Source organism: Chelonia mydas, chromosome 2 (assembly GCF_015237465.2).
Source record: "Chelonia mydas isolate rCheMyd1 chromosome 2, rCheMyd1.pri.v2, whole genome shotgun sequence".
Taxonomy (NCBI): domain Eukaryota; kingdom Metazoa; phylum Chordata; order Testudines; family Cheloniidae; genus Chelonia; species Chelonia mydas.
This window is the reverse complement of record NC_057850.1, coordinates 191,562,358-191,706,536: the sequence shown is the minus strand read 5'-3', so window position 1 is coordinate 191,706,536 and position 144,179 is coordinate 191,562,358. Positions and strand designations below refer to the sequence as shown.

The 144,179-nt window shown below is 42.8% G+C and overlaps 1 protein-coding gene across 7 annotated transcripts; it reads left to right on the top strand.

The window, feature by feature from the left end:
• Nucleotides 1-76,940: 76,940 nt before the first annotated feature.
• On the top strand, nt 76,941-139,154 carry LRRC3B (leucine rich repeat containing 3B). 7 transcript variants are annotated; one of them, XM_043540913.1, is made up of 4 exons: nt 76,969-77,041; nt 78,020-78,366; nt 124,051-124,987; nt 138,939-139,154. In XM_043540913.1, the coding sequence occupies exons 3-4, from the start codon at nt 124,214-124,216 to the stop codon at nt 138,948-138,950; spliced, it is 786 nt and encodes a 261-aa protein (XP_043396848.1). In that variant the 5' UTR covers nt 76,969-77,041; nt 78,020-78,366; nt 124,051-124,213; the 3' UTR covers nt 138,951-139,154. The 7 variants fall into 7 exon arrangements, with proteins under 7 accessions (XP_037746333.2, XP_043396848.1, XP_043396849.1 ...); XM_043540914.1 differs by lacking the exon at nt 76,969-77,041 and adding an exon at nt 77,213-77,881; XM_007068511.4 differs by lacking the exon at nt 76,969-77,041 and adding an exon at nt 120,996-121,170 and having other exon boundaries at nt 77,897-78,366.
• The last annotated feature ends 5,025 nt before the right edge of the window (nt 139,155-144,179 follow it).

Sequence of the window (144,179 nt, the reverse complement as noted above, 5' to 3'; positions counted from 1 at the left end):
TCACAGGAGACCATACAGTCCCAGAATCGCTGAAGAGCTCCAGCATGGACCGAACGGGAGGTACGGGATCTGATCGCTGTATGGGGAGATGAATTCGTGCTGGCAGAACTCCGTTCAAAAAGACGAAATGCCAAAATATTTGAAAAAATCTCCAATGGCATGAAGGACAGAGGCTATAACAGGGACCTGCAGCAGTGCCGCGTGAAAATTAAGGAGCTCAGGCAAGCCTACCAAAAAACCAGAGAGGCAAACGGCCACTCTGGTTCAGAGCCCCGGACATGCCGCTTCTATGATGAGCTGCATGCCATTCTAGGGGGTGCAGCCACCACTACCCCAACCCTGTGCTTTGACTCTGTCCAAGGAGTGGGAGGCAACAGGGAAGCAGGTTTTGGGGGTGCAGAAGATTGCTGTGAGCTATCTACAACCTCCTCCTCATCATAGCAAAGAATCAGAGAAACTGGTTTCCCCAACAGCCAGGAACCCCAACAGGGTGATCTGTTTATCACCCTGGACCTGGACCCAGTACCCCCCGAACCCACCCAAGGCGGTGTCCCAGACCTTGAAGGCGGAGAAGGGACCTCTGGTGAGTGTACCTTTGTAAATATTATACATGATTTAAAAGCAAGCGTGTTTTATGATTGATTTGCCCTGATATTCTCAGCCAGTACAGTTATAGGAAAAGTCTGTTAACATGTCTGGGGATGGAGTGGAAATCCTCCAGGGACATCTCCATAAAGCTCTCCTGGATGTACTCCCAAAGCCTTTGCAAAAGATTTCTGGGGAGGGGAGCCTTATTCCGTCCTCCATGGTAGGACACTTTACCATGCCAGGCCAGTAGCACGTAGTTGGGAATCATTGCAGAACAAAGCATGGCAGCGTATGGTCCCGGCGTTTGCTGGCATTCAAACTACAGAACAGCAAGCTCAATCCTCTGACATCCCCATGGAAGAACCCCCTCAGAGGAATTTCATAATGATTTCCATCCTTATATCCTTATATCCCTTCCTATGGGTTTCCATGCAGGCAGGGTTGGTTGCGCTCACAGCTTCTTATAAAAATCTGATCACACAAAGGACTGCTTTTTTACTTAATAGTAAGTGCTCATAGTCACAGTTAAAGACAACTTCATGATCTCTCGACTGCAAAGAATTATGGCAGAGGAGCAACAGCTTTTTATGAGACTCGTCTGACTGCAGAGAGTTACAAGAGCATAAAATCTCACAACATGCATACGATCAATCTGCATTAGCATTTTAATTGGGATTTTTGTTTTGCATTTGGTAAATACTGTACAGTGCCATTTCTAAAGTGCCTTGTCTCTCATTATTGATGTGCTAGACAGCTTTTTTTTTTAATGGCATGTTTTCAAAATAAATGACTCGCAGGTCCTAGGGAGGCTTATCTGCTGATGAATGTCTGGGCATATTTTAGAGATATTGTAGTGAACCTGCTGGCTTATTATTGGCCACTGTGTAATGCATTAAGAGAAGAGGGTTTTTTGTGTGGATGGGACTTGAGTTGGGGCAATATTCAACTTATAACTCAAATTAACTTTGCAGTGACGACAAACCCTGAGTTTCTGGCAGTTCAAGAGAAGGAATCCTCAATTATAGAATGTGGCTTTAGGGACCCACCAGGGGCCAGAGCCTAAAAAGTCTAGTCTTTAGAGCCCCTACAGTACTTGTCTCTAAGCATGAGGTACATCTGGCATACAATCAAACATCTTGGGGTCTGGTGGACTACAACACTCACAGTAACTCCCTGCAGTGGAGGTAGGTACAGTAGATATGATGTCAACAAGGTTATTTTCCTTTTTTAAGTATTCAGTTTCAATGTTTTGCTTTAACAATGGCAAAGTATTCAGTTTTAGTGTGGTGGAGTAAGGCTTAAAAGAACTGCCAAAACTTTTGGGAGTTCTACAAACCCTCATGCTTCAGGGTGTAAACTGATTTCTCACTAATGGGGGCTTGGAAGAAACCTTCCTTGTGGACAGGTTATTCCATAACTGGCTTCTGCAGGGTTTCTTTCACTTTTCTCTGAAGCAGCTGTTATTAGTCACTGTTGGTGACAAGATACCGGGGAAGAGGGAGCACTGCCCTGACCCAGTGTGGGGATTCCCATGTTCCCAAATATAGAGACAGCAATATTGACTTTTCTTGTTGTGCGTGACTTGCAGTTGCTGGTATACATATAATCAGACTGGAATAAAGGAGTCATACACAATGAACTAAGAATTTAATTAATATTTTTGTTCCATTTAATTAACCATTTATATTTTTAAGAAGGAAATGTGCTGATCCTCTATAGGAGACATACCAACCTAAGACTCCCAGTAGGGGCTGATTGAACTTGGCATCAGAGGCCCGTCATTAAATAGTGTAACTATCTTCATAACCTTTATCTGCTTTTGCATTTCAGATACATAATGATTCACAGCTTTTTACATAGTTGTATAAAATGAATGTTGTACTCTGGCAATGAATGTATCTGGTAATCTATTTCTCTGCTATGTTATTCATTCTGTGAAAAATTACAATAAACTATTGGTATAAAAATACTTCCATGGCTCTTCCTGGCACATACATTGTTTTGCATTCAATTTATTATAATATTTTCATGAGATCAACTTCTTAGGCCCTTACTAAGTCAAAACTCTCATTGATTTCAGCAAGAATGTTGCCTGAGTAAGGTCTGAATAACAATGAAGTAAAGATGCTGGGATTTTGCCCATACCAAGACTTAAGAAATCCTCCACATGTATATGATGACTCAGAATCATTAAAACTTTCGGGTGGGATTTTCAGAAGCATTCAGCATTGGCCTAATTCAGCTCCAATTGAAGTTAACAGAAGTTTTTACCGTTGACTGCAATGGGAACAGTCAGGCCAAAGCTAAGTGCTTATGAAAACCCTCCCCTGCATGTTTTTATGGTTTGTGTTTGACTAATTAGTCAGGGTTGGTTTGTCTTTTAAATAAAAATAGGTGCATTATAGGGGTTTAAAAATTACAAGACCAAAATAACTAATTGTTCTTCCTAACACACAACAGCCCCCACAAACAATTGAAATCCTTGCTGACCTCTCTAATTCTTGTTTTCCTCATAACAGTTTCTTTCTAAACAGAAAAGTCTAGCCAAGTGTGAGCAAGAGGGGCCATCAAGCAGCATGGGAAGGAGAGTGTGGGCTGGCATGTTTGGTCCATGGTCAGAGGATTTGGTAATTTGTGGGAAATAAACCATTTTAGCTTAATTTTTTTTGGCACGGATGCCATTTTGAGCCCATTAGGCAGGGAGGGGTGATAAAAACTGAGCAGACAGAGCTAAGGGCATATGTCAATCCTTTCACATAGTGATTTCAATCCAAAATGGGGCATTCAGGCAATACCCAGAACAAAGTTGTTAAAATCCCCCTATACAGTCAGTACCCAGACAGTTTATTTTAATACAGTAAATCACACATACTGCTGTTTGAGGTCTCCTCTGCAGCACTGTCAGACTGGTTCTTCATCTAGGTCTTGGGGGCCAGCTCCAGTTCCTTCCCTGCCTGGGGCTGGGTGGGCTGAAGAGATGTTGGCTGTCTGGGGGAATCTCCTCCTCATTGGGATCTGTGGTCTATTAGATGCTTTCCAGTGGTGTGGGCGAACTGTCCTGCATATACGGGAATTCTGTGATAGCTTCCCTGCCAAAATGTAGGCCATTGCCTCACAGTAAGTGTATGTGTTGGGAGCATTACCAGAAGTTCTGTTTTTTGTCTCATGTTCTTGCAATTCTGCCAGAACTCCTTGTCTTTGGCAAGGCACTGGGCCATCTTCTGGGAGTACCCCTTCTCCCATGTTTGCTGTGCTAGCTCCTTGTAAATCTTCACATTTCAATGATGCCTGTTGAAATGGGACTGAACATGCTCTTCTCCCCAGAGAATAAGGAAGTCCAGGACCTCCTGATGGGACTTTGCGGAAGCCTGGGGCATTGCTGCTATAATGGACTTGGGATGTGAACTTGCCAGGACCTGGAATCCCAAAGGCGAACAGTTGGGTGTGTTGGGATTTAAACAGGGAGGAGACATCTGGTCAAGCAGCAGAGGGTGCAGAGGAACCAGATAGGCTCATCCAGAAGGGAAGCAATGCAGTGTGGGATATCAGTGGGAGGACTGCCTGCTAATTATAGTTACAGTAATTTGAAATAGGCTGGCATCCACACGAACCTTACAACTCTGTTCTGGAATGAATTATACTGGTATGTCGCTTCCAAAAGGGGTTAATTAAAGTGTGATAAAATGCCAGATTTAAAACAAAACAAAACCCACCACTTTTGTGTGTGGACATAAAGCATTTTATGCTGAAAAAACTAAAGTTATACTAAAAAGCTTTCTTGTGTAGACAAGACCTAAGGACATATATAATTAGGACCAGGTCCTACTACATGCAAAAATCCCATTAAAGTAAACAGGAGTTCTCTTTGGGCTTGGGGATTTTTAAAAAAGGGTTTGTGCTGGTGATGTATTGGGGATGTGTGCATATATAAAGTTTGTATTAATTGTAAATGTATCAGACAGGTAGTGGGATCATGAATGAAGCATGAGGGTAGGTTATGTATTAAATAGTACAATTTTAAAATAAAACTAAGAGCTTGCTCCCATTCCTTTAGAAGTCAGTGGCAAAATTCCCGTCAATTTTAACTGGAGCAAGATTGGATCTTAAGGAACAAGTGAAATTTTAAATATCTTCTCTCTCTCTCTCTCTGTTGCTCTTAACTTTCTCTCGGCTAAAATTTCCATGCTTGTTCTCAAAGGAGAATTTTATTTTGGAAAGTTTGAGTAAATTTGGTTCAGCCATTTTTAAGTTATGTGAGGGTGGAGAGAGAAACACGCTCCCCATATGTTCCAATATGCAAATTTGTACTTGTATAACTCAAAAATTGCTCAAGTGAGAAGTTTTAATTTTGGTTTGTTTGATGGTGTTCACTGAATCTGAAACAAGCCAAGTTTGAAGACAACTGGATCAATATTTTTAAAGGTATGAAACACTGAAGACACAACTTTTCTGCAGGCACAATAGTAGAACTCAAAAGGGGTTTGGAAGGCACGGGGGGTTGTTTTGGTGGTTTGGGGGGGTTGGGTTTTTTTCAGTTTAAGGAAATATTATAGATAACTCTGTTAAGGAGGCCTCAATTTTGGAGCCTTAAATTAAAGACTGCTGAGTTAAGGCAGCCTTCATTAAGGACAACTAGTGCATCTATTGGCTCCAAAAGCTAATAGGTCCATTTAGGTATTATGACAAAATGGGATTGTTTTTGAGGAATATTATAGGTAGAACTAATTACTTTAATGGGAGCTGCAGAGTGATAGGCACTTACTCAGGTGCCTAAAATATGAATTTAGGAGTGTAAAATTAACAGCCAGAATTTTAAGAAATGGATGCTAAAGTTAAACTATCCCAAAGGTGCATTTTCAATACCCGTTTGTGGCACTCCAACCACTTTTAACCCACTCTTTATTGTATTGCTATATATTAAAAGAAAAAACACCTACCTCATCTGGCAAAGCTCAGAGATGCTTGTAAACTCCAGATATCTTTCCTTTTCTTTGAAATATTAAACAGTTCATTATTTTAATGTTATAATAAAAGTGGTTTAAAGTAGCTGAAGGTCTCCAAACTACTGTTGAAAGGGCAGCTTGGCACTGTGGGGGAGAGACAGTTTAAAATTAGGGGCCAAGATTAAAAAAAAAAAGCTAAAGTAAGTTTCATAAATCCATATCTAGGTACCTAAATAAGTGGTGTGATTTTCCAAGTGCCAAGAATGCAGCAATTCCCAATGAAATTAATAACTTTAGCTACAGTGGTCCTCAAAAATAATCCCATTCTGTTATAGTGGTCAAATTAATCAGTTTACCACATCTTTGCTGGTTCATTTTTTTGTCATTTGTATCCTTTTTCATGATGCCACCCAAGAAAACCAGAGCATTTAACAACTGTCCTCTGCATATGATGGGAATAGTGGGAAAACTCTCTACACTGTTTTATTCATTTCCTGGGCAGGAGTTGGGATTTAAAATACATCTAGTGGAGAGAATGTAGAATAAAGCTTCTCCAGATTCAAAACTACTGCACTTTCCCTGTGTACAGATTGCTTATCATACACTGTTGTGAAATGTACCTTCTTTGAAACATTTTAAATTGCAGTAAATTATGGGGCATACCTAGAAGCATGCAAGTGCTGAATGAATGCAATAATACTTTATCAACAACACAATTTTGAAACCATATAATATTTTATACCTCTCTATTTATCATATTCTGAATTAACCATGTCACAGAAGATGAACATTACCTTGGAGCATTCTTCCGCCTACAAGACTTATGTAGATCCTACTGAAATATTGTTGGTACTGTCCTATATTGGATGACATTTTCTTTCTATACACATAAAGCCATCCTATTCACAAATGCGGTCTTGAATTTATCATGCAGGTTTGTACCAACATATTCTTTTTGGGTTGCACAAGTGACAGTATGACTGAGGTTTCTCTGGAATGAGAATGTGGTGTCTTACACAGGCTAGTTTATTGTCTTATGCAGCTCGTACTTTCTTTAAAAATACATTTTAAAGGACTGTCCAGATGTTAGAAAGAAAAAAACAGGAGCATCTGCCTTTTGCTACCACATCTGTCATCACTCAGTCTTTGATGATTTATACTCAGCCCCTTGGCTCTGGACTAGCCCCTTAGTGAAAAATAGGCAACTAATGTTTGTTACATTAGGCTAAAAGTCATTGGTGAATTAAACTGAAAGCTGACCCATAGCGATGGCCAGACTAACTGCTGGTGGCTGTGATTTCCTTCCCATTGTCAAAACTTTCTTGTTAGGTTTCTTGCTCCTTTTTAAATAGGGTCTGAAAGGACAGTGCTGATTAGACACCGATGTCCCCATTTTAACTGGTCCTTTGTAACCAGCTCCCATGTTAGGTATGAGAATCTTATAGTTTTATGGTTCCAGATGCAAAATATCTACTTTGGTAATTTAATTACAAACTGTGCACAAGTGAATATGTTGTTTGATGTCCTGTTGCACTAAGCTTTCCCTAAGCCTGGAAAATGGAAGTTCTTATGCTTTTTCCCTGTTGTTATGTCTTGCAGCCCTGTATTAAGCTGGCCCAGGTTCAAACTGCTGTTTATTAAATCATAACCACAATAATGATTCTCTTTAATAAGCGCAATGCAAATTAAAATAAGAATAGAGTTTCTTTGATGTAATATTAAGCTGCAGCTATAGCAGGATTGATACAATACAATGAACAGCACAGCAGTAAATACTCCTCTGATGTTCAGCTGTCCAAATAGTCTGCATCTTGTATAAACAAAGCTGAAATAGAGCTTTAGTACTGTTAAAGTCCATTGCTCCAGAGTCCCCCCTAAACCAGAGCTCGCTCTGCTGGTCACTGTACAAACAGATAAGAGACAGTCCTTGCCCTGAAGCACTTACAGTCTAATTAGGCAAGACAGAGAAAGGAAATACACTTATTCCCATTTTTGATGGGGAACTGAGGCACAGAGACACAGATTGCACAAAGTCACACTGAATCTGTGGCAGAGCGAAGAATTGAAGTCAGATCTCCAAAATCCTAGCCCACTGTCTGATCCACAAGGCCATCCCCTATTTTAAATGTAATTCTTCCAATCAGCGAACTATGCTATAACAACATTGGCCTGAGCACCAGCATGTTGGTAAGAGAATGTGCTTTAGAAAACTGTCTTATGAAAACCAGATGCACAAACAGAAGTTCCCAGTGAGCTGACCATGACGGGCAGAGTAACCAACTCTTCTTTTAATTACAATAAAATGTAGTGGGCCCAATTCAGTGAGATTAATATAATAAAATACAATCCTCCCCTGCTAAACTGGACAATCTAGGATGTCACATTTGTCTGGGATAATACAGGTCTGACCTAGTACAATAGGCCCTCAAATACTATTTTGTTTTCAACACAGGTTGTTTAGCACATTTCTCTGTTTCTTTTCATTCAAATTTTCATAAACAAAAATTATAGCAATGCAACTGTTGTTCTCCCTCCATTGCAATGTGGTTGTTTCCTTTGTCATAAAGGCAAAGCACCACGATGAAACATTTGCACGGCTATGCTGTTTGTCAGAAACATACAGCACAGGAAGTTTCAAATTTAACCCTTTAAAATTGTATAGTTTGTTTCATTCAGGATGAGGAAGTTAAAATTGACCATGTGAGGATTCCTTCCTTCCTCCTCTTTGCAGTTGTTTCGTGGGAGGTAGGGAGGGGGAAAAAGGTGTCTGTAAGTGGATGGTCCCAGAAGACTGGCTGTTCTGATTTGGGGGAGTTGCTGTTCAGAATTTGGCTGCAGCTACTTGTGCTCTCCTCTTTGCAGGACGCTGATTCTCTCAGGGAAAAGCATAGGGAACCTGCCCATTAGCAGTGTTGTCATACAGCTGTAGAGCTGGATTAGATTACAGTGAAAACTAAATGGAGATAGACGTAACTAACAAAATGGAGGATGGGCCCTTTTCCCTAGTTGTTTCCTCATGAGGATCAGCAAGACTTGGCATGGAAGAAAAGATTTGCAGGTCTTTGCCAGTTTGTCTGGGGTCCCTATTTTTTTGGTTAAACTAAACTTTGAGCTGTTGGTGAGGCATAGTATTAGCACGAATTAGTACTGGGAAGCAAAAAACCATGATGTCACTAGTTAATTGCACCCATTCTTATTAGGAAATTGAAGCTAATATTTGGATTTGTCAATGTAAAACATAACAGTGAATCTGTCACTGCCCTGGTTAGTATCCCTTACTTCCTCCTGGCCAGAGGTGGTTAAGAGAGAATACTGCATTTGGAGGTTTTTCTATATAAAAATAAAAAAGGGTAAACACTGGAAAAGCAGAGAGGCTGGACTGTTGAATCCCAACGGAGGAGGAGCCAGAGACCCATAAAACTAGTCTTCATCTTCAAGGTAAATGAGTTCAGTTTAGCACTTTGTTGGGATCGGCACTGCTACACACTATCTTAATTTAGTTAATGAGCAAAATTTTCAAAATGCCTAAATGATTTAGGAGCCCCTTTTCAAAGTGACTTATGTCTCAGATTTAGTCTGCAATGGGTCAGATTTTTAAAGGCATTTAGGTGCCTAAAGATGCAGATAGGCATCTGCAATGGGATTTTTACAAATGTTTAGGCATCTATGTGCTTTTGAAAATCCCAGGTAGGTTCCTATCTGCATCTTTAGGTACCTAAATACCTTTAAAAACCTAAGTGCCTAAGTCACTTTTGAAAATGGAGTAGAACTGGGCAAAATTTTTCAGTTGAAACTTTTTTTGGCAAAAAAATGCAGATTTGCTGACATCCAATCATATCACGGATTCATGGTGGTTTTTCCAAATTGTTCATTTAAAAGGGGGAAAAAACACCCCAAATCCCCTCACCAAGTGCTATAGCATTTCACTGTAGACATTCACTACTCCAATGGGAAGGTCTGTCCCATTGCTGTAGTTAACCCGCCTCTTTGAGAGCTGGTAGCCAGGTCAGTTAAAATTCTTCCGTCAGCCTAGCACTGTCTAGGGGTAGGTCGGCATAGTTACGTCTTTCAGAGGTGTGGATTTTTCATACCCTGAGAGATGTAGCTATGCCGAGGTAAGTTTTCAGTGTAGACCAGCCCTTAGGCTTTGACATGGTCACCTCATAATAATGTGATTAATTAGACTAGATTACCTGGATAACGACTTGATTTGCATTTTGAGCTCATGCTTGGATATTTGGGGATTTTCTTCCTCTGGGTGGCAGCTGCAATGGGATGGCAGCTTTGAACTGCAAATCATAAATTTGTCACCAGAGATGGAACTTTAGCCTTGGAATTATTTTCTTTTTAGATATCTCCTCCTTGGAATTGTAGATTGCATATTGTGTTAACAAGGAGTTGAATCAGTTTACAGTATGCTCCACTCCCCACCCACATACGTACACACACAAGCTGAGGACTGCAAAATACATTCCGTGTTTATATCAATGACTATAGAAAAATATGGAATATTCTCTCCATTTTTATTCTATGCTTTTTATCAGTTAACATTTTCACTCTGGTAGCACCTATAGACCCCCACCCCCTGCAACCATGGATGCTTTTTTTTTTTTTTTTTTGGTTAGTGAAAGCGGAGATTCTGGTGTAATCGTGGGATTCTAGAAGCTGGGACTTTAAGACAAACACCAAATGCTCACCAAATCATGAGAGCTGGCAACACTGCAACCCTGCTAGGGCCCCATTGTGCTAGGCACTGTACAAAGATAGAGTAAGTGATAATCCTTGCCCCCAAAGAGTCTAGTCCAAAGCGTGCTTCTGTATCTGGTTAAGGTGGTTGATGTGTATACGTGTGCATGTGTGGGTATAAGAGTTTTGGACAAAGTTGGTACTCTGGTAGCATACAGCTCATCCCCTCTACTCTTTGAATACCCCACCTGAGTGGTGGGCACATTGAGTTGTTTGTTGTGTTGTTTTTTGCTAAAGTTTTTACATGAAGCATTATTAGAAAACATTACAAAACATGGACATGACCTACTTTCCATGTTTACAGAGAGTGCAGTGAACTGCATATTGGGGCGTGTGTGTGTGTGTGTGTGTGTGTGTGTGTGTGGTGGTGGGTTGGTAGTTTGGTGGGTGGGGGGGTTAGAAAAAGCTCTGATATATCCCCCCCATAGATCAAGCTGTCATGAAGCCTAGAAAGCTCACTGAGGCGTGGCAGGTACTGCATATCATGCTAGTTGTATGATTCACATTCCCTAAACCTGCAACTTGTTAAGTGTGCTGGAGTCTTGAGCCTAGCTGGTGTACCCAACATGAATTAACGTACTCTCAGCGAACCAGCCTTTGGTGTAATTAGATGCCATAGCTTGTATGAATCACTTCCATTGTACTTTCTATCTGTATAACCCAGTGCCTTCAAATTACATGGAGATTGTTTTATATAAATAAATAAATCTACAATAGAATGAAATATTTTTCATAACCACATATAAGCCTCCCAGTTCATTCAGTGGATTTTTTTTATTAGAATGAACTACCTTTCAAAGGTGTTTGGGGGCCTTTTTGTAGCTAACTAATGTTAGTTTGTTTCCCTTCCATAAGATCTGTACGTTGACCCATATACCTTAATCTACAAATGTTAGATGACATTGAGATTTCTTCATGATTGCCATGGCAATCACTTTAAACTAAGTTTACTTGTTTAATTATTTTTGTATGCTGGCCAAGAAAGTACCTAAAGAAACATATGATGCATATACCAAGCCAGCAGAAAAATCCTAGCACTAGAAGGCAGTGATGCTGGAACAATTTTTATAGTGGGGGGTGCTGATGGTGGAAACCATGTATTTGGGTTGTTATTACTACTTCAAGCCAGGGGGTGCAGCAGCATTGCCAGCACCCCTAGTTCCGGCACCTATGCTGGAAGGTTATTTTATCTATCATTAAGTCAAAAAAAAAAATCCAACTCCCCAAATAAAGTAAATCAAAGAAGTCAAGGTACCTGCTATTCTATCCCTCCAGCTTACCTTAAATTCATGATACTTTTTCTAGCATTTAACAATATCAGATGCACCCTTTTAATGAATGATCCTATTTTAAGATTATCATGATAATGAGCCTACATGAATCATTCGATTATTTCACTCCTTGTCATAACTGCATAGTTGTATGATTTCCTCAATAGAAGTAGGTTTTGTATAAAGTATTCAGGGCCAGATATAATTCATTAATACTTATTAATTATTTGTATTACTGCAGCACCTTAGAGCCCTGTTCATGACCTGAGCACTTCCTGTGTCCATATGTTTGGGTCTTCATTCTCTGTTATGTCTGCATAATGTCAAAATGACAAGCCTTCTACGGAGAGTTATTGTCTAATAAAAATATAGGGAAAACTATTATACTGGGCTAAACACCACATCAGTTCCACTGACATGCATTCCCTTTCCACCTCCTCAAGTGATTCCATGGCTCCAGACCATGGGTTCCTTCCAGCCGACCTCTGACAGTACTCAGCATTGGCTGAGCTAATGAACAGCCAAGTTTTCACTGGGCAAGGGCAGGAGAAAAGCAACCCCTGAAGCTGCCCATACATGTCACCCATGCCTAAAAGTAAAGCATATCAGCCTTCACTTTTGGAAAGACCGCCCCAACACATAGTGCTAAGTCTCTTGTCTCAGGGATCAGCAGATCCATTCTCAAAACCAGATCAGCCACACCAGGGCAGTTTTCTCCCACATTGTATATTGTCATGGATTCCACTGATTCTAGGGGTAGCGGTATCTTTTCTCTGGAGCTCCCTTCCTCCCCTACCAGGACTCCTTGATGCACCCACAGCCATGGACTGGCAGTGGGAGGGTGCTGGACTGTGGGGATCTCCAGCAGTTCTGGATGGGTCCTGTTGCCTATTCCAGGGTGGGCCTTGTGGCAAATTCATCTTCTCTCTTCTTTCCCCCTAGATCAGGAATGGGCAAAATACGGCCTGCCTGTCTGGCCTGCCAGGCTTTTTGGCTGCCCCCTCACGATCTCCGGGCTGCTAAAAGTCCCGCAGTGTAGTGGGGTGCTCAGGCAGGCTGCCTGCCTGCCGTGGCCCCATGCCAGTCCCAGAAGCAGCCAGCTGCTGCTGGCATGTCTCTGCATGCCCCTGGTGAGCGGAAAGGCAGCTCCACGCTCTGCCCCAGTCCCCCACACTGTCCTCACAGCTCCCATTGGCTGGAAACAGGCCAATGGGAGCTGTGGGGGCAGTGCTTGCAGGCATGGGCAGCGCACGGAGACCCCCTGCTCCTCTCCCCCCAAGAGGTGCACAGAGACATGCGAGCAGCAGCTGGCCGGGGTGGCATGGAGCCATGGCATGCAGGCAGCCTGCCTGAGCCCTGCTGTGCCACCAGCTGCAAACCACCTGTGGCAAGCGCCTCCTGGCCAGAGCCTGCACCTCACACCCCCTCCTGCACCCCAACCCCATGCCCCAGGTCGGAACCCCCTCCTGCACCCAAACTCCCTCCCAGACCCTGCACCCCCTTCTGCACCCAAATCCCCTGCCCCAGCCCAGAGCTCCCTCCTGCACCCAAACTCCCTCCCAGACCCCCATCGCAATCCCCTACCCCAGCCCGGAGCCCCTTCCTGCACTCAAACTCCCTCCCAGACCCCACGCTCTTCCATTAATATAGTAGAAATGTGCAGCTTACAACTTACCAAAATTCATGGAGTGGCACCCCGGTGAAAAATATTGCCCACTCCTGCCCTAGAGAGATCCTCACAAAGATTTCTTCCCTTGAAATCCCTCCTTTTCCCATGAAGTGGATGATTTAGGCCTATTGTTTTGCTGAAAAAGAAGTACCAACATGTAATAGCTGGGAGTTTACTCATAATGTTCTGAAACCTCTCAGACTTTCAGTCTCCCTCCCTGTCCTGATCAAACATGGAAAACAATCGTGCTCCCAAGCTTTTGTCTGAGATTTTTCATCTCCTTATATATTTATGGCAACAAAATGAAGGAGAGGAATGGTACTGAGGGGCAAGAGAGTCTGTGTGGATTGTGAATTATCATTTTCTACAGCCACTGTGTTTCTCAAAAGCTAAGATTAAAATCTGCCAGTCAGAGAGCATTTTACAGCTTTCAAGTTGTTTGGTTTGTATGTTAACATTTTGCATATGCATATTTCTGGCCTAGAATCCCAAGTATTCACTTTATCCAAGAAGGTGGGAAAGAAATGATAAAGTGGCACAATCTGAGCACTATCCCCATGGCAACCAGAGCATGGAAACTTACTTACATTTGGTGAAAACAATACCGCCTCTGGAGTCAATGGGCCAATTCCATCTCCGGTGTAACTCCAGGGGATCAATGGGCTTGTGCCAGATAGAAATCTGATCAGTGGAAATGTCAAATATGTCTCGCTTCCCTTTACGAATGTTGGTCTGATTCATCCCTGTGCTGATGCTGCTGGGGGGGAGTTGTGCTTTGCCTATTCAGAGTCTGTTAGGGGCCAGTTTGGTCTCCAGCCCTGAGGCAGCCCTAATTTGCGCCCTGCTGAACTGGCCCTTCTAGGGCACTGCAGCAGCAGTGCTCCCTCTCATGCCTCTGACATGTCCCCCGCCCTGGAATGCCTCCGACAAGGGTCAATATACAGACTGTGGCCAGCGAGGCTGTATCAAGGTAATACACTTCATTTGGGAGTACTTCTGAAAAACCGCTCAAAGCTACTGCAGAACATAGCAGGGCTACGTGGGGCTGTTGGTGCCACCAATCATTTGCACTGAATGCCCTTTAAGATTTTAATGTCATTATTTAAAGGCCTTAATAACCTAAGACCCCTCTCCCCCAGGGACTGCTTGTTCTGTGTTCCCAGCATCAGCTGTCATTCGGTGGATTAGAACTGGTAATCCAGCTTCTGACTGTGTGTTGAATGCTGAGCTGCCTAATCTAGTGTGGCACAGCAACTGCAGAGTGGATGTACCTTGTTTATTGCCCCCTCCTTCAAGGGGAAAGGATGAAGGTGCAGTGCCAGAGGAAATGATACAGCCCAATTTCATCTTAAATGCTGCCTGTCTCTCCCCTAGGTCACAGCTACAGTTGTGGCCGGTGGAGGCATCTGTCCTGAAGTCCCATCAGAATAGGAAAGTAGGGGTGACTGGCAGGGCATTCTCTGTTAGGGGTCTGAGGACTTATGGGACTCACTTCATCTCCAGATTAGTAACTGCCCTGGTTTGGTAGCCTTCAGCGTGCTGCAAAGTGTGCCTGTTGTCCCTTTGTCCATGAGGAGATGGGGTTACATGACGCTGGGTTGCAGCACTGTGGGCTTTTGGGTATTATGTGGGAGGTTAATTCAATTCCTATTATACTGATGCTGTCTCTGGCTATTTGATTTGATCCAGGGGAAATGATGTGTCTGTTTATTGTAATCTTAAAAGATTGTCAAGGGCACCCGGAGCATTGCAAGGGCAACATTGTACTGCACTTAATCAAAATCCAAATAAATAAATAAAATGCAATGGGGTCAATGGAAGCCTAATTACACCAACTGCGGATCTGGCCCATTCCGTACCTTTTGTATAAAATTCACACAGAATTAATATAGTAAAATAATTATAAGACAACCTTCCTGATTCTGAGGACAGTAACGACTGTGGCGGGATCAAATGTAGTGCATGCAAGATGACAATTTCCAGGGGCTCTGGGTCTGATGAACCCAATACTTGTCCTTATAACAAAGTTGGCACTTTGAAACTTGAACACTTTGTTCTTAGTGCCTTGCATTATGATGTTATGTGGGAAGGTGTTAATGGATGCCATCAATTGTGTTTCAAGCTATAGCTAGTCACAGACCTGGCTATAGCTGATGGGTGTACTAAGCACCCTTCTTTCAGGCTAAATGGAAGGAGAAATCAGTGACAGCTGAAAACAGTAGGAAGCTACTGCCCAAGGCACTAGGCCACATGGTGAAGTCTGAGCAGGGCTAAACCATGTGGTCTGAGGAGGTTACCTGGTAAAACAGGGGCTAAGGGATTGTTTGGCAAGTCGTTTGTGTGTTAGAAAAGAGAGAGCCGGCTGATGGTAAGAGGAGCAGCCATGGGCATAGCCCTGACAGAGAGAGCAGAGACTGAGCTTCTTGGGTACAGAACTCACTGGGGAGGCTGATTTGGGGATTTCCAAGCAAGGAAACTGCCTGCTGTTGTTTGTTTCTACCGTGGTCGGGGAAACAGGACTTTGTGTACATTCTTTGTAAATAAACAGTATTGCACCAAAGAATATACCCAAGCTGTATCATCAATTTCTCCTCCTAATGAAAACAACCCTAAATGGCCCTGAATCTTGTCTATCTTGCTTGGGCCAAAGGGGCAGCAATAACAAAAGCAAAAGTTGGACTCTTTTTTAAATAAAATTAATTCCTTTTTAAATAAACAGGGGCCTTTTCAGGGACGAAGTGAATAGCATGCTCATCAGAGAGCTGGCGATTGTTATTCCAGGGGAAGAGTTCAGCAATACGGTTCAACAAGAGTGATCTAGCTAAGGAGTGTAAATCATCCCCAAAGGTTAACCATTATCATTTTCATAAGAGGTAATTTTCAGATTTTTAACATTTTCTTTAGTCCTTAGCACTTACATGGCACTTCATGCTAGGAAAGCACTGTACAAACATTGCCTAAGTAATGGTAATAAGCTATTAATATTTTAGTGACAGTATAGAGACCAAGAGTAAATCGATCCCAAGTGTATGATACCATAACTCCATGGAGTTCATTGTGGTTGTGCTCACATACATTATGGCTGCATTCAGTAAGGAGAGGTTAAGGCAGGGGTCTCAAACACACGGCCCGCAGGCCGCATGGGGGGCTATTTCCTGCGGCCTGCCAGCTCCCCGCGGTCCTCCCGCGTTTACCTAGAGCGGCTCCAGCCCGGTGTGCACCAGGGGCAGGGCAGGCTCCCTGCCTGCCTGCCCTGCCCCCGTGCCGCTCCGGGAAGTGGCCGGGACCTGGGGGGGGAGGGGAGGAGCAGGGGTCTGTGTATTGCCCTGGCCACTCCTCCAGGTACCTCCCCCGAAGCTCCCATTGGCCGCTGTTCCCCGTTCCCGGCCAATGGGAGCTGCGGGGGGCGGTGCCTGGAGGCACGGCCAGGGCAACACACAGACCCCTGTGCCCCGCCCCTCTCCCCCAGGTTCTGGCCGCTTCCCAAAGCAGCACGGGGACATGGCAGGCGGGCAGGAAGCCTGTCCTGCCCCCGGTACGTGCCGGGCCGGAGCCCAGCCCCCGAACCCCTCCTGCAGCTGAACCTCCTGCCGCACCCCAACCCCCTCCTGTACCCCAATCCCCTGCCCTGAGTCCCCTGTCACACCCCGCACCTCTCCTGCACCCGAACCCCCTGCCCTGAGCCCCCTGCACCTCTCCTGCACCCCAACCCCCTGCCCTGAGCCCCCTGCCATACCCCAAACCCCAGCTGGGAATGGGGGCAGGGAAGGGGTGGGAAGAGGTGGGGCAGGGCATCATGGAAGAGGTGGAGTGGGGGCGGGGCAGCGGGGGAGCGGGGTGAAAGTGATGCAGCCCTCGAGCCAATGTACTAATCCTCATGTGGCCCTCGTGGTCATTTGAGTTTGAGACCCCTGGGTTAAGGGCTAGGTTGCGATATCTGCTACATGCTCATGCAATGAAGTAAGAATCCCCCTTACCCACCCTACTTTGGGTCCAATCACTTAGGAAAAAGCAGGGCTATTTGCCTGTTTTTCTCCCCAGATTGAGTGGGTGGGGGATGAAGTCTTAGTTCCACACTCCACCACTTGCTGCCTAGAATAGCTGAGCCAGAGGACACTGGGGGATAATAAATTACTGCTGGTATAGGCAAGGAGGAAGCAGGGGAGAAATTGGCCTGTCTCTGACTCACAGTGCCTTCTGGAGTTACATCTGGATTAGTGCAGTTTAGGCATCACCGCTTAGTCAAGGCTACAACATAGAATCATAGAATCATAGAATATCAGGGTTGGAAGGGACCCCAGAAGGTCATCTAGTCCAACCCCCTGCTCGAAGCAGGACCAATTCCCAGTTAAATCATCCCAGCCAGGGCTTTGTCAAGCCTGACCTTAAAAACCTCTAAGGAAGGAGATTCTACCACCTCCCTAGGTAACGCATTCCAGTGTTTCACCACCCTCTTAGTGAAAAAGTTGTTCCTAATATCCAATCTAAACCTCCCCCATTGCAACTTGAGACCATTACTCCTCGTTCTGTCATCTTCTACCATTGAGAACAGTCTAGAGCCATCCTCTTTGGAACCCCCTTTCAGGTAGTTGAAAGCAGCTATCAAATCCCCCCTCATTCTTCTCTTCTGCAGACTAAACAATCCCAGCTCCCTCAGCCTCTCCTCATAAGTCATGTGCTCTAGACCCCTAATCATTTTTGTTGCCCTTCGCTGGACTCTCTCCAATTTATCCACATCCTTCTTGTAGTGTGGGGCCCAAAACTGGACACAGTACTCCAGATGAGGCCTCACCAGTGTCGAATAGAGGGGAACGATCACGTCCCTCGATCTACTCGCTATGCCCCTACTTATGCATCCCAAAATGCCATTGGCCTTCTTGGCAACAAGGGCACACTGCTGACTCATATCCAGCTTCTCGTCCACTGTCACCCCTAGGTCCTTTTCCGCAGAACTGCTGCCTAGCCATTCGGTCCCTAGTCTGTAGCGGTGCATTGGATTCTTCCATCCTAAAAATCAAACATAAAAATCAGCTCTAAATGATTTACCTTAGGTCACAAAGTAAATTAGCATAAGAGCATACTAGGGTCAGACCAATGGTCCATCCAGCCCTGTATCCTGTCTTCCAACAGTGGCCAGTGCCAGATGCTTCAGAGGGAGGAAGAGAACAGGGCAATTTATCGAGTGATCCATCCCCTGTCGTCCAGCCCCAGCTTTTAGCAGTCAGAGCTTTAGGGACACCCAGATCATGGGGTCACATCCCTGACCATCTTGGCTAATAGCCATTGATGGACCTATCCTTCATGAATGTATCCAGTTCTTTTTTTAACTCAGTTGTACTTTTGGCCTTCACAGCATCCCCTGGCAACAAGTTCCACAGGTTGACTGTACTTTGATTGAAGAAGTATTTCCTTATGTTTGTTTTAAACCTGGTGCCTATTTAATTTCATTGGCTGACTGCTGATTCATTTGTTATGAGAAGGGGTAAATAACACTTTCCTATCACTTTCTCCACACCATTCATGATTTTACAAACCTGTATTATATGCCCCATCCATGGGCAGTGGGTTGCATAGGCTGGGGGAGGCTTTGCCTCCCCAAATACCCAGTCATGACCCCGTCCCCTGCTGTGATGCTCCCTGATGTGGCTCCAGTCCCCAAGTACTCCGCTGTGGGCCGCCCGCCTACCCACGCTGGCGGAGCTGGGGAGGCTGGGGCCACGCGCCGCCTGCCTTCTCACCCTCCCGCGCTCCAGGGCTGGGGCTACATGCCGCTCGCCCTCCTGGCATTTCTTTCGGGTTGGGGGGCAGAAGGTGCAGGGCCTTGGGCAGAAGGGGCAGGGCTGGGAGCTAGCCTCCCCAAGCCAGCAGTTCACGTGCTGCCCATGGCCCCATCAGTCTCTTTTTCCAAGCAGAACAGTCCCAGTGTATTTAATCTCTCCTCATACGGAAGCTGTTCCATATTCCTAATCATTATTGTTGCCCTTCTTTGTACCTTTCCCAATTCTAATATATCTTTTTTGAGATGGGGCAACCAGAGCAGTATTCAAGGTGTGTGCAGACCATTAATTTACATAGTGGCATTATGATCTTTTCTGTCTTCTTATCTGTTGCTTTACCAATGGCTCCTAACATTCTGTTCGCTTTTCTGACTACTGCTGCACATTGACCAGATGTTTTCAGAGAACGATCCACAATGACTCCAAGATCTCTTTCTTGAGTAGTAACAGCTAATTTAGACCCCATCATTTGATATGTGTAGCTGGGATTATGTTTTCCAATGTGCATTTCATTGCATTTATCAACATTGAAGTTCATCTGCTATTTTCTTGCCCAGTCACCCAGTTTTGTGAGATCCCTTTGTAGCTCTTCGCAGTCAGCTTTGGACTTAACTATCTTGATTCATTTTGTTTCATCTGCAAACTTTTCTACCTGACTGTTTATCCCTTTTTCCAGATCATTTATGAATATGTTGAACAGCACTGGTCCCAGTACAGATCCTTGAGGGAGTCTGCTATTTACCTCTCTCCAGTATATAAACTGTCCATTTATTCCCACCCTTTGTTTCCTATCTTTTAACCAGTGACTGACCCATGAGAGGACCTTCCCCTTTTTATCCCATGACTGCTTACTTTGCTGAAGAGCCTTTGTTGAGGGATGTTGTCAAAGACTTTCTGAAAATCTAAATATACTGAATCACCCTTGCCCACATGTTTGTTGACCTCCTGAAATAGATTGGTGAGGCATTATTTACCTTTACAAAAGCCGTATAGCCTATTCCCCAACATATTATGCCATCTGTGTGTCTGATAATTCTGTTCTTTACTATGGGTTAAACCAGTTTACCTGGGACTAAAGTTATGCTTCCTGGCCTGTGATTGCCAGGCTCGCATCTGGAGCCCTTTTTTAAAAATTTGCATAAAATTAGCTATCTGCCAGTCATCTGGTAAAGAGACTGATTTAAGTGATAAGTTACATACCACCATTAATAGTTCTGCAATTTCATATTTGAGTTCCTTCAGAACTTTTGGGTGAATACCATCTGGTCCTGGTGACGTATTACTATTTAACTTATCAATTTGTTCCAAAACCATCTCTCTTGACATCTCAATCTAGGACAGTTCCTCAGATTTGTCACTTAAAAAGAATGTACATCATCCTCTGCAGTGAAAATCAATGCAAAGAATTAATTTAGCTTCTCTGCAACGGCCTGACTTCTTTGAGTGCCCCTTTAGCACCTCGATTGTCCAGTGGCCCCACTGATTGTTTGGATGGCTTCCTGCTTCAGATGTATTTTAACAAAATATTTTTTGTTGTTAGTTTTTGTGTCTTTTGCTAATTGCTCTTCAAATTCTTTTTTGGCCTGCCTAATTATACTTTTACACTTGACTTGCCAGAGTTTATTCTCCTTTCTATTTTCCTCAGTAGGATTTTTAAAGGATGCCTTTTTGACTCTAACCACCTCTTTTATTCTGTTTAGCCATGGTGGCAGTGCTTTGGTCCTCTTGCTGTTTTGGTTTTTTATTTAGGGTTTACATATAGTTTGAATTTCTGTTATGGGCTTTTTTAAAAGTTTCCATGCAGCTTGCAGGCATTTCACTCTTGTGACTGTTCTTTTTAATATCTGTTTAACTAGCCTTCTCATTTTTGTGTAATTCTCCTTTTTAAAGTTAAATGCTACTGTGGTGGGTTTCTTTGGAAATCCCCCCTCTCCCCCCAAAAGGATGTTAAATTTAATTACATTATGGTTGCTATTACCGAGTGGTTCAACTATATTAACCTCTTGGATTAGATCTTGTGCACCACTTAGGACTAAATCAAGAATTGCCTCTCCCCTTGGGGGTTCCAGGTCTAGCTGCTCCAAGAAGCAGTCATTGATGTTGCCTAGAAATTTTATCTCTGCATCCCATCATGATCCCATCTCTGCAACATGTTCCCAGTCAATATGGGGATAGTTGAAATTCCCCATTATTATTGGGGTTTATGTATTTGTAGCCTCTCTAATTTCCCTGAGAATTTCACAATCACTGTCACCGACCTGGTTAGGTGGTCGGTAGTATATTTCTATGATATACTCTTATTATTCAAGCATGGAATTTCTATCCCTTGAGATTCTATGGTACTGTGTGATTCATTTAAGAATTGAGCAGTGGAGTTGAGAACTCAGAACTCCTCGTTTATACTCCTAAATTTAATCCATTAGAACACTGTATTCCCAAAGAAAGAAACCAAGTGCATAATATTTGGGGACCTAGTACATATATTAGTAAGCACAGGACAAATAGCTTTCATTTCAGTATTTCTCCATGAAGTATTTAATTTCCTTCCAAAATGATCAAATAGCATGTATATTAACTTATCTTTTCTATTCAGTAACCAGAGGTGTTAACCTCTAAGAATAAAAACAGAGCTTTGCGTAACCTATACCAATATTATCTCCTTCATTCAATATGGCTCTTGCAACATATCACAATCTCTTCAGCATGACAGTGTTTTTCTTATATACCTGATTGTGCTGAATTTAATCAGGCATTCATTCTAGAACTAGGGAGGGAAAAAAGGCATAGTATAAATACCTCAAGTGGTATGAGAATCAGTCTTTAATAATGGAAGGGTAAATACCATTGTAGTGGTAACTTTCTTGATCTAATTTACTCAACCATCATATTTAATAAATGGGGTACATAGTAACAGCACAAGTTTGTGACAGAGACCCTGTATTCACAGGGGTTTTTCTGCTCCAGCTTGCCTTGAGCTTTGTGATATACAGGTCATTTAACAAAGCTGTCCTTAGCTAATGATGCTAAAGCTGGAGGTTTTATCTGCGCAAGCTGGCTCATTCACAAATCTATACAGAAATACATAGGTAGGAGGACAATCTGATCGCAATAGAGTGTTACACCAATCATATTTTGGATGGAAATCAAATAAGACAATATACACACTGCAAAAGTACTGTGGAAAAATACACTGTAGAAAAATATACCATAGGCTGTTCATTCTATTTCTAAGCTCACAATAAGCTATATTGCACTTCTATAAGGACCATGAATCAGAGTCAAATTTCAATGTTTCCCTTAGGGGTTATATAGGGCAATACAGAGTGCAAGAGGAGGCTCATACTTGCCCTAGCACAGTGCTAGTAGGCATTTTATGTGCTGTTCTAAGATGAATACAGAGTTGCACATGCCAGTAACTAATAAGGGTATAGAGGGAAATAATAATAGCCTCATATACATTTTGTATATTTGCCAGGCCATTTTGTTACTGGTTCTTTTCCCCAAGAAATGCCCAGGAAAAATGAACATACTGATTTCTAAGCTGCAGCTGGATTTCTTGTGTTCAGATGTTTTTTTTCTAGGAACGCTATAGACCAGGGTGATTGATAAAATGATAAACAGCCTGTATCTCTAGGTCCTTGAGTGCCATCCAGCCCAGGTTATTCGTGACCAAAAGTGGCTTCCTCGTGTTGGCTCTTTGGCCTGTGTGAAATGAGACAGTGATCTTAGTTCAGCCTCTAGTGGACATATGTCCTCCACACAAAAGGCACCATCACAGCTGGCACCAATTTGAAACTGTGATGAATCGGTTAAGCAGGAAACTGCTATTCCCATCAACCTCTACCCCACTGATCTATGACTCATCAGGGAGGGGGAAGAAACTCTAGGGAAAGACTCTGACCTAGGAAGTAACCTAGCACTTGGGGAAGTCCCAACAGTGTAGAAAGGCAGGAGCAGCTGGGCAGCTGAATACAGCATGGGAACCGCCAGAGAGCTGTGTGCAGAGCAGGCTGCAGCATGAGACAGGGAACTGCATGTGGAACAGGAGGTGACTGTCAGTGTTGTGACTGGGTGCAGGTCCCTGTGGGACTGGTGGGGAAGCAGCAGAGACTGGGAGCCAATGCATGGGGGTCCCAATGAGACACACCACTAACTGATCCTGGCCTAGAAACCTGCAAGTTGTTATTAGTCTCTAGCAGAGGCTGGACTGGATAGGCAAAAGCCCTGAGGAGCCTTTACTCAGTAGTGGTCTGCCCACCCCAAAAGCCCCGATAGGAACTACAGCTCACTGCTCATGCTCAAATAAATTGGTTAGTCTCTAAGGTGCCACAAGTCCTCCTTTTCTTTTTGCGAATACAGACTAACACGGCTCTTACTCTGAAACCGATAGGAACTGTTATTGTTTAACATTCAATTGCAATGCTTAACTTACTGTACCTAGGGTATTTGTAACCTTCCCCTTTCTGCCAGCCCTAGTAAAATGCCCTTCATTTACCATATGTCTGTATCATAATTGGGACCCAGCAGGGCTAGTGCCTGCAGGAGCTAGTATCTGAAGTGCCTCTAGAACTTGCCTCTGAGCTGTGATACATCTGGTGCGATACCTTAGAAGTTTGGGGTACCTTGGCACTAGTGCCTGTAATAATTACATAAGTCTGCTGATGGCCTCTACAAGAAGACGCAATTGAATGGACATAGGGACCTAAGCCTAGATATTTAAACGTATTGAGGCGCTGAAAGATGCGGAGAGGCACCTACTGGGATTATCAAAAGTGCCCAGATGCCTAAACCCCATTAATTTCAAATGGGAGTTCAAATGGGGGGGGAGCGATCTACATCTTTAGGTGCCTAAATATCTTTAAAAATCTGGTCCCTACACTCTTAACCCAAGGTATGGAGCCTCCACGTCAGTGCCTAGATGTGTCGGGTGGATGGTGTGGAGAAGTGTGCTGCGCCGTTGCTGGTACTATACCTGTCACGGAGAGAGGTCTCCATGGTGTCCTGTGCTATCAGTGTGACACTTTTCATGAGCACTAATTTCACTGAAATATGTGTCCTTTGGCCAAAAAAAAAAAAAAAAGTAAACAAAATTGAGATTCTCCTTTGATTCTAAATTGTGTTCCTCTGTGTATCACTGCAGGTTCTAGCAGTGAAGTGAGACATTTCAGTGGAAACAAGTCAATCTACTGGAGGGTAAAATCTTTCCTCCCAAGTACAGAAATATGGAGAGCTTTTTCAAAACAGCCCTAAGAGGGGAGATCTGGACACGACTCACCTTTTCAGGAACCACTGTTGCCGCTTATAACGTAGTATGTGTATTCTTTGTTTGTCAATTGAGAGCTTGTTATTTGTTGATACATACTGTAGGGGGCAGAAGCTGGAGACTCAACATGCTGCACCTGGCTGTAAGCCACCCCTGTATTGTCTCAGGGCTGAGTCTACAGGATGCTGGGCTGGTCCCCAGTGCAAGACACTGTCATGATCTTGTTGGCTTATTACTGAGCGCTGTGTTGCCTCCCAGTTCAAGATCCAGCCAGTCAAGAGCTCCATTATCCCCAGAGTACAGGAAAGGGAAGTACAATTTAGCTCACAGGCAACAAGGCAGAGCAGAGAGTCAGAGGCTGCATGTGTCTGGGTTCAGCAGGCTGGACAGCAGCTTGCGAGCCAGCTGCAGAGGGGAAGCTGGGCCATGGGCAATCTAGGCCCTTGGAAGCAGGAGAGCTGGGCCAATCACACCTGCGTAGGGGGCTAGCAGTAGCTGCAGTAGGAGGATACAGAAAAGTGACCTTCAGGGCAGAGGATGGTATGGAGGGGTTACATGACTCTGTTAGCTTTATACCTCTGTAGTGGACTTCCCTGGGGGGCTGGGTTAGGAACTGTTGGGTTTGTTGTAACTGGTAAAGTCACTGGGTGAAATCCTGGCTCCACTGAAGTCAGTGAGCTTTGCTCCTCATTCACTGGGGTAGATATTTCACCCATTGTGCCTAAGGTGTTTGCATTGTTTCGCTTCTGGCAATCATTGCATCGGAATGCTCTGTTACTGAAAATGTGTGAGTGTTTACGATCACCCACCACAGGCAAGAGCGCCTGCAGCCCTCAGCTCTGAGCATGTGGTACTCCCTGCACGCTGCCAGATATCAAAAAGAGTCAATGTACCACAACCCTCACAGCAACACCCTGCAGTCGACTTGCTTAGAATACATTAGCGTCAGGGCTGCTCTGTCTTACAACGAGCAACTGGTAGCTCCCGTTGGCTGCTCCCACAGGCAGGGGTTAGCTGGAGATTGCCATGCCCTGGCCACACACCCCTTTCCCAGGCCCTTCCCCAAAGTAGAGTGAGCTATGCCACCTGGGGATTTCCCACACCAGATGAATCCAGGGTGGTGCAGTACAGTCTTAAGGGGGTCAGAAGCAGGCTCTTTGAATGCAATCCTTTCCAAAGTAAGATATGGCTTGAAGAGGAACATACAACTAGTCTCCTTCTGTATGTCCACATACCCCCAAACTGATGCCAATGGGGAGGAGGGTTCTATATATGTGCACGGAGAGCAAGGTGGGTCTTACAGTTTGGATCTCATGCTACTGAAGGGGATGAGGCCATACACTACCTCTGTTTCCCTTTCTAAGAAGATTAGAGTGGCCCATGAATTAGAAATCTATGTGGGGCAATCAACCACTTGCTTTGCTGATGCTTGGCCAGAGGGAGAACAAGCCCCTTTCAACAAAACAGCTTCTTTGAATCCATGCATTATTTTCAAAAGGATACTCCTTTTAACTGCAGTATTCAGAACACTGATACAACATGTCCTGGTGGATGCATTTGAGCAGTGCAGTTACTTTGTTGGAGTGCTATTCTTGCAGTGTGAGCCTTAGAGGATCTATTCTTTCCTCAATGTGCGTGCATAAGTAGTGGGAGTTATAGACGCACATCCTAGCTGCCTCCCGTTAAAGTACTGGCAAAATTCTGGTTAATGTGAGTGGGTAAAGGATGCAGCCTTGATGGAAAATGCACCCAGTCCAACAGCCTAGAAGTCTGCAAGGCAAGATGTGCTTGTCACTATTCATACACTGAAATACTGCATATTATTTTCAAAGTGTTTAATTGCAGTTGGCATTACTCACCCTATTGCTGGAGGCACCTACCTTGCTAGAAAAGGATGCCACTGGTGCTACTTGCAGTGTGTAAACCTAAGGGGAGAGATTCTAAACCAGTTTCCATCATGCTATAACAAATGGGTTGATAATTGGAAGAGAAACCTTGATTGCTATTAGAGATGGGGCCAAATGAAAACTAGATTCCATCCCAGCTAAATGTGAGGACCAGTCTTCATAATGAGTGAGCACCTTCCAAGATGTGCTGAGTGCCCTCACCTGCCCAACAGGAGCTGAGGGCGCTCAACATCTCTTGGAACACAAACAGCCTCTCACAAGCTCAGTCCTTGGAGAGTTTTGGGGGATGTAAGGTCAGAAGCCATGCTATGAGGCCGGTCCTGCAAGATGCTGCGGGCCCTCAACTCCGATTGACAGCACCTCAACTTATCAGGCCTCATGTAAGGAAGTTTGTATAGTTCTTGCCTACATGTGCTTGGCTCTAACCCGTGCTATTAGCCCCCCACCCCACCTTGTTGGTTTTTTGAGTTACATAGTCTAGTAAAAGTTTTGAAATGTCAATTTTCTCAGTGTAGAAATCCCATGTCAAATTTAAAATAAATTTAGACATTACAAAATATTTCCTTGTTAGTCCTTTGACTCATAACCAGATGCAAAGCCGTGCATGAACTGCACTACATTAATTGATGGTAATTATGCATTTAGAGGGCTATTAGCTGTTTTTTTCTGGCTAAGGATAATAAGAGACAAATATAGTTTCATGATTCCATACAAAAGACACTGTTGGGGAGAGATGCAATGATTGATGAACCTTTGGAGAAGCATACATAATTTAGATAAAATAAACAATATGAGCTGCTTCTTGTTATGGGTTGAGTTAACACCCCATTGAGGTTGATAGGTGTGAACTCACCCATTAGTTAACATAACTGTAAGGAGGCCTCCCTTTCCTGCACTTAAGACAACAGGTGTGTGTGAACCCGCCCAGGAACTTCTGACTGAGAATTGCTTTGAATGGAGGGGTGTACGTGGAGTGGCGGAAAAGAGATCACACAGAAACTTAGGCCATGTCTATTCATACAGCGCTGCTGCAGCACAGATGCACCAATACAGCTGTGCCGCTGAAGTGCATCTGGTAAAGATGCTCTATGCTGATGGGAGAGAGCTCTTCCATTGGCATGAAAAAGCCACATCCGCGAGCAGCAGAAGCTTTGTCGGCGGGAGAAGCTCTCCTGCCAACATAGCACTGTATACATGAGTGTTTATGTCAGTGTAATTTATGTCGCTTGCTGGGCTGGGGGGGGAGGTGGATATTCACTCTCCTGAGCAACATAAGTTTTTCTGACGTAAGCTGTGCCACTTGGGAAGGTAGTCTAAGAGACAAGAACAGAGAGAGGAAGAGGCAAGAAAGCCAAGCAGAAGCCTGTAAGTACAGTGTGACCTGTTGCCATAACTGGGCCTACAAACTTACCCCATTTGTGAGCTCAACTGTAAGAAGTGAGTGTATGTTCATGAAGTGTCACAGTACCTTATAACAATGAATGTTGAGGGTACAATGGAAACAGACTGAATTAGTCCAAACAAAAAGGGCTATTGATATAACTCAAGGACTGTGTTAAGATCATGCCTGGTAAACAAGAAAAGTGTGGAACCAGAAATCAGTGAACTAAAATTGGTATATCAGAAACTAGGCCTAATTTGTGGACAAATAATGAGGGGATGGGCTGGGGATGGGCTATTCCACTCATCATTCCTCTTTGTGTCCTTAAAGAAAGACTTGGAGAGACAAATAGACTGCTTCACCATCATGGCACTCCACCAGCTCCCAGACTTCTTCATGCTAATCCTGAAAGATGTACTGACCAGATCGGGACCCACAGGTACCAGATGACGTTGCCATGTCCACTGGCTTCGGCTAAATCCTGAACACTACCTGCCATGTGAGACTTTGTCTCTTTCAGTCCCCAGTGTGTCCTTTTCCTTCCCTACCGTATTTCTTCTTTCTTCTCTCTCTCCCCTTTTTGTTATGTCTAATAAGAGTTTGCCAAGATGCATATTTTTGAACATTGCTGTAAGCCTGTGACCACAGAGACAAATAAAATAATGCCCTAAACAGTTTGATGCTGTTAAAAGCATAGGTGGCGAGTGACTTTTTCATTTTGGGAGGCTTACGTGAGCACCGGAAATTCCCTAGAAGTGGGGGGGCCACCAGTGTCCAGACTGTGGTTCCGCCCCCCTGCTCCACCCCACCCTCGCTCTGCTTCTTCCCACACCTGCTCTTCCTCTTCCCCCATGGCCCCGCCCTTGCTCCGTCTCTTCCCTCCCCCATTCCATCTCTTCCCCAGAGGCCCCTCCACCCGCCGCTTGCTCCTCTCTGCCTCTTGTATGCGCCACCCATAGGTAAGAGTTTGCCAGGTGTCAGGGTGCCTGATAAGACCATGTGCCATGACTGTGTTTTTCCAGCAATGAGGGTGCACGTGTGAGTCAATCCCAGAGACAGAAGGTCCATTTTCTATCTTTTGCCCTTTTGTGTGTGTTTGTCTTGTTTTGTCTTCTTTGGAAATGAGATCAGACTTTAATAACAACAGCTCTAGCTCATCTCACCTAACCTCTTCTCCCCCCCCCCCACCCCGCCCCAAAAGGAGAGTTATTAGCATCTTTGATACCATCTAAAAGACTGTTTCAAACTAGAGGGTTTCTTTCTAATAACTGTCTCAAGCTAAAGGGAAAGGTGTGAAAATGAAAACCCTACTTAATACTTTACATTTCAAATGCTTTAACTGGTTTTTCCCTTCTTTTCTGTTTTTTAATAAAAGGTTTAAAGGTTTTTTAATGATGTGTTTAACATGGTACTAACAGCCTCTGTATATCAAACCTTGTTTAACACTCTTTAACGTTAGACAGTGCCAGGATCTGAACACTTTTCGTCCATATGTTCCATCTAAATTAACAACAGACCCTGGAATAAACTAGAGAGAGAGAGTTTTTGGGTCTGATGTTGGCTAAAGAGGCTTGGGGGCTGTAAGCTAAGAAACTGCTGCTTCTGTTCTTGGCTCCTTCTGCATCCAGAGACACAGGACTTCTTACATTCCTTGTAAATAAACAAGATTGCGTCAAAGAAAATACAAGACTCCATCATCAATTTCTACTTCCAGCTGAAACATCTTCAGGGCCCTGAACTTTGACTAGCTGGTTGGGTCAAAAAGGGGGCAACAGAGGTAAACAGCAGAGTTAGAAAAGTGCTATGAGTCACAGCCATGCTCGATTAGTGGTTGTAAAAGTGACACCTGCTCTGTGCTTTCTTCTCCAGAACACCACAGAGAATACAACTGTTATTAACAAGTGTGTCAGGCAAAAATGTTTAACCCAGTTTCTCTGCCTGGCTCAAGAGAATAGGTCTGTCTGTTTACCAAGAACCTACAGAGAACTCAAAGTGACAAATGAAGGAATATTTTGTGGCAGCAGGTTTTTCAGTTGTTCCTGAGAAAATTGCTGTATTTCAAGCCATGAGCGATAAGTAGTTTTCCAGCTGAGGCCACTTGTGATGAATGTGTTGGGCACTGGGTGAAATATTACAAATGCAAAGCCATTTTCTGACTGGCCAGCTGGTGATTGGAATTAGTGATGTAACACCCATGCACTAACTCCCAAGGGTACAGGGCTGGGACTTTAACCACTGAAAACATGAAAACAAAATCACTTGTTCTGACCTTTGGATGGGTATCCCCCTGCAAAATGAACTAGGGTCCTTTTCCGTGCTCTACAAAGAAGCACTAACCATGCACTAACCAGTTAAATATCAATTCAGTACCTTCCCAAGTGGCATTGCAAATGACCCCTCCTTCTAATATATGTTTTATTTTTTTCTGAATTTTTGGGTTTGACATGATGAAATGAAAGTGTTAATTTGAGCTTCTTTGAAAAATGGAGAACCTTTTTCCCAAGCATTGTCAAAAAAAATTGTCCACCTCACCTGTTAATGTTATTTACCGGCACTCCCTCCTTCTCCACTATAATGGAATATTAAACTATTATAATGTTTACCCTCTAGGTGGTGTCATGTGTAACATACCTTTCCCGAACTGCTAATAGCTACAGCCAGCAATGCATTTAAGGGTATGTCTACACTGCAATTAAACACTCATGACTGGCCTGTGTCAGCTGCCTTAGGCTCGCAGGCTCAGGCTTCAGGGCTGTTTAACTGAGCTGTAGACATTCAGGCTTGAGCTGAAGGCCACACTCTGGGACCCTTCCCACTCACAGGGTCTCAGAGCCTGGGCTACAGCCTGAGCCAAAATGTCTACGCTGCAATTTTACAGCCTCATAGCCCGGGCCAGCGGTGGGTGTTTAATTGTGGTGTAAACACACCCAAAGTACCTTAAAGAGAACATATCCTCATATATGTCTTTGTGGTGGCTCTGTAACCAATACATATCTGGCCAACACAATACATGGTGTCAGAAGTGAAGGCAGCCTAACTAATGCGAGAGGAGAAAAGAAGTGGATGGAAAGTAGCAACACAGCCTTGCAAGCAGAAGAAGAAAAAATTAAGGTTGCAGGTTTGTTCTCATCAACATGCCACTCTACAATGCCCCAGAGAATGTCAGCTTTGACAGACCTTCAGAATGGACCAACTAGAAAGCAGCATTTTGCAAGATTTCACATTGCAGCCAAACTCCACAAGGAAACTGGAGATATTCAGGTATGCTTTTTAATTTGCTATTGGGAAGTAGGCAGAACATATCTATGTCTTTTACCTTTACTGAAGACAGCCACAAAGAGGACCATAAAAAGGGTTCTGGCTATGTTTGATGCATACTTTATACTTCAGAGAAATGTGGTTTATGAAAGGGCATGTTTTCACCAGATAATTCAATAACCAGGGTGCTCTGCTGAATTTTTTTTTTATCAGAGCTTTACTTGCATTGGCTGAAAAAAATAATATTTTGGGGGGCCTGTAAAACATGGAAATATGGCAGATATATTGGTTATTAGTCTGACAGACAACGGTCTTTCACAGCAGCTATAACTAAAAACAAATTTAACCCTACCCACAGCTATTCAATAGAAAAGCATTCTGAACTTGTGAAACAGCAAAACAAACTTGCCAAACCAAAAACTAGCTTAGAAGCTGTAAACAGACACAGCATGTGTCCTAAATGTCATTATCATAAACCCCCTGAGGCAAGGAGTGATAACTGCCAGAATAACAAAAAAGATGAAATGCACAAGAGTGGAAAAATTCATAGCCCCAAAAGTGTATGTCCAGCCAAAGGAATAAGATTTAATGAATATACTAAATATGAACATTTTGCATCTGTTTGCAGTACTAGGGCAGCCAGGGAGCAGACTCATGTTACAGACAGTCAAGAGCCATTGTTTCTGGGATCTATCACATGTGATGAGACAAAGCCCACCTGGAGAGTGAAACTGACTATTCATGGAAAGACTATTGAATTTAAAGTTGACTCAGGAGCAGACATGAGAGTCATATCAGCAGAGCCGTCCCATCCATAGGACAGACCGGGGCAACTGCTTCAGGATGTGGGGTCCAGGGTGGCCTGGGAGGTTATCGGGAGGCCTGGCACCGACAGCAACGAGCAACACGGCCCCAGCCTGCCCCGCTTCGCTCCCTCTGCTCCACCCCGCCGGCTCCCAGAGTTGCTCAGGGGAGGGGGCGGAAGCTAGAAAGAGGTGGGGCCGTGGCGGGGGATTCGGGAAAGGAGTGGAATGGGGGCGGGGAGGGGGCAGAGCAGGGGCAGAAAGAGACGAGGCGGAGGCTTGGGGGAAGAGGTGAAGTGCGAGTGGGGCCTCGGCCAGAGAGGGGATTTGTCCTGGGCCCTGCACTGCCCTAGGGATGGCCCAGCATATCAGAAGGGTCTTACAATCAACTTCATCCCCTCCCAGAGCTGAAATTACCTGACACAGCCTTGACTAGCCCTGGAGGTATTCTGAACTGCCTGGGCCAGTTCACCATAGAAACAACTTACAAAGACAAAAGCTTTGCATTCAGAGTTTGTGATCAAAGGATCAAAGATCAACAACCTTCTCCACTGCAATGTAGCAGCCTAGTGAGAGGTGGTGATGTTGGACTTTTGAAAGGAGATCCAGTACAAATAACTTTGAGACAATGCTGAACTATATAGTGCAGTGGTTCCCAAAGTGGGGTCTGAGGATGCCATCTTGTTCCTAAAATGGCATCCTGTGAACTATGTGACCTCTCATGCACTTCTTGTGCACCACGCTTGCAAGGTCGTGCTGTGCAGAGGTCGTGACCTTGCATACACTGTGCTTGTGAAGTGACGCTGGCTGGGGCAGTCCCACACTGGTGGGGACATTCCAGTAGTACCAGAAATGAAAGGAGTCTGGGACACTCGGTAAATTGCCAAAGTGGTCCCTTGTGGGGAAAAGCTTTGGAAACCGCTCATATAGTATACATACACCTCAGAGGATTCCTCTCGCATTGCTTCACAAAGTGGAAACTGAGTTAAAGAGAATGGAACAGATTGGCATAATCAAAAAAAAAAATCTCTGAGCTAACAGCAGGGTGTGCCCCAATGGTTGCAGTTATAAAGAAATATGGAAAATATGAATCTATGTGGATCTTAAAACTTAATGAAGCAGTTGAAAGAAAAATATATCCTCCCAACACAGGATGACTTCCTCCCCAAAGTGGAAGGAGCTACAATATTCTTCAAGCTGGATGCCTCAGGCAGAATCCGGCAAATTTATTTAGCCAAAGAGAGTGCTAAACTGACTACATTTATCAGACCCGTCAGAAGATTTTGCTTTTGAAGTTACCTCTTGGGATTACTAGTGCACCTGAATTTTTTTCCAAAGAACGATGGCAGAACTATTAATGAACACAAATGGAGTTGTAATTTTCATGGGGAATATTTTGATATATGGGTCTTTGATGGAAGAACACAACAAAACCCTCATTGAAGCTCTAAGCCTAGTCAGTTAGTGCAGACTGAAGCTAAACAAGGAAAAATGTGTCTTCTGCCTACCCCAAATCAAGTTTTTTGGGACAGACAATAAACTAAGGTTGAATCCATACTTGCCCCGAGAAAGTAAAAGCTATTTGAGAATTGAATGCACCAACAAATATACCAGAACTGAGATGTGTACTGGAGATAGTAAATTACCTTGGTTGACACCTAAAAGACCTTTCCATGGTGACAAAACCACTGAATGAACTATTAAAGTCCAACACATTGTGGTTATGGGGGCTAAATCAAGAAATTTCCTTCAAAAAGGTAAAAGAAATTATCTCAGCTGCTCCAGTTCTCTAGTACTATGATGCGAACAAACCCACAATATTCAGTACTGAGGCAAGCAGCTATGGCTAGGCCGTGAATTGTTGCAACAACATGGCTCTGAGTGGAAGTATGACTGGCAGCCATTGTCGCCATACTCCAGGGTGCTCTTTTAGCCGACCTCGGTGAGGTCGTCAGGGGCGCCTGGGAAAACATGGGAGTGGCTCAGCCAGGTCATTTCCCTTTTAAGTTTCATCTCATGGTGATTCAGTCCTGCCGGCAGTCGTATTGCACCATCTTCTAATGAGCACCCACAAGATGACGATGGCTAGCAGTCGTACTCCACCATCTGCTGCCAGCAAGATGTATAAAGATAGATGAAGTGGCTCAAAACAAGAAATAGACCAGATTTGTTTGTATTCATTTTCTCCTCCCTCCTTCCCTCCCTCCCTCCATGAAATCAACGGCCTGCTAACCCCAGGGTTTTGAGTTCTATCCTTGAGGGGGCCATTCTGTTTCTCCTTGATGAAAAGCCACCCTCGTTCTTGATTTTAATTCCCTGTAATCCAACCCTGTAAGCCATGTTGTCAGTCGCCCTTCCCTCCATCAGAGCAACGGCAGACAATCGTTTCACGCCTTTTGTCAGCGCAGACACCGTAGCACTGAGAACATGGAGCCCGCTCAGATCACTGCGGCAATTATGAGCACTATAAACACCGCGTGTGTTATCCAGCAGGATATGCAGAACCATAACCTGCAAGAAAAGCAAAACCAGGCGAGGAGGATGCGACAGCAGCACGGTGATGAGAGTGATGAGGACATGGACACAGACTTCTCACAAAGTACAGCCCCTGCAATGTGCACATCATGGTGTCAGTTGGGCAGGTTCATGGTGTGGAACGCCAATTCTGGGCCCAGGAAACAAGCACAGACTGGTGGGACCGCATAGTGTTGCAGGTCTCGGATGATTCCCAGTGGCTGGGAAACTTTCGCATGTGTAAGGGCACTTTCATGGAACTTTGTGACTTGCTTTCCTCTGCCCTGAAGTGCAAGAATGCCAAGATGAGAGCAGCCCTCACAGTTGAGAAGTGAGTGGCGATAGCCCTGTGGAAGCTTGCAATGCCAGACAGCTACCGGTCAGTCGGGAATCAATCTGGAGTGGGCCAATCTACTCTGGGGGCTGCTGTGATGCAAGTAGCCAATGCTATCACTGAGGTGCTGATATCAAGGGTAGTGATTCTGGGAAATGTGCAGGTCATAGTGGATGGCTTTGCTGCAATGGGATTCCCTAACTGTGGTGGGACAATAGATGGAACCCATATCCCTATCTTGGCACCGGAGCACCAACGCAGCGAGTACATAAACCAAAAGGGGTACTTTTCAATAGTGCTGCAAGCACTGGTGGATCACAAGGGACGTTTCACCAACATCAACGTGGGATGGCCGGGAAAGGTACATGACGCTCGCATCTTCAGGAACTCTGGTCTGTTGAACAGCTGCAGCAAGGCACTTACTTTCCAAACCAGAAAATAACCATTGGGGATGTGGAAATGCCGATAGTTATCCTTGGAGACCCAGCCTTCCCCTTAATGCCATGACTCACGAAGCCATACACAGGCACCCTGGACAGTAGTCAGGAGCTGTTCAACTATAGGCTGAGCAAGTGCAGAATGGTGGTAGAATGTACATTTAGGTGTTTAAAAGCGCGCTGGCACAGTTTACTGAGTCGTTTAGACCTCAGCGAAACCAATATTCCCACTGTTATTACTGCTTGCTGTGCACTCCACAATATCTGTGAGTGTAAGGGGGAGATGTTTATGGTGGGGTGGGAGGTTGAGGCAAATCGCCTGGCCGCTGATTACACGCAGCTAGACACCAGGGCGGTTAGAAGAGCACAGGAGGGTGCGGTGCGCATCAGAGAAGCTTTGAAAACCAGTTTCAGGAATGTGTGAAACTTCTGTTTGTTTCTTCTTGATGGAAACCCCCGCCCCCCAGGTTCACTCTACTTTCCTGTAAGTACCCTCCTCTCCCTCCTTCGCTCACCACTTGCAGAGGTGATAAAGTCATTGTTGCTTCACATTCATGCATTCTTTATTTATTCATAACACAAATAGGGGGATAACTGTCAAGGTAGCCCGGGAGGGGTGGTGGAGGAGGGAAGCACCGGGTGGGGTGGTGGAGGAGGGAAGGACAAGGCCATACAGCACTTTAAAACTTTAAAACTTATTGAATGCCAGCCTTCTGTTGCTTGGACAATCTTCAGGGGTGGAGTGGCTGGGTGGCTAGAGGCCCCCCCACCGTGTTCTTGGGCGTCTGGGTGAGGAGGCTATGGAACTTGGGGAGGAGGGCGGTTGGTTACACAGGCGCTGTAGTGGCAGTCTGTGCTCCTGCTGCCTTTCCTGAATCTCAACCATACGCTGGAGCATATGAGTTTGATCCTCCAGCAGCCTGAGCATTGACTCCTGCCTTCTTTCAGCAAGCTGATGCCACCTATCATCTTCAGCCTGCCACCTCTCCTCGCGGTCATATTGTGTTTTCCTGCACTCTGAGATTGTCTGCCTCCACGTATTTTGCTGTGCTCTGTCAGTGTGGGGGGACAGCATGAGGTCAGAGAACATTTCATCACGAGTGTGGTTTTTTTCTCCTTCTAATCTTCGCTAGCCTCTGGGAAGGAGAAACATATGCAGCTGGTGGAGGGAAAAAAAAAAGGGAGAGTGGTAGTTAAAAAGACACATTTTATAGAACAATGGGTACACTCTTTCACAGGAAACCTTGCTGTTAACATTACATAGCACATGTGCTTTCATTACAAGGTCGCATTTTGCCTCTTACTGAGGGTATGCCAGTTTGGTGTGAGAGATCACTCACGCAGGGCCGGGTAGCAGAATTTGGCTTGCAAGCAGCCATGGTAAGCCACAATCTTTTGGCTTCTTTAACCTTCATAATATGTGGGAATAGTTTCAAACAGCAGCGCCCTCATTTCCCATAGGAAGTAGCCATTGGGTTGGCCATTAAAAATGAGTTGGCAATTTAAAAGGAGGGGCTGCGGTTTTGGGGTTCACGTGCAGCAGAAACCCAAGAACTCCCCCCCCCTCTCCCCCCCGCAACCACACACCCAATTCTCTGGGATGATGGCTTCACCCCTCCCCCCACCGTGTGGCTAACAGCAGGGAACATTTCTGTTCAGCCAAGGCAAATAGCCCAGCAGGAACGGGCACCTCTGAATGTCTGCTTACTAAAAGGACCCTATTTCAGCCAGGTGACCATGAATGTTATCACTCTCCGGAGGGTAACAGAGAGATAAAGAACGGATGTTGTTTGAACACCAGCAAACACCAGGACCATACGCTGCAATGCTTTGTTCTGCAATGATTCCCAACTATGTGTTACTGGCCTGGTGTGGTAAAGTGTCATACCATGGTGGATGGAATAAGGCTGCCCTCCCCAGAAACCTTTTGCAAAGGCTTTGGGAGTACATCCAAGAGAGCTTTATGGAGATGTCCCTGGAGGATTTCTGCTCCATCCCCAGACATATTAACAGACTTTTCCAGTAGCCATACTGGCCGTGAATGCCAGGGCAAATTAATCATTGAGCATGCTTGCTTTTAAACCATATATAATATTTACAAAGGTACACTCACCAGAGGTCCCTTCTCTGCCTTCAGGGTCTGGGAGCCCTCCTTGGGTGGGTTCAGGGGGTACTGGATTCAGGTCCAGGCTGATAAACAGATCCTGGCTGTTGGGGAAACTGGTTTCTCCGCTTCCTTGCTGGGAGCTATCATCTTCCTCGCCCCCAAAACCTGCTTCTGTGTTGCCTCCCACTCCTTGGACGGAGTCAAAGCACAGGGTTGGGGTAGTGCCTAGTATGGCATGCAGCTCATCATAGAAGCAGCATGTCTGGGGCTCTGAACCGGAGCGGCCATTTGCCTCTCTGGTTTTTTGGTTGGCTTGCCTGAGCTCCTTAATTTTCACATGGCACTGCTGCAGGTCCCTGTTATAGCCTCTGTCCTTCCTGCCATTGGAGATCTTTTCAAATATTTTGGCATTTCGTCTTTTTGAATGGAGTTCTGCCAGCACGAATTCGTCTCCCCATACAGCGATCAGATCCCGTACCTCCTATTGGGTCCATGCTTGAGCTCTTCGGCGATTCTGGGACTGCATGGTCTCCTGTGATGATGAGCTCTGCATGGTGACCTGTGCAGGTGAGCTCGCCACATTGGCCAAACAGGAAATGAGATTCAAAAGTTCGCAGGCCTTTTCCTGTATACCTGGCCAGTGCATCTGAGTTGAGAGTGCTGTCCAGAGCAGTCACAACTGAGCACTCTGGGATAGCTCCCGGAGGCCAATACCATCAAATTGCGTCCACAGTACCCGAAATTCAACCTGGCAAGGCCGATTTCAGCGCTAATCCCCTCGTCGGGGGTAGAGTAAAGAAATCAATTTTAAGAGCCCTTTAAGTCGAAAAAAGGCTTCGTCGTGTGGTTGGGTGCAGGGTTAAATTGAGATAACGCTGCTAAATTCGACCTAAACTCGTAGTGTAGACCAGGCCTAACAATGGAGAGTTCAAAAAAAAAAAAAAAAAAAAAGGAGACTTCTACAGTTTGTTCCTCAGAAAGAACAATCAACAGAGCAATCTCTATAGATGGCAGATGCAGAACACGACACAAAGATTCCACACCAGTCATTGCAACTAATAAACAGCCAGATGTAAAGTTGTTACATGTTTGCGTAATTAAAAAAACAGTATCATTCAGAGACATTTAACAGACTGAACTGTACTGAACTTTAAAGTAGCATGATAGTGTAAACTTTGTAAGTGGTAGGAATGTAAAATTAAAGAGGGACATGTAATGGAATGTTAAACTGTATCCTAATGTTTACCCAGTAGGTGGTGTCCTGTGTAACATACCTTACCTGAGATGGTAATAGCTAGAGCCAGCAGTGCATTAAAGTGTCTTAAAGAGAACACATCTTCATGTATCTCTATGGGATGGAAGCTCTGTGACCACTTGTCAAGGTTCCTCCCCCACTCTGAACGCTAGGGTACAGATGTGGGGACCTGCATGAAAACCTCCTAAGCTTATCTTTACCAGCTTAGGTCAAAACTTCCCCAAGGTACAAAATATTCCGCCCTTTGTCCTTGGATTGGCCGCTACCACCACCAAACAAATACTGGTTACTGGGGAAGAGCTGTTTGGAAACGTCTTTCCCCCCAAATACTTCCCAAAACCTTGCACCCCACTTCCTGGACAAGGTTTGGTAAAAAGCCTCACCAATTTGCCTAGGTGACTACAGACCCAGACCCTTGGATCTTAAGAACAATGAACAATCCTCCCAACACTTGCACCCCCCCCTTTCCTGGGAAATGTTGGATAAAAAGCCTCACCAATTTGCATAGGTGACCACAGACCCAAACCCTTGGATCTGAGAACAATGAAAAAGCATTCAGTTTTCTTACAAGAATACTTTTAATAGAAATAGGAGTAAATAGAAGTAAAGAAATCCCCTCTGTAAAATCAGGATGGTAGATACCTTACAGGGTAATTAGATTCAAAACATAGAGAATCCCTCTAGGCAAAACCTTAAGTTACAAAAAAGATACACAGACAGAAATAGTTATTCTATTCAGCACAATTCTTTTCTCAGCCATTTAAAGAAATCATAATCTAACACATACCTAACTAGATTACTTACTAAAAGTTCTAAGACTCCATTCCTGGTCTATCCCCGACAAAAGCAGCATATAGACAAACAGAGACCCTTTGTTTCCCTCCCTGCTCCCAGCTTTTGAAAGTATCTTGTCTCCTCATTGGTCATTTTGGTCAGGTGCCAGCGAGGTTACCTTTAGCTTCTTAACCCTTTACAGGTGAGAGGAGTTTTCCACTGGCCAGGAGAGATTTTAAAGGGGTTTACCCTTCCCTTTATATTTATGACACCAGTCCACATCTGGGACATGATATCCACTGTCATCAACACCAACTTTTCTTTCTGGGTCTCCTTTTCTATGCCCTTCACCTGCTTCAATGATTCCAACTTCTCTTGACCTCCCTTGTCCCCAGTTTCACTTTCTTCCTCGCTCTGACTATCCAGGCATGCTCTAGTCTTTCCCATCCTTAAAAAGCCACCATACCTAAACCACACCCTCACTCATCCAACTCCCTCTCTCACCCCATTCCCCTTTTTCCCTCTATCTCCAAACTCAGTGAGCGAGCAGCTTGCAGCCATTGCCTCAAATTCCTCCTCTCCAGTTTTTGTCTTCAATCCCCTGCAACCTGGCTTCTGCCTTCTCCTCTCCACTTGCACTGCTGCTCACCAAGGTCTTTGCTTGCTCTCAAAGTGGAATTGCAGTTTGGATTGATGTGGAGGAAGCAGAAAGAGCTGAATGGTTGTGGGCTGGGAAGGTGGGGAAGGGGGACTTAGTGTGTTTAGCTTTTCAAAGGCAGCTAAAGTAACTTAACATGATCCCCATGGATCACAACCCCAATCCCTTTGCTTATACCTTGTATCCCCTTCCTGCACTCCTCCTATGTCTTTATCTTTTTAAATTATATGCTCTGCTAGGCAGGGACTGTGTCTTCATCTTGTTCAGAAGGTGCCTTACCCATTTGGGCTCCTGCTACTGTACAAATAATGAATAATAACGCATGAGTTTCAGGAGCCTGCAAGATTTATAAGATATATAAGTCAACAAGACTGGACTGGCTTCCATTGGTGTGCTTCTGAGTCCAGAATGCTTCTGTAGGTAGCATATTGGTTTTGTGTGTTAATGTGAAGATCTGTGAATATGCATTGCACAAATACTAGAACAAACTCTGTTGTGAAGCAAGTAAACCTTACAGGCAGTATGGATACAAGAAGTTCACACACTTGCTTGCATCTGTAGGCCAAGCACATTGTACACCACAGGGCCTATTGCATCTCTCTATTCTCCCCCACAAGTTTCCTGTGTGCAACCCTCCCATATCCAACTATTTTATAGATTCACTGCAACCCCTTTACTACCTCCTTCATACCAGATGCTCTGTGTCCTCTATTGCAGGGCCCACCATTCTCTTGCCAGGTCCCCCTTCCCCCTTTCCCACCATATCAGGGGTTCTGTGTGCCCCATCCCTGCGTACCAGTGTCTCCCATTCTCTGCACTCATGCCAGGTACTTTCTAAGCACCCCTTCCCCCCATGGCCTCTACTTCCTACCATGACAGGAGCTCTATATACCCCCCATTGCCTCCCACACATGCATATCAGGTGCTCTGTGTGCGCTCCAATTTCCTCCTTCCCCCTATGCCAGTGGTTCTCAAACTTTTGTACTGGTGACCCCTTTCACATAGCAAGCCTCTGAGTACAACCCCCCCTTATAAATTAAAAACACATTTTTATATATTTAACACCATTATAAATGCTGGAGGAAACGCAGGGTTTAGGGTGGAGGCTGACAGCTCGCGACCCCCCATGTAATAACCTCATGACCCCTGAGGGGTCCCGACCCCCAGTTTGAGAACCCCTGCCCTATGCCCTCCACTTCCCACCATGACAGGGGTTCTGTGTTCCCATACCCCCAGTTCAGGGTCCCCCATTCTCCCTCCCCTCCAGTGTCAGGGCTCTGTATAGCTCCCCTTCCCTGCATTCCCCTCTTCCTCCACCTTATCTCCTCTTTCTGTCTGGGAGATAGCTCATTCAGGCCATCAACCTGTTCAACTCTATTGAGAGGACAGGCACAGATGAGATGGGAATATTGTTATGCTAGAAGGTACTAATGGATGTCATCAACCAGTTCTTTGATCTACAGGCAATTGCAGAGGTGCTTGAAGCTGTGACTTTGCTGAACTGATGGCAGAGGGGCCCTGTGTCTCCAAAATTCCCCCTTCAGGTTTTTCAATTTCCCCCCAAATCTGCCCATTGATACCTAGAACCTTCCCTGAAATTTTGGAATTGATTGACTGCAGTATACAAAAATTATTGTGTTACCGACAGACAGAGAAATGCCATAAAATTGAGTATGGGGTCTCGCAAGCTCAGCCAAAAATCCCCACCACTTGACTGCTTTTGTTTTAATGACATCAATTTTCCCATTACAATTTGCTGTGCCTCCAACCTTCTGCTTTTACCAGGCCATCATTTCTTTACCTCCAACTACGTGAGGACACTAAAACTGGACAAATAAACTAGTGCTTCCAGCTTTAACTCATGAGTTCTCTCTGGTACAGTCAATGTGTCACATTCTTGCCCTGTCATACCTTAAAATCGGATTTTCATTTAAATAATCTAGTTTGAAGATGAATGCTTAACAGTTTTATTACAAAGTTTCTTCCAATTTGATTTTAAAAAATCAAATAAACTCAAGCTCATGCTCAAATAAATTGGTTAGTCTCTGAGATGCCACAAGTACTCCTTTTCTTCAAACAACCCTGTGCTGCATTAGCCAGGAGTACGTATCAGGAAAGTTTCCTGTCACTGAGGTTTGTTAGTGGAAAGACTCCTGAGGGAAGTACTAAAACTCCACTGCTTGACCTGTAAAAAGATTGCATGACCTACTAGAAAGCACACTCTAAGGAACAATCTGGTAGTAGTAGGGAAGCTGACCTGTTGGTTCTTTTCCACCTCTTATTTCCAGAATTCCATGAGAATTCATATAAATAACACACGAGAGAAGAAAACAGGAACAACATGACACGTGAACTACATGGGATATTTCTGTTTCAGCAGAATTTAATACAATAGGCTAAATCCTGAAGACTCAGCGCTTACCAGCGAAAACTCCCACTGACTTCAGGTGGTCACATATTTTCTTATTTCCCCTGATGTGAAGGTTATATGTGCCTCTTTGTATCGTGATTCTCCAGCAGGCTCAGGTGCTTCAATGTTTGGCCTGCCACAAGTGCTACCTTGCTGCCTTTTGCTTGAATTTAGTGCGCTTTCTCAGATCATGTGCTACCTTGCTGCCTTTTAGTGCACTTTCTCAGATCATGTCTAGCACAATACCATACTTAAGTCAAATACAAGAGGCAGCAGAGGGAAGTTAGGCCAATTCTGTTCCACCTCCTTCCACATCATAGAATCATGGATATGTAGAATGGGAAGGGACCTTGCTAGCTCATCTAATCCAGTCCCCAGCACTGACGCAGAATTACCGGTAAGTATTTAACCTCCAATGATGGAGATTCCACAACCTTCCTAGCTAATTTCTTCCAGTGCTGAAGTACCCTGGCAGGAAGATTTTCCTAATGTCTAACCTTAATCTCCCATGCAGCAATTTAAGCCCATTGCTTCTTGTCCCGTCCTCCATGTTCTCCTTATCCAATATATCACATTCTCACCGCCTGTTCTTACTCTTCTGTGGAGTTGCCCCCTTCACCTAATCTAGCTGTGGATCAAAGTTTTGTTAGGACTTCTTAGGGCTTTCAGCCACAGATCAGTGGGTCTGTAGTTAATCTGTCAATGATTGCAGGAGTCTCAAAGGGTCTTCAAGTCCAGGCACCCTGTTGGAAATTTCCCTGTTGCCTCTGAACTTGGTGACATTTCATGTGAACACATTATACTCAAGGTATAATTTGGCTGGCTATCATATGTCTAAATAAAAACTGGCCTGCGATCTATTGCTATGTCTGATCCTGCAGTCCTTTCACATGCAAACTCCCATTTATTTGCTGGAAGAACTGCATGATCAGACCAAAAATGAATTACTATACATGATGCAGACATTTTACACAGAGGTTTTAGAAAAGCAAGACAGCAGCAGCAGACTATGTTGCTGAGCTCATCTTGCGTTATACAGTCGCGGAGCTCAATTCAACAGGAACATACAACCATAAATTTTTGAAAACATAAATCACAGCAAAGGAAACAGGAGAAGCACAGAACTGATACACATGCAATTTCAGACCAGGAGAAATCTCTGTTATCATACCTTTGATTAAAAATAATGTAAGGATTATATTTGTTTTTCTCATTGCACAGGGACTCCGCATGTCCTGGTTGTTAAAACTATACCCAGAGGACTACTTTATATATACAGAAATGGTGCACTAATATTTTAACAAAAATATTTATAGTACACAATGAATGTTTACATGGGATGTTCCAGGCACTCAGGCAATGCCTGCTACACAGTGTACTCCAAAGTGATTTTATTTGAAAGGTAAAATATTTTAGGGCTGGGTTCCTTTTGACTCCTGTCCAAGCTGATTTCTCTACCATGGAAACAACCCAAAATAAAAAGAAATCTATTCCAACCAGGAAATCAAATCAGCAGCTGGAAAGAGGAAGGGGGAACTGGGGTTTCTTGAAAAGTCTTGCAGCGTAGGTTTTTAAAGCATTATTATGTTCAAGTGACAATGGTTGCTGGTGAAAAACATGGCTCAAGGCACCAGTTTCATTTCTCTAGATACCAATAGGAGAAAAATGTAATCATGCACATATTTGTATTCAGCCAGTCATGAAAAAGTATATGCTATAAATATATTTCAAATGCCAAGACAAATCAGATGTATTCTGACAAACAGTCCTGTAAAGGTTTCAGAGTAGCAGCCGTGTTAGTCTGTATTCGCAAAAAGAAAAGGAGAACTTGTGGCACCTTAGAGACTAACCAATTTATTTGAGCATAAGCTTTCGTGAGCTACAGCTCACTTCATCGGATGCATTCAGTGGAAAATACAGTGGGGTGATTTATATACATAGAGAACATGAAACAATGGGTGTTACCGTACACACTGTAAGGAGAGTGATCACTTAAGATGAGCTAATACCAGCAGGAGAGCGGGGGCGGGGGTGGAGGGGGAAGAAAACCTTTTATAGTGATAATCAAGGTGGGCCATTTCCAGCAGTTGACAAGAACGTCTGAGGAACAGTGGCGGGTGGGGGTGGGGAGGAAATAAACATGGGGAAATAGTTTTACTTTGTGTAATGACCCATCCACTTCCAGTCTCTATTCAAGCCTAAGTTAATTGTATCCAGTTTACAAATTAATTCCAATTCAGCAGTCTCTCGTTGGAGTCTGTTTTTGAAGTTTTTTTGTTGAAGAATTGCCACTTTTAGGTCTGTAATCGAGTGACCAGAGAGATTGAAGTGTTCTCCGACTGGTTTTTGAATGTTATAATTCTTGACGTCTGATTTGTGTCCTGTAAAGGTAGGTAATATATCCCCAGTTTATTATATGTTACGCGATACTGGACTAGTAACTCATAGAATGTGCTTAGCTCTTACTTTTAAATGTGAATACCTGGAACCTGTATGGTAGGTACTGTATTTGCAGGCTGGTACAGGTTGTTTTTTGGGTTTTTTTTGGGGGGGTGGGGGTTAAGTATATAAATATAAATCCCCCTGTCTCTGTCTTAGGACCAAATCATGTAGTCCTCACTCACATGAAACTATCAAACTCTATCATAACTTTATTCTGAAGGCCCAGGGCCAGATTTACTATTTAGGTGTCTAAAAATACAGATAGGCGTCTAGTGGGACGAGTTAGGTGCCTAACTCCCATTGAAAGTCTTGAAGTCCCACTAAGACTCAACTGGAACTAGGCATCTAATCTGCTTAGGCACACTTGAAAATCCAACTTGGTGCTATCTGTACCTGTCAGGGCCTAAATACCTCTGTAAATCTGGCCCTAAATTTCAGGATTTACCATAAAAGTTAATGGGAATTTTGCCTGAATGAGGAATTTAGGATTTCACACTTGAATCGGCCAGGGAGTAAATCAGTGCAGCTCCATTGATTTAAAGTGTAGTTTTTAGATACCCCCCTCTAAAAATAATAGCTAAACATATTCTCTGAGCTATGGGTCCAGTACAGTGTAAAATACAAAGGACTGTGGATATATTACCTACCTTTACAGGGCTATGGGTAAGAATATATCTGTTTTGTCTTAACTTCAAGTTAATGGACCTAGGATTAGGGCCCTGCCAAATTCATGGTCCATTTTGATCAATTTCACCATCACAGGATTTTTAAAATTGTAAATTTCATGATTTCAGTTATTTAAATCTGAAATTTCATAGTGTTGTAACTGTAGGGGTCCTGACCTAAAAAGAAGTTGTGGGGGGGTTGCAAGGTTATTCTAGGGGGGGTTGTGGTTCTACTACCCTTATTTCAGCACTGCTGGTGGCCACGGCGCTACTTTCAGAGCTGGGTGGCCAGAGAGCGGCAGCTGCTGGCCGGGAGCCCAGCTCTGAAGGCAGAGCCACCGCCAGCAGCAGCGCAGAAGTGAGGATGGCATGGAATAGTATGGCATTGCCACCCTTACATCTGAGCTGGGACCTCAGTCAGCAGCCACCCTTCTCCAGCTGCTCAGCTCTGAAGGCAGCAGTGTGGAAGTAAGGATGGCATGGTATGGTATTGCCACCCTTACTTCTGCGCTGCTGCTGGTGGGGCACTGCTTTCAGAGCTGGGTGCCTGGCCAACAGCCACTGCCCTTCAGCTGCCCAGATCTGAAGGCAGCGCAGAAGTAAGGCTGGCAATACTGCAACCCCCTAAAATAACCTTGTGACCCCCCTGCAATCTCCTTTTCGGTCAGTACCCCCACTTTGAGGAATGCTGGTCTCCCCTCGTGAAATCTGTATAGTAGAGGGTAAAAGCACACAAAAGACCAGATTTCACTGGAAGACCAGATTTCATGGTCTGTGATGCATTTTTCATGGCCGTGAATTTGGTAGGGCCTACCAATGATGTTTTAAACCTTTAAGCTGAAGATCTAGCCCCAAAAATTCTTAAACCGGGGCTAACTGCTTAGGTCTTAAAACAAAATACTCTTATTTCAATATTTGTTTTCTGGGGCTCACATGATTCTAAATTTAATGTAGAAATCCTTGTAGTAACATCTAGTTCCCAGGAAAGTGCCTTGGAAGGATTTTTTTCCCTTAGTCAGAAAAGGACTTAGAAGTATACCCAGCTAAACTGTGATTTAGACCACATCTGTATCACAGTTTAGCTGGGTATACTTCTAAGTCCTTCTAAGTCTAAAAGGGAAAAAGAACAGAGTCACCCCATGGTCTCCTCTGCCTGCCTGTTTGCAGAAGCATAAAGCTCAAACCAAAACTTGATTACCGAGCTAAGTGAAGGAAGGGAGAGGAATGCAGTCACAATTAAAAATAAAAAAGAAACCCCTTGTCTGAAATGCCCTTACACTATATTTTGGGGGGAGGGGTAAAAAAAAGTTTCCCTCTCATTTAATTTAATGAGTTTTTATTATTGATTTCCATGAAAGCAAGATCAGGCCCAAAATGTCTACTGCATCATAAATAGCATAAACAGTACCAGGCAAGTAGCCTGTCTCTGTTTCAAAAAATGTGTGATAATGAAGACATCTTAATGTAACAGTCCTACACGCCATGCCTCCTTTCTATCCAGGACACGTACCCACTTGTTTACTGGATGCCTTTACAAACTGCCAATAAAAATCAGCAGGCCATCAGCAATCAGAAGGGATGGAAAATGTGAGCACTTCTAGTCATGCAAATGATGATAACAATTATATAAAGTGACTTTTAAAAATGTTAAAGAAAAGCCAAGGAGAAAGTGCAGAAAGATGGTGTAAAGGTAAACCACACACTTTCTGGGTGTGGTGTTCTGTTCTGTTTAGTGGCACTGAGACCACTTAGGGAGAGAGAGAGAAAGAGATGAATGAGTCTGCTTTACAGCCTTAGCTAACAGCCAGTTAGCTCTTAGCTCATGCAGCAGAGGCTCATGCACTAAGCTCCAGAGGTCCCAGGTTTGATCCCACATGCCGATGGCCAAGGTCTGTCGGTGTTATATAAGCAGGGTCTGAATGAGCTCTCCGCTGACATCTAGTGATGAGCTGTGGAAGAGGACTTCAGGAGCTTCTCTTGTTTCCTTGGCACACCCACTACTCCTGAGGGAATTCTGCGCCAAAAAATTATGCACACAATATTTTAAAATTCTGCAAAATTCTGCAAATTTTATTTGTCAATAAATAAATGTGGCTCCAGCATGGCAGTAGAGAGCACAGGCCACAGGCTGCATTGAGGTGGGAGATCACCCTGAAGTCCCCACTTCCCCCAGTACAGAGACTCAGTAGTGAGGCTGCACCTGACACTGACACAGTGCAAGGGCTGGGCCTGCTCCAGAAACAACCTGGGGTCCTGCCCCTCTGCACCAGGTGCACCAAGTGTGGGTGGTCAGGCTCAGCCCAGCAGGATCCAAGTGTGGAGGGGCTTAGTGTGGGGGGATCCAGGAGTGGGGTGAGAGGTTTCTGTATGGGGCAATCTGGGTGCAGGTGGCTCAGTGGTCTGGATGCACAGAGGTTCAGTGGGGGGTTCTGGGTGCAGGGGCAAGGGGACTCTGCAGGGAATCCAGGTGAAGGTGGTCGGGGCTCAGTAGGGGGGGTCTGGATGTGGAGAGATGGGGCTCAGTGGAGGGGTGTCTGGGTGTGGGGAGCTCAGTGGGGGGGGTCTCTGTGCTGGGAGAGTGGGGCTTGATGGGTTGGGGGTCCAGGTGCAGCTGGTTGGAGATCATTGGGGTGGGGGGCTCGTCGGAGGTGTCCAGGTGTAGTGGGGTAGGGCTTGTCAGGGTGGGGGTTCGATGGGCCTGCTTAACAAGGGAGCCCCAGCTGCTGCCAAGGGGATGCCACATGCCAGACTCCCGCTTCCCCCCATGATTCCCCTAACCCTTTTTATCCAATCATAGAATATCAGAGTTGGAAGGGACCTCAGGAGATCATCTAGTCCAACCCCCTGCTCAAAGCAGGGCCAATCCCCAAGTTTTTTTTTTTTTTTTGCTCCAGATCCCTAAATGGCCCCCTCAAGGACTGAACTCACAACCCTGGGTTTAGCAGACCAATGCTCAAACCACTAAGCTATCCCTCCCCCTCTTCTCCATCCCTCTCCCCACGTTCCCACATTCCTCTCCACTTGCCCTATTCCACTCCCTACCTTCCCCACTGCCTCTTCCTCCCACCACATCGCCCCTCCCCCACTCATTTCCCCTCCTTATCCAGCCCCACTGTGGGCACTCACTGTTTCACAGAAAACAGGAAGGCTCCCGGCACACAGAAGGGGAACATGACTGGCACTAGGACCCAGGAGGCGGCGTTTAGCTGCAGAGTTAGCAGAGCGGAGACCAGCCTCCTTCAGCTGGGCAGCTCTGTGCTTGCAGAAATGAGGGAGGAGCCATGGCACATAACCCCACATGCCCCCAAACTGCACTCATGGTCACCCCCCGTGCGGCTTCCCTTTGCTTCCCTGCCATTTTCTGCAGGGAAGCACAGGAATTCTGCAGGGGGGAAGGTGCGTTTTCTAGAGGCAGGCAGTCACACAGAATCCCCTGCCTGGTGCTCAGCATGATGGGATTGCTTGCCCAAATGATCACTTTTGGCTGGTGTTGGATCCCCAGTCCCGTTGTTATTGAGGCAGGAGTAGTAAAGTGTTGTTATCTTTGTTGTGTAAATCAAGGACTGCAGAACTGCATACCCTGATTGAGGGACTCACCCTCAACTAAATGGCACTCGCTAAGCAGGAGACATGGGTTCCAAAGCCCAGTGAGTTGAGAAAGGTGGGGATGGGTGTTTGTACCTGGTAGTGTGGGCCCTATACACCATTTGACCCTTCCTCTCTCCCCTGTGTAATAAAAGAGCTAATTTAGACTCAATTAAGAGTCTTGTTACACACCACAGAGCTGAAATCACTGATACCTAGGTCCAACCATTAGACTTGCTTTGGGACAGTGTCTCTGATACAAGAGATTGCCCAGTGTGCACCAGCAATGAGGCTCCCCCGGCTCTAACAGCTGAAATCACTGAGAGCTGTGATAAGTGGTGAGACTTGAAGACCATTTGGTGGATCAGTGAGTGGTTGGCAGGGTGGCTAGCAATGTGACCAGTGGAGAGGACCGGAGTGGAGCCTGGCAGAGAGGCGCAGCGATCGGCCAGCAGGACGGCTGTCAGAGAGGCATGGTGATTGGCCCTGGCAGGGCAACTGGAGAAGAGGAGCGGAGCACCGATTAGCTGGAAGAGGAGAGGAACGCTGAGCAAGTGCCTGGGCAGCGGAGAGAGTAAGATTTCTTCTTACCCCCCTCCACCCAGGGTGGAAGGTGAACTCTGCAGATGCACCTCTGAACTCTGGGTCTGCCCTAACCAAGGACAACAACTGTGAGTGGGGTGCAGACAAGGGACAGGCACATTAAAGGGACTTTTGGCTGCTGGACTTAAGAACCTGAGGGAAAAGGACACTGCCCAACTTACTTGGGGGTGGATCTTTTGCTCATGGTTTATGTTTATAAACCCTGTTTGTGGTGTCTTCCCAATTGAATGCTGGGTTACTTCCCTCCTTTTATTAAACGTTTCTTTGCTACACTCAGACTCTGTGCTTGTGAGAGGGGAAGTATTGCCTTTTAGAGGCACCCAGGGGGTGGAGTGTAATTGTCCCAGGTCACTGGGTGGGGGCTTGAGGTGGTTTTGTGTTGTATTGTTGAAAAGGAACCCCTAGATACTGAATCTGGCCCTAGTTGCAGCCAACTCTGACTGGCAGAAGGGTTACAACGGCATCAGACAAGAATAGGTGATCCTACCTGTGACACAAAGGAATTGGTAGTTCCAACACCACACAAATAATATGTACACCTTAATTTGTTTCTAATCAAACCATGATGAAAAGCCCATCTGACAATTCATTAACCCAGTCAATTATCAATATTATTCCAGCAAAAGGGATATTGCTCTTTATGTTTTCAGTGTATGTATTCTAAACACCACATAATCATCTGATGGCATTTAATAGGTCCACTTATAGCTGACATTTCTTCTTACAGATGTAAATCTGTATATTTAATTTCACAAACAAACATCACTGACAATTAGCCAAGAACATCCAAATATCCGTGTCCACAGTCTGGTTCCTTTGATGAATGATTCTTTCAGACGTGGCAGTGAGATACAATTACTCTGGAAAAACAGCATGGTAATCAAAGAAGCCAAGACATTGCTAACCTAATTGCACTGGAAATTCTGAACTTGCAAAGAGACATAGAAATGCCGGTTTCTGTTGAAAGAATTCCTTTTAATATCTAATCTGCCATGACAGGAGAATTTTCTTGTGCTTTTCAGCTCCTGTTCATAGGGCATTCCTCTTACAGCATTTGTACTCCAGCAGGGACCATTGAAGTAGAGCCAGATCATGCCCTCCTATGTAAAAACATTCAGCAGGTTAGGTCAAAAACTCAGCAACTTTCCATTCACAGGGCCAAATTCAGAAGTGATATATAAGCCAGACACACTTGCACTCAGTTAGGTCTAAACTAAACTGGTGTAATTTATGAGATGACGTGCTGGAAGAAAGTGTAAGAATCTGTAAGCTGGAGATTCTTCACACCATGCTGGGCAGTGGATTCTCGCCATTGTGCTGTCAATATATTTAATCTCAACTAGAAAAAAAACTTTCAAAACATAGCTACGATTAAATAAATATAGCTACTACTCAACTATGTGACTAATGGTGAAATAAGGCAGTAATTTTAAGTCCTACTGTTGAAAGAAACCTTCTTTTTTTTGGCATTTTCCATTCGGGCATCCATGAGAAGTCAGATGCAATATCTAAATAAAAGTCTTGTTTTATGCAGCCAATATTAATTAATAGCTCACTTTTTCTTATTTGCTAAAAGATCAGGACTTACCACAGGTACCACAATAGAGACAATCATCCTTTTCCATGGTGACATTAAAAACATTTACTCTGATCATTCTCTGAATTAGGAGAGCTTTTCACAGGAACATTAATTTAAAGTGCTGTTACCAGAATTCCTCAGGAGAGTTTAGAGGCTTAAATTAATGACGTTTAGATTAATTGAAGAGAATGGTCTGTGAATTTTCCCAACTGAGTTAAGATCCAGGATTTTTTTTTTAAAAAAATGTTTCCAGCAACAGCAAACTTGAAAAATATTCAGACTTAAACCTAGACTATTGCAGAGCAGATTATATTAAGACTGCAATTAAAAATAACATAGAGGCAGCTGTTGGTTTATTTGCCAACTGTGTAGCTCCCCAGCTCGTGTAAATCACCACAACTGAAGTCGTTGGAGCTCTGGTGATTTACAGTAGTTTATAATTCTGACCCAGCATGTTTAGTAGTTAGAGGAGAAAATGTGGACATTAGGACACCTTGGTTCTGTTCCCAGCAGTGCCATCAACTGACTGTGTGGCTGTATAGGTCATAGCACTAAAGAATATGCTTCATGGAGTAAACGCAGCAGCCCTGATCTACTGTACATTTTGTAAGCGATTTGAGGACGGACTGTCTTTTTGTTCTGTGGTTGTAAAGCAACAAAGACAGTGACTCCCTGGTCCAGAATGGGGGCTCCTAGGTGCTACAGTAATACAAATAATAACAGTTTTGCTGCCCAAAGAATGTGTGAAGCCATTTGGAGACACGGGGGCCAAGCCAGCTCCCATTGATGTCAGCTGGATGGGTTACTGCAGGATGTTTCTATAATCAATATTTCATCTACTTTGAAGTATTTACATGAAGCTGTCTGGAGATGTTTGTCTCAGAACTGTTCAGGAGAACAGTGCTAACCTAAATTCTGGCTCTGATTGGATAGGATGTCCTACGGGGGGAATGGACAAAGACTCTTAAAGCCAGATAATCCACTGAGATGTAGTCATTGTGTCGTACTGCCAGCTTGATCTGGCCCTAAAGCTGGTGTAACTCATTCCGGGAGGATCACCCTAGTCAGTGTAAGGGCAATCCTCTGTTAACATATATGCTAATGCCGCTGGTGTGGAGGGGTTGGTGTCCTGTGGCTAGTTAATTGTCCCAGAGGATCATTGTGCTTTATTCTGAAAATGCCATTCCTTGGGGATAGCCATGTTGGACAGATTGACTGTTAGGCACAAGGTGCTTTTTCTACGTGTAATTAGTGGATAGCGAATGTGACACTGATTTTTTAAAAAGAGGCTTCAGAGCTGATCCTGGCAATTACAGGCCAGTAAGCTTAACTTCAGTCCCAGGCAACCTGGTTAAAACTATACTAAAGAACAGAAGTATCTGACATGATACATTGGAGAGGAGTCAATATGGTTTTTATAAAGGGAAATTATGCCTCACCAATCTACTAGAATTCTTTGAGGGGGTCAACAAACATGTAGACGAGGATGATAGAGTATATATAGTGTATCTGGACTTTCAGAAGGGCTTTGACAAAGTCCCTCACCAAAGGCTTTTAAGCAAAGTAAGGAGCCAAGGGATAAAAACAAAGATTCTCTCATGGATCATCAACTGGTTAAAAGATAGGAAACAAAGGGTAGGAATAAATGGTCAGTTTTCACAGTGGACAGAGGTAAATAGCAGAGTCCCCAAGGACCAGTGCTGTTCAACATATTCATAAATTATCTAGAAAAAGGGGTAAACAGTGAGGTGGCAAAGTTTGCAGATGACATGAAATCACTCAAAATAATTAAGACCAAAGCAGACTGCAAAGAATTACAAAGGGATGTCACAAAATTGGTGACTGGGCAACAAAATGGCAGATGAAATTCAATGTTGATAAATGTAAAGAAATGCACAGTGAAAACCATAATTTCAACGATACATACAAAATGATGGGTTTTAATTTAGCTGTTACCACTTAAGAAAGAGATCTTGGAGTCATTATGGGTAGTTCTCTGGAAACATCTGTTCAATGTGTAGCAGCACTCAAAAAAGCTAACAGAATGTTAGGAGCCATTAGGAAAGAGAGAGATAATAAGACACTATTTAAATCCACGGTACAGCCACACCTTGAATACTGCATGCAATTCTGGTCATGCAATCTCAAAAAAGATATAGTAGTTCTGGAAAAAGTACAGAGCAAGGCAACAAAAATGATTAGGGATGTGGAACAGCTTTCATGTGAGGAGCGATTAAAAAGACTGGAACTGTTCAGCTTGGAAAAAGAGACAATTAAGGGGGCATATGAGAGAGGTCTATAAAATCACGAATGTTGTGAAGAAAGTGAATAAGTGTTGTTTACCCCGTCACATAACACACAAACCAGTGGTCACCTGATGAAATTAATAGGCAGCAGGTTTAAAGCAAACATAATGAAGTACTCTTCACAAGATGCACAGTCAACCTGTGGAACTCAATGCCAGGGGATGTTGTGAAGGCCAAAAATATAAGTGGGTTAAAAAAAAGACTTAGATAAGTTCCTGGAGAATAGGTCTATCAATGGCTGTTAGCCAAGATGGTCAGGGATGTGACCCCATGCTTTGGGTGTCCCTAAAGCTCTGACTGCTAACACCTCGGACTGGACAACAGGAGGTGGATCACTCCATAAATTGCCTGGTTCTGTTGACTCCCTGTGAAGCATGTGGCACCAGCCACTGTTGAAAGACAGGATGTTGGGCTAGATGGATCATTGGTCTAACCCAGTGTGGGCATTTTTATATTCTTATTTAAAGTGTCCTTGCCCATGGTGGATCTCGACCCAGAAGTATTTGATAAATTAGCAGCTGTTCATTCTACAGATTATCTCAAAGAAGGAATCTACAAGGGACAAATCAACCTTCCTCATCTGGTGTTATACCATTGTGATACACAGTCATGGAAAGCACCACACACAGCTTATTGCTCTCTGAAGGGCTACCGGTACGTGTGCCAGTGTAATGTTTTTTATGTTGTTACTCCAGTGTGTGGTCACTCAAGTTTCAACCAGCTAAATGAGCCTGGTGAGTTAGCTGCGACCGTCTCATGTCCTGTAAAGTTAACCAAATGGAGAATACCTGCTAAGAGGGTAACCTATAATATGAACAGTCAATCCTGTGTGGTTACTAATAGAAAAACCCATATATATGGGGACTGTGTATGTAATGTCATTGTTTCAAACTTCTGTTTTACATGACAAAAAAACATAGTGGATAGTGAATGTGACATTGATTTTTTAAAAAGAGGCTTCAGAGCTGATCCTGGCAATTACAGGCCAGTAAGCTTTACTTCAGTCCCAGGCAAACTGGTTAAACAACAAGCCAGGCTCTCAAGATACCACTGAAACTTTTGGTCCAGAGTTTGACATGCACATTCCCCTTCTAACATTATTGTTATTAATAAAGGCAATCAAGCTTTATTACTATTTCATTGCTACCAGCTAAGACCAGACCACTAATCCATTTTATGCTGGAAGGTAACATCGTACACAGGGACCACAGGTCACACAATGCAATGTTGTATCAATCATGGCACACCTCATAACACACATAATGAGTCTGCATAAGGAATACAGTAGGTATCACTATGATAAGTGCCTTAGAAATACCAATAGATAGAATATTGTATTTAATTCCGTAGCACCTAGGAGTCTTAGTCATGGACCAGGACCCCCAAGTGCTAGGTGCGATACAAACACAGAACAAAAGAATTATCTAGTCAATCTCTTCCACCTGTTGCTGCTCCCCTTAGTATTCAGAGGCAGTAGGCTGTCTCCTATCCCCAATCCCAAAATTTTTAGGCCAAAATTTTCAAAGCTGGCTGCTTAAAATTAGCCTCCTAAAATCATCTGATTTTCAGAAGAACTGAGTACCCCCAAATTTCATTAAAGTTAATGCAAGTTGCAGGTGCTCTGAACCTTTGAAAACCAGGCCACTCATGTTTAGATACCTAGATATATTGATTTAGGAGCCTATGCTTAGGCATCCAGGCCTGAAACTTTTGGCCTATAAGACTTAGTCCCTAATATTTAACCTCTTCATAAGTGAACTTATATTTGCAACTTACAGCATGGCAAACAGAGGAATGGGTTATGCAGTTACAGCAGTAAAACTTCCTGTTTTTCCCAAGTAAAATAGCAGTATCGAGACACCACCTCTTCCCTGCTTTCGCCAACAAAAGGAATCTGAAATGCAGGTATATAAATGGAAGTCAGCATTTCTATTCATTTCCAATGGCCTCTGCTTCTGATAAAGTGGAACGCTAATGTCTTTCATTCTAAAGAATTAAACTGAACATATGAATGGCCTTGTGGCTATTTAAATTCGTGGAGATGTTCTTGTTCATTTATTTCAATGGCAGTAACTTGCCGTCCCTTTTCTCTTTGATTTCATATAATCAAATCAACTTGACAGAAAGAGAGAGAGTGAAACATTGGACTTGTAGGCGCACTGTTGGATTGACAGAGTCTACCCCATTAAAACTCATTTAATCAAGATCCTAAATGCTTTGAAACAATGAAACAAATTTCCCAAATGAAACAAATTACAAACACACACACACACACACACACACACACCCCACTCCAAGAAAAGTTGAGGAGCCACAGAAATACATATAAAAAGGATTCTTCCCTGATTATTTTTGTTTTGTTTTCTACCTGTCTGTTACTATATAATACTTGTCTTTTTATTATATATGCTATAACCAGAAAGAGAACAATGCAGAAACAAACTTGGAGTTTGAATGGGCTGCTGGGTTTGGCTGCTGACAATCCCTCAATGTTGAGCTGTAGTATTCTCAGGGATAATGAAGTATAAATGGAAATACCTTGTAATATACATTTCAATGGCCAGCCAATTTTCTGGAAACCAGCTGAGATCTTGATTGAAATAGTTTTAATAGGCAGATTCTGTCAATCCTACAAGCCCAGTTTTTCCCCAGCTTGCTCTCAAGTCGATTTGGTAATAAGAAAATCAACATGAAAGGGGTTTTATTTATATAAAATGCAGCTGCTGCAAGATAGCCCTAGACACAAATATTCCATCTAATTTTATTTCTGTGATTTTGCATCTCTAATTTAATAAGTGACATTTTAACGTAAATGCCCACCTTTTTTTTTTTTTCACTAGTCATTATAATTCACTGGAACTATGACATATTTTTATTGGTACTTCTGAGAGCCTTAACGACACTGTCAGAAGTCTGAGAAAGGAACGTGCAAGACAGAGCCAGTGCATTTCTTCCTTGACATTTTAGCTCCAGCAGCAGCCAAATAGTATTTAAGAAAAAAACAGAAGAACCTACAGCTCTTCCCCACTGATCTATAGTATACAAATAGATATTGTTTTATATGTAAAAACTCAGTGCAGCCGGGCTCCCTGGGAAGTTGTTATAATGAGAGTGAAAGCTTATGCTCAAATAAATTGGTTAGTCTCTAAGGTGCCACAAGTACTCCTTTTCTTTTTGCAAATACAGACTAACACGGCTATTACTCTGAAACCTGCTCCTGAAGTTTGCGATCATTTCTAACCTTCATTCTGTGCAGTTGTTCTCTGAGAGGGAGGAGAAAGTCTGAGAGAGAGTTGGCCCTGGGATCCTCTCCTGGGTAGAGGAGTTGGGCAAGAGGCCAGGAGAGACAAAGCAGCCACTGGGACTAAGCGGTGCAGGCAGCAGGTTCCAACGCTAAGCCTTGATAAAAGGCAAGAACTAGACTTCCAGGAAGGGAGCCCTGGGAGGTGTTCAGTTAAGGAAAAAAGCAGGGGAAACAGAGTAGCTAAATGGTGTGAAAGGCCAAATTGGCAGGGGTGGGGTAAGTTGGTTTGAATTTATACCTTTGATTTGGGTTTGTTAAGGGGAATCTAGGGGAGGGACCTGAGAGAAGGGTGAACCTAGAGAGGTTGTGGGGGAGAAAGCCGGAGACAGAGCACAGTAGAAAGAAGCCGAGGGAGCCAGTAGCAAGGAGTTAGATGGAACAGACTTTGGCTCCTGGTGATTGGGTCCCTTGTCTGGAACATGATGTAGTGGGAGGGGCTTGTTCCCCAATAGCTAATGGAGAAGGTGCCATGAAGCCCCCCTGCTACAAGGGGATAAAGATATTGGAAAGCCCTGGGAGAAGTGTGAGAATGATGGGGCCTGGAATTGGTGCTAAAGACTTTTTGTGGGGACCTTTGGACTTTGTTACCCCAGAAGGGGTGGACTAAATCATGATCTGGTTGGGTCATGGGAAGAAGCAGACAACTGGAGGAACAAAGCAGCTGACAGCAGGGACTGCCAGATGGGGAGAGAACAGCTATGCCACTCCCAGCCACAAGGAGGCACTCCATCCAATGAGTCCATCCCACAAATTTGCAAGATTTTAAAGTCTCAAAACAAATCAAGTTTGAAGACTGTCAGTTCAGTAGTCTGAAGTTATGAGCAGGTGAAGGAAGCAAATGTATCCTGAATTACGAGTAAGCCTTAACTCTGAATGAAAAAGTTTCAAGTAGCAAAATTCAAAAATTTTTGTATTAAGTTTTAAAACTATTGAATGTACTTTTTTTCAACTTGACATTTTTTGTAGATCTTACTGAGTCTTAAAAAATCAAGCCAAGTATGAGGAAAATCCAGGATCCTGATATTGACTATCCATCTGAGAAAGCATTTGCCAAATCTAAATGTCTCCTATCTTTAAAATTGCTGAACCAATTTCTTTCAAACCTAGCCTGAAGTTTAAGCAATAAGATCTTTAAAAAGAAGAAGAAAAAGAAAAGTTAACCGGTTATAATTTTAAAATTATAAATGCTTGTGAACAATTTTTCAGCAGATTAAAGGCCTGCTGCATCTACAGAAATATACATACTACTGTGTACCTACATTTTTGCACGCAGTTACTGAAGTTTGCATTTGCTGATGGATATCCTATATCTATTTATACATTCACTGCAATATGCCACTAATTATCAGCCTTTGGAAAACAGATATTAATGAACATCACCAACAGCTGTGCTGGCTTTCTCTTCTCTTCTGATGGAACTGTAAAATGACTGAAGGCTGTTCATTTATTTGATGGATATATCTGTATCTGCAGTGTTTGTTGTTGTTTTGAAATAAGTATGACATCTCATACAATCTTTACCATAAAAACTTGATATAAAAAGGAGGGAAGCTGCAAAGTCAAGACCTAAAGAAAGCAGTGGCTCTCCATTGTGAAGCGGCATCAAGCTTTATGGTGCCACCTGTTCCTGCCCAAATCCAGCCAAAACAATCTCCTAGCCTGTCTGTGGACAGACACATGGAACATGATGGTGCCTCAGAGTCAGAGGAAAGAGAGCGTTGTTTCTCTGTTGCAAGCACTTGGGTCTACTGTTGAGGGAGGTTAGTTGCAACTAGACTTCTTTCTTTCCCTGCAAAAATTCTGAGTAAGCCTCCCCCGCCTTTCACCAAAAAAATCTGGCTGTGAGTGCCATTGAAGATCTATCTGCAGTATAGGCTGCATATCAGTTGTTTTAGGATTGGTGAGAGGGAGATAAGGAATCCACCTTGCTACTAACAACCTTTTCCTTCCATTGTTCTTCTATTATGTCTTCTGTATGAAAAGCAGAAGAGAGAAACAAACAGGCTATTTCTGCAAATCTCTAGCTGCCCCTCCCCGGTGCTAGGCTCCTACTGGATACATTAAAAATTGCAACACAAAAGTAGAAAAAAGGGCTGCCCAGAAATATATCCCACCCTTTCCTTAACAGAAGAGGTGGGGGAAAGGAAGGCTTTACAGCATTTCCAGAAATTCAACAAATGTGTGCTCTGGCAAACCAAGCTAGGGACTAAGTGCCAAAACCAAGGACCCCTCATAGATCTCCCTGCCAGCAGCCCCCTCTTGTTGATACTGAGAGGGTGCTCCAACTGTAGCACCACTGTTGATTTCAGCTGTGGCAGTGTCTCACAGGGAGAGATGCCGTCTCACAGGTAATCAGATCCCCAAGCCTTTTAGGGCTGTACAGCTTAAACCCAACACCTTGAATTCCACCTGAAAGTTTCTTAAAAGGCAGCACAGATGTGCAACTCCATTCAGTAGGTGGGCTGCAGTATTGCAACAAATATAGATAGAGCTTCTGACACTGGTGAGTAGTGTTAACTACTAATAGTTCTTGACTATTCTAAGAGTTATGATGTCAAGAAAATGGATCTCCTGAATTGTATAACCCTTGGTTGCTCTTAACAGCCCACTCTTATGATTGGAAGATGATGAATTAGTATTCCAGGCATGATATTTGATTTTCATTTATTCCCAAGCTGGTAATATAATAATTAATTAATAACAAATAGACATTGATTTGTTTCTCCTTCCAGACCAGTTAGATAAAGTTAGAATGCCACGGGATACTATGACACTGAAACTGATGTTGAATAACAAAGGCTAAACTTTGTCCATTAAAGTTTCCAGGTGTTACTGCAAAATGGCAAAATCCTGTTACAGTCCAGCGTACTATTAATAGTAATGATCACCTTCCAACTATCTGTTTTGGAGTGGAGATCCACATTAGTGGATCTGACTGGGTTGCAGCCTGCTTTGATATGAGTAAGTAGAGACGGGTAAGGCCTCATTTCTTGGGAGACAGGATTAGGGAGGTAAGTGGATCAGTGGGTTGGAAATAGAATATCTGTGCTAACTAAGATAGGCAAAAGGATCAGTAAGTAAGACAGAATGTCTGTACTAGCTATGATAAGGGGGTACACCAAAAGAACCATTTACACTGGACATGTAAGATGAGGTAAAGAGTAAGTTGTGCATGGCCAATATATGGCCAAAGGATTGGTACAGGGAGAGGTACAGGGATTGGTTCCTACCTGGTAACCAAGCCAGACCAAAACATGTCATGCAATGTATAGTAATGCTATGTGTAAATGTATATAAAGGAAGAAGTTTTCTGTGTAACTTTGGATTTGTGATGTATTCTGTATCCACGCCCTGTGCTGGAGTCTGATCAACTCAGTGTAGCTTTGCTGTATGCCAAATAAAGATACCTGAGAGACAAAACCTTAAGTCAAACTGAGTTCTTGAGAAGCGGAGTAGAAAGAGTTTTCCAAGGGAATCCCAACAAGGGTTCCCACTTCTTTCTCCTGCTCCATATGATCAGTACTCCATCATACTTTCCCCAGATATGGGACAACAAGTTAAAGTTTGTGGTTTCGTTTCAGCTGCTCTATACATTGCTTCCGGAGTCTTCCATTATTCCCTTGCCTAAATTTGCACACATCCGAATTAGAACTAGTAGTATATAAAGCTCTTTATTTGTTAGTGCAAAAGAACCGGTGTCACAATTGATCATTGTAAAAGTCACTCAACCAGGGGTTATAGTGGACATGGTTTTTTAAAAATTGCAAATAGAAAAACAGAACTAAAGATCACACAACTCAACTAGCTAGGCTCTCCATGGAGTCATGTTGATAACAGCCAAGGTGGGATCCACAAAGCTCCCTCTTAGCTACTAACCCTGTAAGCTCCTAAAGTTGCTCACCAACTAAGTTTTTACAGTGAAACTTCCCGGGGCACCAAAGTTTCTACCTCAGAGCTTGAGACACTGAATTTTAAATTGTCCAATTAAACCATTACCCCTGTACCTGTGATGGAGTGTGCCAAATAGTAGCCTGAAACAACTCTGCTTGGCTGTTAAAGCCTTGAGTTAATTGGTTTATAATAAAAGCAACAATTCAAACTTAACTGTAATAAGCATGATTGTGTCTATACAACTCTGATAAAAGAGGATGTGTTATTGCATTACAGTTCTCAGTGGTAATCTGGGCCAAAATGTCAGCTGGCTTCCTTAAAAGCACCTGCAATATTTGTGCATGCATCCACTTGTGTGTGCAAAACCCTGCATTTGTGCACACAAGTCTAGTGGAAGTTGCCCTACATCCACTTGCATGTGAAAATGCAGAGTTGTGTATACAAAGGACCACTACAAGGTCTCTGCATTAAGTCCTATCTTGAGGGCTTAAGTGGGACATAAGTGTGGCAAAGACCTGTGCTGGCCCTCTGCAGAGGGGTGAATGTCACCCTTACAGAGGACATGCACATCTTTGCAGGCACAACAGTGACACTTGGCTTTGAAAATTTGTCTCTCTACATGTCCGACATACATAATCTTACCCCTTGCCTCAGTGATGATTGATATCAATGCCTCACTGGCTTTTCCTGCACTGGTCTCAGTATATAGTTCTATTTGTATTAATGTATTTCTTCCTACCCTAAGTTTTCCTCTCAGATTTTTTTTTTTCATTACATTCTTTCTAGGATCATGACCTTCTGGAGATTTTTATGTGTGTGTATGAGTTCATCACCCTAAAATCCTCAAACTCTCAAATCTCTGCTAGTCATGAATATGACCTGTGTCTTTTCATAGTGCCTTGGTTTTAGTTAGCATGAATTAATTATAACGCTTTTACCAAAATGGAAAATTTCAATGCAGTTGACTCTGTAATTTCATTTACCTGCTTTTCTTGACCTCTGAAATAGAGATGCCCCAGCTTTCAGACAAATAACACTATTTCAGAAAAGTCTCATTAGTATGAAAATACCGTAGTTTGTTTTTCTTCTAACACTATATTGTCCATATATATGATCTATTGTTACTGTGCTCATGTTGAGTTACTGTAGGCACATATAGTGCATCATCGCTGGACCATTATTTTGCCAGATCAAGGCTGCTACCTTGCCCTCTGAGAGTAGTCTGTAAGCAGATAACACTTTTGAAGTAGACAGAGGGATTTACAATGAACCTCATTTTAATTATCATGCATAACTCTAGGGATCTTTTCAAAAGTTCCTTCATTAAGTAATTTTAATACATTGTCTTATCAGATGAAAGATTTAAAGTCGAATAGGTCCAGAGGCAGAAAAATTTTTATTACTGTGTTTTAAATATTTGTATAAAACCCCAGTTGTACTACTTTATTTTATTAATCAGACCTGGTTTTAATGCATTCCTTTCTTGTTCTCACTTCTTCCCCCTATCCTCCAAATCTCTCCTTGACTGCTTCTCTGGTACCATTTTAAAATTTACCTTAGCTATCTTAGGCCCAGAGCCTCAAAGGTGTTTAGGTACCTAACTTCCATTGACTTCAGTGGATCTTTGAGGCTCTGGGCCTCAAATATAGTTAATGTGAGAATCATGATAGTACTGTAGTCCCTTTAGCCCAAGCAGTTAGCCAGTATTACAGGTGGGAGTGGGCTCAGGGCTGGAGCAGGGGGTTGAGGTGCCGGAGGGGGTGCAGGTTCTGGCTGGGAGTGCAGGCTTTGGGGTAGGGTCAGGGATGAGGGGTTTGGGGTGCAAGAGCGTGTCAGGGCTGGAGTAGGGAGGTGTCATAAATATAAAGGGAAGGGTAAACACCTTTAAAATCCCTCCTGGCCAGAGGAAAAACCCTTTCACCTGTAAAGGGTTAAGAAGCTAGGATAACCTCGCTGACACCTGACCAAAATGACCAATGAGGAGACAAGATACTTTCAAAAGCTGGGGGGAGGGAAAACCAAAGCCTCTCTCTCAGTATGTGTGATGCTTTTGCCGGGGACAGAACAGGAATGGAGTCTTAGAACTTAGTAAGTAATCTAGCTAGATATGCGTTAGATTCTGATTTCTTTAAATGGCTGAGAAGATAAGCTGTGCTGAATGGAATGGATATTCCTGTTTTTGTGTCTTTTTGTAACTTAAGGTTTTGCCTAGAGGGATTCTCTATGTTTTGAATCTAATTATCCTGTAAGGTATTTTCCATCCTGATTTTACAGAAGTGATTCTTTTTACTTTTTCTTCTATTAAAATTCTTCTTTTAAGAAACTGAATGCTTTTACATTGTTCTTAAGATCCAAGGGTTTGGGTCTGTGGTCACCTATGCAAATTGGTGAGGATTTTTATCAAGCCTTCCCCAGGAAAGGGGGTGTAACGTTTGGGAGGATTTTGGGGGGAAAGACGTTTCCAAACGGACTCTTTCCAAATTATATCCCTGTTAGACGTTTGGTGGTGGCAGCGATAAGTCCAAGGGCAAAAGGTAAAATAGTTTGTACCTTGGGGAAGTTTTAACCTAAGCTGGTAAAAGTAAGCTGAGGAGGTTTTCATGCAGGTCCCCACATCTGTACCCTTGAGTTCAGAGTGGGGAAGGAACCTTGACAGGAGGGTTGGTGTGGAAGGGGATGTGGAGTGCAGGCTCTGGGAGGGAGTTTGGGTGCAGGAGGCGGTTCTGCCCTAGAACAGGGGGTTAGGGTGCAGGGGAGGGGCATTCAGGGTGTGGGCTCCAGCCGGGCGGTGCTTACCTCAGGCGGCTCCTGATCAATGGTGCAGCAGGGCTAAGGCAGGCTCCCTGCCTGCTCTTGCTCCGCGCAGCTCCCAGAAGCAGCTGGCATGTCCAGTCCCTAGACGGATGCGCAGCTAGGCGGCTCTGAGCGATGCGCGTTGCCTGTGCCCACAGGCACCGTCCCTGTAGCTTCCATTGGCTGAAGTTCCCTGTCAATGGGAGCTGTGGAGTGGGGACAGCACACGGAGCTTCCCTGATCGCCCCTGCGCCTAGGGGCCACAGGGACATGCTGGCTGCTTCTGGGGAGCTGCGTAGAGCCAGGGCAGGCAGGGAGCCTGCCTTAGCCCTGCTGCGCCACCTACTGGACTTTTAATGGGCATTCCAGTCGATAACTGTACGCCTGGGAATTCTCTCTGAAATAAGTCAAGTAAATGTTTGCTGTGATATTATTTATAAAACATGTAACTGTCACAGGGTGATTGGCCTCTTTATGGGGAGATGGGCCCAACCCTACCTGTGACTGATCAGCTGCCTCCTTCCTGTAACTGTGTACCTAGGGGTCGGGGATAGTCTGAAGAGCACTTGGTCCTCCAAGAAGAGCTCAGCTGAGTGGCAGGCAGGATTCTGTAGTAGGCCCTTGGAACAGGGGAAAAGAAGCCAGCTATTAGGTGACTCCCAGGCAGATGGCCTAAAGACTGAAGACTGAAAGCCATAAAAAGGCTACTGCAGGAGTCCCTGGGTCAGGGTAAGGACGTGGAGGGGCTGAGAGAGGTGACAGCCTCTAGGAGCTATACCCCACCCAAGCTGGGTAGAGGAACTACTTTATTTTGGTATTTTGACTAAGTTTTCTGTTTAACTCATAAATTGTGCCCTGAGGCAGACTTTGGTGTAGCATCAGTCCTTCCTGGGCTAGTGAGTTAGCTTGCGGGATTAGAGTACACAAAGTTCTGTTTCCCTGAACACAGGAGCAACAAACAGAAAGCAGTTTCCTGAAACTGTCTCCTGCAAGCTCTGTGTCCTCACAGCCCTGTCCCTCTCTTTGTCTTAGGGTTCCCCTCACAACTGCTTCTCTAGGCCTTTTTGTGGCTTTCTGCCTTCAACATACAGACTTCAAAATCAACATCCTAGCCACTGTGTTAGTCCTCAGCAAAACACCTCAACCCACGTGGTTTAGATCTCTCTGACCTGCCACCTGCCTTGGCCCTCCCCTGATTTTAGCCATCTCTAGTTCACAAAAAGGCTTAATTGCTCTTTCCATTGTGTCTGAAAAACCGCTTGCTGAATGCATTGATTTTAACTAGGTCTGTGACTGTCTTTGATCGAAGACGCACCTGATGACAGCCGTTGGTACCTTTCAAGCAGTTGAACAATTTTTCTAATTAAATTCACATGAATGAATGGGAATCAACAAGAAACCTCAGTGGAATTGTAAAATCTCAATGAATCTTACTGGGAGGAAGAAGATAGACATAAAAGAAGATGGTAAATTCCTATACAGCAGGTTTCACTTAATAGCAACGCAGATATTAACAACTTCTGGTTAATAGGAACATTTTGTTGGTAACCAATCCCTCCCATTGACCTTCATATTAATGGGGTTTGGGTACCAGCAATGGCATGCCACTTATGAACATTGTTTTGGAAGAAAGGCCTCTGCTGGCAAGTTTGAGAGGCTGCAGCCAGAAAAGGAAGTACAGGGGCTGCCACAGAGCTGCTGAAGCTGCATGGCATCTCTCTCTGCGCTTTCCAGGCGGCATCCTGTTGGGGGTCTGCACTCGGGGAAGGAAGCTCTGGGACGTGCCGAGCCCTGAGCATAGGAAGAGGTACCATGCAGCCCTGCCTGCTGGCAGGTTTGTGGAGGTGCAGGCAGGGAAGGTGTACATTACTGCACTTCCTTCCCTGGCTGTAGCTCCACAAACCTGCCCTGCCGCTTATTGGCAATTGCAACATTTTGCTGGCTACCAAGGGATTGCTAATATACAGTATCTACTGTATTTCTCTGGTCCTCAACTTTCTTCTTTTCTTTTAGTTCATGGTCAGTTCTCATGGATCACAATGAATGCAGCAAAAGCATCAGTATTCCAGCCTCAGAAATCTGGCCTCAATCAGCCTCTCCTATGGAAATACACAGGAGAGGGACTCCCTCACCAAGAATCCTCTCATTGGGTTTTTCTTAGGTTATTCCATTCAGGCAGCCACACTTGTCCCCATCCACAAAAGGGGCCACAGTTCTGCTCCCAAATGTCATGGATAACGAGGGTTTACAGGAGATGAGGGCCCACCTCATGGAGACTCTGTCTCTGCACCAATCTTCAGGGGCTCCGTGGCTCTACCTGGCTCCCTGATAGTGTGGCTTCATTGGAATTGCACTGCTAGAGTTTAATACAACAGGTGTTGCCCCTGGGACACCCCTTTGAGGAGGTTTCCCCAGCCTGGAGGGTGCTGCAGAAGAATGAATGCAATTCCAAATTGACATTTTTCTGCAGGGCTTGGGAGGAGTGAGGAAAAATGTATGTTTCCTCCCAGCAACAACCCTGGTTCCCCAAGGGTGGAGAACAAGACTGCCATGGTGATGATTGACAGCCTCTTGTATGTGGAAAGGAGGCAATCTGCATAGATGGGACTCCCAGTCAGGGTCATACTGGTCAGATGATATGTCCCTGTAGCGGGGCGAGCACCTAGCTCTGGTTAGGAAGGGGTTAAAAGCAGCCAGGGGAGGCTGGTTGGGTAAACAGTCCTAGGTGTGGCCACACCCAATTAGGATCCAGCTGACCCTGATAAAAGGGCAGGCTCAGGGAACGAGAGAAGACTCTTGCTCCAGTTGAAAAGCAGAAAGGACTAGGTTGTCTGGGAAAGCAAGTAGGGTACCTGGGGCAGGGCAGGGCTGGGGAAAGACAGGCAGAGCTGAGGAGCTCTGGCCTCGTGAGTCCCCAGGCTGAGGCCTTGCTCAAGGCCAGGGGAGGTACTAGGGCTGCAGGGAGGCAGCTGGGGCTGGAAAGGCAGCAGGTCTAAACCCCCTTGCCAATGATGAGTGGCCACTTCAGACTGCAGTTTTCCCCTGAGGGAAGGGGCTCGATGAGGACTGGCAGTGTGCCACTGAGGTGAGGTGGGCTTAGGGGATTGGGGTTCCCTGGGGAGGGGAGACCCAGAGTGTGGGGGCACTGCTGTGGGGAAGCACCCTAAGGTAAGAGGCACCGGAGTCTGGGAGGGACACGGCACCTGAAGTGCTATAAGTGGTGAAGATCAGGAGGAAGCAGGCACCAATAGAAAGACATCAGCCAGCAGGAGGCGCTCCGAGGCTGGATCTGCACTAATTCCCGGATGACCAGCAGGAGGCGCTGCGGCAGTGAGTACCCGCTGTGCTACAGTCCTATAGTAATTACCACGCCAGAACAGATATTCATCTAGTCCAGTATCCTGCCTTCTCAGGTGGGAACTAATCCCTGGTGATTCAGAGGAAGGTGGAAGTGCCCCATAATTCATCACACTCTGGTGAGGGAAGTTCCTTTCTAAGCCCAGCTAACAGTGATCATCTTATAATAGTAATAATATAATAGTACTCTTTGTCCATAGGTCTCAAGGTACTTCATGCAGAGGGGCAAGTAGTATCATTTCCCACATTTTATATGTGTGGAAACTGAGAGGCTGAACATGAGGATTGAGTCTTTGTAATTTTTGCCCTTCTAGCATCTGTTGATACCCTCTCATTACTAAAACATCAATCCTGCAAAGATTTATGCATGCAGTTAATGCTATGAATTCTAAGTTGTTCTATTGAAGTCAATGACAATATTCCCAGGCCCATGTGCTCAAAGGTATTTAGGTACCTAACTATGGGCAGTAGGCGCCTAAATACCTTTGAGGATCTGGGCCTCAGTGTATGATTTAGAAAACTTGACCTATGAAGTAAGTTTTAAAAACAAAAACGAAAACAAAAACCTGGGTATGTTTAGTCTTGAGAAAAGAAAACTTGGGGGGTAGGGACCTGAAAACAGTCTTCAAATATGTTAAGGGCTGTTAGAAAGAGGATGGTGATCAAGTGTTCTTCATGCTCAGTGAAGGTAGGAGAACAAGCAGTGCACGTAACCTGCAACAAGGGAGCTCTAGGTTAGACATTAGGGAAAATCTCTAACTATAAGGATGGTTAAGCACTGGAATAGGGTTCCAATAGATGTTGCGGAATCCCTGTTTTAAGAACAGGTTAGACAAGCTAGCATCTCCTAAGGATAGTTTAGGTATACTTGGTCCTGCCTCACCCCGGGACAGTGGATTAGATGACTTTCCCAAGTCCCTTCCAGCCTTTCTATGATTCTATAAAATTAAGCACACAAGTCTTTTCAGGATCAGGCCCTTGAGTTGTAAGCTCTTGCAGGTCAGGGACATCTCTCACTGTGTGTAATGTGCTATGTAAAGGTTTAGTAAATAACAATTATGTAATGTGGTTGGCTAATAGTTCTCTGAGTAATATTAAACTTGGGGGGGGGGGGAAATGTTATAGCACCAACTTGATTGATGTGGGAAGACAGACAAAAACAGACCATGGGTACCATATGAGTTCTGCCTGCTCAATCGTAGGTTTTGCTAGTCCTCTTGATATTACACACAAAGTAAGAAATCTTCAGTTTCCCCTAAACAATGTCTCAGATGTACAGGTCTAGAATCAATAGCTCTTTATTATTAACTGGTTTGGGCCATCACTTTTTTAAAGCCTTTTTTTTTCTCTTTCAGAAACATACTAAATCTATCAATTTCTCATTTATCACCCAGATGCCCTGCACGATAATTCTGGGACACAGTTGGTTGCTTCCTACAGCTCACATCATAAGCAATGGCTCTTTAAACAAATATTTTGTGACCTGGGTGACAACAGGTAGCATTACGCAAAATAGAATTCGCATGGAAAAGGACTGCAGACACAAGATGAACTGTATTTGCAAAGTTATTCATATAGTCACTCAAGCTGCAGAAGGCAGTTCGGGTCTACTCGATGTACAATACAGAAAGCATCCTGATTATGGCACTGATTCAGGAACACATTTAAGCATATGCTAACTTTAAGTATGACTTTAGTGGGACTTAAACATATGCTTAAGTGCTTTTCTTAATAAGGATTCTTTCCTGAATTGGGGTCTGTATTCTGGTACTTCCTAGAGATCCACTGAAGTGAGGCATAGTATTGTTGATATATAAATAGCAATAACTCTGTGTGGTTATTGCCTGAAGAACCAGGTGGAATATAGCATTCCAGGTACCTCAATTTCAGGGTTTGAAATTCTGACTGCCCTAAAAATAATCCTCTTATAAGACCATGGTGACCCTACACTGTTTTACCAGGAAAAGTGACTGGATTTGTCTTTTCTGCCAGCCTAGTTCCATGAACTATATCTGGTACACAATTTAACTTCATGAATAGTGCAGCTCCTTGGTTACCTTTCAGATGGGATTCATTAATGTTATAGCAGGACAGTGCATTCTCTATATCATCCAAGGAACTTTACAATGGATTCTTTATTAAAAATACATGGCATTTCCTGGGTCACTCAAAGTGATCATGTAGTTGTTGGCTAAGGTAGATTTTTAGAGTTTGCATTAGAGAGGCCTAAATCCTGCCCCTGTGGTGGTTATTGAAAACCCAGCTGCCATTGTCATTGGGAAAATCCTCCTGTCATAAATATAAAGGAAAGGATAACACCTTTAAATCCCTCCTGGCCAGAGGAAAAACCCTTTCACCTGTAAAGGGTTAAGAAGATAAGATAACCTTGCTGGCACCTGACCAAAATGACCAATGAGGAGACAAGATACTTGCAAAGCTGGGGGAGGGGGGGACAAAGGGTCCTCTGTCTGTGTGATGCTTTTGCCGGGACCAGAGCAGGAATGCAGGTCAGAACTCCTGTAAAGGGTTAATAAGCAATCTAGTTAGATATGCGTTAGATTCTGTTTTGTTAAAATGGCTGATAAAATAAGTTGTGCTGAATGGGATGTATATTCCTGTGTTTGTGTCTTTTTGTAACTTAAGGTTTTGCCTAGAAGGATTCTCTATGTTTTGAATCTGATTACCCTGTAAGGTATTTATCATCCTGATTTTACAGAGGTGATTATTTTACTTTTTCTTTAATTAAAATTCTTCTTTTAGGAACCTGATTGCTTTTTCATTGCCCTTAAGATCCAAGGGTTTGGGTCTGTGTTCACCTATTCAAATTGGTGGCGATTTTTATCAAGCCTTCTCCAGGAAAGGGGGTGTAGAGCTTGGGGGGGGGGATATTTTGGGGGGGAGACATTTCCAAGTGAGCACTTCCCCTGTTCTTTGTGTAACACTTTGGTGGCAGCTTTTAGCCTAAGCTGGTAAGAATAAGCTTAGGGGGTCTTTCATGCAGGTCCCCACATCTGTACCCTAGAGTTCAGAGTGGGGAAGGAACCTTGACACCTCCGTATACCTCTGTTTTGTCTTTGGGTTTAAAACAACCTAGATCTACTGAATACCATCATGTGAAAGAATATATAAATTGAAGGGAACAAACAGTTGAGGTAATAAGTACCTAAGAATGGCATGGGTCATGCTGACTCCTGACAAGGCAGCAAAATGAAGTGGGTTCACTTTTAAAATAAACCTGTATTGAAAATAAACTAACATAATGTCCTCACCTCAGATTGAGTGAAGGCTGATTTATGCCTGACTTCTACCCTCTGAAAGCAAGATACTGAATGAGTTTTGTGGTGTTGAGCTTTATCAAATTGTACATACCCTGCACTTTGATTTCCAAGAAGAAAACCTTCTTCAGGCTTACATACTATTTGTGTTTGTTTCATATATTTACTTATTTATGGTGTCTTAATGTGTTAACCAATACAATTCTGCAATGTTTACACATGTCTATTATTCAGAAGTAATGAGTCATGTAGATCAGTGGTTTTCAAACTTTTTTTTCTGGTGACCCAGTTGAAGAAAATTGTTGGTGCCCATGACCCAATGGAGCTGGGAAAGAGGGGTTTGGGGTGTGGGAGAGGCTCATTCTGGGGCAGACAGCTGGGGTGCAGGGGTGAGAGCTGCAGGGTGGGGCCAGGAATGAGGGATTTAGGATGTGGGAGGGCTGGGAGTGCGGGCTCTGGGTGGGGTCAGGATGAAGGGTTTGGGGTGGGGACTCAGGGCTGGGGCAGGAGCTTACCTTGGGCAGCTCCCAGCCAGCAGTGCAGCGGAGGTGCTAAGGCAGGCTTCCTGCCTGTCCTGGCACCACAGACCATGCTGTGCTCCGGAAGCAGCCAGCAGCAGGTCCGGTTCCTAGGTAGAGGTACGCAAGCAGCTCCATGTGGCTATCACTCACAGGCACTGGCCCCCTGCAGCTCCCATTGTCCGGGAACCAGCCCATCGGAGTGTGGAGCCAGTGCTTGGGGTGGGGGCAGTGTGTGGAGCCCCGTGGCCCCCCTGCCTAAGAGCCAGAGCTGCTGCTGGCCACTTCTGGGGTGCAGCGTGGTGTCAGAACAGGTAGGGACCAACCTCCCTTAGCTGGGTAGCACTGCCAACGGGAATTTTAATCATCTGGTCAGCAGTGCTGACCAGAGCCGTCGCAATTCAGTGCCTTATGTTCTTCAGCCTATTACTGGGTCATGACCCGCAGTTTGAAAACCACAGATGTAGATGACCCACTGTATTTGTAGCTGTTTGCATCAGTTCACAAATCGGAACTTTTTTTTCCCTTCTCTAATCCTGTAGATAAGCTTTTAGAAATATCATTCACTAACTCTATGAATACAGGGACAGAGTTTATTTATTACGTTGTAATGTGCTCTATTTGGGGCTGCCATTTACTTGTAGGTTGCAGCCACAGCAAAACACAACAGCCTCTATTCAAATGCCTTCCCCAAAAGGATGTAAGTAATGTCACCAAGAGATGTTGAACTGCTGAGCATGCTCAGCTGTCATTGACTGTAATGAAGACACCCAGCATCTCACAGCAAGCACTTAACATCTCATAGTATTGGGCCCTGAATTCTTCATGGTTTTAACTTTGCTATTTAAAGTTTTAAATAATACAGGACCAATCTGCTGGAGGGACCTTCTTTCACCTTGTGTCCCATCACCACAGCTGAGTTCAGTGGGAGAGGGTCTGTGAACAGAACTGAAATAGACTTTAGAAATGGGAGGTAAGGCAAACCATTCTAGAATATTCTTCCCCTTCAAATAAGCCCAAAGTCATGTGGCCAAACCTTGGTGCTTTTTTGTTTCCTTTCTACATTTTGTGTAAGAAGTTTCATTATTTGAGTGTCCCTGTGGTTTTGTTTCTCCCTTTTTGGTAGATCTGTAGGTTACTTGGGCTTGTGACTCATTTTGTCAATGACCGCCTGATGGTACTCCCAGTGGCATTTGAAAATTAGGCACCGTTATTATTATCCTTTGCACAAGCTTCACATTTTTATGCCTCGTGAAGATATAGAGCCCTCATCACATAAGTGGAAGAATCCCTGAAAAGCAGCCCAAAACACTGATTTCAAGTAATTTTAAAGCACATAGCTGAAAAAGATACTTCACTGATGAAGTAGGCTGTAGCCCACGAAATCTTATGCTCAGATAAATTTGTTAGTCTCTAAGGTGCCACAAGTACTCCTGTTCTTTTCACTGATCTAAGTTTTTCTTAAATCCGAGATAGGTGGCATCTAAGAAATAGCACTTATTTACAGTATCTTTGTTTTTCCATGAGAGTAAACTAATTATAGAAAATCTCAGGATTTTCTCATACATAAAACAGAAATACTATTCCATAATGCCATGGACCCTGCATACAAATGTGCTGATTTTTCTGGTTTTTAGGTGAAACCCTCATTGTACAGATAAGGGGTATTTGGGAAAACAGCAAAATCTTTCAAAATGGTAGAGCTTATCAAATGTGCTCATTAGAGAGCAAAAATTGAAGCAAATGATACATTGGAAAGAAACATTATTTAGGGCCCCATCCTATAACCCCTTATATGAGTAGCCCAGTCCTTAGTAAGTCAGAGTTGAATCCACCCATGTTCAAAAGCCCAGCACAAGGTGTAAGTGAGACTTAAGTGGTGTTGATGATTTGTGCTGACCTTCTGCAAGGGCGGATATTGTTCAAAATTAGTCTTTCTGGGGCAGAAACTCAGTTGGTGTTAATTATCGTAGCTCCATTAGGACTTACACCATCTGAGGACTGGCCCCTGCTAACATCAATAGGATTAATCTCACTCACTTGAGTACAGCTGGTTAGAAAATGGACAATATTACAAGGGAATTTTTATTGCTCCTTTATGGGAAAAACTTCAATTGGATGAACATTTTCTGACTATCTCCACATGAGAGGAACGGTTTTGCAAGTTGGTGCCCAATGGTTTGGTCCTGAGAAGTGTGGAGCACTTGTAGCTCCCAGGGAAATGAATGCTCAGATACCATGATTATGGCTGTGAGTTAAGAGCCTAGTTAGAGAACAGCTCTCAGGAGCAGACAGTCATTTTATTTGGGGAAATGGCTACGATGCAGGCACCATAACTACTTGTCATTAAAAGTGTTAGAAGGAGTTTTAGCATTCCAGTATTACAATGTTCTGTGGTTCTTGCTCTAATGGCTCTGCATGGAGCAGATGGAGTCTGTTGTTCTTGTAGGCCAGGGCCCTAGGAAATGAAGCAGCACCTGGGGATATTGGGTGGGAGCCATTAAAGAACTTAGCAGTTACAATACTGAGCGTCATAGCACTTAACTTTTAGGCACCTAGACAATCACAGGTACAACACTGTGATCCACAAAGCCTGGTTAGGCTCCATATACAGTGAATGGGGAAAGATGGGTGCCTTAGAATAGGATCCACAAAAACTAGCATGCTAGCCATGGAGCCACTAAGCTAGCCAATGAGAGATGCTGATGACAGAGGTGTGTTCTAAGCCCCCTCTCATGGAGATAGGTGCGTAAGTCCAGGCTGCAGGGAGGCATCTATGCCTGTGTGTGATCCACGAATGGGAACCTGCTACCTGGAGAATTGGCAAAGCTGCTTCTTCCAGGAATGACTTAGGTGCCTGCCTTGCTCTACACAAAATGACTGGAGGAGTAAGAGGAGGTGGTGCCACCGTCCACATTATTAGACCCATGGTTAGACCTCTTGCCTGGGATGATTCAATTCCATGCCATTGTTTGAAGTGAAAGGATTAATCCTCTATTAAAAATGAATATAAATTAATGAATAAAGAGAAGGTCATTTGGCTTCTCTTAGCACAGGAAGAAGCTGTATTATTTGCTGACTTCTGCACACATAGCTATGAATATTTGGGAGGCTAACAGAAATAGATTGTACTAGATGGCTCCTTAATTGACCCTGTGAAATTTTGGTTAATATTTATAAGTTTTGAAGGACCAATCCAGCAGTCCCATATTCACATGAAAAATCCTTAATACCATGTAGTCCTGTTGATGTGAAGTATTTACATGAGCAAAGTTTACTCAACGGAGTAAGGGTTTGCAGGATTGGGCCCTCGAATATTTATAAACAGCAATCAAAATTATTTTATGAGGTAAGTTAAAGAACCATCTGGTACCGTCTATTATTTTATCCTCTCTAATTTTCATAGTTGTTTGCAGAAGTCAGCATGTATTACAGCTTCTTCCTGTGCTGAGAGAAGCCAAATGACCTTCTCCTTATCCATTAAACTTCTATTCTTTTTAATAGAGGATTAATCCTTTCACCTCTAACAATGGCATAAAATTAACATACTAGCTGATGGGCTAATGAACTAAATCTCCCAAGAGGCTCAACTTGAGGATCATGTTCTTAAAATTAAGTATTTTCTTCTGCCTAAAGGAACAGCACATTCCATCTACTCCATACAGAGCCAAAGGAGGGATCATGACCTGGGCCATATTTAACTACTAAAAATCCATATGATATTTTTAGCAGCAGCTAGCTCTGGTGCTTACTCTGTAGTAATTTCCCCAAATTACTTTTTTTTTTTTTTTTCCCCCTCTAGAGGTGCTGAATGCTCATCAACTTCAACTCAAGTTACAATGCTCAGCTCCTCTCAGGAGGAAGTCCTGGAGTGCAACCCTGAGAAACCTTACACTCATGTAGAGCTAGTCAGAACATTTTCACTGAATTGAAATTTCAACAGAAGCAGAACTAATTAATTTATTTTCGACCATTTTCACTCATGTGAAAAGTCCGTACTCATGCAAATAAAACCCATTCAAGTGACTGGATTAATTGTATGAGTGAGTGCTAATCTCGTGAGTCAAATTTTGCAGGATCAGGTGTCATCACTTCATTTTTTTTTTTTTCAAAACCATAAAAGTCAATTAGATTGCAGTGGACTGGCAGGATTTCAGTTTTAAAGGGACACTGCCACATTGGTAAGTTATGTTTTTACTATTCAAAGGAGCATTATTTCTTTTCAGCCAGCAAAGAGCAGGTATTTGTTTCTTTACAATGAAGGGCTTCTGCTTAAAATGTTCAACAGTAAGTAGGCTTAGAAGGATTAGATTTTTATTGGGGGCCTTGTGAAGCTAAATTCCTCAGGCTTTGGCTTCAGCCTTGGGTGGCAGGGCTTGGAACTCCAGGCTTCAGCCCCATGAGGTAGGGTTTTAGCTTTCTGCCCTGGGCCACAGCAATTCTAATGCTGGCCCTGCTTGGTGGACCACCTGAAACCTACTCAGGCCCTCCCAGGGGACCCCAGACCCTTGGTTGAGAACCACTGGTCTATGATATGAATACCAGGGATGTGAGTATGAACAGGCATTCCAACTGAATACATACATAATAGGTGTTTTGCACATTTGTCCTGGTGCCCATATCCTGGAGACTGAAAGCGTAACCACAAGTTGGATTTTGGTGCAATGTCCCAGTATGCAAGCTCTTGGTTGGTTTGTTCTCAATTTTGATTGATATTTCTATACTTTCAAGATTTGTCTTAAAACTAATCCAAAATCAGTGAGCCTCAGTCTAAATGACTGAAAGTTGGCACATCTGACAATCATTTAACATTTAGTCACCTAAACTTTTTTGGTGTGCAATCAAATGATCACTTTTGGGCACTACCTGCCTAGAACAAAGCTTGAAGAGGTGACTAGAAGGTTGAAAGGATCTATAGCCCTCTGTGAATAGGCCAGGAAATCCATTCCCCAAAGCATTTTAGTTTTAATGATAACAAAGCACATCAGGTAGACAAAATCTAACAGTTCTAAATGAGAATGCATATTCCAGTATTTTTATACTGGGCAAGTTCTTAAGGATAAATGAAGGCACAGAGTGTGAAGAAGATGTAAGAATGTATTGCTTATAGCTCATGCAAGCTGAAAAGTTACATCAATGCCTCTTATTTATCATTTACTTTTAGTGTACATAAAAGCTGACCCATGGGGAATTTGAACTTCATTAGGCTTACTTTACTCTTATGAAGAGTCCTATGTCCCATAGTTTTTTGACAGAAGGAATTTACAGTCTAAAGCCTTGATCCTGCAAAGCCTTTCTCAGATAACTCAGAGGGACTACTCGCATGAGAAAAGCTAACTCATATAAAGATTTTGGCAGTAGTGAGCTCTAAATTGTACAATAACCAGATGAAGGAAGAGAGAAGATCCAGTTTGTATGGTCTAACACCTGGGATATCTTGTCCTCTGGTCAGCAGGAACATGGGAATTGGCATAGCAATGGTGTATCTACTCCACCATCCTGCCTCCTAACAGTGGCTTACATACATTTAATGCAATTATATAATTAGACTAGAGGCAAGCAAATGTAGGTATCCAAACCAATAAACTTTTCCATTTACTTTAACATTCTGTGAAGAACACACTTAAAAACACAAACAAGGCAAGCAAATGTAGGTATCCAAACTAATAAACTTTTCCATTTACTTTATTTAACATTCTGTGAAGAGCACACTTAAAAACACAAACAAAACAAGCATCTTCCTCAGTCTTTTCTAGGCAGATGCAATAAACCAGCCCCAGACAACAAAATTCCCAACCAGGCTGTGACAAACATGGCAAATATGAGATTTATATTGCACAGTCCAGAGTAATAATTTGCAGAAATCAGGGAGAAATAAAGTGCTTACGGGGGACAGCGAACAAGAGGAAAAAATGCCCAGTGTTTTGGTAAGGTATGCCGTGTGATGGGCCATGGTGCACTTCAAAGCATCTTCAGGAGCCAGGACTGAAGATCATCGCAGGCGGGAATGGGGGATGAATTACACGGCTCGGATTCACTTGCACCGCTTTTACACGAGTGCCGTTCGTGGAGTTACTCCGCATTTGCACGGCTGTGAGAGGTTAGCGGGGAAACCCTTCCCTTCCCCTCCCCTCGGGGGGGACACGGAGGAGGTGATTCCCGGCGCTCCTGAGCCGGGGCGGGCTGCGGCGGAGGCTGACACGGTCCTGGGGACCCGCAGGGGAGGGGGAGCCGCAGGGGGCGCTCCTGGCACCCCGATCACCTCCGGAGCCTGGCACAGCAAACCCTCCCCCCTCCAAGCCAGCCGGGCGCTGGCATGTGGCAGGCGGGGACAGGCAGCGCGTGCCGCCCGCAGCCCGCCCGCAGCCTGTGAGGAAGGCTCCTCTCCATCGCCGCTGCCGCCTCCCTGCCCGCCGGCTCCGGGCTCTGCAGCAGCGCTCGCTCCCTCGCAGGCGGCGGCGGCGGCTCCCCGCCCTCCAAGATGCCCGAGCGGCGGCTGCCCGCACCGCCACGCTCCTCGGCCGGCTGAGGGAGCCGCGGGGGCAGCCCGCGCTGCGGCCCTTGCAGCCCGGTTCCCCGCCGCTCCTATGGAGCCGCGGCTGGGCAGGCACCGGACGCGTCAGGCGAGGTGAGGCGCCGCCGCCGCCTGTTGCACTGGCCGGCTGCCCGCCGGGGCCCGAGAGTCCTTCGCCCTGCCCCGGGCACGCAGCTCGCGCGGGGGGCCGCTCCCGGCCGGCGCATTGCAACTCCGGGAACTTTTACGGACAGGCTCGGCTCGCTGCGCCTGCTGGCCCCGGGGTGTCGCTTCCCCTCTCGCTGCTGCTTTTGGTTTATTTCTTAATTGGATGTGGCCGGGCCCTGCCCCAACTCCGGGGGAGGCGGAGGCGAACCCGGGGCTGGCTCCATCAGTCCTCACCAGAAGCAGCCAGGCGAGCCCGGGGAGGCTGCACCCTCTGTGCCTGGGCTGCTCCCGAGTGAGCTGGGGAGGATGCTGGGGGCTGCGTCGGGGGCCACAGCAGGGCTCTGTGACTGTCTAGCTCTGTGACTGTCTAAGTGGGGAGGAGGCTGTGGGGGCGCGGAGAGCAACTCCGGGAGTTGGGCTGGAGCGGAGAGGAGCGAAGCCCGGGGCTGTGGGAGTGGGTGGGCGGCAGCCCCCTCCCCCCAGCTCTAGCAGCGGCTGGGGGAGGGGCAGGAGAGCGTGTCCTGGGGGTGTTCAGGGCACATCTTCCCCCCACCACCACCTGGACTGAAAGGCTCTGGGGCGCGGAGCAGGTGGAGTCAGACACCCGCTGGCCGACTAGTGCAGCCTGCCGCTCTGCCTGGCACCGAACTAGCCAGCCGCGCTTCTCCAGCGGGAACCCCGGCCCTCCCTGCCGCAGCCGGGCCGGAGCCCTCTTCAGCGGAGCCTGCTGCCTCCCGGAGCTAGCTGGGGCTGCGGCTGGAAACTCGCCGGAAGGGCCCGAAGGCGGTAGGTGGGCTGGAAGGGTGGGGTGTTGCTGAATAAAGGAGCGGAGGCTGCAGGAACTAGGGCTACCCCCCACCACCGGCGTTGGAGCTAGAGCAAAGGGAGCATTTTCAAGGCGTGTCTTCTTTCATTTTTTGCAAGCTGGTGGCACGCACGGGTTGCAGAGTGTCAAGCTGATCAGCATTCAAGTGGCGATGAGTGAGCAAAGTGAAGTGAGAGAGGCGCGTGCAACTGGCAGTGGAAGCTGAGGATGGTGCATGGGGAGAGAGAGAGAGAGAGATGGGAAGAAGCTGTTTGTGTTGCCTTGGGATTTTTCCACTTTGAAACCTACCAGGACCAGTTGCTACGAAGCATGAAGCAGGTGGTGATGGCTATGATGATGAGGAAAGGCTGTTTCTAAATGACTGGGCTGCCGCTCCCTCAGAATACAAGCAACAAATGGCAGCGGGCTGTGCCCGGGCTGCAGCAGCAGCAACTGCAACTCCCAGGTGAGCTGCAAAGGCTCCAGGCTGCAAGCTGCAGCTTTCCATGCATGCGTCTCGCATTCTGCTCCTGATTCACCCCCAGCCCCTACGGCACTTGAGCTGGGAGCCCTTTTCCTAACCTATGGGGTTAGTCTGGGTCTGCTAGCGAGTGACCAAGGGATTTGTGGGTGCTTCTTCTTTTGCTTTTTGCATTTTGCACTATACCCCCTTGTACAGGAAAGCCAAGGGAAGAGACGGGAGTTTTTGCTGATGTGTACCCTGGTCTCTATGATGCAGTAAAATAATAGGGCAGTGCACTACCCTGAGCAGGACACTGTCATGACCTTAAAGCTTAATGTTTAGATAGAAATTTCATGGCTACTCGTAGCAAGCAAGTAAAAAGAGCGTCAGTATGTGGAAAATTTTGTGTGTATGTTTAAAATTTGATAACACCATTCTGTATGTTATTGCTTTGATGACAGTGTACATATCCAAAAACTGCTTCTTTAAAATTTGGAACTCAATACTATGCCAAATGCAATAGTATTTTTTCTTTCCTTTTTTTGGCATCTTTCCATAAAAAATAAAACATTTCTAGAATTATTATCTCTTAACTTGGAGTGCGAACTGCATGGATATTTTTATCAGTCAGTATTGCCAAATGGCCCCTTTTACTAGACAGAAGATATGGCGTGATTACAAAATAAAGAATAGCGCGCACAAAATACATCAATTTACCAAATATTTACAGGTTTCAGAGTAACAGCCGTGTTAGTCTGTATTCGCAAAAAGAAAAGGAGTACTTGTGGCACCTTAGAGACTATTGGTTAGTCTCTAAAGTGCCACAAGTACTCCTTTTCTTTTTCCAAATATTTACACAACTGAATTGAAAATGGTCAAATAGTATATGAGGCCGGTATGAAGGAATTAAGCATACAGCAATTTGTACATCTGTAAAAATGACAAATAGGTTATTGCTTTTAAAAAGATGTTGTTTTTTTAAAGTAATAGCCTTGGAAAAGTACTCCAGAAGAGAAAACAATACCTTTGAGTATAAAACTTTGGATGGGACAAATCTCATCCTAATACCGAAAAATGATTGGCTGCAATAATTTCTTGGAGTTAAATCATTTAATGATTTATACATTCAGATTGCAAAATGCCTGTTATGCCTTGTTGGGAGTGGTTCCTGAAGCCTTGGATATAGAGTACAAGAGTGTTCACATTATTTAAAATATCAAAATGTAAACTATGTCACCAAAGAAACTCATTTTGCATGTTTCTTTATAGTTTGATTTGGAGACAGAGGCTAGAATAATGAACTATGGTATAAACTAACTCACGGAAACTTTCACCATGCTCAAAGTAACTCAGTTTCTTAATTTTCTTTTGTAGGATCTAATTTAGTCGTAATCTTATTCAAAGTATCAGTAATATTGAAGGAATATTGGACCAACTCTGTAACCCTTATTCACACAGGTAGTCCTGCGTTTCAGTGGGATTACTCACATGAGTAAGGGTTACTCACTTGACTAAGGATTGGGCCTGTTGTCAACTAGTTGGGATGTGGTGTTAAATAGGGACCTGATTATGTTGAAACTATTGAGAAATCTCTCATTTGACTTAAGTAGAAGCAAGTAGACTGATGCTGAGTCCTTACCTTCTCTTATTTGTCCATATATTGCTGACGGAGAATTGAGACCCAGTCCTGCTCCCAGTGAAGTCAGTTGCAAAAATTTCATTGACTTTGATGTGAGCAGGATGTGATCCTTAGGGTGCTAATTTCCATTGATTTTTTAGTGGCATGGAGGCTGTTTAGCACCTTGCAGGAGGTGTTCAGAGCCTTATAAGATTGAGCCTTTGGTGAGCTTTTGTTTACTAGCAGAAATATCCTGTCTGTAGCTTTCTTGACAGTGAGAAATATTTACTCTTAAGCCACATGATTTGCCTCAAATGGGAGACTAACGGAAAAACAAGACATTTCATTAGCAAGAAATAAGAATGTATTCATAGGGAGGGCCCTGTCCGAAACCACAGAAGTCAATGGGAGGTTTGCCACTGATATTAAAGGGAGAAAGATCAAGGCTTGTATATACTTACTTTGGTTTAGTTATACATATATTATCTTGGTCATTTAATTTAGAAACCAAAAAGGAAACACAGCACTAGACTTTGAGCTATTCCAACTGTACTGTTCTGTGCTCCCATTGAAGTTATAGTAGATCGCCAGTGACTTCAGGGGCAATCAGGAGCAAGCTCAAATAGCTTTTCAATTCAAGAAACAACCTCAAAACTGTAGAATTGAAATTTAGAAATTAAAGATGACTGTGGTCAGCATCTACAGTGATGTTTGAACCAAGAGAAATGTAATATAAAATGGTCCTACTGGATTTAAGTAATCAAGGCACCAAATTATGTAGTAGGTCCCATTGACTTAAGTGGGATCACTTCTGTAAACAAAGCATGCAGGATTTATCTCACTATCAGTAAATTCGGAAAGATTCTAAACCTTCTAATTGAGAATGAAGGGAAGATGCAAAATGTTTGAAAACATTAGTTATCACTAACTGCCTCATGTAGTGAGAGGAACAACAGTTAGTGGTATTATTTTTAGAATCGGTTAAAGGTATATACATGATTTTAAATACGATAATGTATCTGTTTATTATGGGCTGAAATGTAGCCCACTGAAGTCAGCTTCATTGACTTCAATGGACTTTAGATCAGTTCCCATTTGAGAAAGAAACTTCATTTGTGTTCCACTGTTGATACACATGTATACTTTATACGTTTTGTTTTTCCCAGTATAATCAGTTAGTAAATGTAAAGCAAATGTCTTGCAGTGCAATTCATATTTGTCTGTAGCTATAAAACTCATAAAACAAAATGTCAAAAGGAAGAAAGGAATCTGATTTTTAAAATGATAGTATGATTCTCAAACACCATGATTAAATATTTTGCTTTGAACCAAGAATGAATTAATAGAGTTCAGGGAGTTTGTAGTCACTTACTCTGGCCTCCTTGAACAGTTTTACCAAACAAGCTCTGATATTTTAAAAAAATTACTTGGGGAACATACAGCTTTGGTAGGACATTTGTGCTCTTGTGTGAACCAAAAGTCAGCATGTCCACAGATACTACGTGCAAGAAATTAAAGAAACCCACTAACTAATTTAATAAACGTTTTTTAAAAATGATGGCTAACTTGTAAACACATACATGAATGTTTGTGTGGTAGTATTTAAACATAATACTATACATCATAGGTAGAACACTAATGAATTTAGAGGTCTTTTTTCTGGTGATTCTGAGTCTCTATTTTGTTGGCTTTAGTCCAGTGTATTTGATAAAGTAAATTATTTCTTCTTCTTTCTTCATTTTTGTGGGCACTTTGTGAAGGTTGTTCTGGATGTGCAGCACATACATGAACTCATCCAAAACAAAACATACGGCCAATCAGATGCAATATCAGTTTTCCCGCAATACTTTTTCGGCTCTTCATTACACAAGTAGTAATTGTCAAACCCAGCACAGGGGAGGCTCTCCTTTATTTAACAATGATTAAGGTGCATACTGTTGATTCATGAGGATTTGTGAATGTAATAGTTGTCTGTAAGTATAGTTGGTGATTTGCATTGTAGACTTCTGTACTGTATCCATTGACTTGGACCACAAGCATATTTTATGTGGGGACTTAGGTTGAACTTGAAATGCACAGCATTTGCTGCTAGTTCACATACAAAATTCCAGGCTCTATCAGCTTTTTTCTTTTCTATTCTTGTCTCCCTGATATTTAAATGGTCTTTTGCATATTTACGTCAAGTAGAGATTATAGCTTGGTTTATTTTCACACTGATTTCAAAAGTGGACATGAGAAAACTCTTTCACCGTAAGGGTGGGCACAACTCCAAAGTTCTGTATTCTGTTGCCAAGGCAAAGGCCATAGCCAAAGTAAAATGGCTGTTCTGTCTCTGGATGGGGAAGGGACGCGGCAATAGAAGATAAAGGAAAGGGGACGTGAGAGACATCACAGGGGTTGTCTAGTTTGGGAAAAGAGATTATGACCCTATTACACTATATCTAATCCTTAGAGAAGAACGATGATCTAGTGGTTAGGGTACAAGCCAGGAGTTCTGGCTGCAGTTTCCTGCCCCACCACTGACTTCTTTTGTGACTTTGGGCAAGTTAGTTCATCTTTAAAAAGAACAGGAGTAGTTGTAAAAAGAAAAGGAGGATTTGTGGCACTTTAGAGACTAACAAATTTATTAGAGCATAAGCTTTCGTGGGCTACATCCCACTTCATCAGATGCATAGAATGGAACATATTGTAAGATATATACATACAGATAAGTTGGAAGTTAGCATACAAACTGTGAGATGCTATTTAGTTAAGATGAGCTATTAGCAGCAGGAGGAAAAAAAAACTTTTGTAGTGATAATCAAGGTGGCCCATTTAGACAGTTGACAAGCAGGTGTGAGGATACTTAAGGAAATAGATTCAATATGTGTAATGACCCAGCCACTCCCAGTCCCTGTTCAAACCCAAGTTAATGGTATCTAGTTTGCATATTAGTTCAAGCTCAGCAGTTTCTCGTTGGAGTCTGTTTTTGAAGCTTTTCTGTTGCAAAATTGCCACCCTCAAATCTTTTACTGAGTGGCCAGAGAGGTTGAAGTGTTCTCCTACCGGGTTTTGAATGTTATGATTCCTGATGTCAGATTTGTGTCCATTTATTCTTTTGTGTAGCGACTGTCCGGTTTGTCCAATGTACATTGGTAGATGTACAGGTGAATGAGCTCCTGATGGCATGGCTAATGTGATTAGGTCCTATGATGGTGTCACTTGAATAAATATGTGGACAGAAAGAAAAGGAGTACTTGTGGCACCTTAGAGACTAACCAATTTATTTGAGCATAAGCTTTCGTGAGCTACAGCTCACTTCATCGGATGCATACTGTGGAAAGTGTAGAAGATCTTATTATATACACATAAAGCATGAAAAAATACCTCCTCCCACCCCACTCTCCTGCTGGTAATAGCTTATCTAAAGAGATCACTCTCCTTACAATGTGTATGATAATCAAGTTGGGCCATTTCCAGCACAAATCCAGGTTTTCTCACCCCCCCCCCCTACAAACTCACTCTCCTGCTGGTAATAGTTTATCCAAAGTGACCACTCTCCTTACATTGTGTATGATAATCAAGGTGGACCATTTCCAGCACAAATCCAGGGTTTAACAAGAACGTCTCGGGGGGGGGGGTAGGAAAAAACAAGGGGAAATAGGCTACCTTGCATAATGACTAAGCCACTCCCAGTCTCTATTCAAGCCTAAGTTAATTTGTATCCAATTTGCAAATGAATTCCAATTCAGCAGTTTCTCGCTAGAGTCTGGATTTGAAGTTTTTTTGTTGTAAAATAGCGACTTTCATGTCTGTAATTGCGTGACCAGAGAGATTGGTCTCCGACTGGTTTATGAATGTTATAATTCTTGACATCTGATTTGTGTCCATTTACTCTTTTACATAGAGACTGTCCAGTTTGACCAATGTACATGGCAGAGGGGCATTGCTGGCACATGATGGCATATATCACATTGGTGGATGTGCAGGTGAATGGGCCTCTGATGTGTGGCTGATGTTATTAGGCCCTGTGATGGTGTCCCCTGAATAGATATGTGGGCACAGTTGGCAACGGGCTTTGTTGCAAGGATAGGTTCCTGGGTTAGTGGTTCTGTTGTGTGGTATGTGGTTGCTGGTGAGTATTCGCTTCAGGTTGGGGGGCTGTCTGTAGGCAAGGACTGGCCTGTCTCCCAAGATTTGTGAGAGTGTTGGGTCATCCTTCAGGATAGGTTGTAGATCCTTAATAATGCGTTGGAGGGGTTTTAGTTGGGGGCTGAAGGTGACGGCTAGTGGCGTTCTGTTATTTTCTTTGTTAGGCCTGTCCTGTAGTAGGTGACTTCTGGGAACTCTTCTGGCTCTATCAATCTGTTTCTTCACTTCCGCAGGTGGGTATCGTAGTTGTAAGAATGCTTGATAGAGATCTTGTAGGTGTCTGTCTCTGTCTGAGGGGTTGGAGCAAATGCGGTTGTATCGCAGAGTAGACAGTGGATCGTGTGGTGTGGTCAGGGTGAAAGCTGGAGGCATGTAGGTAGGAATAGCGGTCAGTAGGTTTCCGGTATAGGGTGGTGTTTATGTGACCATCGTTTATTAGCACAGTAGTGTCCAGGAAATGGACCGCTTGTGTGGATTAGTCTAGGCTGAGGTTAATGGTGAGATGCAAATTGTTGAAATCATGGTGGAATTCCTCAAGGGCTTCTTTTCCATGGGTCCAGATGATGAAGATGTCATCAATGTAGCGCAAGTAGAGTAGAGGTGTTAGGGGACGAGAGCTGAGGAAGCGTCGTTCTAAGTCAGCCATAAAAATGTTGGCATACTGTGGGGCCATGCGGGTACCCATAGCAGTGCCGCTGACTTAATCTGGAGAATGTTACCTTATTTACTCATATTGCAGTACTTCCATAGTTCATCTTTGTATGCCTCAGATCACTGTCTGTAAAATGGGGATAATAGTACTTCCTACCACACAGTGGTGTTGTGAGGCTAAAATACATTCAAGATTGCAATGTGCTGAGGTGCTACTGTAATGGGGGGGCCATATAAGTTCCAGAGATATAGATATAGCATGTCCTTTCCTTAGTATAGGTTTGTGTTAACTGAGGTAAAAAATGTTATCTGGCCGAGGTCCACTCTAGGCTCCTACTTAAGGTTCACTTCAATTACATAACACATGTGGCCAGAGCAAGTTGTATGTTAAACATGAGTTTTTAAAAAATGTGTTAAAATTAAACAAACAAACAAAATACACCATTTATTTTAGTCTAGACAAGGCCCTAGGAAAAATGTAGAGTACACCTCAGCCAGCTAAATTGAAGTGAAAGATGTAGATACAAGGGATAAGGTTGTGGCTGGGTCAGGGAGAAGTGGAGCAAGAAGGAGACAGCAGGAAATAGGCAGAAAGGTGATAGAGACAACAGAGGAAAGTGAGAGACAACATGAAAATGGGATGCTATTGTGGCCTGAAAATAGCTAAGAAAACAAAGTATTAACTAAGGAAGGATAAACAAAGAAACAGAATGAAAGAGCCCCAACAGCAAGAGACCAGAGATAAAAAAGTTGAAAAAGAAAAAAGTAGTAGAAAGAAACTGCATGGAAAAAGATGGATGGAAGGAGGAAAAAGAAAAGTAAGAAAAGATGCATAGAGGTTTTAATCTGGAGAATGTTATCTTATTTACTCATATTGCAGTACTTCCACAGTAACAGATGGCCCACATTTCAGTCATGTTGTGGAAGGCTGACAGAATGTTCTGCTGTCGGGGGTCGAGTCACATTTCTGCTTATAGTTACTGTTGGTCACATAACTCAGTTAGTGGGATATGTATTTTTAAAAGTGACATGCCCTAGTAGCAGAACGTCTTAAAGATAGTTTTAACAATATCCACAAAAATATATCTTCATCAGCACTTACTGTGAATATACGCAAAAAGAAAAGGAGAACTTGTGGCACCTTAGAGACTAACAAATTTATTTGAGCATAATTTGTAGCTCACGAAAGCTTATGCTCAAATAAATTGGTTAGTCTCTAAGGTGCCACAAGTCCTCCTTTTCTTTTTGCGGATACAGACTAACATGGCTGCTACTCTGAAACCAATGAATATACGGTAAAACAGTTTACAATACTGTTACGTCAAGGTTGCAGTGAAGTTGCATTCAAGTATTTCCATTGTCTTCAGTGGAAATACTTTAATCAAAAAGGATTTGGTCCAATTTGGGTAAATTTGTGAAAGTGACTGAAAGTGGTTTTGTGTGTAAAGATAGTGGGAGTTGAGAGCACTCAGTGCTTCACAGCTGTGCTTGTGGGATTGAGCCATTAATGTGTTTTTATTGGGGCTAATGGGACACATGAAAGAGTCTTAATTTTTTAAACTGGAGAGTACATATATGCAGATTGCTTGGGCATATTGCAGCCTTTCCCCCTCAAAATCACTTTAATTAAGTTTTATGCATAAACTGAAAAGAATTACTTAAAGGCCAAGTATGGCATTTAGCAAAGAGTATAGATATTTGACATTCAAATTAATGTATATGGTTGAGCTTGATAGGGGACATTATGTTAAAAAGAAACAGAATCCTCATTGCTTTTATGAATTATCCTATACTTGGATTCTTTAGGAAGGGTACAGACTAGTTATTGTATATTGGAAAGAGAACTCTAACATAAGATTTTTTTTAATCATTTAGGTTACTTTGAAATTAAAAATCATATATTATGTAAGTATATATTACATTAGATTAATAAAAGATAAAATTGAAATGCAGTTTACAGGTCAGTTTTTTTGTTTTCCTTTTTATTTCTCTGTTGGGACAATGAAAATCAGCACAGTCAGTTTCACTTTTGTTTATAATCAGTTTCAAATTCTTAATGCTGTAATATTTGGGTATCAAATACTCCAGAGAAGTACATTTAAAACATAATTTTAATGGGATTTTTAAAAAAAAATTGTGGAAACTTTTCTGTTGGCCTGTTGATTTTAATGGGATTACTCACAGTAGTAAAATTAAGCATGTGCATAAATGTCTGCAGAATTGGAGCCCTAGAGTCTGCTCTACACCTTACTTCCTGTCACTTAGTCACTTAACTCTTCTGCACCTCCATTTCCCCATTTAAAATGGGAATATTGGTAACACCTTTCTTTTAAAAGCATTTCAAGATGTATAGCTGAAGATTGCTGTTGATATTATTCTTACTATTCATTAATAAACACCTCTTTTGTGAAAGGAGCTATATATTCTTTCTGAAGTGGAATGCATGCTAGATATTAATTTAAAATGCAAAAATGATAGTCATGTGAAAGAGCTAAGACAGCTTTCAGCAGCATACTGATTTCAGTTTGTCTGTTTTTGTTCTTTCCTGTTTGGAGCCTTTGGTTGCTGGTTTGTTACGATAATACTAATTTGTGGGATGACAGGGAGACTTCTCAGTCAGACAGTGGTTCAGCATTTCATTTCCATGTACCCATTTTCTGGGATACTCCACAGTTTCCCTGTCTTTGCCATCACAGTATCAAGAGGTAACACACATTTGATGTAATCAATGATGCTGGGTTTACTTGATTTAAAAAACAAAAACAAAGCCTCAGTCAATATTAGTAAACTTGGGTTGACTACTGTGATAGAAAGCTCTCTTTACCATGCACGATATGTGGTTTCTGGGAGAAGAAATTTGATGGCTACGATCAGGTGGGCTTTAGTAGCAGTATTGTTGCTATATCAAGTTTGCTATTCTCAGATATAAACCTTATTATTACACTGTACTGTGGTTCTCTTTACGAGTCCAAACATACAAATACCCTTTGACAAAGAGCTTGCTACTGCAAGTAGTTCCGTTAAAGTCTGAGAGATTGGCCCCTATATTTCCATTTTATTATTCTTTAGATTGGTATCTTTTTACTATGGCAAACACTTTAGTAAATGTGTCTAAACTGGCTTTGAAAATAATTGGCTTGATTTGAATAGTCAGGAGAAAATGTAATAATTTAGTAAAGAACTATAAAAAGGTGTTTTGGAAGAAAGAATTTGCCTGGAATAAGGAAATTAACGGTGAGCATTCAGATTTTTTGCAGTATTGCATTCAGATTTTTAAAAAATTAAGTGTAAAATAAATGTACTTGGCTTTTTCCCCCTAGGTGCCAGGTTGGCAATACACTTTAAAAGAAAACCTGAAACCTTTCTTTATTTTCCAGTCTTTATTTTGTGAATATTGGAGAACACTGTATAATATGCTCCTGATCGTACTATAAGGATATAGGAAATAGTGCAGTGATTAAAACATTGTCACATTAGATTGAAAGATAGATACCTTGACTGTACACAAGTAGCATAGGTGTTGCATTGGTATGCTGGAAATTCCAGTGTCTTAGTGGATGTGCATCCTAGCTCTGGAATGTGTGCCCAAGGTTGCAGTGTGTTCATGGTGGTGACAGTACGCCTTGATGTTGGTACTGTGACAGAGTGGGATATGTCTGTATCAGATTACGAACCCCTGTTTGTTTTTAGAGCGCTGTTTTGTTTCACAAAAAGAAAAGGAGTACTTGTGGCACCTTAGAGACTAACCAATTTATTTGAGCATAAGCTTTCGTGAGCTACAGCTCACTTCATCGAATGCATACTTTATATTTTTCCATCTGGCTTGTAGGCAGATCCAGACAAGGGCTCGGTTTTTTGCAGGGTAGAGGATCTGCGGCCAACTCAAGCTGGAACCCAGGGTTCCAGCCCTATTGCTTTGCAGTTTAGTCACAGCACAGCTTGACTTGGGTCCTGGGAGTCCTCCAAAAGTATCCCCAAATCCAAAAGGCCAACTTCCTTTGTCCTCTCTATCCCAAGAATCTCCAATCAATTCAAGTGAAAATGGAGGCAACCCCCCTTTCTGTGCAGCAGCAGCTCAGGGAGTCAGCGTTAACCCTTCCATTCTCTTCTAACCACCTATCTGCAAGTGCACCATCGGAGAGTCTTCTGCTTTTGCAATGGAGACTGACCAGAACAAGCCTTTTGCAAAACATGCTGCTTTTTTGTCACAATCTTTGACATGCCCAAATGGACCAATGACAATGAGGGGGCCGCTGAATCAGTGCACTCAGCAAAACTGTGGACTTTAGTAAGAGTACCAAGAATGACTACGCATACCAGCAAGTAGCAAAGCAATTGGCATCTTTGTAAATTTACCAGACTGGTGACCAATGCCGAGAGCAGTTTAAGTGGCTTAACAGTGAGTACCAGAAAACCAGGGACCAGAACCGTACCTCGGGCAACTCACCATCTTGTGCCCTGCTGTCCCTAGAATCCAGCATAGGGACTGATGGGAAGCAGCCTCACGCACTGAGGAGGATGAAGTCACTCTGTTGCTAAAACTGGTCCCAGAGCAAACTTTGGACAGGGTATGGTAGCTGCACTTTGTTGCTGAGTGCACTGATTCAGCGGCCCCCTCATTGTCATTGGTCCATTTGGGCATGTCAAAGATTGTGAAGAGCACAGCAAGCCACAATAATGAGGACAGCATTGATGACACTGGCATCCAAACAGGTCTGTAAACATCTCCAACAGGATTTCAGTCTTCAAAGCCATTCTACACCTGCTGAGAGTGTAATTAACCTGTCTTTTACCAGGGCTTCTGAAATCAGGGTATGGTTTCCTAAGCCAAGATAAAGGGTATATACAGGTCCCCCAGAATAATGGTGGGGGACAGTAACAGATTATGACAATGTTATTTGATGGGAATAGTGTCCCAGTCTGTCCACGAATGTAGACTTCCGATTGGCAGAAAACTCGGGCATCATGAACTTTCACAGTGCAGCCCTCTTTGACATTCATAAATTGGCCTATGTGATCCACAAGGGCCTGCATAACAATGGAGTAGCACCCTTTGCGGACTATGTACTCATGCTCCTTGAGGAGAGCAAACTATGGGCATGTGAGTCCCAGCAATGGCCCCAACACTGTTTGGAAACCCCATTCTCTCAAAGCCAGCAGTTACCTCAGGAATATCTTTTATGCCTACCACCTTAAGGTAAACCACGTGCCTGGTTGCCTTAGAAACCTCTGCCACCACTGTACCCACAGTCAACTTTCCAACACCACGCTGGTTGCAATGGATCTGTAGCAATCTTGGCTAGCCAGCTTCCACACAGCTATAGCAATCCACTCCTGGACCAGCAAGAGTACCCTTTATGAGTCTTTATGCTGAAGGGTCAGGGCAAGTTACTTGCAAAGCTCCAGAAATGTTGTTGTTTTCATGCAAGAGTCCTGAACGCACTGCTGGTTATCCAAGGTCTGTGTGACAATGTGATCCCACCAGTCTGTGCTTGTGGTCCTGTGCCAGAAGTGTCGGTCTATGTAGGGGGCATCAGCAGCTATACATAGTGTAGTGAGCTCCATCAGACAGAGAGAGTCCGCCTTGCCTGGGTGATGGTACTCCTCTGCCTCCTGCTCCATCTGAAGCTCTGTTAGGTGCCTTTGGCAGGTCAGAAAGCGTGGCTGAAATGTCCACCAGTGCCTCACGGAAACTCTGCCCGTTTCCTGACACAGGAATGAAAGTGCAAGCAAGAGAGCTTCTTGAAAAGGGGCTTTCTCCGTGTGGCTCGGCAGGATGTGTTGGCAGGCTGTTCAAAATTGCTGTAATGTGCAGAGTGGACTGTAAAGTTTTCCCACAGTGCACACAGGTCAAAGGGCTAGAACAGCCACATTTTGGGAGGGAGCTAGGAAGTCTTGAGTATGGTTGATTTGACTTGGGTTTTAGTGCTGCAGTGTGGCATCAGGAGTCCCAGGTTCTAGCCTTGGTTAAAAAATTCTTAATGTAGAGTTAAGAATCAGAGTAGAGGCTTGAGGCCCAGGTTCTCTAGCACCGATCGGCTGACTTGAGAATCAATAGTAATATAGCCATGGTTGCAGTGGCAAGACTTAGGCATGCTGAATACGTACCAACTGGTTTCAGGTGGGTTTGTACTTGGTATCAAGGGTAATTAATTGGAGCTATATTTGTGCAACTTATGAATTCTGATTGATATTGTGAAGTTGTAATATGAAAATCTGCTGTGTCGTGTGTGATGGTCTTTGCTTGTGGGAAGTCTTGCCTAATAGTCAGAGCTTAGGCCCTTCGACATGTATGGGAGCCTGGGCCCTCTCACTCCATCGGGCTCCAGCCCACTGCCCTGTGAGGGTGACACAAGGGTCTGACACCCAGGAACATTTAATGCTGCCCTTCCTGGGCCACTTCCTACCACCCCACTATTGTCCAAAGTACTCAGTCTATCACAGGAGGCTGTGAAGGAGGTTAGTCGCTACCGGGTGCCTCTTCACAGCTGGGAGTGGCGTGGCAGCTCTCTCTCTCTCTCTCGGGGTAGCAGCTGCCTCCTCTCGTGCCTTGGTCCTTCAGCCAGGTCAGTTCCAAGTTTCTCCCCTTCAGGGGTTGTCCATAAACAACACACAAGGAATTAACGCAAACTGCACTAGTAGGTGAAAGGGGGAAATACCTCCCTCTCCAGGTATAACAGAAGCAGGTCTTCCCTTCTCTCAGGGAGGGACCGTCAGGTGGCTGTTGAGGGAGAGATCCCACCTTTCCTCAGTCCTTTTCTCAGGAGCTAAAAAGTAGAAATCCTTTCTCTTCCCTGGTCTTCCCACAAGTGAGCTGTTCTGCTCCCTTTTAACTCTTCCTACACCCTGTGCATCTCTTGCACAGTGTGGTGGGGCAGGGCTGGCTGAGTCCAGAACAGCTTCTTAACCCCTAGGGGAGTTTGTATACTCCATCTCAGAGTGGCTATATGTTTGTGGACCCAACCATTGCTGACTAAGCCATGTATACACCAGAAAGATACACTGGATTGATGCTTAGGACTCATGACCCTATTTAGGTGCAAACATCTAACAACGGATAAGCTGCATCCTCAGTTTTAGCTGAACTCTTCTGAAGGGAGTGGGAAGGCAGGAGCAGTGGAAAGTTACCCAAACGAGCAGAGGAAGCCAGGTGGGTTTGAATAGCGAGTCACACCGGGGGAGGAGGAAACGGACTAGAAGAGGAAGCATTATGTAGGGCAGGAAAGAGCAAGGTCAGAGAAGCTGGGACGAGGCTCACTGAGGGAGAGATACCAGCTACCATGCAACAGCCTGCTCAGGCGAGGACACCTTGCCTGCCCCTCTCCCTGGTAGGGGCAAAAGAGGCAATTTTCTTTGGGCCTTTCCCATTTGAGAGGGCCCCCAAACCCGTGGAATTTGAGTGAGTGGTACTGTGACCTAGCTCACAGGGTCGCAACACCCCTCGAATGTGGCCCACCTAGGCCAAACCCGAGTGGCCTCACAACCCTTTGTGCTAGGTTGCAATGGCCAGAGTGGAGAGCCGGGTCCAACGCTGTAGGACAGAAGCCGCCGCTGTGGATGACTGGGGGGCAGGCTCAATTTCCAAGCCACCCTTCCCCCACCCCGTTGAGACCCGTTTGGTCTCCATCAGTGTTCCCTCTAATTTTTTACGTCCATGTGCGGAATTAATTTTATTATGTGCACCAATAGGGAGGTGATGTGTAACACATCACCTTCGTATTGGTGCACATAACAAAATTCATGTGGTGGGGATAGGGTCAAGGGGTTCAGGGTGCGGGCTCTGGGGTGGGGCTGGGAATGAGGGGTGTGGGAGGGGGCTCAGGGTTGGGACAGAGGGTTGGAGTGCAGGGGGGTCAGGGCTTTGGCTGGGGGTGGGGGCTCTGGGGTGGGGCCAGGGATGAGGCGTTTGGGGTGCAGGCTGCCCTGGGGCTGTGGTGGGGAGAGAGGACTCTCCCCAGCCCTCTTGCCGCAGCAGCTTGGGGAGGCGCTTCTCCCCAGCTGCGGCAGCTTAGGTAGGGCTGGGCTGGGCTGAGGGAGGTCCATGCTGGGGGAGAGGCATCTCTCCCCACTGCAGTCCTGAGCCCCTGCACAGGGCTTAATAGGCAGCTGCGCATCTTAGAGGGAGCTTAGGTCTCCATGATGATTTTTTTTTAAAGGGTGGAGGGATTCCATTTCATATTTTGCCCCAGGCCCCCCAGAACCTCTGTGGTTTCCCAAAGACTCTCAAGCAAAGAGTGTGATAGAAAGTGAGGGGTATTGCGGTTTCAGATGTTTGTTTTGTATGACCTGTGCTTTACATGATTAAGTATAAGAAAATATAAAGGTATTAGTTTGTGCAAAGAGGGTATGTTTGTGCTGACTGCTTTACAACTGCTAGATGCCCCTGACAGAGTTAAACTGTAATGAGATGCTTTACATCTTTGAGGTGGAGTTCTGGGAGAGGGGTGTTTTATGTAACTGAGGTATTTCGGGGGTCAGTGCTGGTCCTGGAGACCTGTGGCAAGTGGGTTGAGGAGCCCCATTTTGGAGAGGGGTAGCTGACTGAGAGCCAGTGCCGAGGAAACGTGCCAGAAAGGTCAAGAGAGGAACCAGTACTGCAGTCTGCTGGCAGTCTAGAGGCTTAACATACTCCAGAGGATGCAAACCATAGACACATGGATTCCCTTCACAGCAGTCCCAGAGGGTGGCTGTGAAGGCGCATGTACTAGGTTACATGATAATAGATGGTTTGAAAGTGGTACTTAGTATAGAATGTATGTCTGTGTGACCGTTTTCATGTCATACATGGCACAGTGTGATATAAAACAATGTTCAACCTTCTACAGATAGTATGTGCTTGTGTACATGGCAAGTTACTGGACAGCAAGCCAGGGTATGAATCTGTTATGCATCAGCTTGCCATACAGTAATGTCTGATGTGGCCAGGGTGGATTTGATTGAAACCAAATTGATTTAAATCACTAGTCAGGAAGACTCGATTTAATCATGGATTTCTACAAAAAAGTGCACTCATGTTGGTTGTTATAACCTTAATACATATTCTTTACAACTCCGAGATAGATGTAGGTTTCATTTTTAGAAGGTACACACTATACATTTTTAAAGTGATTTATTTTGAAAACTTTTCAGAGTAGTTTTACAGCTATATCAGAAAATGAAATGATTGTTTGGTTATTTCATTTACCAAAGGTAATTGACGCAGATATTTATGAAGTCATTGGGAGGTGAACTATCTCCAATTCAATAGGTTAATCGTTAATATTTGGAGGATTGTCTTGCCATGCTGTATTAGGAGGAGAACATCACCAGACAGACATTTAAATTGTTTTATTTAACTAAAACAACGTTGCATATTCTGGATTTTTTTCTTCAACAGCAAACATATAATATTTTAACAAAACACGTATATGAATTTTTGAATATATTTAAACATTCAAGTTTTTTAAAATCAGGTTTGTTTTTGTTAAAATTGTTTAAAATAGTTTATTTATTTATTTAAAATAGTTAAATGAATATTTAAAAAAAAACCCAAGAAAAATTAAATCGACTGTCAGCCAGGTCAACATGAGAAACTTAAAATATTGGCTTCTGCAGCTAACTCCAGTTAGACATAAACCTTCTGGAGCGGTGCATAGTACGCAAAACTTGTAATGGTTCCTACCACTTATTTGGACTTTGATTTTTGCCGTCATGTTGGACAACATGAAAACAATTAATTGTATCAACAAAGGAGGGGGAGCAAGATCCACCCTTCTTTGCATCAGAGTTGTCAATCTCCGGAACTGGTGCATTTGCCAGCAGATCACCTTCTTACAGTGCACCTTCCAAGGGTTAGTAGGTAGCCTCAATAGACACTTCTCCAGGCCTTGGTGGCATGGAGCATCTTTCTGTAGTGTGGAATCCCATCTTGGGACCTCTTTGTGCCTCAAGAGTTCAAGAAATTTGCAGCGTACTGCTCCCGAGCAGCTCAAGGCCACGACTCCAGAGGGGACGCATTTGCAGTTCAGAGGTCAGGACAGGTGACGTAAACATTTGTGCCCATTCCTTTGTTCTGAGGAAGATTGAACAAAACGGAGGGTTGGTGATCCTGATTGTTCCTAGGTGGCCCAGGCAGTTCTGGTTCTTGAGCATTCTCCACATGTCCTCGTGTTTGTGCATCAATATTCAACTCTTACAGACCTAATGACTCAGATCAGACATTTCAGTCCGGCATTCTTCCATTTAACAGTTTGGTATTTGAATGGGTGATTTGAATTTTACATGGAAGAGTCTGGCTCAGAGCTACTATAATCCATCATTAGCAATAGTAGGAAAGATTCTTCGAGGAAATGCAAAATGGAAAGTATTTTCTACCTTGTGCCAGCATTGTTGGATAAACCCAGAGGGGTGCCGTTGATCCCTACTGTCAGGACTACCTCCTCTTTCTAAAAACATCAGGACAATCAGCTCCTTGTGTGTGCACTTGGCAGCTATTAGAGTCTTTTCCCCCTATGCTGGACAGGCACATAATCTTTGCCCATCCTATTGCAGTATGGATTCTGAAGGGACTTGTCAGAACCTTTTGTGTGATACTAAAAGCTACCCCAATTAGGGACCTAAAGCTAGTGCTTTTGGTATTAATGAAGGCCCCGTTTGAACACTTAATCTCATGTTCCTTTGCCCAAGATTGCATTTCTTGGTGCTGTCCTCTCAGCCAGAAGAGTAGGAGAGCTGGAGGCCCTTATTGCTGATCCACCTGATACTGTCTTCCATAAGGACAAAGTTTCCCTGAGCTTATACCCCAAATTCATCTCCAAAGTAATTTTAGAATTTAATCTGAACCAGGTCATCCACTTCCCTGACTTCCATTCAGAGCTGCACACCATCAAAAAAGCACAAGAAACTACTCTCTGGATGTCCATCAAGCCTTGGCATTCTACCTACAGAGGACAAAACCTTTCAGGGAATATCCTAAATTGTCTCCTTTGCAGAACATACAAGAGGGGAAGTGATCTCCTCACAGAGACTTTCCAAATGGATTTTGGGCTGCATCCTGCATTTCTTATGAGTTAATGGTGACACCCCCCCCACCCCCTCAAGATGTGAGGGCCCACTTGACCAGAAACCAGGCTGCATCCGTAGCATTGCTTCAAGATGTCCCTCTTCTGGAGATATGTAGAGCAGCAGTATCGGGCTATGTTCCCACTTTTGCAAAATATTATGCTCTGGTACAAGTTTCTACAGCAGATACAGTCTTTGGCAGTCCTGCAGTAGGTGATACAGCAGGGTTCCTTGCACCATCCCCCTCAATTAATACAACTTTGTCACCTCAAGTGGAGTACGCGTAGGGACCATTACTCAAAGAAGAAAGAAAGGTTATTTACCTTGTATAGTAACTGGAATTCTTCAAGATGTGTGGTCCCTATCTGTATTCTACTATCCACCCTCCTTCCCCTCTGCTGCAGAGCCTTATCCTCGGGCTGTTTGTGGTAGAAAGGCAACTGGGGAAGGAGGCGGTTCGCACCGTCTCTTATGCACTCGGTTTGGAGCCCAAGGAGGAGAGGTGCACAGGTGTGGACCAAAAGAAACTGCTAGAAAAAAAATATGATCTCAGGCTCATGGAGTGCATGCACACCCCTCGAGTGAAATACAGATAGGGATCACACATCTTGACAAACTCCCATTACTGTATAGGTAAATAACCTTTCATTTGTGAAGATTAAATAATAGTTAACACTTGTAAAGTGCTACATAAATCCTAAAATTCCCCTGAAATGTACTGAACCATTCAGTGGTTGAAGCACGTATAGCCCTATGACTTCCATTTATTTGGACAGCTGTTCCATAGAAAATTTTGTAGAGCACTTGCAACAACACTGGGATCCCAACCCAGGAAATCGGACTCCACTTCTCTAGCAGGAGACCAGGTGAGATGTAAAGATCATCTCTGTATACACATTTTAGACAAAGTGTGCCATTTAAGTTTTCTCCATCTACCTAAGTAGTTTGGGTGTGCTCAGTAGTATTTGCGCATCTCAATTTGAGGTGTATCATAAAGAACCATCTCAGTGCTCTGCCTCAAAATTCTTAGGCCAGCCATGCGCATAGGGGAATGAGCATTGGTGTACATTGGATCGATGGCAGAAATGAGAGGACGGAGGAGATCCAATAGACATATTCAGAAAAGATAGGGAAGAAACTGAGATGAGTGGGAAAGATTGAAAGGAAGGAGGATTGAAATGCCAAGTAAAAGGAGGAAATAACTGGCCATAAGAAGGATATGATGGATGTGATGTGATCCTGAAAATTTTAAATCCATATATAGAAAAGGAAATATTAGAATAGAGGTAAATCAAGTCTTAATGACAGGAATATCATCAAATTAATACATTGTGTCTATTTGAATTTCATTTGGTTATTAATAAACTTTGTTCCAGGGGAAATGTGACCTCTTGTTCCAAATGAAGTGGCTGAAGAAGCAGGCAAAATACAAAACAAAAAAGAGATGATGTCAAACAGGAGAGTATGCAGAGGAAATAATTGACAGTACCCTCTAGACTGTAAAAATTATCTGCAGCCTGCCCTAGGTTTCAAGCTCTTTTGAGAACACTGTGCATTTGTAGGTGGCTCAATCTGTTTTCCATTTTCTGTGTATGTCAAGGGAATAGGTGTACTGAGAGTTGTAAAACTAATCATATCGCTTTACATAGCAAGGATTTCCAAGAGAACAGGAACATAAATCTACATTGTTGTATTATTGTGTGGTTGGTGGTAGATCAGTCATTAACTCACAAGAAGGTATTCCAGAGGGTATTATTGATCTACTGATAGTAATTCTGATATGCTCTACTTTTGCACTTTGAGATTTTCTTTTCTTTTTTTTTTTTTTTTGGTTACATAATACAGATACTGTGAAAAGAAAATTTACAGCTAATATCAGGGTGCACTGATTTAAGTCACCAATTTGAATCACAATATGAATCAGGAAGCAGGTAACTTAAATCAAGGTGATCTATTTTAATCCCATTTTCTATTTGTACTTTTTAGTTTATTTTCCTAAAGAAAGGTTGCGTCTTATTGGTTACTAACCCTTAAAACATGTTAATTTGCAACTAAATACAGCCTTTTTACTAAATTTGAAACTTCTTTTTGCTTACCAAGAAGATACACTGTATGTATGCACATTTATTTAAGCTTAACATACTTATTCCGATTCTTAATTTTTACGTGTTTATTATGTTAGAAAATGGTGAATTTCAAATTTATTTACTAAACGACTAATTTTTTACTCATAATTTGTGTCAGGCTGCATTTGGATGTAAATTGGAATTCAATTAAAATGCACAAAAATAACACTTTCAAATTGTTTTATTTAACTTATAAACAATCTTAAATGTGCTGGTTACATAAGGAAAAAACCCTAAGTCTATCAAAACATGTTATGCATTTAAAACTAAATGATTTTTTTTTTAAACAAAGGCAGTACTGTCTATAGTTAATGAATTGAACTGATTGTTTCTGGTCACCGTATCTTTCAAGATTTATGAACTAGTAGAGCTCCTCCTCTTAGCCTTGTTTTTAATAGATTGGAAGAGGGAAAACAAGCTTTCCTGCTTCTTAACTTTGAATGAACTAGTCATTAAACTGATCTAATTGAATAAACTGAAATGAAGAAATATTCTCTTGGCACCTGCAGAAGAGGCTACTGCTGTCAAAAGCAGTTTAGCACTTTTTGCAAATTCTGGCTGTGCGTGCTTAGTCAGTGACTTCCACCAGTTGAGTGGTATGACTTTCTTTAAAACTTCAGCAGCAAAAATGTACTGCTAGAATATTTTTAAAAAATTAATTTAAATGAGCTTAATAGATTATACCTAGATGTGGGTTGTCATAATTTCAAATTTGATTTTAAATAAATTTGTTATAAAAGAAAAATGTATTTAAAGAAAAAAATCGAAATCTTAATTTTTTTTTAAATCATTGATTTTTATCCACCCTGGCTAATATACTTTGTGATCCTAGATATCTATCCTGTTCTATTCTATTGTAGAATTTGAAATGTCCTTACAAGGCAATTTATACAAATATGTAAGTGGTCACAAGGGCTGGACAATTAGTAATTGTTGCTAACTGTTGTGAAAACTTATCAAATCAGCGTACTAACAATATGACTCTATGATCTGGAAGCAGCTGTATTAAATGAAGCAGACATCAGAAATCTGGAGGCAGTAGAGATGAGAGTTCTTTGAAAGAAGGCAGGTGTAAAGTGAAATTAATTTAAGACCAATGAAGTTAGAAGGAGAGTAGGAAATGAAATCAGGGAACGGGGTTGGCTACAATCAAAAAGATGACTGTGGGGAGGATGCTACCGAAAACTGACAGATGATGGCATGCCAGAGAACATAATGCAAAGATAACCAACGTCAGTCCGACCAAGAGGCCAGGCATTGTTCACAAGAACATGACCAGACTGGGCTTAATGGAGGAGCAAGCCATGGATAGGAATGAATGGTAATCCTGTACTGCTCCCCATGTCTTTAGAGATGCGTTAGTATAAAAAGAAGAAAGAAGTTTACTATTGCAGGTGCTTCACTTCTGATACAGTGAACTGTAGGTATTCTGAAATGCCAAGTTAAAGCCTGCCATGTGCTCTGCACTGAAGATGGTTAGTAGTAGTTTGGTAGAATTTAACTGTGTGTGGGGGGGGGGGGGGGCGGGCAGGGATGCTATAGGTCTGTGTATGATAAATGTGCCGTGATCATAATTTAGCAGAAAACCAGGGCATGGATCTAGTGTTCCACAATTCTCTGGTGATGCTCTCAGAGTATCATAAAAGGGTGTGAACAAGGAGAAATGTGCTATACTGGTGTGAAGAATGTGGGAGATATCTGTATTAATATTCTGAAGGGTCTCTGTCTCTGGGGTTTGGTTGTTGTGGTGTTGGCTGATAAGTAACAAAGATCTAAACCAATCTAAACCAGTCTTCATTAGGTTTCGTCTGCAGGACATCCAGTCTAAAAGGGGTTTCTACCCTGAGAAAATGACAGGTGTGGACCTGTCACTTGGAAAGGGTGTCCACGGAGAGAGAGAGTGAACGGGTTGAAGATACAGCTAACCTTGGAATTGTAACAAACTGGTAAAGTCAAATGAGTTATTTCTTAATGGAAAAAGTAAGAGGTCAGAGGAAAGGTGTGGCATTTGTGGGTAGAGCAAAGGATTTTGGTATGGCCGGTGTGGTTTGTTAGATGTTGAAAGGACAGACAAATTTGTTGTGGCAGTGAGGAGTCTGAATGCATTTGGGTAGTGTGAGGTTTGCATATTTAGGGAATGTATTGATGGTGTTCTGTTGATTTATTTAGTAATTGTGCTTGTGGGATTTGCATTTTAAGCAGCTTTACTCCTAAGCAAATTAATAAAGATTCATGCTTTTGGGGAGGAGAGGTAAATTCTAAATAGGTGGGAAACCAGCATGCACTGTCTTTTCTGAAATTGTCCATTCTACTCCTCCATGTGCCATTGAAATGTTGAGCTGAATTATCTAAATCTACCAACAGTGATCAAAATAAAAATCTGTTGGTCTAAGTTTTGCACAGTTACATTGATAAATCTGGAATAATAAACTGAAATAATGGAATTACTCAATATTTGGACCACTGAAATTGAAAGCAGAATTTGAGTCTTTTTCTGTCAGTGTGGTTAGTCAGAAATATTCTGGTGTCATTAGTTACCATAATAGATTCTGTTACTACTTTCAATCAAAGAACAAAACAGTAATTTTTTCTTGACTCCAGAATTAGAGAAGATATTTGTGGTGTTGTTTTTCCTTTTTTTAGTTTTTCTCTTTTGTGGAAAAATTGTACAGATGTTAATAGGGATGAAATGTATAGAATTCCATAGAAATTACTTACTAAAATGAATACAGAATTATGCATTCTTTCTATAGAATTTGTAAACCAGCCTATAGCAGGTAATAGAGAATTGTATTCCTGTTATAGAATTCTGTTGTCTTGTTTAAGAAAGGTTATCCTTTTATTCCATAGGGTTTTTCAGTAAGTGCCTCCCCCCCTTCACTTCCCCCCCAGATTCCCTTTAAACTGCTTAATTCTAGGCTAGATAGGTATGTTTATCAGTTACCTTCCTAGACTCTTTCTCAGAGGTATAATTTTATTAACTGGGTTTTCATTCATTACTATGCTTACCTTCGTCTGAATTTACAATGTGGCCTATTATTCAACTTACAGACTGATGACTCATTCTTTTGCTTCACTGGATTGTTGCAGGTAATTCTATCCCTACCTTACCGAAGCTTTAATATGTAGCTAATAAGAAATGTTTACAGCATTCAATGTAGTTCTTGTAATCCCACAATGAGGTTTGTCTTGCTTTTAAAAATTGTATTATTGAAACAAAATAATATATAGACTTTTGGTCTACTTTAATCTCTTCTACTTTACATACTCTTGGAGTTCAGTGTATGGGAAGGAGCTTCAGGGGCAGATGTTCCCCTTCGCTTGCTGTATGCATGGGGAAGGGTGACAGTGTCTGTGGAACTGTAGTGGGAAGCTCAGAAGAAGATAGACCTAGTTGCAGTGCAATCCAAAGCATGCTACCCCATAACTTGTGCAAATCCCTCTGAAGGGAAGACCTCTTGGTTCAGTATCTATCCACAGTTTGGGAGGGGTGGAAATGAAGGAGCTGCTTCTCTTTGTGACATTTCCAACAGGAGTTAATGCCCATTTTCAATACATCATCTTCCCTCATTAGAAGTAAGGGGTAAACTGACAAGGTGTGGGTGGAGAGCTTACACTGCATGGCGGTTCATGGAGGTGTGCTACTGGCAGGAACGATAAGGTTAAGAAGCACCAGAGAGGGCTTTGCTCCCTGCATCATTTTCTTGGGACTTAGCTTGCTTTCCCTGTGGCTTCTGGGACTCTGCAGAATTTTCAGGCTGCATCTCCTCCTAGCCCTGCACCAGGGCAAAATCCCTCCATTCTCAAATGAGAAGCCATTTGCTGCAACCACTCAGCACATCTCCAGGTGCTTTGGTCACACTCCCTCACAAACCACTGACATCCATTTCTGGAGCTGTGGTAGCCCTGTTTATCCTCTCCCTTCAGCATACAGAAGATTATAGGTGGCTTGTATTGCCACAGCCCTCCACTGGGGAAACCTTTCATCATCTTGAGTCCTGTCTCATGTGTATAGAAGCTGGAGAAATCCTGGTCTGAATCTATCTCCATATCTACTGTAGATTTAAAAAGGAATATATTATAATCCTGTAAACCAAAATAAAAATGATACTTTTTCAAATCACATATTTGTATGTTATGTTTTCGCTACCAATATGTCTCTCTCTGTGCTACTTATTAGTCAGGCTTTTAGTTAGGTTTTGTAACCATGAAGTTATTGGATTATTGTGTAGTTATGAAAAAGTTTTTTGTTGACCTCTGGTGCCTGACAGAAGCCGAGTGTGGACTAATTCTGTTTTACAGTTTGTGCATACTGTATGTGGGAGTGTAAAGAAAGAAATTGTCACTATTGAATTTCAGAAGGAATCCATGTAGGAAAAATGTTTAGAATATTTGGAAAGAAAAAAAATGGAAAGTGCACAAATTGAACATGAGGCATAAAGTTCAAGTTTCTGTACGAGGGAATGAGAAGCATCCAAGTGTTCTTTGGAAAACTGAAATACTATAATTTTATATACAGAATAGTAGTGTTTGTACCATGCTGCAAGTTGGCAGAGCTCACTATTAAAAAACCTCCAACGTGTTTTAATTGTACCACTGAAATTTGATTGTACTAATTGCATACAATGAATGAATATTCTGATAAAACAGACACATGTCTTGTCTGATTCTATTCATTCTCTTGCAGTTGAGATATATTTTAAAATATTAGTTACAAACAATGTGAATAAGAAAGCAAAATGCAGTCCTGTTGTCTGAATGAAAGTTTCTCACGGAGTGACCCTTCTGCTTTAGTGCTTTAATATTAAATAAAAATCTTTACTGTCTTTGAAGACATTTTCCCCCACTTTGTCTTTCTAAACTGCTTAACAAATACAAGTGGAAGGTCTATTCTCATTCTAAAGGGAAATGATTTTGCACTTCATTACTTTTCTTTACCAAAAATTGAATCTCATTTACTTTATAAAGTCATGGATGAATAAACCAGGTTAAGTAATGTTTTTGCTAATGCCCAGGTAAACTCTTGAATTTTTTATGCATGGACTTATGGGCTAGAAAATGCCCCCTGTGGAAATGTTTTGGCTGAAACTTAATTGAAGGGTCAAAATAATTCATATTACTTGTTCCATTTTTGTTAATTATATTTCCTTTGCTCGACATACATTCCCTCTCATTTTTTGTTATTTACTAGTATAAACATTTTTTCTGTAATATTGTTAGTAACCAGTTTTTTTAATTGTTTAAGTGAAATAAAGAAATGTTTATATGACACAAAAGGTAAGCATATGGGTTAAGTGAAAGAAACTAAGAGAAATAGAATAGAGTCAATTAAAGAAACAAATACATTACATCTAGAAAAACAGTCTGTGAACAGACTCAATTTGGTTAGCTTGGTTAAGAAGACTGACCAGAAATGAATCATTATAATGTCAATTTCTAAACAGTAGTGACAAGTAATATTTCACAGTGCTGGAAGGGAACAGGCATGACTTCCCGCAGCTCTCATTGGCCGGGAACGGCAAACTGCAGCCACTGGGAGCTGCAAGCGGCCATACCTGCAGACGCTCAGGTAAACAAAGCATCTTGTGGCCCGCCAGGGGCTTACCCTGAACAAGCCGCGAACCAAGTTTGGGAACCCCTGGTCTAAACCAATACAGTTTAATACAGGGGTGTGGCAGGGCACTGCTAGGAAAGCCCCTAATCTGCTCCTGCCACCCCAGCCCCCAATCAGGGGGAATGGATTGTAGCTGGGTAAATAGCCAGTGCTTGCCTGGGAACTGCTCACCCGTGCCAGCCTCATTAGCAGGAGCTAAAAGACTGGGAGAAAGTAGAAGAAGTGGGACAGAGACCAGGAGGGAAGGTCAGACTCAGAGGGAGGAAGGATCGTACAAGTCTATTGCTGATCAGGCCTGCGTGAGGCCAAGCTGTGTAAATAGCCTGTAAATAGCGGTAAACTGGAGGTGGGAAATGGACACAAAATAAAGAGCACAGGTATTGCACCAGCTGGGAGTGTCCCTGAGTCTTTAAGGAGTGGGGCCAAATCCAGCAGGGCGCGGCATGCGCCCCGTTACAAGGGGGAACTGGATAAAATTAAGTGGTCTGTATTATACAGGTGATCAGACTAGATAATCTAGTGGTCCCCCCGGCCTTAAAACCTAGTAATCTGTGAAGCACTGTTAGCATAAAGTGACCTTAAAGCCATCTTGTCTGGCCACTGGTAGATTCTCGCTTCATTGGGAGAGCCTCGGGTGATATAGAGCAACGGCGCTACTGCAGCTTCATCCTTCATCTTGGCCACCTGTGCAGAAAGCAGGGCTAGGGAAAGGGAACATGGTCTGTGCTCCAGTGATCTTCATCTTGGAGCGACTGGCAGCTGCAGTTTTAGAGCAGCCTTCAGAGCTAGAAGTGAGTGTGGGGTCAGACTGTGCATCCTCCCATTTCTAACCCTGCAAGGCTATCAACTTTAAAGCCATGACATATTTAGATACAGAAAAAACTGCTACTGGCCCAGGACTGAATCTTGCCTGCCCTGGCACTATGAGATAATTTCAGAGGAAAAAGAATCATTTATTCAGCATGCTGATTTTAAAGAAGTAGCAGTTATTTGAAGCTGCTCAGGAGATTGAATGTTAGAGTAGGTCTATGGGAGATTATGTGATCAGAGGTATATGACAGATTGTACAGGTGTGATACCTTTTCTTATCAGAAGTGTGTGCAAATGGGGGGTGTGTGTGTGTGAGAGAGAGAGAGAGAGAGAGAGACTTTCTTTGTTTTCTTAACTGCTTATTCCTTGACAGTGGAAGTAACTTCAGAACAGTTAACTGCGAAACATCAGCAATACCAATCTGCTCAAGTTCACTTGGCACAGTATCTTCTAAGATTTTCACTTAACACGCTCTGTTGTCTTTTTATTTTGGAAGGTCATTAGAACATCATCTTAAAATTGCTGAGTTGCTTATTGATCTCATAATTATTCTGTGCTCACGGTTACTTTTTTTTAATCCACATTATTTTAAAAAATGGAAATTTGAGGGCTCTGATTATCAGAAACCAAGCCTTTAAAGTTAATTTTAGGGGTATCATCTGGAAATGTTTTAATTCTCCAATTTAATTTCTTGCTATTGTTTACTGGCTGATTCTAGTCTGATCTGCCTTTTGATTCTTTGAGATCCTCATTATATAGCTAACATAGCCCTTGATATAGGGCTGTGTTGCTGCCTGCTTCTTGCTGCCCCCTTTTATACTTGTAGAATTGGTAACCACTTCTCTTTGTTTCATATTTCTTCAGATTAGCAGAAAATCATTCACAGGGACTGCCAAGGGAATTTATTCATTTTTAATAATCAGTTTATGGCCTGATCTTCTTCCTCGGTGTTTGTTTAGTTACAGCCTCTGCTCTGCTGGTTTCTTTCCTTCTAGATTCCGTATTTCACAAATTGTCATTATATACCTTGAGTTTGTTGTTTGTTTTCCTGTGCTTTAGCCTTCTTTTAATTAACATCATGATTTAACTATGATATAGGACCAGATCAGAAGGGGGAAAGTGCAAAGATGGCTTTAAGCCACCTTTTTGGCCCTTCCTCTCCACCCAAATCTGGCGGGGGTACGGGGGGGGGGGGCCTGGTCTGGTCCTGGTCCTGGTCCTGAGGTGCATTTGGCCTAGAGGGTATGTCAACTCTGCACATAGGAGTGAGCCACCCAGCCCGAGGAGACAGACTTGCATTAGTGTGCTCAAAATAGTAGTGTGGATGTGCTGTGGCGGAGACTAGCCACCACAGTTCAGACTCATGGGATTAGGTGGGCTTGAGAGTCTGAGCTGCAGTGTCTGTACTGCTATTTTTAGCGCACTAACTCGAGCCTATCTACTGGTGCTGGGAGACTCACTCCCAGCAGCAGCGTAGACATACTCTGTTGTACTAATGTAGATGGAATAGATGGGCTAAAGATGTTAACGTAACCCAGTCACTGTCCAACATTAAATAATATTAAACAAGGTCTGTGGCTGGTATGCAGAGACCTCAGCCTGATTAGCACCATGGCAAACACACCATTAAAAATCCTTTTAACTTTTTAGTAAAGACACAGAAAAGAAGAAAAAAAGAGTTAAAGCATTTGAAATGTAAAGTATTAAGTAAGTCTTTCATTTTATCAACATTTCTTGTTCCCTTTCCCTTTAGCTGTACACAGTGTTTACAAGGAAAAACCCTCTTGTTTGACAGTGTCTTCGATGGTATCAGAAATTATCACAGCTGTCATCCCAGGTGGTGGTTAGAATTCAACTGGAGCTGGTAGGGATGGTGGTGTCACTTAGGTCCTCCCCATCTCTGGCCCATTCTGGTCAGGACACTTCATAGGATCAGGCTGATGAAGGCCCAGGTTCTCATGAAACGGGTGGCAGCCGTCTTGGTGAAGCTCCATTTGTTTGTAGCCTCCATTTGTTCTTCCTTTTGTTCTTATATGCTTTCTCCATAAAATCTGTTTTCTTTTAAGGACCCAAACAGGGAGTGATGGGCGGAGTAGCCCATCCCCTCATTATTTTGATTACCAGTTAGGCCTAATATCTGACATACTAATTTTGGCTCATTAACTTCTGGCATCACATTTTAACAAGCAGAATTTAACAAGCAGTTATTTAATAGGATCAACTTGGCCTTTTTTGTTTGGACTAATTCAGTTATTCTGCCTCCCTTTTGTTCTTTTTCCCATCAGTATTGGTAGTTATGGGTTATTGTAGCATCATATGAATTTTAACATTCTTTTTACAGCTGATTTCACAATTGGGGTAAATTTGCAGGCCCAATTGTCACAACCCTTATTTGCTTTCAGTTGCACTGACTGGTATCAGTCCCCATTATGGGGGCCACGGATTGGGTAGATGTTGCAGCTCCTGACCATGCTTCCTTTTCCCCCAGTCACGCTTTCTATAGTGGGGTCTATTACACTGGGCCTATGCCAATTCCCGCACACTTAGAAAGCTTGATGTAGCAAATTGAACGATCTTTCTGAAAGCTTTGTTATGCAACAGTCAGTTTTATATAGTCACTACTGTGTTCCTTGCTGAATATTCCCTTCAGGTTGGTGGGCTGATGGCTACCTCATTGACTTTATCAGCACAGCTTTCCCAGCCTAATTATAATGTTGCTTTTTCTGATTTTCTTCTCCTGTGTCAGTGAAATAACTGATACGCGCTGTTCATTGTTTTTTTTCAAATAGTCCCACTTCATAAATATTCTGCTAACTAGGCTAGCAAGTGCTTAAACATAGACCGTACCTCATTACTCTTCCTGGCTCATTTTAGTTATATATGTTTTACCTTGTTTGCTGCCTTTTCCACTGTGAATGATGTCTGAGGAAGCCTGGGTGTAGTGGCTGCATGATGATCTGGGAAATGACCATTCAAGAGAAAAGGCCAGGCATGCTTGGGTGAAATTTATCAATAGCATATTTAAATGCATTCTTAAAAGATGGTTATGACTAAGTCCCCTAGTTTAAGCATACAGGGAACTGTACACGTCTTTACTGTAGCCTCTTCACTGTCTAATAAGATTCTGCAGCATTTGGAGGGGGCTCGGGTAGGCCTGAACATGACAGGAAGAAGAAGAGAATGAGTGCCTTGAAAAATGAGAACGCTCTCTAGACAGTCTCGTTCTCACCTCTCTTCAGAGGTAAATATACTTACAGATGTTACAAATATACTTACATCAGTTTGGGACAATGCCTTTCTCACCACATATTTTAGAAGAAGAGTTAGATATTTATATGAAAAAGAACAGCATCTGCAGTCACTAGCTAGGATGAAATTGCAAGGACTATCAATGCTTATGTATACACGGATCACCATCTGAGGACAAGAAGACATTTTTCATGGTAGGGTTTTGCAGAATTAAGTGCATTATTGGAGGACTTGTGCATTTCCTGAAGCATCCACCTTTGACCAGTATGAGAACCACGTATTGATGAAGTGAACCATTTGTTTCTTTCAGTTTGGCATTTATATTCCTGTATCATGTAGGAGAAGTAGCTAAGCAAATACGTGAAGTTGGCCTTTTGTGTCTAAAATGTTTTATCAGTCTTTCTGAAACCTGCTTCAGTGGCTAGCTATCACAGATACTTCGAGCTCAGAACCAGTTTTGAGAGTGGAACTGGTATTTGGGTCCACCTACCCTAGAAAAAAATGTTTCAGGAGTTTGTCAATTTTCTAGGGTAGATGGACCTAAAGAATGCTGCTGAAAAGGGTTTAATTGCTGGGACAAAATCTTTTTCCACATTGTTACAGAAAATGTGATTGAGACTGCGACGTTGCACTCCATATGTTTTATGGAAATAGGTTTCATAAGGGTGAATATGATGTAACTGGAATATGCTTCATGCAAAAGGTCTCTTGTAAGGTATCATTACAAAGTTTATAATCTACTGAGTGTGTTTATCCTATTTGTATGACTGTATCTAAAACTACAAATATGAAGTATTACTCTGAGGTACTATTGTAATTATGCAAAGTGTGGGCCACTAATGGTGGTTTAGGATCTTGATGGCTACCATTAACTAGAACAATTGGTTGTAAATGGCTCTGTTTACTTGTAAGCCTTCCTGTGAGTCAGGCCAGCAAGAATGGAGGCTTGGGGTCTCACAGGACATGTGACCATGTCACCTGGTACTGAAATCCATCTTAAACCTGGTGCTTTTCCTTTTAGAAGGAGGGGTGGGGTCCCAGAGAGACAAAAGATTCCCGCCTTGTGCCAAAGCTACAAAAGGGGGTGGAACAAAACAAAGGGGGCTGCAGTCATGAGAAAACCCCTAGTTGTCACCTGAGCTGGAACTAACAAGAACTGTACCAGGGGAAAGGATTGTGCGCAGACTAAGAAGGAGTCTAGTCTGTGAAAGAAGCTTATTGGAACATCTCTGAGGGTGAGATTTACCTGTATTCATTTCATAAATGTATTAGGCTTAGACTTGCATATTTGTTTTATTTTGCTTGTTAACTTACTTTGTTCTGTCTGTCTGTTACTTGAAACCACTTAAATCCTACTTTTTATACTTAATAAAATCACTTCTGTTTATTAGTAAACCCAGAGTAAGTGATTAATATCTGGGGGAACAAACAGCTGTACATCTCTATTGGTGTTACAGAGGGTGGACAATTTATGAGTTTACCCTGTATAATGATTATACAGAGTAAAACGGATTTATTTGGGGTTTGGATCCCATTAGGAGCTGGGTGGCTGGGTGCTGGAGATAGGTGACTTGCTGAGTGATTTTTCAGTTAAAGCTGGCACCTTTGAGGGCGGACCAGACCTGGGTCTGTGTTGGAGCAGACTAGCGTGTCTGGCTCAACAAGGCAGGGTTCTGGAGTCCCAAGCTGGCAGTGGAAAACAGGCTCAGAGGTAATTCCACCATGTCAGGTGACGGCCTCAAGGGGTCTCTGTGACCGAACCTGTCACAGAGACCTCATGGAACATAGTCTCGAGCTCTGTAGCGGTACTGAAAATGTTTGTCTCATCTACACTACAGCAATGAAACTGTCCTCTGAAGCAGTTGGGTTGGGAACAGAAAACTTGCTTATAATCATTGTTGTTAATTGGTCATTTCTGTTCGTCACCTGAAAGAACCCTACTGATGTGACTGAACACTAGTGAAAACCTGTTTTTAGAGTCTGTTTCATGAGTAATTGCTGAGGTGTCCAAAATTTTATCCTGGTAATTAACTAGGTTTTACAAGTATAACTATTTAGTGATAGAGTTCAATTTGTATTAAAAGTTCACCTTGCGTAATATTTCTGTTCTTATGTCAAATTGCATATGAAATCTTGCTTATGTTTATCTGTTGACTGTGTTGCTTGTGGGAGATATAAGAGGGATGATTAGCCTATTATGGTCCACCTAAACCATAAGAAAGGGATACAGGAGAGAATCAGGAAAAGGTAGATAGCGCTGAATAGTTTACAAAGTAAAGGATGGTGACAGCAAAACAATCAAATAAAGCCCTTTTTGATCTTTGCCAGGACTCAAAGATCCCCAACAGCAACCCTGGGCAGCTGTTTTGGTTGGCCAGTTGGGTTTTGGGGTTTGTTTGTTTGTTTTTAATGGCGCTTCTCCTATGAAAACCAATTCTCATTCTGATCTGTGTTTTCTAGAAAACACTTCCAAGATTAGAAGCAACATACAAAGCCTGGAAGAAAGAGATAATTGCTTTTTCCCCCATACTGAGCTTTTCTTGTATTTGCTTTACACAATTATTTGTCAGTTCAGAGTTATAAAATTAATTTCTGACTTCAAGAGGAAAAAGAAGAAAAGTCAAATACATTTTTAACATGAACCCAACCCATCAGTCTAAAAATGCTGATTCACTTGCCCACACAGTATGATTAAGCTGTTAATCTGTTCAGGAGCAATACATTCAGTGATCTCGCTATCAGAAAGTAATTATAGCTTAAAATGTTCATGCAGGCTCTCCTTAACTATTTTATTACTCCATAATTGTTAAGAAATAGTATTCATACCCTGTGATCTATTAACGGTTTCCTATAACACATACCTCTATAACTAAAAATGTTTAGTGAACAGGTATGTGGTGTTAAAAAGATGTTTATAATGGAAGTCTTGAAGAGCTGAGAATGTCCATTGACATTTCAAGTCCTGTATTAAGAGAATATTGTGGCGTGGGTACATTATCTAATGATATACCTAATGAATCTGTTATGTAATTTAAGTTCAGGCTCACACTGATTAATCATGACATTTCTATTATTCATTGAATCAGTGATCTCTCCTGAATGTTTTCTCTCCTGCCTCATTGCTGTTAGCTTTTATTCATGTTTTTATAACTGCATAAGGGTTCAGTCCTGCAAGCTGCTGAAAATACTCCACTGTCATAGACTTTCATTTGGGAGCTTAGAGCACTTAGCACCTTCTAAGCAACTCTTGGCATCTCTCTCAAGATTGCCCTATGTAGTACTACTGATTACCTGCCTCCAAGGCAGCCATGCACTTGTGCCATCAGCTAGGTAGGGTGGGGATTGACCACGACTGTCTTCTCTCTCCTTCGCTGTTGATGCTCCTCTAGAAGCAGCCCATGATGCCAGACTCCATTGCCCACTTGCTAAATTTTCAAACAAGTACCTTTGTGCTTTCTCTCATGCTGCCCCTCATCTTTGGGAGATGCTCCCTGCAAACATCTGCAAAATGACCTAATTATTCACCTTCAGATCCTTCCTTAAATCTCTCCTTTGCCTTAATGCCTACAAAGTCTTGACAACGGTGAGGCTGCTGGTGTGCTGAAATCACTGGCTATTATGTTGATTCCTTGTACTCCCCTGTCCATCTGTATCCATCTATTGTCTCTTGTCTTACATTTAGATTGTAAGCTCCTGAGGGCAGGGACCGTCACTTTGTTCTGTTAGTACAGTGCATGGCACAAGGGGAATCTGGTACATGACTAGGGCTTGTAGACACTATGTAGCATAAATAAATAATATGCTGTCTAGTGAACCCACCACCAGGGAAAGCTGCACCGAAAGCTAATGTTGCCAGTACTCTCCGTGCAGACTGAAGACCACATTCTAATTTCTTACGCTGTGTTCTTACTTCAGAAATCTACCCTGAATGTGTTACCCAGGCACTTTAAGAATTGTATTGTACAGCTCAGATAGTAAACTCTTCTTTTTTTTTTCCTTCTAAGTGAATGTATTGCTTGTGAAAGAAGCCAGATTGATACCTATGAAGACTGCTGTCTGCTAGGCACAGAACTGGTAAAGCACAAATATGCAGTGATGCAAACTTTTCTCTAATATCCTGCCAGTAATCCTCAACTCCATTTTGCAGGCTTCATCCCTGACCATAGAGGAAATGCAGTCTCCGTACCATCTCGGTCTTTTGCCTCTTCTAAGACTGTCAAAACATACTGACAGGTTTTGTGATAAGCACCTCTGTCTGCAAGGAACTGCACTGAAATCATTAACTTATTTCGTGTACACTAACCTCTGAACAGACATTATTTGGTAATGACGTTTGGACACTACTAGCCTGGACTAGATTCAGACCTGTACTTGGAGGCTCAATATCTCCTCACCAATATTTTTAAACATCAGTGGATGGCTTCTGGCTGTTCCTAAGCAGAGTGGGGAGAAAGTTCATGGAAATGTTCCCTCTCCATGTGCACAGGCTCAGGGGGCAGCTAGAATCCAGATGTTTGTGCCCTCAAACCTAGAGTATAGGAGAGTTACAGGGCAACACAAAGCGCCACACACACTCTGGAGGAATTGTGGCTGGACAGGGACATGGCTAGAGCCTCGGTCCTGTGTACCAGCTTGTGATCTGAGTCTGGTGAAGGATGGAGTGTAAGCTAAACCCTTTCTTAGTAGAGTCCCTCCACAGACATTCTGTCTGTCTTGGCTCTTCATAAGCACGTCTGTGGTCACGACCACTTTGCAATAAAATCTGTACGGCTCCCACCAATACACCTGAGGGCCTAAAAGCCACAATCTAGTGTTTAAGAAGGATAAATTCCCCTTCGTCCTATTTTCCTTACTCTTTTTAGTAAATTTCTCACTTTGTGGGGGAAGGTGAACTGTTTGCTCTTCCCTATTGAATTCAGGTCCTGAGTTTTAGCTCCATGTGGTGGTTCTCTCGCTAGTACTACTCACAAGATAGTATTTATAGAGATATGATAGTATGTATAGTTTGTAAGAATAGTAATGACATAAAAGTGAAGCCACAAAATCTATCTTTGGATATGGATAATATGGGTATGCGCAGTGATGAGATGCCAAAATCTTAACAACCGGTTCCCTCCTCACCTCATGAGGGGGTCGTGGCCCGCCCCCCAGGACTCCTGCCCCATCCACCCCCCCGACTTCCCCCAGAACCGGGCAGTAGGGTCTCGTGGGCCACCGTAGTGTGTGCCCACCCTGCTCCTAAGAGCCAAAGGGACCTGCTGGGGGGTGAGGTGGGGAGTCCCGGCGGTGCTTACCTGGGGCAGCTCCCAGGAAGCATCCGGCAGGTCCCTTTGGCTCCTAGGGGCAGGGGAGCATAGGTAGGGGGGAAACGGCCACTCCCCCCACTGATCACATCAGAAGTGGTGCCTTAGGTACCGACTCCGTGGGTGCTCCGGGGCTGGAGCCCCCACAGGGAAAATTTGGTGGGTGCAGAGCCCCCACTGGCAGCTCCCGCGCCCGGCCCCAGCTCATCTCCGCTCCGCTTCTGCCTCCTCCCCTGAACATGCCACCCCACTCTGCTTCTCCACGCCCGCCCACCCCACCCCCCCGTTTCCTGCGAATCAGCTGTTTGCATGGGAAGCCTGGGAGGGTTGAGGGGGAGGCCCAGGGAGGCGGAGGTGAGCTGGGGCGGGGAGCGGTTCCCCTGCACACCCCCCGCCCCCGGAGTTACCTGCTGCGGCGTGGGCGGTCCTCCTTGCGCCCCCCACCCCCACCCCAGCTCACTTCCGCCTGCTTCTCAGTCTGTCATTCCCCCACCACCACCACCTCCCCGGCTTCCCGCGCAAACAGCTGATTTGCGGGAAGCCAGGTCGGGGGGGTGGAGAAGCAGAGTGGGGCAGCACGTTCAGGGGAGGAGGTGAGGTGAGCTGGGGCTGGGCGAGGAGCTGCCGGTGGGTGCTCTGCACCCACCAAATTTTCCCCGTCGGTGCTCCAGCCCTGGAGCACCCACAGAGGTGGCGCCTGAGGCGCCACTTTTGGCTGGTTGTTAAATTTAGAAGCCCTTTTAGAACCGATTCTCCCTCGCTGGACAGCCGGTTCTAAAAGGGCTTCTAAATTTAACAACCGGTTCCAGCGAATCAGTGCGAACCCTCTCCAGCTCACCACTGGGTATACGGTGTGTTTGCTATAAAATACCGACATCATGAGGTGGAGCTGTGTTCAATAAAACTATTTTCCATTGAGCTAACTTTAAAAAATGCGATATGGCAATTTTAGAACAATGGGAAATATCCATTTTTGTCAGTGAGAAAAATAGGCCAGATTAATTAATGAGCATATCTTTTCTATCTACCAGTATATGTAATTTTCTGCCTTTTTGTTGGAAACTCATGATGTATCTTTTAATATTGGAAGAGCATTTCAGTTATCACTTGGAAATCCGGTAAAACAATAAGCTTATTAACTATGCTACCTTCTGAATGGGTTCTCTCAACCATTTTTGTTGTTTTATTTTAAGTTCTATTCTGCTCTGAAAAATGACTGTAAAAATCACATTGTGGGATACTTTGTTTTTGTGCAGCATTAACTTACAAGTAAAAGGATAGTTTCTCTAAATGTCAGCTGCAGAGTCAGACTGGACTAAAAAGTCAAGCTGGGTCCTTTAGGTTGTACTGAAGGCTAATGGGGTGCACAGCTATAACTGAGCGTCTATTTTGAAGACAGTAGAGTTGTCCATGCAAAACTGAAGGCATAATTTAGCCTTCAACATCTGTTACTGGTGGTCGTAATGTGTGAAGAGGAAAGAACCTGGCTTGACATTTGGAGCACAAGGCTGTCCTTTCAGGGCTATCAGTTATAGGAGGAAACCCTCTCCTCCCCCTTTTTAAAAAATACAAAAAAACAAAAACAAAAAACCCTGCAAAGTAGAGAAATTGGATATGGACTCAATGAGCCATAATAAACATGGAACTCCATAGTATTCTTTTTACAGAGTCACTTTTCGAAGTAGAACTTTTTAGAGTACCATGTCTAAAATTGGCAACAGCAAAGCATCTGGTTGTTTTTCAAGTTTTTAAAAAGTATGTCTAGAATCAAATGCCACTAACAGTGATTAAACCAATTCTTCCCAAATCACCTGAGTTAGTCAGTGGGGCATTGTGAATTTCATGAAGATTTTATGGAAACTAAGGTTTTGTCAGTAATCATATTTTTTTCCTGGAAATAAAAGAATGGCAGAATACACAGGTTAAACTGGATCATAGCTCAGCTGGTAGGCTATCCCTTTCAGTTGATGAATTGGCTCCTTTTCACCAAGTTTTTCTTTCTTTCCTGCTCACTTGAGCATATAAGCTTCAGCAATAAGAAATTCCACTCAGATCTCAGTAACAATCTCCACATCAGTCAGAACAAATAAAAGCTGTGGGCCACTTTGAAGTCAGTGGAGCGACACCAGTTTACGCCAGCTTAGGATCCAGCTCTTCAGTAGAAATGGGGGGGAGGGGGGAGTATTTTAGTCATTTACATTACTGAAAAGAAGAAAAAGAACAGAACCAATATGAGGATCATGGGACTTCTCTCCATAAGTATGATCCATACAAATTATATGTCTATCACAAGTATAATATCAAGTATCCTTTGCATGTGGCATGACTTAAGTACAATACATCTTAGACTTAGTGCTTTGTGTTTAGCATTTTCATCTCTAATAACCTTGTGGGTATCTTTCTAGTTTTGGGTGAAAGGGCCCTGAATAAGTTCATAATCTGAACTGTCTCACCTTGGATATCACTGTGTTTATGCTTTTCACCTGCGTGCAACATCTGCTGAAAAGTTTCTAAGATTGAAATGGATGCTGCCATCTTCCATTTCCTTGGAGAGAGCATTGGGGGCAGGATAAGAAGATACACTAGCTTTTCCTGTGACCTCATTCAACTTGTTCCTTTCGGTGGAAAGTGTTTGGTTTATTTGGGGAAAAAAAAGGAGCCCAAATTTTCATAATTACGACTGCTCCAAAGGCCAAACTCTGCACTCACTGAGGTCAGTGGTGGGTAATTAGCGTTTCGTGGGTAAAACAAAGGCAAAATCTGACCCAGGGGGCTAGGTTTGTCCCAGAGCACCAGCATAGCACCTGGCACAGTTCCCTGCTGGTAGAAGACCCATCAGGAGATGTGAAAGCAGTCAAAGCATCCCTTGTATCATGGCAGACAGTGAAATGGGTTAGCCATGAAGGAAGTGTGGTTAGGGAATGCATTTGGTTTGGCACCTCCTGTTAGGATATAGATATTCAGGCCTGCCTGTAAAGGCCTATACTCTAAGAATTTAGGTGTATTCTTATCACTTAGCTAGTTATAGAGGTATAAAAGAAAGAAAGAATCAAAATCACTGTTTGCCAGTGTAAGGTCCTTCTCTTACTGTGACAGTCTGAGGCCCTGTGTGCTTAGGCTAAGATCTTTGGCTAAGTAGCAGAGGCAGCCATAAGCTGCGAATGGTCAGATCCTCACATTCCAAACTAGTCACATTGAAATAAGGTGCTATTGGGCTGTTAGGAATACAGTCCTGTCCTAATAATGCCTATCGCCTCCAGAGAAAGGGAAGTGCCTAGAAGATGTAAAAGGAAACTTAGTTTGATAGCATCCTGTCTGGCAAGAACTCACTTATCAATAGCTGGGATGTGAAATCCTCATTTCTGTGTTTGTTCTATCACTGTAGTCCCCATTTCCCTATTGTTTGTCTGCATAATCTCTGTCTGGTTCTCTGATTGTTCCTGTCTGCTGTATAATTAATTTTGCTGGGTGTAAACTAATTAAGGTGGTGGGATATAATTGGTTAAATAATCATGTTACAATATGTTAGGAGTGGTTAGTTAAATTTCAGTAAAATGATAGGTTAAGGTATAGCTAAGCAGAACTCAAGTTTTACTGTATAGTCTGCAGTCAATCAGGAAGTAAGGGGGGGAAGGGAACAGGTAATGGGGGTGGGGAATTGGAATGATGTTTTGCTGAGGGAGGGAATGGGAACAGAATGGGGTTGGGGAAATTGGAATCATGTTTTGCTAAGGGGGGGAATGGGAACAGGGACACAGGTAAGGCTCTGTGGTGTCAGAGCTGGGAAGGGGGACACTAAGGAAGGAAACTGGAATCATGCTTGCTGGAGGTTCACCCCAATAAACATTGAATTGTTTGCACCTTTGGACTTCGGATATTGTTGCTCTCTGTTCATGCGAGAAGGACCAGGGAAGTAAGTGGGTGAAGGAATAAGCCCCCTAACACCTCCCAACTGTGCCTTTCACCTTCAGAGCTTCTCTGGAGCTCCAGTAGAAGATAAAGCTGCTTCTCCAGGCCAGCCCACCAGAAGGGTGTATTTTACTCCTCTCTTCTAATTAATTTTAATTAACCTGGCCCCAGCAATTTAGGTGCTCATCACCTAGGGAACTAGCAAGTGTGAGACAAGACCAAAATGAGTGTTTCAGTGCACTCCTGATTCTAGGCTGCCTCTAACGTATGCTGTGAGTTTTCATTTGAGATTGTTTTAGTTTATCAGTTGTTAGATTTAACTGTTACTTTGTAGAGGGATCTCAACAGACATGAGATGATGGTTGGTAATTTTTGAAATCACAGCTGTGTTACCAGCTCACATTGTAGTTTTGGCCTTCACAACATCCCCTGGCAACAAGTTCCACAGGTTGACTGTGCATTGTGTGAAGTACTTCCTTTTGTTTGTTTTAAACCTGCTGTCTATTAATTTCATAGTGACCTCTAGTTCTTGTGTTATATGCAGAGGTCACTTTCTTATTCACTTTCAGTTTTGCCATACCATTCATCACTATAGATCTCTCTCATATTCCCTCCTGGTTATCTGTTTTCTAAATTGAACAGTCCCAGTCTTTTTAATCTCTCCTCAAATGAAAGCTGTTTCATTGCCCTTCTCTGTCTTTTTTCCAATTCTAATGTTTTTTTCTGAGATGGGGAGAGCAGAACTGCGTGCAGTGTTCAAGGTGTGGGCGTACCATGGATGTATATGGAGGCATTATGATGTTTTCTGTTTTAATTATCTATCCCTTTCCTAATGGTTCTTAACATTGTTACCTTTTTTGATTGCCACTGCACATTTAGCAAATGTTTTCAGAGAACTATCCACAATGACTCCAAGATCTTTCTTGAGAAGTAACAGCTAATTTAGACCCCATCAATTTGTAGGTATGGCTGGGATTATTCTTTTCAATGTGCATTGCTTTGCACTTATCAAGATTGACTTTAATCTGCCATTTTGTTTCCCAGTCACCCAGTTTTGTGAGACCTCTTTGTAACATTTTGCAGTCAGCTTTGGACTGAACTATCTTGAATAATTTTGTATTGTCTGGAAATTTTGCCACTTCACTGTTCACCCCCTTTTCCAGGTCATTTATGAATATGTTGGACAGCACAGGCCCTAGTACAGATCCTTGGGGGACCTTGGTAGTGACCTCTTTCCATTGTGAAAACTGACCATTTATTCCTATCCTTTGTTTCCTGTCTTTTAACCAGTTACTGGTCCATGAGAGGTCCTTCTCTCTCATCCCAGGAGTGCTTACTTTACTTAAAAGCCTTTGATAAGGGACCTAGTCAAAGGCTTTCTGAAAGTCTAAGTACACTTTATTGACTGGATCACACTTTTCCACATATTTGTTGACTACTTCAAAGAACTCTATTAGATTAGTGAGCCATTATTTCCTTTTACAAAAGCTGTCTTGTCTATTCCCCAATATATCGTGTTCATCTATGCGTCTGATAATTTTCTTCTTTACTATAGTTTCAACCAATTTGCCTGGTACTGAAGTTAGGCTTACTGGCATATAATTGCCAGGATCATTTCTGGAGCCTCTTTTTTTAAAATCTGTGTTATATTAGTTACCCTCCAGTTGTATGCTACAGATGCTGATTTAAGCGATAGGTTACATACCACAGTTATTAGTTCTGAAATTTCATATTAGTTTCTTCAAAACTCTTGGGTAATACCATCATCTGGTCCTGGTGACTTATTACTGTTTAATGTATCATTTTGTTCCAAAGTGTCCTCTACTGACACCTCAATCTAGGACAGTTCCTCAGATTCATCACCTAAAAAGAATGGTTCAGGTGTGGGAATCTCCCTCACATCCTCTGCAGTGAAGACCGATGAACATAATCCATTTAGCTTTTCTGCAATGGCCTGGTCTTCCCTGAGTGCTCTTTTAGCACCTCAAATGTCTAATGGCCCCACTGATCATTTGGCAGGCTTCTTGCTTCTGATGTACTTCAACAATTTTTTGCTGCTAGTTTTTGTGTCCGTAGCTAGTTGCTCTTTAAATTATTTCTTGGCCTGCCTTATACTTTTCTTATTATACTTGAGTTTATATTCCTGTCTATTTTTCTCACTAGGATTTGAATTCCAGCTGTTAAAGGATGTCTTTTTGCCTCTAATTGCCCCTTTTACTCTTTTATGTTTAGCCATGGTGGCATTTTTTGATCCTTGTACTGTTTTTTTCTTTTTTATTTCGGGTATTCATTTTGTTTGAGCCTTTATTATGGTGTTTTTAAATGGTCTCCATGCAGTTTGCAGGCATTTCACCCTTATGACTGTTCCTTTTAATTTCTATTTAACTACCTTCCTCATTTTTGTTTAGTTCCCCTTTTTGAAATTAAATGCTGCTAAGGTGGGTTTCTTTGGCATTTTTCCCCCAACAAGGATGTTAAAATTAATTACTTTATGGTTGCTATTCCTGAGTGGGTCAGCTATGTTCTCCTCTTGGACTACATTTGGTGTGCTCCACTTAGGACTAAATCAAGAATTGCGTCTCCCCTTGTGGGTTCCACGACTAGTTGCTCCAAGAAGCAGTCATTAATGGTGGATAGAAATTTTATCTATGCATCCCTTCCTGAGGTGACATGTTCCCAGCTAATATGGGGCTAGCTGAAATCCTCCATTACTGTGTTTTCTGCCTTTGTAGCCTCTATAATGTCCCTGAACATTTAACAGTCACTATCACCATCCTGGTCAGGTGGTCAGAAGTATATTCTTACAGCTATACTCTTATTGTTTAAGCATGGAATTTCTATCCATAGAAATTCTGTGGTACAGTTTTGATTCATTTAAGATTTTTACTTTATTTGACTCTGCCTTCTTTCACATATAGTGCCACTCCCTCAGCAATGTGACCTATTCTGTCATTCCTATATATTTTGTACCCTGGTATTACTGGTCCCATTGATTATCCTCATACCACCAAGTTTCTGTGATGGACCTATTATGTCAATGTCCTCATTTGATGCCAGGCAGTCTAGTTAACCCATCTTAGTATTTAGATTTGTAGCATTTGTATAGAAGAGAATGGGGAGGAAAAAGTTACAGCTAAGGACTGTCATTAATTCTCAAGAAATACCATTCTTGTTGATTGTTGCTTTTATTAGCTGACACTGAATAACACATAAATGTGTGGATAATTCTTTGTATGAATAACGTAATATGAATTAGTAAGTTTAGGACATTTCTAAAGCATTCATGTCCTTTACATCAGTCGGCTACTTGGCTTAGATGCGTTCTCTTTTTATTATTCTTTGTTTGTTTGTATTTCAGTAGCACCAATAGGCTCCAATCAGAGATCATCACTCCATAATGCTAGACACGGTGCAGAATACTTAAAAAGTCAGTACTTGTTCCAAAGAGCTTACAAAGTAGGTTACAAAAGAACATAACTGGTGGGTGAAATGGGCTAGTGAGGGAAGAGATGAGGATGTAAAGTTAAAACAAGCATATCTTAGCACCGTGAATAGTAGTCATAACTGGCCACCTGCATAACCTTTGTCAGCAATCTGAAGAGTCCATTGAGCTCAGAATAACAATTACATTATTTCTCAAGTCGCAGTTTGTAGGGTTTGGGACTTCTCTGCCAGAGTCACTGTAGAGTAATGTTCAGGAGGCAGGAAGGTAGAAACATTTGCTGCTATTCTGCACCATGATGCTTATCTGCGTTCTTAGAGTTCAGCATGGTATTTGTGAACCTGTTTGCTTGGGTGGACTCGAGCTCTCTTTGAAATGTGTCACCCACTTCTTACTTTCCTGTACACGACTCTCAGGATCTTAGACATGGAGACATAGCAGGAAGCCTTTTGGAGAGCTATGTAAGTGGCGTTGCTCGCAGACTATTACAATTATAATTCTACATTCATTAAACAGCAGTCAGGTAACATCATGTTAGAAATACGGTGCCATGCATCTGTTGTCTGACAAATTATTTTTCATTGGATTGATGACTATCAAATGCTTCAGAGTTCATAAAGCTAATTCTTGCACTTTCATAACCATATTACTGATATTGACTCATGTTATGGAAAACACGGATGTAACTGTACATCCAGGTATATGCTAACAATCAATTTATGCTTTGTTTTCCCACCAGGATATATTGAATGCTCATTTCAATACAGGCTAAGAAATGCATTGCCTGAGCCTCAGGCCCTGGTGAGGAGAACAGTGATAATACTTGTGTTCCTGTGAGATCAGCAACCAAGATGCCTGCGGGCCACTTGAAACAGCTTGAGGAGAGAGTCTTACTGCTGTTGAGCATTCCTATAGTAAGGATTCCAGTATTACGTATTGGTAAAAAGTTGCAGTGTGTGAGCAGTAGGTAGCAACGCCTTGCTTATCACCTTTGTGATGCTGAGCCAGGTCAGTGACCTAATGTCAGTACCAGTGACCTTGTTTATGGTACGCCGCACAGGAAAGAGTGGCGAAACACTCATTTTAATGATTAAGAAATACTTTGCAGCAAGGAACAAGTTCACGGTGAAAAGGATACATATTGCATGGTGGGGCCTGAGTCTTTCCACTTCTGGCCATGGTTACAGATGCTTTGTGGTCAGGATTTTCCCTGACTCTGTGTGTTAGTGTCCCGCTGCTTCTGGGGCTCTCTTTCTTTGGCATCCTCCTGTTTCTGTGAGAGTGAGGTTCTTCGTGAAGAGTGGGGTGTAATCTAAGAATCAGCTCCTGTTTCCTATTTTTGGAGAATGTTCTTGCACTGTTCAATTTAATCTGAGCCCAGACACTGCTGTGATGGGAATTTTCTGTATAGGTTTTAATTCAACAAATGGTTAGACTGAAAAATGAAGGAACATAAATCTGTCCTACCTGTTATATGGTGGGGAAATGGATCTGCCCTGACTTATGGGTGGGCAGGGAAGGTCAGGGCAGCCAGTTTTCCCTTAGTAGTGTGCAGGGCCTGTGTCAACTCTTCATGCTCCAAGCTGGGGCTGGGCAAGCAGGCTCTGGTGGGGAGAGAAGGGCTGCAGTTACTCAGTGCAGTAGCAGCTTGTCCACCTTCTCATATGCTGCTGGAGTAGCTGGCAGGGACCATGCAGTTGTTAACTAACCTAGTGGAGTTCCTCTTGCAGCAGCTCCCACCACCACAGGCATGGTGGCAGACCCACACTGTGGAGCTGCCAAAGTTAGCCACCTGCCTGTTCCATCTTAGCCTCAGAAAGGGCTCAACATTGTAACCAGCACTAAGCTCTTCTGGGCAGGTTAATAAAACACTTTTTTTGCAGCCCATAAGTGTTTTCTGCCCTCCATGATCACAGCACTGTGCACAGGATTGATCTAAGGCTTTTAGGGAGGTTTAGCAAGATGATTCTTAAGGATACATCCCAAACACAATAGATTTATTTTACACAGGAAGTGTGTGTGTGTGTGTGTATGTACGTGTATGTGTGCGCGTGCATGGAAATTTAGGTTCTGCCTAGCCTCACTTTGAAGACTGAGAATTCAGCTGCTGCTTTCTTCAACCTTAGTGTTGTTCTTTGTTTGGGGTTTTTACATTTTGTTTTCCTTCATTTTACATTTTCAAGGCTAGCATAGCAAGAAAAAGGGATAGAAACTTTTTTTTTTCTTTTAATGAAAATTGAGATCCCTGTTTATGGAGCCCAAATGCCAGCTCTGTTAACAAGCGACTTGTGCAAGCCCCCTCCTGGCTCACCAGTGCAAAAGTGAATGTGTTTAGTTGTCTTGCAGATATACTTTGCAGGAGGCCGCTGTGGGATTCTTTAGAAATTCCGACATTCTACTGAAGCAGCAATGGAATACTCACATGTAACGTACCTGACACACAAAGCAATACTGGGAGGCGTGTTTTGTCCTGATGTAACCACTTTGCTGCTGCTACAGTGCAGTTAACTAAAACTCCTGTAGTTGGGTTAAAAATATTCAGTAATATAGAGAGTCAATGCTGTGGTGAGCTCCTGGAAAGTGTGGTTAGTTTGTGGATTCTACAGGATGCACCACTGCAGGCAGAAGTGGTTGCAATATAGATATCCTTTGTTCCACATGGAATCTCACAAATCCCTCCCTATAGGGATTTCAGTTTTCTTTGGACTCCACTGTATGTTAAAAATCATGTATATGTACATATAACTCAGAAGGCTTGAAAATGTCTGAGCTGCTAAAAGACTAGAAAGTGTGTGAATAAAAACAAATGGGCCTGGAATGGTTAGCAATTCATGGTTTAGCATAATGGGAGGGGAAAAATGAGGTTATCTGTGAATCCTTATAGGTCAACATATCATAGTCCGCATTTGTGTTTCTGTTGAAGAAATATGCTTCTGCATATTTGCATCTTTTTCCCTCTGAAGATGGCTTAAGAGATATTAATCATTTTCTTATCTTCTATTGGGATATAGTATACCTCGAGTGAGTTTTTGTTCATTGCACAGACATGGTACTGTTTCCTTTGTTTGTATTTGTTTTATTTCTGTTTTCTGTATGTTACTTATATACAATAAATCTTTTTAGACAGAAAATGGAAGATGAAATTTATTTCTTTAGAACTCTCCAGAAATATCTAGCAATATTCCATGAACTAGAAGACTCAAAACATTCAGAAGCAAAAAAAGGAATTGAGGGGGGAAATACACACATGGAATATGGATTTGTGCTGTGCCTTCCAGCAATATTTGTCTTGGTTGTTTTTATAATGAGTGCATTCAGTCAGAAAAATGTTTCGTCAATGTAATTCTCTAATTTGGACTTAAAATAGGAAGTATTTCGTTTTGAGGTCATTAACCACAAAAATATTGGCCTTATTTGTCACTGTTGCTGGTGTTCAACTGTAAATCCTATTAATGTGCCTTCTATTGTAACTTAGAAAATGTAAATACATTTTATGGCTGTTATTTTAGTAAGTCTGTGATAAAAACAAACTACTGTTGTAATAATTGTCTGATATTAAACCCAAACCTCTGCAGTTCAGAACTATTGTGGCCTATCTTTTTAAAGATGTGCTGCAATTTTAGTACTAAGCTCAGATTAATGCTAATAGGAGTTAGATGAGTAAATCCCCTGTGCGCTGATGGGATAATAGACCATTGTGCAATACTTTTCAGTTAAATTACATTTATTTCCTTTTAAATGAACTAATCTGGATTGTATTGTATGATCTAAGGAACCTTTTTTTCTCTCCTTAGGTTTATTTTTAAGAAGAACACTGACCATGAGGAAGTCCACCTGTTAGTCCATTTTTGCTAATTCTGCTGAAGAAAATGAAGCTACGCTTTGGCTGTACAGAATCCTTTACCACCACTGTTGGGTAAATGAGAAATGGTCGTGTGATTATGCTGACATCCCAGCATGCATTTGGTAGACCTGTGGTTAACTCGTTCCCTCTCCATGTGTCTACTCTTACAAAGTTTTGTCCTCATGATACTGTGCTTTCATTCTGCCAGTATGTGCCCAAAAGGCTGCCTTTGTTCTCATTCTGGAGGTTTAAATGTCAGTTGTAGCAATGCAAATCTCAAGGAAATACCCAGAGATCTTCCTCCTGAGACAGTCTTACTTTATTTGGACTCCAATCAGATAACGTCAATCCCAAATGAAATTTTTAAGGACTTGCATCAACTGAGAGTTCTCAATTTATCCAAAAATGGTATTGAATTTATAGATGAACATGCCTTTAAAGGAGTGGCAGAAACCTTGCAGACTTTGGACTTGTCTGACAACCGGATTCAAAGTGTGCACAAAAATGCTTTCAATAACTTAAAGGCCAGAGCCAGAATTGCAAACAATCCTTGGCACTGTGACTGTACTCTGCAGCAGGTCCTGAGGAGCATGGCATCCAACCATGAAACAGCCAACAACGTCATCTGTAAGACTTCTGTGTTAGATGAACATGCTGGGAGACCGTTCCTCAATGCTGCCAATGATGCAGATCTTTGTAACCTTCCTAAAAAGACTACTGATTATGCCATGCTAGTCACCATGTTTGGCTGGTTCACCATGGTGATATCCTATGTTGTTTATTATGTGCGGCAAAATCAAGAGGATGCAAGAAGACACCTTGAGTACTTGAAATCCCTGCCAAGCAGGCAAAAGAAACCAGAAGAAGCTGATGACATTAGCACTGTGGTATAGTATCCTGAATACAACTGACTTTGACATGGCAATTAGATTTGGATGGCACTAAAACCAGAGGTTTACTTCTAACATTCATTGTAAACATTTAAGACTTTTTTTTTTCAGTTTAACTGAATTATGCCACTGTTGATCTTTCTAACAAAGGTTTTTGTTTGAGTGGTATAGCTTAATTGCTTCTCTGGTGGTATTCTAAAGCAAGTAAACTAATATGTAAACATTAGTTAGACCCATTTAATAACAAAATTTATTTTTTTAATTTAAAACCGAATAAAAGCTTAACTTTGAACCATGTTAAACAGAGTAATTTATTGATCAGAAATCTGTCTAGTGACTAAACCTGTTTGGTTTGTCAATATTAATAAGATTAAAAATAGCAGTAATACTGTGAGTCATAACACTCATAAAATCTCGGGAACTCCAGTTCACAGCCAGGGGCTGCTCTTGATTTACTCGGAGGAAATCAAATGAAGAGCTGATGAATAGTAGCCCTTTTGTTGTTCCCCTTTCAAAAGGAAAGGGGAATGGAGGTGGGGAGAGCAGGTAGGCAGTAAGTTCCTGTGGGCTTAAGAAACGGAAGATATGATGTGCTCTGAATAGCACTTCAACTGAGCTAAGGAGCAGCAGCCGTGAGGAAGCCTGCACTTCAGGATGCCACAGCCAATTGGACAGATATGTAAGTACCAATGAGAAATGGGAATAATAGCGTCAAACCAAACCTTAAGGATTGATCAAATGAATTTAAATGTAAGCAGGAATACAGTCTGAAAAACCATGTGCTTATATACCTGTGACCACTGCAGTCTGTATTTTCATACTCCTTATTGAGCATGTGCACTGTTTCCTCAGGTATTCTAGTTGCTTTGCCAAGTGAAAAAGACAAGATGTGGTCCTTGTCTTGAAAAGCCTGCAGATAAAGGACTCAGTTATGGTTTTGTCATAAGCCCTGAGCAAGGGGCGGCAGCAGCAACAGATCAGGAGCCAGATTGTTACTTTGAGAAGCTCCCTGTTCCCTTTGATAAGCTACCTGCATTTTATGAAGGTGCAAAGGGGTGAGCAGCCTCTGAGGGCTGCTACTCTCTCTTCTGTGCATTCGGGCAGATCAGGATAGGTTATAGACAAAGACTTTGCTCTGCTCCATTCAACCCTCCAGCCAGAAAATCTAAGGCAGTGTGCCTGGGGAAGTAATCCAAACCTTACATCCACTTACTAACTTGTAGAGGTCTGCAGACTTTCTCACTAATAGTTGGAAAAAAATAGTGCATTTACCAGCTACAACCAGCCAAAATACAGTATGCAGTTTGTACACAATTGTAATAATATGCAGGACATACCATATTTAATTAGGGCTGTCGATTAATCGCAGTTAACTCACGCGATTAACTCAAAAAAAATTAATTGCGATTAATCGCACTGTTAAACAATAGAATACCAATTGAAATTTATTAAATATTTTTGAATTTTCTCTACATTTTCAAATATATCTATTTCAATTACAACACAGAATATGAAGTGTACGGTGCTCACTTATATTTTTGATTACAAGTATTTGCCTGTAAAAAATAAAAGAAATAGTATTTTTCAGTTCACCTCATACAAGTACTATAGAGCAATCTCTTTATCATGAAAGTTGAACTTACAGATGTAGTTTTTTTTTGTTGCATAACTGCACTCAAAAATAAAACAATGTAAAACTTTACAGCCTACAAGTCCACTCAGTCCTACTTCTTGTCCAGCCAATCACTAAGAGAAACAAGTTTGTTTACATTTACGGAGATAATGTTGCCCACTTCTTAATTATGATGTCACCTGAAAGTGAGAACAGGTATTTGCATGACACTGTTGTAGCTGGCGTCGCAAGATATTTACATGTCAGATCCGCTAAAGATTCATATGCCTCTTAATGCTTCGGCCAGCGTTCCAGAGGACATGCTTCAATGCTGATGATGCTTTTTTTTTTTTTTTTAAATGCATTAATTAAATTAGTGATTGAACGCCTTGGGGGGGAATTGTATGTCTCCAGCTCTGTTTTACCCACATTCTGCCATATATTTTATGTTATAGCAGTCTTGGATGATGACCCAGCACATGTTCGTTTTAAGAACACTTTCACTGCAAATTTGACAAAATGCAAATAAGATACCAATGTGAAATTTCTAAAGAAGGCTACAGCACTCAACCGAAGATTTAAGAATCTGAAGTGCCTTCCAAAATCTGAGAGGGATGAGATGTGGAGCATGCTTTCAGAAATATTAAAAGAACAACACTCTCTGATATGGAAAATACAGAACGCAAACCACCAAAAAAAAGGAAAATCAAGCTTTTGCTGGTGGTATGTGACTCATGATAATGAAAATGAACATATATAGGTCTGCACTGCTTTGGATAATTATTGAGCAGAACTCCTCATCAGCATGGACGCATGTCCTCTGGAATGGTGGTTGAAGCATCAAGGGCCGTGAATCTTTAGCACATCTGGCATGTAAATATCTTGCAACGCGGGCTATAATAGTGCCATGCAAATGCCTGTTCTCACTTTCAGGTGACCCTATAAACAAGAAGCAGGCCACATTATCTCCTGTAAATGTAAACAAACTTGTTTGTCTGAGCAATTGGCAGAACAAGACGTAGGACTGAGTGGACTTGTAGGCTCTAAAGTTTTACATTGTTTTATTTTTGAATGCAGGTTTTTTGTACGTAATTCTACATTTGTAAAATCAACTTTCATGATAAAGAAATTTCACTACAGTACTTGTATTAGGTGAATTGAAAACTACTATTTTTTACAATGCAAATATTTGTAATAAAAATAAATATAAAGTGAGCACTGTACACTTTGTATTTTGTGTTGTAATTGAAATAATATATTTGAAAATGTAGAAAACATCCAAAAATATTGTTTAACAGTGCAATTAATCATGATTATTTTTTTAATCGCTTGACAACCCTAATTTTAATATAATACGGAAGCAGAGATCCTGTGATAATTCCAAATACAATACTGATTTTTCTCTGTAATTTACAGCATGGTACCAATAAAATCCAGTGCCATGGATAAAAATTAGTGATTTAAAAATATTCGGATTTTTAATGTAATTGGATGTTTAATTTAATTTAAATGTTTTTCTTTTAAAAAGTAACCCATTAAAAATTATATTTGAAATTATGACCACCTATATTAAGTTCTAAACTTACTATTATATATTAATATATACATTCAATAAAAACATTCAAGCAATACGTGTCTGCTGCCAGTTTTAAGGATAGTCAAACCACTGAGCTGATAGAAGTCACTGGATAAGCACCTGAAGCCAGAGTTTGCTGAAGTGCTGCACCACATTTGACAGCAGTAGACTCTTTTACAGGTGCAGAGAATATGATCTTCATTTTAGTTTATTGAACTAGATCACTTCAGTGACTAGTTCATTGAAAGTTGAGAAACACACTGGGATTTGAAAAAGCCGGAAACCTTGTTTTACTCTTCCAATCTATGAATAAAACAAAGTCTGAGAGGATGAGATATACTAGTTCTAAAATCATGAAGAACATGATGACCAGAAACAATCCGTTCTCTTCACTAACTACAGATAATACTTTTGTTTAATAAATCAGTTAGTTTTAGACACAAATCATTATTTGGATAGACTGATTTTTTTCTTACGTAGTTTTTATTTAACAAATGAAAACCATTTTAAAATACTATTTTTGTGCATTTTTATTGAATTCCAATTTTCATCCAAATGCAGCTTGATACAAATCATGAGTAAAAAAAATTACTCATAGTAAATGAGAAATGCATAATTCTTCATTAAATGATACGATAAAAATGTAAAAATTTCAGATCTGAATAAATGTGTGTTAAGGCATATAACTGTTAAAATATATATACCATAGTTAATATAAAGACTATCTTTAGTTGAAGATCAACATGTTTTAATGGTTGATCATTCAACCAGCCAAAGAGAATCAATATTTCTTTAGGAAAATAACTAAAAACTATAACTGCAAAAGAAGATTAAAATTGGTTATTTATATCAAGGATTCCTGCTTGCTCATTTAAATTACTTTGATCTAAATCAATCCATCCTGATAGAAATGGCAAACATTTTCAGACACGAGTATGGAAAGTTTGGCTCCTAAAGCTATATTTAGGACCTTAAATAAAAATGGCCTGTTTTTTTGCAATGTAAATGTCACTGAATTCACCCAAAGTTTGAAAATTTTGGCCAGGGTGTTTAAAGGACATGCAATATGAGTGAATGTGTGGATAGCGCATGTCCTACTACATATCGGACTGATGGGGGGGGTGTTAGGTGGTTTTACTGATAAATGTTTATGAAAAATAAGACCGTCATATAGATAGTCTCAGCCTTTAATACTGTATAAATTAAACATTTTAAGGGCCGTAATCTTTAAAAACATGATGTTTTTATCTTTTCAAATTGAACAAATGAACCGGAATGCATTTCTGCTGTCATAATAAAACAATATTTGTCTAAGAATCCATGTAGGTTCACTTTTACTGAGCATGGAATGTTTTGTGGCCTTAGGGATTAAGTATTTACAAACAGGTGCTTTAGAAAAGCAAGAGTTAAAGGACAAAAAATGAATTAAAAAAACCAAACTAGTAACCTCCCTTAGAATTATGAGGACATCAATTATTTCTGTTAAAGCACATGTATCGTGTTTTAAAATCTATGGAATGCTCAAGCTTGTTTTACTCCTTTTGTGTGGGTTTATTAACTCTCTCTTTATCTGGGTTGCTATACAAAAGAAAGTAATCTATAAAATAAACTGAAGTTGGAAATAGGTAATTGCATTCCAAATGAAGAAAAGAACTTCTAGTTCTTTTTAATGTGTTCAGAAAGTGGGTAAGAATGGCTTTTTGTGTGATCTTCATGGGCCAAATGCTGTGTACCTGCAACTCCGGTGGACTCAGCAAGTCCCAGTATTTGGTCTATTTAAATTTTAGGTACTCTTTAATGGAACAGTTTTGGAAAGTTAAAGATTTTTTTATATGCAGTGTAGTTGTAGCCATGGTGGTCCCAGGATATTAGCGAGACAAGGTGAGTGAGGTAAAATCTTTTACTGGACCAATTGCTATTGATGAGAGATTTCAGAGTAGCAGCCGTGTTAATCTGTATTCGCAAAAAGAAAAGGAGTACTAGTGGCACCTTAGAGAGAGAGGCTTTCAAGCTACACAGGGCTCTTCTTCCCAGATCTGAAGGAACTCGAGTGTTACAGCTAAATGGACTGAACAGATACACTAGATTTATAGCTTGTTACAACAATATATAACCCACTAACCCCCTCTTTTTGTCCTGTGACTGCAGAGGTGTTGACAGGCCACTCTACCTTGAATGGCCTCTTACAATATGTGCTAAGTAATTATGCTAAACAATCTTTGCATTTGCTTTGATGCTGAGAGTTCCTTTCCCAGACCTGAATAAGAGCCCTGTATGGCTTGGAAGCTTGTGTCTCTCACCAATAGAAGTTGGTCCAATAAAATATCAGCTCATCCACCTTGTCCGCTAGAGAATTGTTAGGTATTCTAAGTTTTGCTCTTTGGCCAAAAGATTAATCTGCTATCTGTTGAGCTAATGAAATTGACTCTTCAATGGATTTTCAAGAAAAAAGGCTTTTAGGGAGTGGAATGGTGTTAATTTGCACAAATCCTGTTGGGTTTAGATGTTACTGGTTTCTTTGGGCTGGTCTACACTACGGGAGGTGGGGATCGATCTAAGTTACGCAACTTCAGCTACATGATTAATGTAGCTGAAGTCAACGTACTTAGATCTACTTACCGCAGTGTCTTCACTGCAGTGAGTCGACGGGAGACGCTCTCCCATCAGTTCCCCTTGTGCTTTTCGTTGAGGTGGAGTACTGGAGTCGACGCTAGAGCGATCGGCAGTCGATTTATTGCGTCTATACTAGACCCCCGCTGGATCGATCACAGCTCATTGATCCGGCCAGTAGTGTAGACAGGCCCTTTCTTCAGAAAATGTTTTGCAAAAACTCCAGACTATTCAAAGGTTCCACTCTCGCCCCCAACACTGCTACCAACTCTCTGCGTAGACTGCAGAAACAGCCTCCAATGAGAGGGGGAAATTCAAATAATGAATCTGAAGAGAACAGATAAAATTATATGCTGTAGCAGCAAAATACAAAAACACACTGAAATAGGACATGTCTTTCATAAGACTCACCATCTGTATTCCTTTTATATATGCTGGACCAAATTCAGCCCTGGTGTAATTCTGTTGACTTCAGTGGAGTTACTCTAGGAACCAATTTTCTGCCATATTTATATTACTGTGTTGCCAAGCAGAATATTGGATCCTAAAACATAAATTATCCCTTTTTGGAGAGAAAAAGGGAACGGACTGCCGACACAGAATTGATATATTATTTAGCTCTACTGTTATTTATAAATATGTACTACACAATGTAGACAGACTATAACTAGATATGATTTTAATAGCAGAAAGCCTCCTTGGCAATTGTCAAGTGCCTCAATTGTTGCACACTGGAATCATACACTTTTTTTATCTCTGCCCCCCCCCCCCCCCAATAAATGAAAAAACAAATCTTCAGGTTTTTTCCAGTATGTACAGCTCAAGCTCCGTGCGATAGGTCCTGGAGCTACAATGATTTTTATACCAGCTGAGGATCTCGCTCATTGTTTGTAAAACCCCACCCAAACCTATGAAAATTAAGTTAAACTGTGCTTTGAAAAGCGATTTTTTTACATATAATCTCATATTGATATGCCTTCAATTGATTCTGTATTTAATTTAGTCTTGTTACAAATAAAAGGGTGATTTCTTTTAACTTCCAGCACAGCAATCTCTGCTTAAAATCTAAAAATAAAGCAGGACTTTCTCTGCCTAACACACAAAAATATTGCAATTACAATTTAGCTGGCAAGGAAAAGTATCCAGGTCACTCTTCAGTAGCTGTATAGGCCAGGTGCTGCCAGTCTTGCTAAAAATTTGAGTCACAACTGTTATTTTACTGAAAAGAAACACAAAAGGAAGGAGCAGATCTGTGCAGTAAAGAAAATGCTGTTTTTACATAATCACTCTTTTGACTAAAAGTGTCTTGTAAAAGAAAACTCATGGGGTGAAATCCTGGCCCCATTGAAGTCACAGCAAAACTCCCACGGACTTTCATTAGGCAGGATTTTACCCCCATTTTTTTTAATTCATAAATTCCATCTTGTTCACAAAATTACTAAATTGGCATTTCTAACAGTATTTAACCCAACATAAAAAACTGACTAAAGAAAGGAGAAGTTGCCATTTGTACAGGAAGAGACCCATCAAGACTCTGCTTCAGTGAGTGAGGAAAGTGGGAGGCTTTGAAGCTTAATTTAACATGAGAATTAAGGGAACAGTGTTGCTCAGTTGTTTAAAAATGTGGCTTACTTGTAGCTTCAGGACGGTTGTTGCTGGAGAGGGGAGGGATTCTTCAGAGGCCTAATTTTTCTTTCCTCTAAATTTTGTAACCACCTTCCACCTCTGAGGGGCATGATAGTGTAAGGACTTTTTTTTAATGCTGGTGATTATTTTCTATGTGGATTATTTTTTCTGTGTAATAATGACAGCTACATCAGTTCATTTGGGATACTATAGTGTAGGCTCATACTGTGTACTTTTATTATAACAACATAATTTGTTGCCACTGACAAGTTGTTTTTGTACAGAAATGGCTAAATACCAACTACACTCTCACTTCTGTAGTATAAAATCTGTGGGGAGTGGAGTTCAATGTTTTTAAATCTGCTGCGTTGCAGGAAATAGCACAGGGCATTTTTAAAAAATTATCTGGCAGAGGGATCTTTGGACTCAATAATTTTTTAAATTAAAAATATTTTTGCCTCCTGATCAAATCTAAATGTTGACATGTATGGGAAATCTGTGCTTCAGTCATAATCCCCCACAAGCTGTGTATTGTTGTCTCTCCAGTAGAGCCAAGAGGCATTTTGATTAAGCTCAGTGTGTTTTCTGGATAAAAGTGGATTCCATTTGGCTCAGTCTTTTTTTTTTTTTTTTAAAGATTCCAGCCCCCACCTTAGATGCTCTAAAATAATAAAAAGAAAAATTCTGGAAAACTGTACTGTAAAAATGGCTTTATGCAAATACTCCCTTATTGGTTTGCTCCAGCTGAGTTCCATGGTGGCCGTGAGGTCACAAGCAGAGGTGGGGCTGTCACTCCACAGTTGGCTAACACAACCTGCAAGTGGTGTGTGGAGAGAGTTACTAGGTGGCATGAGCTGACCGAGTCCCTCCCTGGCTGAGGGGACCATACAGCATATATTACTGAAGTGGATGGAATTCTGATAACTTGATTTGCAGCTCAACTTTACTGTGCAACTTGCAGTTGGATGTGATGATGATAATCATAATAATTAGAGAGACACTAATTCTGAATGCTAGGATGACTGGTTATTGATTTCCTGCCCCTCACCTGAGAGCCTGTGAAGGGGAGGTTAATTGACCGGTGCTGCCAAGGCACTGGTACTGCTGAAAGGAGGCATGGTGGTACAGGCTTAGATTCTTGCCAGGGTGAGAGGCTTTGTGGTGGTTTTAAATTTAATTCCACCCCAGCCCACCCCTTCTCCCTAACGTTTTTGACAGGTGGAAAAGGAATTCACTTCCCAGACCAGACTGTTAGTGAGGAGAGGTGTCTCCTGGTAGAAACAGAAGTGAAACAGTTGTGCCTCATTCTCTCCCCCGAAGCAGCAGCAGATCTTTTGGTGGACAAGGAGACTCCAAAAGGGTGGAATGGGCACAAGGCCCAGGGCGAGCAGCACCACAACTTGTGGTTAGAGTGGCTTCTCAATGATTCACAGTGCTAGCTACAGGGAAACACTCTAGCAGTTAGCACTGTGAATCATCCAGATAGGATGGCTGCATTCTTTTCATCACGTCACTGTGACCCCTCCCCATGGATACACATGATGTTGCAGCTTTAGTTTTATCACTCATGTGGACCATGTTTATGGTCCATTCAAAGAGTGAGGGAGTCTCTCTATAAGCATTTACAAAGTTCTGAAGCTTTGGTTTTTCACAAGGAAATGTCTTTTGCTTAAATGCATGTTTTAGTGAAAATGGGAATTGTTAAGCTTTAAACAATGAAGATTTAGAGAGAGAGAGAGAGAGAGGGAGAGAGTATGAGTACTTCTGTTGGTTTTCATGGGAAAATGTGCAGGTGTCCTTAGTTTTGTTTGTACTTCACTCAGTCAGTGAGCTTGACAATAAATCAAATCAATGAGTATAGGATATGTGCTGCATAGGTGAACTTTGCAGACCCTTTTAAAACTTAATTTAAAAAAAATTAGAATATTGGCCTACTTATGAAAACTCAAGGATGCAAAAATGTATTTATGAATAGTATCTGTGGACCAATTTTCTTTTCTTTGCATTCGTTAGTGGGTAGATTTTTTGACATGAATTCTTTACTTAGTGATATAGTCTACTGTAAGATGTTATGCTTTTTCTTTCCTTTCTCCTCTTGGGGGAGTAAAAATAGTTTGGATGTTGTTTTTTCTTGCGATGGCTCTGAATTAGTGAGGTATACAGCACAGTTTAAAAGAACAAAACCCAACAAGCTCTAGAATGCTAGAGGTGAGTCTAAGTCCTTCCCACTGCAAATAAATTTAAGAAATGATCATGTATTTGAGGATTTGAGTCTTAGTGTGGACAATGTATTTGAGGTCTTGTCTTCACTGGGAGAAATGGTAGGGGGTTGTTTTTTTAACATGTTAACACAACCATGCTAAAATCCTACTGTACACAAGGCAATTGTAGTTTTAACATGTGGGAGCTGGTCAAAGTGAACCTGAGAGTCTCCCACAGGTTTTACCTCAACCAGCTAATGTGTTAAACTACAGCTGCTTTGTCTATGCAAGGATTTCAACACATGTTAAAAGTGTACCTTTTTTCCTTAGAGGCCATAGAGTCCTGCAAGGTGGAAAACAGGATGTAAACTTGTAATAGGAAAAAAAACAACCAGCAGGGAAAAATTTTAGAAGGAAAAAAACTCCAGATGTTTCAGGCATTCTACCTATGTAACCCTTCTGTCAGGTGGAGCCAGCAGCAACCAGGGCCGGGTTCAGTATCTAGGGTTTCCTTTCCATCAATACAACACAAAACCGACCTGAGCCCCTACCCAGTAACCTGGGAGAATGACACACCACCTCTGGGTGCCTCTAAGAGGCAATACTTCCCCACTCACAAGCACAGAGTCTGAGTGTAGAAAAGAAACTTTTAATAAAAGGAGGGAAGTAACTGGGTGTTAATTTGGAAAAACACTGCAACCAGGGTTCATAAAAACGTAAACCATGAGCAAGTAATTTGGGCAGTGTCCTTTTCCCCCTCAAGTTCACTAACCCAAAAGTCCCTTTCATGTGCCTGACCCTTCTCTGCATCCCACTCACAGTTGCTGTCCTTGGGCAGTGCAGACCCAGAGTTCACCTCCCACCCTGGGTGGAGAGTGGGGAGGTAAAGCACCTTACTCCCTCCACTGCTCAAGCGCTCACTTGCCAACCCTCTCTGCGGGGGCCCTCTCCACCAGCCACTCCACTGGCCTCTCCCCCAGCCGCCCTGCTGGCTGTATGCTGTGCCTTACCAGACACTCGTTTGCCAGTTGACTGTCAGTCACCTTCTGCTGCCACCTGCCTCTCTGCTGTAACCTCTGCACATCAGTCTCTTAGTAATTTTTCAGCTCTTTATAGGCCCCATCTCAAATGATTTCAGATCTTACTGATTTTTAAGCTCTTAGCAGGCAGGGTAGAAACACAGTCGTACCAAAACACGTTTCAGTTCTGATTGAGCATTTAAAATAATAAACAGGATCCTAATGAAGCCTATTTAAACAGTGGGGAGGAACAGGCTTAACTAGTCCAGGAAGAACCCTTGGAGAGGATTTGCAGCCTCCTGGCTAGGACACCTGGCCTCACCCCTCTTATTTTCTTAGGCGTCTGGCATTCGAGCCCCTGGCTTAACGAGGTTCTTTCAAATGAGGGTGACCCCCTTACTTGGGACAGGTTAAGCACAACCATGCTTTCCTGTATTCCTACAATAAGCAAACATTTGTAACAACATTTCACCACCCCTGCATTCAGTACTACGATGATTTGTAACCCAACACCACCCCAAGTTGATTACTTTGACACCGCTCTATCTGCTGAATATCTAAGCAGGGCAGGAGCAAACTGTATTTACATAAACACACCCAAAGTCTCCCCACCCCACCCTCTAGCTAGCTGTCAGGGAAGCATTCATTCAGATCCTGCTTACACATACATCATAAGCAAACAAACAGAATGGCCATTTTTGCTGGTCACCTTTTGAGGCTGAGCTTTTATACATTTCTTGACTTACGGGTGCTTTAGTCCTCATCTTAAAGTTACTTTCTTTTTTTCTAAGGGCTCTTATGAATGTAATTCTACGCAGCATTTACTTGTACCAGTAGAAGAGAATTAATTTATTCTGGATTTAGCCAAAGTGACTGAAATGGATACGTGAAATGTAACTCTGAAGTCAACAAATGAGCTCTCTTTTTTGGTATTATTTCTATACTGTATATTGTTAAGTAATTAGATATACTGACGAGGGAAAGTATTTGTTTTTGAATTATAAGCATGCTAAAGTTTTAGACTGTAACAGCAAGATTGTGGGGATTGGCCATGCTGTGCCTGGTGCTGCTCTGGGATTGGGGGCAGGCAAGGGAGAGGACGTATCTTTGCACTGCCCTGATCTTAGTGGTGCTGGTCTGGTCGGTCCATGAAAGAAACAGTCTGCGTTGTTATAGCTTATGTTCAGCTGCCTCTTGTCTCCATGGGCCATTTTGACCTCAGGTATTGGGTGGAGATTGCAGGTCCCTGGCTATGTTCGCTAGATCTGGGAGTGCACAGGGGATGGCATGGAGCCAACTGTGACACCTAGGGCTTTCCCCGTGATTAAGAATCTAGTTAAGCCAATGTTAAGGCTGTTTTGCATTGTCAAAATGATACAGAGCAATCTTGGGGAACCAGAAGCTGGCTCTCCGCTAGTCTAAATGAATACATCAGTTAAGGTTGTTTGTCAGCTATACCTTGAAGTATTTTAGGGGGGGTTTCACCCCCGCTAATTTCCAGCTGCATTATAACCTTAATTTTTTTTTGGTGTTTAGTATTGTCTGGATGACTTAAGTTGCATAACCTTTTAATTTAACTTTCTTAGCTGTCCACATGTTTAATCTTCAACCAGCTGTCTCTCATTTGTTAAAACCACTTTTCTCTTGTTGCTGTTGATGGACTTTATTGGGAAATGTGTAAATGGATGAAGATACAGTTGATGCCTACTTCTTTTCTGAGGTTTTTATATGTCCCTTATATCAGATGATACATTAAATTCTGTAAATAAATTGAAGTATATACACTGAAACTTTCTCAAGCAGAATGCTTGCTGAATTAAAACAGCAGGGTGCAATTTACTGTATTTTAATTTAAGGTTCTGCATATGAAAATAAACTTTACCTACTTAACCCAGAAGTTCACTGAAACATGCATTTATTTTTATTACAGTTGGCAATCCTGAAACTCCCGCAGACAGCACCTCATTTTAAGGCCTCATTTGTGAAACTGCACAATCAGATTCTTAAAGAAAAAAAGGCTCAGTTCTGTTTTAATCACAGTGCTGTTGCCAGATGTACCAGGTACACTGCTCATAATGTACCTTGTTACAAAAAGTACTTGGGGGGTGAAATTCTCACGCTTCTGCAGTCAATGGGAGTTTTGCCATTGCCTCAGTGGGGTCAGGATTTCACCACAGCATGTGCTCTTTCAAAGAAGTTGCTGCATCAAGAAGTATTCAGAGAGCTTGTGGTGACATGCTGGAATTAAGAGGTTAATAGCGGGTTAACTCTTAGAAAACTGTGTGCCTGCTGGAAAAAGGCTGCTTGATACATGCCCTCTTGGAAAACTAGACTAGGAGCTGGCGATTACTTCTCAATGTTCCAAGAGATAACCATGACAGCACTTTATTTGTGTACGGTTTAAATAGTGCATTAATAATAAGGGACAAATTCTGCTCTTTTGGTATGTAGGTGCTCGCTGACTTTACAGTTACATGTAGGGAGTTCTTATAAAGAGCTTTCTTCCTATTGTAAAACCTGTAGGATGAAGGCTAGAGCCTATTTAGTCAACAGCTCTCACCCAGTCACTTTTCAGTAGAATTGTGGCAGCCAGCAGGAGACTAGGAAAAACAGCCCGTTATTGTTTAAATACTTGAAGTCTCCAGTATTTTTCACAGTCACTGCTGCTGAGCAGCAGGGGATTGTTTTTGGTTTTGTTTGTTTGTTTTTTGTGAACATACTGCTGGAGTGAGCTAAATCAGCATCGTTTGCCTTTGAAGGAATGTGCTCTGCTATTTTCAAGCTTTCCTCTGAAAGAGAGGAAGTTGTGTGGAGACAACCCTTGATCATAACCTCTGCATTTTAGTTAAAATTAATTAGCAAAGATGAGGTAAAATTAAATATGCAGAAGGACTGAACTGCAAACCTGAAGATAGCTGGTACCCATCTACTACTCCCTCAGCTAAACTACATTCATTGCATTAATAAATCATATGTGCACATGAATACTGAACGCATCATTTTGGCTTCGAAGAGTGAGTCCTTCCATACCTGATGGATGGTTTGGGAGAGAGCCTGCAATGATTTAAAAAAATGCTTTATATTTGTAAAATCCTCAGGGTAAATCCTGAATCCATACTGAACTGCTTCTCTTTCTTATACCATTAGATTTGTTTTGACACAACAACATTGAAATGATTGCAGGCATGAACAGCGGTCAGTTTTTAGCTGGTAAAAGCGTAAGGGTTATGACTATTCAGATGCTTTTTATATAAAATTTGAGTACAATAGTAGATGCCTGACACACATGTTTTTTCTGCTGTAGGCGTTGGATTGAAACCCAAAGAAGAGGACCCAGCATGCAGCACAAACAGAAGTCTGTGAAAGGACATATACAACCTCGCCTGAGGATTTGGAGAAGCGTTTCCTACTAGCAGACCTGATGGAGCTGCTCCTAGCGAACATTTGACAGCGGTTCCTAACTCTTTTTTTTTTTTTTTTAACTGCACTGGTTTACCAGACTAAGCCCTCAGCTCTTCTATCCTCTCATTCAATTGTGTGTGCTCTAACAATGCAACTTGTCTTACGATCATGAGACTGGGAACCAGGCAGCCTCAAACGTGGGTTAGTATGTGTACAAATGAAGAGGAGGTGGGTGGCAGTAACGTAGTAGGATCCAGGATAGAGGTTTGTCGGGGAGGGAAAGCTGGGTATACTAATTACAAAAGCCTGAAACTCCTGTGGTGGTTTAAGCTGTTCTAGATATTCCAATCTAAATCTGTTTTTCATGCTCTTTAATTAATGTTGCAATGCTGAAATGTGTTCTGTAGGTGGAAGTGATGGCACAGAAATTAAGCCATTACTAACATTCCTGGAACACACAGGTACTTGGTTGCTAAGTTAAGTTTTGCATGTCTTTCCTCTGCTTCAGCCTGCCAAGCTATTCCACCCGCACTATGTAATAGCTTCATCTACCAAAAGGCAAGCAGATTTGCCATGATTGCTTGTTCTACATAGGGATAATCTGTCTCTAAAACCAAACCCATTTTCATATCATGGGGACTAAATCGTCCTGCTTTGGGTCACTGGCAGATTTGTTTCCGTCATGGCACAGAGTCCTTCGCCACCACTCAAATTTAAATCTGTTAAATTTTGTGCAGCTCTTTGTACAACATTTCCCATCGGTGGGAAATAGTCTCTTCTTTTTCCCTCACCATGCCCCCCAAGCAGTTGGAGTGGGTGGGGGCTAGCAGAAGTCTGTAACTCATAGCTCACTACAGGGCACTGGAGGGCTGGGCAGAAGGAGGGGCAGCTTATGGGAGTCATGGTTGACTGGAGAAGTCAGTCAGGATCAAGATATTGGAGGGAATCTAGGCAGCCCATAGGGGAGGTAACCTAGGAGCTTTATGGGTAGAGAGAGAGGAGAAGGGGCAGGCAAGCCTGAGGACATAACCAGTGTCATTGGCTGGTTTGAGCAGGGCCAGGAGTAATCTCTGCCTCCCCATCCATCCCCATTCAACACCCTCCTTCTCCTTCTCACCCCTGATAAAGAGCATTGAGACTAGAGGAGACCCTGCACTAGTATATCCTAGAAGGGCTTTGCTGGTGCAGTTATACCAGCAACATCCCATACTGGAGACAGTGTATGTGGGGAAAAAGGAGTTCTTTTGCTGGTATAGTTAAAATTGTATGACATCAGGCATACTGCCAAAAGAAAACTCTTGCTAGGATAAGCTGTGCCTATATGGGGTGTGTGGGGGGAGAAGGGGTGGTGGTGAGAGAGAGAGAAAGAACTATGTCATTTAGGGGCATGGTTTTCACACTCCTAACTTGACATAGCTATGCTGGCAAAACTTTGTCATGTACGCATGGTCACAGTCTTTCCGCCAGAGTTCAGATGTCCAGCAACCCAGTGTAGTGGCTGGGAGGAGCGATTACAAAGAAGTCCCTGCAGTATGTGTGAGGTTACAGCACTGGTGCGGGAATGCAGGAGGAGAACATCATACCCAATGCATAACACATGAATGAAAAACAATTTGACCTACCACAAGCCCTAGGCCACCTGACAGTTTACTTAACTCAGTTCCTAGACTGCCCCTGCTCAGCTGGCAGGGAGACTTTTAACATGGCTAACAAGACAGACCCACAAGCTCATTGGCCTGTATATACCTCAGGGAGTGTTCAGACTATGAGTCTCCCCCCGCCCCCCCGCCCTCCGTTCCCCCCCCCCCCGCAATCCATGTACATAGGGGATTTGTGCCTTTCTTTCAGCAGATCAGTTCTAACCCCTAGCACTGAGGCTGTGCTGGTGTCTCTGAACAGCTTCATCCAGGTGGTGACTAGGCCAGGACTCCATTGACCAGCATGGCAACTCTGAGGCCTCTTCAAGCCTGAAGGCTGACACTCCAGCAAATGACACGTCAGCTGCTGCTCTCTTTCCCACCCAACTGTGAGGCTAGTTCTCTGAGGAGCAAGATGATGAATCCAAGGCCTCTGCACTTCAAGGCCAGTAATACGGTAAATGCCTCAGCAGCTCTCTTGCCTCAGACTTGGCAGGGAAGGTAAAGTCCTCACTGAGTGCTCAGACAAAGCAGCAGTTACTCCAAAGGCCACAGCTAATCAGCTGCCTCAGATCACTACTTCTGCAGCAGTCTCTTCCCTCACTGATCCTAGGAGAAGTGATATTTTTCTGCATTGTTTTAAAAGCTCTGGATGAGAAAAATAATGTTCACGCTCCAGTGTTCCAGCAGCAGAGTGTTAAACTGGCTGCCTGTGTTTTTAGAAACAGGGGGTAGATGTATAGGGAAGGGGGTATGAGCTGTGCGAATGAAGACATCATTTCCTGCTTCTCTCTTTGCTTTCCCTCCTCTTAAACGTCCATCTGCAATGAAACCAAGCTGCTCATTCTGTACTGCCCTCCTGGATTCATTCCAGAAGCATAAAGGGCCAGATTGTCAAGTAGTGTAGATCACTGCAGCTCCAACAGAACTATACCAATTTACAGCAGCTGAGGATCTGACCAAGGTTTGATTTTTAGCTTGATTGCATGTCCTAAAGATGGTGGGGTTACTATACTGCATCCAGATAGAAGTCTCTAGCACCCTATGACCGAGTTCTACAAGCAAAAAATGACCAGAGCTATTGGGAGAAACATTTAGCCCAGGTGATTATTATTTATTATTGTATTTCAGCAGTGCCTAGAAGCCTCTACCAGGGAAAAAGTAATTGCCACAAGAATTAAGCTTAGCAACAGCCTCTCGTTACATAAATTTAAGAAAGTAAACAAATCATAGAAAATTAAAATGGGAAAGGTTGGTACTTGTCCTTCCTCAGAAGACAAGCAAGACCTCATGTCTGTGGGTGTAGAGAGGAAACAAGAAATCTCATAGTTCATTGTTTTACCAAATAGGAAAATCCAGGAAAAACTCAATAAAAATCCATCAAAACATAGAAACATGCACTCCTTGGCCTCTAGCATCTCGTCTTTCCCTTTCAAGGAAGTAGAACTCTCTGAATCTTAACCTAAAGGTTCAGAAGACAAGGCACATGACAAGTGGTTTTTCTCCTGAACAGATTCTGTGACAATGTATGAATATCCCCACACTGAACTTTCCATTTCAGGAAGAGCAGAAAAGCAAGGCTATAAAACCACAAGTGTCCACAAAATAACTAGAAATAGATAGGTAGATATGTGACCTGTTTCATCGACACCTGTTTTACTTTCATGTAACTGCATTGACTTCAGTGGAGTTACTCTTGATTTACGTTGGTGTGAGTAATATGATCGGAGAAACCCATGACTACTAGAACAAAAAAGGCACCATTCACTTCATGCATGATTCAATTAGTCTTCTCTAACTCTTATCCCTGGAAGCTTGGAGCCCATCTCAGGAATCAGCCTGCTTCGCTATGTGCTTTCTGCACCGCCTAAGAAAAGGAAGGAAGACAGAAGAAGAAGAATGTGGAAGCTTGAGATCTGTCCCGCTGGCCTTGGGGATCCTGGATAAGGAGGAGGCTTGGTCACTCTGTTTTAGCCATCCCCGCCACCTTGGCTTTTTGAGGCTTGGATCAAGGTCCCAGTTCAGTTCACTTCCTCTAAGTCTCAACCTGGGATTACTGTCACCCATGTTTGCCAGTCCTATAACATTTTAGTGCTTCTCCTCATTCCTTTAATATTTCTGCCTTGGCCAAGGAAGACTGGTGAGCTACAACTTGGCATTGCTCAGAAGAGGCATCAGGTAAACTATAATATTCCTGGGGAATTTGGAAAATTCACACCTAGGGCCTTAAGATCTGACTCTTGGGTAAGGGTAAGTACACAACTCTGATTAGTCAGTGAGAGTTGTGGGAGCTCAGCACATACCAGCATTAGGCCCTCTGTACTTTTTAGTGAACCCATGTTTTCTTGTCCTCTCACCGAGATCAAGTGCTTCTCTCGTCTCATGCATTGCCTCTGGGTGCTTGCCTTCACTAGACTTTTGTACCCAGAGTTAATTGACTGCCAACTGACTTGAGGTAGCTAACGTGCGTCTTTATCCTAGGGAAAAGATCAGCCTTGGTAACCTGGATCACGCTTTTGGGGAATGTCCATACTAGCTTTTACAAACGTGTTAGCTACCTCAAGTTAGCTGGCAATCAGTTAACGCTAGATGCAACAGTCTACTGAAGACATATCCTCATTGTCAGTCGTTGCAGTTCTGAAGGTGTCAGGCTTAGCAAGACTTCATCAGAGACTCTTTCATGGGTTCTTTCAGGCTCTGTCTTCTCTGTCCAAAAAAAGGTGCACATTTAGCTGGTTTTAACCCTAGGCTATCTAACACACCATTAGCTATCCCGCTGCAAACTCCTAGTGGAGACAAGGCACATGTAGTTTTTACTGTGAGGTAGCTAGGCAAGGTCAATACTGCCCATGGTTGACCTTGTCTAGCTCTCTGACAGTAAAAGTACAGGCCCAGATCCTAAGAGTTAATTAGACAGCTAACTCCCATTGATTTCACCCCTTTTTTTGCGATGATGACGTAGCCTGTGTTAGATATATGGGCTACATATTTGAGATGCTTATTGTCAAGGAAATAAATGTCTCTCTCAAGTGGTTGTTACAGGAGTCCCGGAAAATATAATGGCAAACAGACCAGTAATAATTATAAAACAGTCTCTTCCAGGAACCTGTCTCTCTTGAACTTAAATATCATGGATGTGAAGTCTTGTTGCTACCATATATAACATCAACAGTGAATGTGAAATTCCTGGTAAAATGTGGGACAAAGCACATTCAAAAAGAGTTGCTTACCTTTTAAATAAATATACTTTGATAAAGGTCATCTGCAAAGAAAAATAAACTAGGTTAATGCCTGCCTTCTCCCCACCCTTTTTTTTTTTCCTTTCTTTTTGATCTATAAAGGGTGCCTGGAAAAGTGTTTGAAAAAAGTTTTGTTTTGTGTTTTCCTTTTGTTTTTTCACACTAGAAATTCAGATCCCATCTAGGCCGCAGGATTCTATGATGGCAGGAGAAGTAGTGAAATAATGTAAGCCACGTAAGTGAATGTTCAGCAATTATGGGGGAAAA

Excerpts from the sequence above, each read along its gene's own strand:
- LRRC3B (XM_037890405.2), top strand. The coding sequence starts at position 124,214 with ATGCATTTGGTAGACCTGTGGTTAACTCGTTCCCTCTCCATGTGTCTA.